This window comes from Haplochromis burtoni, unplaced genomic scaffold, assembly GCF_018398535.1.
Source record: "Haplochromis burtoni strain Fernald_Lab_line unplaced genomic scaffold, NCSU_Asbu1 Contig_43, whole genome shotgun sequence".
Lineage (NCBI taxonomy): Eukaryota > Metazoa > Chordata > Actinopteri > Cichliformes > Cichlidae > Haplochromis > Haplochromis burtoni.
Genome location: NW_024582404.1, coordinates 788,762 through 927,667, shown reverse-complemented (window position 1 = coordinate 927,667; position 138,906 = coordinate 788,762). Strand labels below are relative to the sequence as shown.

The following is a 138,906-nucleotide window of genomic DNA, read 5'->3' as shown; positions in this document are numbered from 1 at the left end:
TGTGTGTGTGTGTGTGTGTGTGTGTGTGTGGCAGTCCAAAGGGATCTAGTCCCTGACGTCATAGTGAGACTCAACAGAGACACGAGGGACACCCTACATCTATCACTATGGATATGATCAGCACAGGTTCACTGCAGAGAGGGCAGGTCGTGTTTGTGGGAACAGAGCATCACTAGCTGAGTTTCTATCCTTTATTCAGTTTTTTCTTCTCATCTAAATACTGTTTTAATTTCAGTTTTATTCAATACTCTTTGTGAGCAAACTTGCACATTTGACCTTAATGAAGTGTCTTCTCTGCAGCAGCTCTAACTTATGATTGATGTTCTGGGAGGGGGTGCACCTTTGTTTGGCATGTGCACCTCCCAGAACAGGTATTAAAAAAGAAGCCTCCTTTTCACTTGGATTAACAGTACAGTAATAAGCTGTCACTTAAAAAATGTAAAAAAAAAATATAAATGAATATATATATGAGCAGTATTTCTGAAAACAGTGGCAGGTAGCTGCATATCTGAAGAGAAGACTAAGTGGATGACAGAATATGATGAGTTCTTGCAAACACTGAACCAGATAGTTTACATTTTAAACTTTCCTAAATTTAAGACTCCCTCACTTTTATATCTACATTCATTTAAATTTTCTCAGACTAGACGTTTGACTTGTTAGAGATGTGGCCCCTCACCTCTGCTGACTCTAATCTCCGAACTGGACCTCAAGCTTCAGATGTTAGCGCCTTTTGGAGCATTCTTAACCTGACGAATAATATGGACTACTGTGCAATTGCACACCTCTGCAGAAGTGTGTGCGACGGTTCTGGTGAATGCAGTTCTAGTAGTCATTCAGCACTTAGAAGATATCTGTGTCTGCGTGTTCCAGCCTTATGATACATGGATGCAGGTGGGAGACCAAGCTTGCTGATATTAGGTGATAATGTAAAACTTCTCCCGTCTTAACCCATTTTTAAAAAAAAATAGCATAGCAATGGCCTTGATGCTAGCATCCAGGCTTCAAACTAATATCCCCAAAGGCACTGGGTCACTCTCTCTTTCATATACAGTTTATAGGCCAGACTAAAGATTAATGAATGGAAAGACAACAGTTGTTGTTGATGAATCGAGAAAAGTAAAGCAAAAATTAGCATTGTGTTGTTATTCCCATCAAAATCCTGCAAAAGATGATAGATAATAATACAATGGGGCCAACAAATCATGAAATGTGGCCCGCTCCGTTACTAGGCTCACACAATCATCATCGATGACAGCCTTCAAAAACACGTACCCATCGAATGCCTGTGTCAACAAAGATTTCTCCCAGCCACAACGAGACAGCCCTCTTTGATTTCCTCATTTATTTTTCATTTAAAGCTGAAACCACATTGGCGTGCCCATGAAAAATACAGATTTCACCCTTGTCCAGTTGGGGGAAAAAGATCCAATGAGGCAGAAAGACACATCAACAGGGAGGAGAGGGCAAGAGAGGAGAGAGGGGAAAATACACACAGCGTGTCCTTTGAGCCGGTGTCACCCTGCTGGGCGGAGTTTGACATTCAGACCATGCGACAAGGCTCGGCCCAGGGTGGACGGCCCCCCTGCAATATTAACTCTCATTTGGAGAGCAGCTGTGGCTATGAGCATGAAACATTGAAGGAAACAGCTGCCATGGATCCAGTGCCATCGCACCACCTCTCGCACTGTCTATTAAAGCGCCCTCCCTACTGTTCCCTTAAGCCTGCATGAAAAAAAAGCACACAAACTGGCTCTTATTCCTCATGTAATTTCCCCCTAACTTCAGTCTCAGGGTGACTTAGTCTGTCTGTGTGAGGCTTCATTGACCTGGGAGATATCCCCAACATCTGGACAACAAAAAGTGCTTTCAAGGCCTCACTGTCTTAAAGACTGAGTGGGCTGTGTGTGACTACAATCAAGGAAATTTCTTAAAAGTGTGGCTAGACAAAGACCAATAGGGTGTAGACAAGGAAATGTTTTCTAGATGTTCTAATGCTGAAAGTTTGATGAGCACCAGAAACAATGAATGCTTTATTCTTATGAAAATGTTAAGCATGTTTTTTTAAAGATATCAGTGGGACCTCCGAATTGTTTCTCTGCTCTTTGGAAATAATTTGGTCTCGTCAGCTTCATCGGGCATGTTGACACATGGTGGATTTCTTCCTCTGGGTTTTGGAGTTGATGCTTCAGTATCTGTAGCTGTTTTCACACGTGCACTGCAGCCCTGAAAACAGCTGCATGTGAGAATACAAATGTTGGACGTGGTTGGATGTTTATGTGTTTAAGCTCTGCACAGAGTCTGTGTGATATCTAGTCACACCCATGTAAAAATATGGCAGGTCACTGTCAGCGCAGTTCACAAATGGTGAATGCTAAATGAACATGAAGAGTGCCCTTACAGCTCAAAGCACGCACCGGTACTGATACACAGTATTATACGATGTTACCTTTGTTTCTTCCTTTTCTTGTTCAGAAACTTCAGGACCAGCTCATCATTGCTTGATGTTGACTTTAAACATATTTTCCCACAAACACACAGCCCGTTCGGTGTATGTTTACTGTATATGTTACACAACAGACTGCTCATTTGTATGCTCAGGGTGTAATGGCTTTTAAGTGTGTGTTAAAATGTTACCAACTTCTTCACAAGGCTGTTAGATGTTTCCAGCATGATCTCTGTTGCTCTCTGTCACTGATTACAATAGATGATATCGACGTATTGAGTAGTCTGGAAGGCAAGGTACTGATACTGACATTCGGTGGAGTCAGGGTACCAACTCTACATTGGTACCCTCAAAAAAAAAAAAATCCTAACTCTCTGCTGCTTTTTCTTTCAGGGTGTAACACATGTTGCACGTGCACATGTAAATACTGATTTTGACTGGAACATTCAGGGCCTCACAAGCCCAAAACCGTGCAGGGCTGTGGCTATCACTCTGAAAGCTATAGAAGCTCTCCTTCCATTTAACTATCAGACATTCATAAGACGTTCAGTGTTTTAAAAGACCCTTGCCTTGTAAAGTAGCTCCTTAGAGGCACATGCTAATTTACTTTAGCTTTAGGAGGGGTGGAGGGGGTGACAGCAATAAAGGTCGTCTGTGATTTCTAGTGACAGGCTGAAAGTAAGTGTACAGGCGTATGAACCTGAAGCTCCGCAGGGACCTGGACCCCCTGGTGTTCTCCTAGTAGCTGTACAAGCTCCCATCGTCCGTGCAGTGTGTCAGTGACTGATTCAAAGGCAAATGGCTCTGAATTATTGATCAGTCGGATCACTGTAGCTGCGGATTATAACCGTGCGAACACTTTCCCGTCTCTGCTTGTGTGTTTAGCCATAATGAAAAACAGCAGCTCACAAAGTGACAAAGAAACGTCATGTACAACAAGAATACGAATAGATTCCTCCCAGAGAGCTCGTGCTGCCATCATCAATGTAAATGAGGCCCTGACTCTTCGCCAGAATCGTGGACAATTAAACTGTTATTAATTATTCAAGAGTGGAAATAATTGATCAGCAAGGTTGAAGTGGCTGTGGATTGTAATGGCATGGGCAGTGCCACTTTCACAGGGGATAATTAGCAACAGGGGTAATTACACTCACAGCCAATTTGTAATACCAGCGTTTCTTAATGCCTAGTGTGTACGCTGCTGTCTGTGTGCAGTATCAAGCTTTAAGCTAACAGATTTTCTTTTTGCTCTGCATTTGACACAGATGATCACAGTCATTGGTTGGTGGTGCTCCCAATTACTGAGCAGCTTCCTTATGGAAATACTACATCCAACTTTTCAAAATATTAAAGCAGATTTATTTTTAGTAGTTTTAGTTGACTACCGTATTTTCGCACTATAATGCGCACTTAAAATCCTTTAATTTTCTCAAAAATTGACAGTGTGCCTTATAATCCAGTGCACCTTATGTATGAATTCCGGTTGTTCTTATTGACCTTGAACTGATTGTATGTGGTACACGGCGCTCAAAAATCTGTCAAAAAATGTTTTAGTCCGACTTTGGTAGGCTACGAAGCCGCACCGCTTGATGGATTGTCGGAGCATTACGGCTACTGTAGTCAGGAGTAATCTAAAGTCAAACGAACACTGAGGCATCATTGAGAGGTAAAAACTGTCTAAATTATTTCATCTTTAATAAAATGGTCACTGTTGCTGCTTTACCAGGTGTAACAATTAAGTTTAACATCCAGGCATCCATGAAAACAGAATCTATTAAATTTAGCGGAGTTAGAAGTTAGCAAGAAGTTAGCTTGCTAGCTTCCACCTAAGCATGATATAGCATGTTAGAACTGAGAGATTTTTGAAAAAAATTAAAACTTACAGCTCTGCTATCACTTCCAACATAAATGAAGAGAGAAAAATAAACAGCAGTGACGTTTGTAGGGTTACTGAAGTTGGGCTAGCTGGTATATAATGATGTGCTACGTGATCGCTAGCGACACAGCTATGTTAGCATAACATAACCAGTGGAGTTGGAGGATGAACGCTAACTTTTTTCCACTCGATAAAAGTTAACGTGAGGGTTCCTAATGGTCAGAGACAAATGTAATCGCATGGCAGGATGCTGTAAACGGACCAAACTTCAGTCAGAAGAACAACTGGGATAATCCATCAGCAATACGAGGTTAGTCATTAATATACTGCAACAACATGGGAATAGAGCAGCTGCGGGAGAATTCAACATTAATGAATCAATGGTACAGAAGTGGAGGAAGCAAGAAGAATGAGTTCAGTAAAGTTCGACTTATAGGACTGTTTTGTTTCACTTAATGTGCTTTATGGTCTGAAAAATACGGTAAATACTTGGAGACGAAATCTAAAATTGGTTCAGACTTAAATATAAAGTGTGAAAGTTTCCTGGTTTTTACTGGTATGTGGTTTATAACGAGTCTTATTTTCCTTCCATTTTGTCACCTTTTAAAGAGGAACAGGGAGCATGGGAGCTAGCTTGAGTCGGAGCACTTACTGTAAACTCCCAAGAGCTTCAGGATAGTATGTGAGTGTGCATCTGCACTGCTGATAATGCTAACCAGATGCAGTCATTTCCATCCACCATCCCCTGCCATGCTTTGATCCATTTCCATATTGACTGGTCACCTTGGTCGTATGTGTCTGAAATTATCAATTAGTACCTCGTTTCCACTCGCCAACTGTATCTGAGGAATCAGTGATGATGTGTCACTGCTGAGAAGGTGATTACTGAAAATTATAGGCCTGTGCAAGAATTCACTAGTCAGAAACGTGCTTGTAGAAACAGCAGTATTTAATTAGTTACAAGACTAAATATTTATATATGTATTTTTGGTGCAGCACATTGCTTTTCTGGCAAAATAAATTCAGTATGTAGTTATAATCAAACTATAGTATGATTATAACTACACTGAGCTCAGTCAACACTTCACATAGAGATTCACATACTGCAACACAGCTGGACTCCCACCTCTCAGAGTGCAGCTCTTAGTCAGTTTTCTCTTAATTATCAGTGCCGAATGTGCGACACAGTGATGAGTCAGCCTTTACTACCGCTTGGCATTAGATAACACTATAAGAAGTTGAACTACAGTAGAACTACCCGAAGCATAAATGTAGTTTGTGAGATTGAATATGTTTATATGATATACAAACTTTTTGGTATAAGGTGACACTTCTTCATACCTCATTGTTCATGGAAAAGGTTTTGTATTCAGTCCAGAACTGGGTATTCCCAGTTTGTCATTCCGGGTTCTGTTTTTTGTTTGAGTTGTTTGTGTCGTGTCAGAGCTTGATGCACTGGTTTACAGCAATAGTGCAAAAAGTCTCTGTGTGTGAAAAGGATCCCTTGGTGTCACATTTAAATACATTTCTTGTGTCATTTTTTAATATGCATGGTTACTGTTATACGAGCTACTGGCAGTGACCGAAAGAACAAGATCACGGATGCCGCTGCTCCTCCACATCGAAAGGAGCAAGTTGAGGTGGTTCGGGGATCTGATAAGGATGCCTCCTGGGCACCTCCTGGGTGAGGTATTCCGGGCATGTCCCACAGGGAGGAGGCCCAGGGGCAGACCCAGGACACGCTGGAGGGATTATATCTCTCAGCTGTTATGGGAACCTGTTCCCCTGGATAAGCTGGAGGAGTTGGCCGCGGAGAGGGAGGTCTGGGCTTCTCTGCTTAGACTGCTGCCCCCACAACCCGGCTCCAGATAAGCGGAAGAAGATGGAAGCTTAGATGGATTGATGGATGGATGGTTACTGTTATAAACTGAGTATTTTAACTCAAACCAAGTAATGTACCTTAACCTAACCAAGTAGGTTTTGGTGCCTAATCTTAACCAGTGAGGGAAAGAAAACGTAAAAAGTAATTGAGTCCAAAGGAATCAGCAATTAAAAACAAGGTGAAGGCAACAACGGTACAAACACAACACAAATTATTGACACAACACAACATCCATGAAATGACCAACATATACAAGTCTTTTAATTCATTAGTAAACCCCTCATTGATGAAGCACTAATTAAATAATTTTCTGCAGCTATGTCAGACTGCTAATAAACACCATATTATCCAGACACCTTTTTGAGTTAGAATCTCATACAAAGAGCTGCTACTCACAAAATAATAGAAACTGCAGAGGCGGTTAACTGAAAAGTAAAAGCACAATGAATCTCATTATGCTATATGTTTGTTCCTGTTCTCTTTATTGTCACTGTCTAACACACTCTCCTCTCTCCGATTGGGCTGTCTCTCATTTCTCTCATGATTCATTTCCAATGTGCCCTTTGCAATTAAACCCGGGGGTTCCTCACTTAAGACCGACAGGCCAGGGGAGGCGTGTGTCAGCTGAGACCATCAGTCATGCATGGACGCTGCTGTGTGGCTCTGTGGATGTGATAAAAACCAAAGCAAGGCACTGCAAACAACTGCTGCTGTGCATGCACGCACACACACACGGATACACATAAACAGTCAATTATCAGTGAAATAGCACAACACTCTCTTTCTTCTGTATACTGTTTCCCTTTCAGCCTCTTCCACATCACGTCGTGTTCCCGACTCTCTCCCCGTCACTCTCTGTTCCCCTCCCCTCTCCCTTTCTCTCTGCAATCTCTCATCGTCGCTTTAGCACATTAATTGACTCATTATTCCAATTCGTACTCGGGGAGGGGGAAGGGCCCATTGATTAACGAAGGCAGATGCCCAGTCTCTGCAGAGGAGCTCCGGATCGCTGTTGTTTGTCCCGTACGTTTACAGGAGTTATTAGAACAGCTCGAGACTGCTGGCTCGAAGGTAGAGGAACATGTAAATGTTCTGACAGTCACTGTGATGTGTGTGTGTGTGTGTGTGTGTGTGTGTGTGTGTGTGTGTGTGTGTGTGTGTGTGTGTGTGTGTGTGTGTGTGTGTGTTAAATGGGTGATTGTTTAATTAGCACATTAACGAAAAGATAACTGCACCAATTTGATTATTTGTGGGATTTGTGGAATAGTTATGATGAGGAGTGAAAAAGGTGCCGTTCACAGTGAAAATTAAGAATATGTGAAAATTGTGTGGTAAACAAAGATAAAACTGAGATGTGATCATCATTGTTTGTTTGTTTTTTGGGTGTTTTTTTCTTTTTTGTCTTTTTTTTAACAAAACCCAGTTTGAAAAGTTTTGTTCCTTTGCAAATCCTCTGTAGAAGGAGAGGCTGTATAAACTGCATCCTTTAGGTCAGCAATGTTTGTCCATTTAATTCAGTTATTTCTTTTTTCTGGCCCAAAATAAAAGTTGCAATCATGATCTGCCTCATTGCAGCATTGGTACACTTTTGATTTTTACATCTTTTGTCAGTTCATATCATTGCAGCCACATCATCTTTGAGTTTTGGATGCAACTGCTGCAACTGGTCAGACAAACGAACAAACTTGTGACAAGCAAATGATTGATTTCAATAACAAATAATATATAAAAGTAGAAACACAGTGGCTAACATGCTTCCTTACATATTAAAAACACTGGTCAAATAAGAGACTCCCACATTTCTGTGTTAAGAGCAAATCCAAATCAAGATCTGTATAAATATCCAGTTTTTTCACTAGTTTTGCCTCATACTGCCACTACTGGTAGTATGAGGCAACACGTGGACCCCACAGAGGTTACACAGGTAGTCCAGCTTTTCCATGATGGCACGTCAATGCATGCCATTGCCAGAAGATTTTCTGTATCTCCCAGCACAGTGTCAAGAGCATGAAGGAGATTCCAGGAGGCAGACAGTTAACCTAGGAGAGCTGGACATGGCCGTAGAAGGTCCTTACCTCATCAGCAAGACTGGTATCTGCCAGAGCTACAAAATGACCTCCAGCAGGACACTGGTGTGAATGTTTCTGACCAATGATCAGAAACAGATTTCATGAGGGTGGCCTAAGGGTCCAACGTCCTCTAGTGCCCCTGTGCTCACTGCCCGGCCATGAAGCCTGATTGCCTTGTGCCATAGAATACCAGAATTTGCAGGTCCACCACTGCCACCCTCTGTTTTTCACAGATGAGAGCAGGTTTACCCTGAGCACATGTGACAGATGTGAAAAGGTCTGGAGAAGCCGTGGAGAATGTTATGCTGCATGTAACATCGATCAGCATGGCCGGTTTGTAGTGGGATAATGATGGTCTGGATATCCATGTAGGGACACAGAAATCTACAGGCTGGGCAGCCACACCCTGACTGCCAGGTGTTGCAATGAAGTCTATCAGGCCCTACGTTGCAGTGGGTCCTGGGTTCCTCCTGGTGCAGGACAAATCGTCATGAGGCAAGAGTATGCAACTGATGCCATTGACTGACCCCACGCTCGCCTCAACTGAATCCAATAAAACTCCACTGGAACATTGTGTTTCAGAACATCTGATGTCCTGGAGCAGAGTAATGCCCTGGTTCAGATCCCTGAGGATACCATCGTTCGTCTTATTAGAAGCATACCTCGACGTCAGGCATGCCTACAAGCAGACGGGGAGGCCATGCAAACTACTGAGAACTGTTCTGTTCTGTTGTGTTTTGGGCTGTCTTTGAATTATTCCTCTGATATTTTTGAGCAGTGCGAATGTTAGGAAACTTCTGAAATATCACCTTAACATGCTTTAAAAAATATCACAAGCCAGTCCATGTCCAAATATCCTTTATTTATGATGTGTAAATTAGTTCCAGATTAGCCCCTGTTACACCCATTAAAAGATATGAATGATACTTTGTAAAAAGCAAAAAGCAGATTTAGGTCAAATAACACTTTCTATTACCAAATAATTTTTTAAGATAATATTTATATTTATATTGCATATCAATCAGCAAAAACTCAAAGGAGGACATTCCTCCTGTCTCATGTCCCATCCCCCACCTCCATTCTCTGTCTCCCAGTCCGTCTTCATGTCTCTCTGTATGTGACGCTAGCATAAGATTTTTAGGCCATATTTTTAACCCCACTGTTCTGTAGTGACAGCTCAACATTTAGCTGCCCTGACAAGTCCAGTTAGCTACAAGCCCAAAGTTTACCTGACACAGGGTGGCCTACTTATTGTCTCCCGTCTCTTTTCTTCATCCACACCCCCACCCATCAAATCTACCATCATCACCACCACTCTTAATCCCGCTTTCCTCTTTCTGCACCCTCCTCATCTTCCTACATCCTATTTGAGGGAATTAGGAGAGAATCAATCATTCGTCAGGGCCTACATGTTGTTACAGCCAGCCTTACTTCCCAGCCAGGGTATCTCTCTGCTATCTCTAGGCGGACAGCATGGGATGGAAGGGCAGAATGGGAGGGGGGATATCATATGAAGAGACCAGGAATGCAAAGTGACGCAGGTTGGAGCTCTGGTGGCCGTTGAGTTCCTCTGACAAACTGACTGCAACACCCTGGGGCACTTTTTTCCCTCTCCTTTCTATATCTGTCCAATTCACTCCTGTAACATCCCCTCCACCACTACCACCACACTGTTCTGTCATTCAGCGAGAAGGGAAGCCATCATCATTGTTGCAGCAGCCAGTAGGAGGTCCTAGAAACCCAAAGTGATATGTCCGTCCATTTTTTGTTCTGTGCTTGTGGTCTTTCAGTGTTGCTGACTAAGCAGCCTGGACCACAGCTGTCAAAGGGAAAATCTGGCAATTACAATGAAAGATGAGGTGGAAGTGTATACACCGGTGTTATGAGAATACTTTGTGATAACTGAGCTTTAACAGAGGCTGTCTCAAAGGATCCACTTAAAAATAAATCACCATTTCAGCAGAGCCACTTGGAACTTCAGTGGATCCACCAAACTGACCTGGAAACTTTCACTATCGCTCAAGTCAGTGTTGACTTCTCAACCCACATCTTTACTGTTTTCTCGTGCTTTCACGTCGGTAGCTAAAAGCTAGAAGGTTAGGCAAATAGGATGAGCAAAATGGAGTTACAAGGAGCTCTCCTATCAGATATCCATCAAGTCCATCAAGCAGACATATAAACAGAGCTTCAGAAAATATTTAAATGTTGGTTAGAGACAATGTATAAAGATGGACAGGCCCTAAGTGAGACACAGAGCACTGGCTCCAAAATGCTGTGCTGTGATGTAAGACCGGGTGTGTCTTTGGATTTTGCATTAACTATTCGTACATGCACATGGATACAAAAAGTCATGGATACATTTTTGGTTTATTTAATCATTAGTTTATCCAAAGGTTTTAGGCACTCATTTACAAAGAGTAACAGAAACGAGTCCTGTACCCACAAATCTACTGTAAATGGAACTGTGTCCCTACAGGAAGTTGAGTGTTGATGGGAATTAATGCAGCATAAAACTGTAATTCATAGTAAGTAGGATGTGAAAAACATTGGTCATTTTCTTATTTGGAGCAACCCAAAAGAAACCACCATCTTTAAAGCTTCAAAATTCATAAAATTGTATATTTGCCATAAATTTATTTATGCGTCAAAACAAAACTGTAAAAATATATCGAGCTTGTGTCAAAAACAGAGCTTAATTCAAAATAATTTATTGATTTAGAGCAAATGAACCAAAGACACAAAATACTAGTTAATTTGCAGGTTTAGGGTTCCTGCGGTAATCTGCAATATAATGGATTATTGTACCGACACGACTATGGCATCTCCCCCAAGTTGCAAAGATGTTTCTCTTCCCATGAGTTGTACTGCTTATCAGTTTCTAACAAACAAACAAAAAAAACAAAATCTTTTTGTCAAGTAAATAAATAAATAAACAATGTTTAAATCATCTGACAATGTTAGGACCAAGTAAGTGCATTGTCACTGCAGTGGTTGGTCGACAGACAGAAAATTGTTCCTACATGAAACTGCTCAGAACAACCTCTGTGGGTTTATCTGTTTTTCTATAATTACATGATTCAGTATTTCCTGTTCGTGCCATTTAGTTTCAGTATATTTAAGACCAAGCAGACATATCTACAGCTGATATCTCAACAAACACCAAAACAAACTAAATGGATAAATAACACCAAAGGTTAGAGGGAAAATATCTAAATGAAATTTGTGCTCAACCGTGTCTGTATAATATCTTTAAATAAAAAACGTTTTCTCTCCTTTCTCACCCAAAATAGACCAAATAAGCAAATTCTCCCTAAATAATATCTGTTCCTCACAGAGGGCAGCAGCAGTCGAGCAACACCACATTAAAAAAACGTCCCCAGCAGTCGCTCCAGTGTGCAGCTAATTGGAGTGAGTATGTTGTTCTCAGAGCTAATGTCACCTTGCTATGAAGGCACATATTGCGCAGTGTGAGAGCAACTGGTTTTCAGCCCACACAAACAAAACAGATGTTGTGGGTGTCAGGGGTCGGTGTGCAAGCTGCACGGGCCTTAATCAACTATTTAAACAGCTGAGAGCTAATGACGTCATTACAAACACAGATTAACAGGAACTTCAACTCCCTCTGGTGCAACTGGACACATTTTCATTTGAATTATTTGTGTCGTATGCTTTTTAATCTCAGCGACGGGCCCGCATTATCTGTGCTTATTCTTTGAATGAGTTTATCTTTGTTTGTTTGCATGTTTTGGATTTTATACATTATATCCCAGTATGTGCATAGTTTAAATACGGTTTCTTTTAACTTAATATCCAAGCACAAGTTAGTGGGGCCATGTCCTCGGTACTGTGCTCCTCGTTCTCTCCAAAATGTTTGAAAACCAGCCGTTTGCTAAAGATCTGGCAACAATTCAGCTTTTTATTAACCTATTATTGCTTTTTACAACCAGCAGATTTTTATGATTAGCTTTGAAATGCTAAAAACCACTGTACAAGAAAAAACCCCACATGTAATGCCCAACACTACACACATCCTTGTAGCCACATTGGGGTTCTTCGGCACTCAGTGTACAGTTCAGTTAAGTTTGCTTTCATCAAAATACCGGTATTATTGTGGATTGCAAATCTGTGTGGCTTGGCTCCAAACATTTGGAAGAGGACGCTGTAAAGTTTTGATGTAGCGTACTGTTTCTGAAATGCTCCAGGCACGCCAGCTAAATGTACATTAATAGTGACAGCTATTGAAGTAGCATCAGGGTTAAAATGAGACTTGGTTCATTGTTAAATTTAATGTAATTTACAGTAAACCACGTCACACACGCCTTAGTAAGGACACGTGTGAACTCCATCAAATACGTATGCAGTACGACCAGCTGCAAAGAATAACCGCCCACACCGTTTCAGTACCAAAATCGGCACTATGCTTGTTTAGTAAACACCGACTGTATTTGGTATTTGCACTGCTGCAGACCATAAATCTGGCCCTAACAGTTTGCTTCCATTGGCTCAGATTCAGCACTCTGTTGAAGTAGGCTAAGTTGCTTTCATAAGGATATGTTTGGTTTCCAAGTGCTTCTGGCTTAGCAACATGTTAGCATTAGGCCACTCTTCCCAACATCCGATGAAGAGTAAAGACCTTTAAGAGCTTTTATGATTGGCTTTACAGGGTTTTTTGTTTGTTTGTTTGGTTTGTTTTTTTCTTCTTCTTTTTTTGTTTCCTAGAAAGGGTTTTTGCTAGCATGTGGCTAAACCTCCCTCCAGATGTTATAGCATTCAATATGAACACGGAGGACCAGGAGGTCATTTCTTTAATATAACAGGACACAGGGTTTTGATGTTTATCCCAAGACATATGCAAACAACTGCAGAAAACATCATTTAAAATATCCTCATTGTCTCCAGTGGTAAATGTTATGTTTTTTAATTGTCTTATATGACAAAATAAATATATGATTTCCCATGTAACACTTGGGAAAAGTGGTATTTTACTGGATTTCAGTTTAAAAGAGAAAAGGGTTTTTTCTATTTCTTTTTCATTTATGAAGTCAGGAGGTTTGGATTTATAACTAAAAGTGGTCAGTTTAATGTGGAATATATATATATACACAGGATAAATTCATGAAGGAACTCTTTTTGCAAAACTTCTCGCTCTCTCAGAAAAGTCATCATACTCGGTGGCACGAGATTTCTGCTCGTCTGCTGCTAACAAGCTAGCACTAGCATGTGCTAATATAATTGTTTTGGAGCATCTTCCACCAAGTCACCACCCTCCTCCCCCCCCCCATGCTTTATCTAGACTTGCAGATGGTGACCCACTCTAATAATAGTCACTTAAATAGGACATGACTTTCTGATGCGCACATATGTTTGGTTCCTGCTCCCTCCCTCTCTCTGTCTCTCTCTGTCTGTCGGTCTTTGTGTTTGGCCCATTTGTTTTGCATCTCACTTTGTGCGTTGAAGCGCTGGCCGCTCGAGGATCTTCCTCGCTTGTCGTATGCTCTGACGGACGGCCTGCTCATGCAGAGCAGCCATGGTGCTGATGCCGGGCATGAAATGAAACATTCTCTTTATCAACTTGGCATGTCAACAGAGAGAGAGAGTGTGGGCTGAGGGGGGAGAGACGGAGAGAAAGGAAGATTCTCTGAAGACAGAGGAGAGGGTACAGAGGGGTATCCAGACAGAGAAAGATATTATCACACATGGCTAACTAGCCATGAGCCCGGTCAGGGAAGTCATTTGACAATGCATGTGCACATATGTAAACACACACACACACACACACACACACACACACACACACACACACTGTTGCTTCAGACTTGTGCTGTGCTGAAATCAAAGCCTCTCCTCAGCCCACGTGGAGGGAAAACCCTTTGCCATGACAACACAATGTTATTAAACTCATAAAAAGGATAGATTTTAAATTCTCTTAAATGATTTTGTGTTCTTTAAAAAAATATTATAAATAAAAGTTACACCAAAACCAAATCTCAGCATGTTCCAGAGACTCTAATCAGATTACAGTTTTCAGTAATGCAGTAATGTAACAAGTTACTGTACTAAATTCAGTAATCACATTACAGTTACAATTATGTTGTTACTTCCATATTTTGATGTTTTGTATAAAAGCTGCTAACAAAGTGACGTGTGATGAGCAGACTTGTAGATGACTTGTAGCGCTGGAGCCTCCATTTCATCCATCCATCCATCTATCTATCTATCTATCTATCTATCTATCCATCTATCCATCTATCCATCTATCCATCTATCCATCTATCCATCTATCCATCTATCCATCCATCCATCCATCCATCCATCCATCCATCCATCCATCCATCCATCCATCCATCTAGGATTGTACATTTTACTATGGAGTGTACTGCAACTATGATGTGAGTACTCCATAGTTGGGTTTTGAAGAACAGTTTCTTTGATGCCCTTTTGCTGTCTATAGTTCAGTACATTGAAAGCTGAGCCCAGTGCACAGTCCCTGCTTCATGCCCACAATCTAGTGATTGCTCCATTTTCCTTTGTCAGTGCAAGCTGATGCTTCAGACTGCTAAATGCAGCATATATGTAAGGAAAGTTCAAATTCACTCTCTTTTAATTCTTTCTAGTTATATGAGCAAAGAGCATGACAAGGATCTTACATATGTCAGAGATTATAGTGTGTGCCAGACAAACTGTGGACATGCCAGAACCTCGTGGAATGATCCCTTGGTTGTGACAGAGCCCTTTTTATTTCCCTGATAAGACTTGACTGTGGTGGTGATGGTGTGGCGATGGGTTGTAATGCTGACTCCGACCAGAAGAGGGCTCCCTCAACCTCTGGAGGCCTTAGGAGGGTTACAGCTGCATGAAGGGGCATGTGAGTCAGGAGAGGGTGATCTCAGAGAGGGTTTATCGGCTGGAAAATCTGAGTGGATAGATCAAAAATACTAATGCTGAGGGAGAGAACGTGCATGTCTGCACAACCACTGCTTAGCACAGAGAGGCTCCCTCCACACTGCTCAGTTCCTCAGCTGGAAACTGGGATTCCAGGTGTGCTGGGGAAAAGAGCACTTTGTGTTTTGTGGAAAAGTGATGTTTCCACTTAGAGTTTAAAAGCGCAAAAATTACTGAAACTGATCTACCACACCGGTGATAAATTGGTCACTCAGTGGGGACTTCTGGGGAGGTCAGTGGATGCCACCATCAGAGCAGTCTGGGTGTTTTAACGGCTCCACCGTGGGCGACTCCGATCTGACACACCTCACATCGCTGTCTATTGGAATAACGCGGGGGCGGTGTGACAGAACATGTTTCCCCCGCTGATATCTTGTTCCCCCGCCGGCGCCATCCGACAGTCAGAGTTGCCGCTCCGAGGAGAGCAAGGCTTTATAATTGTAACCACATCCAATTAAGTTTTCAATTCAGCCCCCTATTAATCAGGCCAGTGATCAGAAAGGCAGAAGCCACAGAGCATTTCCTGCAGAGACCTGTGAAGGGAGCAGTGTCTGATTCACAACAAGAGGATCGTTTCTGAGGGGAATATTTTTCTGCCTCTCAGTGTTTGGGCTTAAACTGCAGGAGGGGGGATGTTAATTCTGTGCCACAAAAGCAACCAACCGTTAACAGAGAGTTACATCCTGTTTAAAAGTTGTTTCACTTTATCTCCTTCCTTTTTCATTAGTTTATGTGCATCAGATTGTGGTTGTGGAGGAGCTTTTTCTTGTTTTATGGGTTTTTATGTAACATTGTCAGTTAAAATCACGTTTTGTTTTAATTTGATTAAACTTGACATTTTTAAAAATGGCTGCTATGCCAGACTACAGACACCTGACAGTGTTTCTTGAACGATGCATCTCATTACCTTATGACCATTTGTGACCTTTGTTTAATTGCTTTATTTTCCACTGTGTATTGAAAACATACCAATAATCACAGTGGAAGTCCAGCAATTTAGTATTCTACTTATCAGTAATATGACTTGTGAGAAACAGACAAAAAAAAGGTCAAAATTGAAAAAGCAAAGGCAAAGATATTCTGACTTTTAGCTCTCAGTGCAGAAAAAGCTTTCACCTGGAATTCTGTCCCAGTCACACCAGTCAATAGTCACAGCATTGCACTCTACGTTTATCTGATTATGAAGCAGAAAGCTTCAGGGCTGAAGAATGAAGCCAAGTCAAAGGTGACAAAAATTGCAGTTCCTCTAACGTCCACTTGAGGCTGGATCTAAAAGCCAGTTCCTCCCATTTTAGACTCACATGTTTCACTATCCAGCGTTTAAAACATTACAAATCATGTTTATAGACTCATACAAAAATGTTTTTGCCCATATTTGGATAGTTTCCCCTGTTAGAGCTCATCTTTTTTCATTTTGGGTTTGGCCGCTTTAATTGACAGCTGTCTCGACACGGGCAGGTAGTATCTGTGAGCCAGTCACTACTAGACCTCTCCACTGTATTTGCTCTCAGTGGCTTTTTGAACATATTAATGACAAATAATATGATTTGCTGTCCACTACAAATCATCCAAAAGGTTTTTGCTTCAGGATAAGTGAATAAAATTCTAGTATTATTATAGTCTGTCCCTTAATACTAATTAGCTCTTATTTGCATCTTTGCACTTCAATAATACAGTTTATGGATGCGCCTGGTTAGCCAGCTTCATAGCAGATAACTTGGCTTCCAAATATATTGACGTCTTGGTCCAAAAGTTCCACACAGTGGCGCTGTGGCTGTGGCCTGGTTCTGTTGGAGGTGTCTTCCTGTTCAAAGGGAGTTTATCCTTCCCACTGTCACTAAGTGGAGTTTTCTCTCTATTATTATCAGGTCTTTACCTTGTATTGTAAAGTGCCTTGAGGTGACTGTTGTTGTGAAAAATTCACATTGAATTTTTAAATTAACGAGCATTTAAGCTAACATGTTTAGCCAAGGAGTCACACGAGCAGACATGGACCGAGACTTCACTTCTTGCCCATGACGGTGAATCAGAGGGTAATATTTCCTGAGTATTTAATGAACTCACCTGAGACTATATTGGAGATATGTTACAAAAAAAAAAAAAAAAAAAAAGGAGATATGTTAAAAAAAAAAAAACTATAAACTGCTGTATAACTATAAAACTGTAGCGGGAGAAACAAACATTGTTTTTCCCTCTAATAGAAAATTCATGTCCAAGAAAACAGGTTAATAAATTGATTTTTGCTTTCTGAAATGCCACGAGCCTGTGCTGAGATTTAATCAGGCCATCTCTGCCTGATAACTGATACCCAAATCCCAAAAAGGCTTTGCCCCCGATATGACACAGACATTTTGCTGGTCATATCCAAGCCCTGGGTCTTCATTTGATCTTATTATTGTTATTCAATGTTATGAGTGGGAATTTCCTTCAGTTTGACCGTTCCTCTTGGGATTGTGTTGAATGTCATGTAAGTGTGGAATGTGGACAATAAGCTGTACATTATCACTGAAATCCTTCGGCCATAAACTATGCGCCCATATGTAACCCAAAGCCTTGGGGTGTGACAGGGGAAGTGTATTGGGACATGGTTATAATCACGATCCATCTAATGGATCAGGCTGATCTAATCCACAAATAGTTACAGTTGAGCTTTGAGCTGCTAAATCCACTCGCAGCTGACTGTCAAACAATAACAGAAATTGAAGTCGTTGTGGCGAGCTACCTTTTTTGTAATCCCCGTGATGAGTTAAAGTGTAGGAGAGAAAGCTTTTTGTTGTTGGACAGATTGTAATCTACGTGACAGCGGGGGACAGTCAGCTTTGATCTGAACCACCGTAACGCACGGTGCATTTATCGCCTCCCTGAAAGAGGTTTTAGTTTAATCTAAAATATTTGTTAGCATTTAAATGTTGGTTAAATTTGATGAACTCCTGCTTTTAAAAGGAGCTTTCAGTTATCTTTAGTTTGATTACATTTTCATTATCAGACTGTAGTTTGGGGGGGTATACTTGAGCCCAGCTTACTTTTGATTCCCTCCAACTTTTTAAACCTTAGATCTTCATGTTTTACGCATTTAACTTCACTGACGCAACAGAGGGTCACTCATTCTTATTACAACTTTTTATTTAGTTCATCTGTAAATTGGACCATGAAGGAAACTTTAGGTGATCGCAGAATAAACTGCTAACGTCTAACCAAACCGTCGCTGCTCGCTGAAAACGGCAGAACCCTAACAAACTTTGGCTAAACCCAGCAGTCCTGATGGGAATCCAAATCATTGACAGTGAGGAATAGACACAATAATCACTTTAAGTAAAGTCCAGCGAGTGATAAATAAACTGAAGAGTGGTAAGTCACTGGGCTCAGACTGAATTCAAGCAGACATGCTCAAGAATGGTGGAGAGCCAGTCTGCCGAGTGTTATTTAACATCTGTTCAAAAGTTTGGGGCCATGTGGACTCATTCCAGTGTAAAAAAGAAAAGAAAAAAGGAGACAAAACCTTATGTGAACCACAGAAGCATGAGCTTAATAAACCACTAAAGAAAATTCTACAGAAATTTAGAAAAGTAAATAAAGTTTATATACTAGCCATTATGTGAATAGAGCTGAATGCTGTAAATGGTGAAGCCTTAAGTCTCAGTATGTTCCTTGATTCCGCATAGACAGATTAGAGTAAGCGCAACGTAAAATAAAACTTTTATTTTGGTAAATCTTGCTGCCAGCACTTGAATGTAATTTAACACTGGAGAGTTTTATAGTATAGCCAAGTGAGTTAAAAAGATCAATGATAATTAAAAAATCTAACTTGATTAAACATCATACTATATAAGTCTGAACACTGGCTAATGTAATATTATTTATTTCATTAATATTATTGATAATTTCATTGAATACTATTCATTTGTTATCTTTGATGAAAGCTCAGCTCTGATGGGACAGCAATGTGTAGGTATGCATGTTCTGAACCCAGCAGTCTCAGTGGGATAGGAGGGCAACAAAAGGTGTGTGTGTGTGTGTGTGTGTGTGTGTGTGTGTGTGTGTGTTCAGTAATACACGAAACAGATTTAACTGCATTTGAGGAGAAAGTGATGACAACATGGCTGACTCATAAGTCTGCTGTCGCTCAGCATGTGAAACAGGGATAAGCCCTCAGCCTGAACAATAGACTGGGCCCCCTGTACAGGCATCTGACATGCTTTAGCTCAGATTAGTGTGTAAAATATAGGTTATCCTCCGAGGTGACAAATGGGCTTCATAGAAGTCTAAACAGTGATGCTGATTTGACACAGTGCTGCTGTTTTAAAGCTCCCCCATTATAAAGCTGTTTATTTGTGTATTTGATAAGCAATATGCAAATAGACACGTGCCATAAACCAAGTTCTTTATTGCATGCTTAGACACGTAACCCATAAACTGAATGAAATCATTAAAAAATATTTGTTATTTTTATAGTCGTAAGATCAAAGTGCAGATGTTTTAAAAGTTATCTTATACTGAACAGCTACAAAAAGATTAGAGCTTTATTAGCGCCAAGAAATACATGCTCTTAGTGGGAATGGGACATATTAAAGATTAATCGTCACTACAATAATGTAAAGTAAAGCAACTGGTCACAACAATTAATTTAAGCCATTCATGCTCAATAAGTCAGTAACTGTACATATAATATTAACTAGGAAAAGTAGCTCTATTGTTTTACTACCCGTTGCTTTTAATTCACACATTTGCATTTGTGATAGGGGGTAATTAGGATCTATTTATTATTCACACAATCCCTCATAAAAGGCTAATGAGCATTTGTTTTGACGACAGTAAAAATGCAAGAGAAAACGATTTATATTTGTTAGCACTCACAGGTCATTATGCTGCAGCTATTCGTCAGGGGCGTAGCATCCCCGGCTTGATCTGAGTCAGGGAGAGAGATCACTCATTCATTCTTCCTCTTGGGACAAAGATCCAGCTGTATTTCTAAGAGACATTATTATTATTAGTAGTAGTAGTATTATCATTATTGTCATTGTTGTTGTTGTTGTTTTTATGGTGTATTTGTTTATGGTTTATACTACCTTTAGTTTTTCCACTGATGTAATTTAACTGACGCTATTATTAGTTTTTGTGTAAAGCTTTAAATGCATTAAATAAATAGACAAAGTCATGTTTTTGTCTCTTTAGAGTCTCAGAGCCATAATTTAAAGAGAGATTTTGATGCACAGATTTATGAACAAGCTCTACGCTGTCATTGGCTTAGAGCCATGTCAATCAAATCATAACTGCCCCAAACTACATTTTTTTAAAAGGGGTTTTAAAACTTCCTAGGTGATTTATGTTTTGTTTTGTTTTTTTAAACTCACCTCCAGTGTATTTCAAATGTCTATTTTGTGTAGTTAATTAAATAAATTGCAATAAATAAATAATTTATTAATGACTTTTAGAAAAATGTGATGGAAAGGAAGATGGAAACTTTGGGGTGGAAGGGGCACCGTAAGGTAAGGGTTACGGCAGAGATACTTGTCACACAACAAACTTCATTTTTTCATAAATTTTTAACCGGTTATGTTAAGAAAATTTCCCAAAAAACCGTTTTACTGTATTGAATTAGCCATTAAGAGCTAAAAGAATATATTCAAAACATTATATATATAAGAATATATTCAAAACAACGAGTTTTTTGCATTCCAGTGAGTTTGAAGTCAGCTTGCCCCACTCCTTAGCTAGCTTATAATTTTCTGGAAGCTCAAGTTTGACAACCTGGCTTAGTCTGAACTGTGTCCACTGAGAAAAAATGTTGACAGGTAAGACATACCAAAAATAGTTCAGTAAAGTTAGCATAGTGACTGCTGAGTGGAAAATACGTTACATTTATGTAGTTAGCTTAGCTTGTTTCAGTTAGCTTAGCTTCGCTAACCTGAGTGTGCTTGTTGATAGCTTAGCTGAGATTCACACTAGCTAGGCTCTGTCAACTGCAAGATTTGATACATATATTTGAATGACCATGTATTCTAAGTTGTGAAGTACAACTTAAAAATGACTCGTTTGGCTCACTGAATCCTAAAAGAACATATATTTGATGAAAGTTTTAAATATAACTCCTACTAATCATTGAGACAATACTTTTACCAGAGAAATTAGCTGAGAAAATAACATGTAAACAAAACAAGATAAACTTTGAGCATTTTTCTATATTGTGTTACAAAACTGCAAATATGATAAAACGTACAATATAGAAGATATGGAAATTAAAAACATTAAAACAATGAGCATTTTCATGATGGTGCAAGCCTTTAAATTATCCCCGGTATGGCCTAAATAATACACGATCTGACGAATGAGCACTTTCATTTACATTTCATTTGACAACTTGTGCCACTGTTCTTGATGAGGATGCTCCTTTACAATATGTTCAGCATCCATCGTGGTGGAAACAGTGTTGAAATAGTGTGTGGAGTGATGATTGAGGGGAAATATCAAAAAAGCTCTCCCCTCGATGCAGCGCCAAGACATTAATGGCTCAAAGGTGAGAGGGCCGATGAACTAGCATGTCTCCACTCTCCTGGAGGCCTGCTGGCCTTCACCTGTTCCCTGTCCTCTACTCCTCCACCGAGTTTTCCCCCCTGCCCCGCAACAGACGTCTTATCAAACGTGACTGATTGCTGTAATCTGGACTCTAGGCAGCCATTAAGCAAATTACCTGAATCATTGCAAGGATTAGTCTCATTAACACATGATTAGCATCAAATTAAAATAATGAGTGTTTAACTTGTGATGTCTTCCAGTTGTTGGAACAGCTTGATCAGCCACACCAGGCTGACAGAGGGGGCAACCCTGCATGTCAGGGGTCCTAAATTGGCAGGGGCCAACCGTGGTGAAGGGGATGGACCTTCACTGGATTACCAAGAGTCGGCTGGCTGAAGGTAAACCTTAAATCTCAAGGTATTTTGCTGAAACATGTCACCCCAGGGGTTGCATTATAATTTGTACAATGTCCAGTTTGCCAAAATCAACACCAATATACAAGTGTCAGATTTGACAAGAAAGCTGTCCAGAAAAAAAGGAAATATGGCATTTATTTTATGGATTTTGTATTTATTTGCACAAAATCAAAAACATCGATGCCAAATAACATCAAAATACTTGGTTAAAGCTGAGTGAATGCCGAGCCCAGAAGCCAGACCCTGAACTTCAACAGGTAACAAAGGCAGTGATGAACAGTCAGGCTGCAGCCTCCGTTTCTATCCGCTCATGCTTCTACAGTAGAATCACTGTAGTGATAGCTTCAAAGTGTCTTTGTGTTGATTTTCATTTTTGCTGTGTGCCATCAGCTTTATGTTCATGCCTAAATACTAAGAGAAAGATCATGCACACCCTGGGATTTGTGTTGGTGTGTGGGCCTGTAGCCTGAGGTTTATATTGTTAAACTGTAATTATGAGACACTGGGTTTCAGGCCATTTTACAGACAAATGTAACATGGAGTATAATAAATTACTTTGGTAAACTGTTCTCTTGGGAGTAACTGGTTACTTCCACTGCATTACTTTAAAAGAGGACATGAAACGCTACACATATAAACGCTAATTTACACCATTGAGTCCTGCTCTCAAAAACTGACATAGATGTAACTCTGTCTGTGAAGCTGGACTTAAGAAATAAGTCCTTAAAGTTAAAGTTTAAAAAAATGTTTAGCACCACCTTCAGTCAGTACGGAACGTGACCTCATACGGTTGGTTGGTTGCGGCTAATAGCTAACATAAACTAATGTAAGTCTAACTAGTGACAGAATCGATTATGAAAAAATGACACCAAGGGGATGTTAAAACCGAGTATATACTGTCTGCTTTCGCTGTCTGTCTCTTTAGCAGTAAGGTTGTTCAGACTGACAGAAACATATTTTTCCTCCTCTGGTCGAGTGTACTGAGCGACACGATCAGTGCTATTTTATACAAGAAAATTCAGACAGTTTACAACATAACAGCTCACTACATGCACATCACTCCACTACGTTTCTTACTGAAGCACAAATCACATCAGCACGTCTGCAGTGCTCCAAGGAAGAGATGCCCACTCTTTGGAGACCTTGTTTTTTCCCCCTCACATCATTTCACTGATTAAATTACTTTATTATATTAGTGATCGAAAGCGAAGCCCAAATGTATGTGAAGGAGACTGTAATGTGGAGATTTTTATTTCCCTGCGCACATACTGATGGATCTTAGGATTTCCAATCATCTTGGGTAAGAAACAGTTTTGTTTTTTGTGTTTGTGACCCCTGTTTGGTGAACCCTCAAAGCAGAGCCAATGAGACCCCAGTGAGGATGAGACCCAAAGTGATAGCTTACCAATAATATTATATAATGAAATCGAATTTGCTAAATTCTTATCAATTCCCATCCAACCCTAATGAAAAGCAAAATAAAATTGTGCTTATTCATTAGTTATTTTTTTCCACAATTTAATTCATTATTATGACTTTATTGTTATTATTGTATTGTTGAGATATCCTACTGTGAGATGTGATATAATGTCACTTATTAATTCTATTAGGTCAATTTATAATTAAAAAATTTAAACAATTGTGATTTTATAGTTGTATTTATTATGTATACATGGATTAAAAACAACAACAACAACAAAAAAAACCCAAGGCTGTATGACGTCTATTTTAAAACTTGCTGGTAACAAGATTTAGAAAAACCTTCGACTGTTCGTTCAAATCCCGGAGTACGCAGACATTTAGCAACATCTGTCAAACCATAATTAATCAACATTCACAGATGTTGCTTTCTTTCAACCTGTTGACATTGCCCCAAAAAGCTCTTGGAACAGAGAACATCAGATTACTTTAATAAATACCAAAATGTTCCACATTATCATCCATACAATCCACCATCAGGCCCTTTTCACCTCTATGAAGTGAAGATGAGCAAATGTCCCGAATCAGCAGAGGAGTGCAGTGCACCTTCTGCTCTTATCTCAACAGAAGATTTATTTTAATACCAGAAATGCATATTTAGTAACCGCTAAGTGTAGTTAAAAACTCTAATGCTAACCTGCTGCTTGGAGATTATGGACACAGAATGATATTATGTTTTATCAGAGGAGCGGGGGAGTGTGGATGTCAAGTGCTCGCCCAGATGCACGATTTAATACCATACACACTGAGTACAATTCCCTTTTTTTTTTTTTTTTGTACTAATGAAAACAATAGCAGCACTAAACACTTCAGTCCACATTTAATTTAATCTTTGAGGGATTATCTTCTTCGGCTAATGTCAGAGTGTAAGAAGCCCTGTGAATATTAAATACATTTCCTCTGCAGATGCTCCGGCAACATTGTCAGGATAATGTCAACAGATTTTTTTCTGAGTTTCTTCATATGGGTGGAATTACTTCATGAAACATTTATGGGGAGGCGTTTGCCTTTCCTGAGTTCTCCATTAAACTTGAATGTCATGACACGAAGGGGCGGGGTTTGAGGATAAAATTTGTGTTAATGGCCTTGTGTTCCTTTGGCTTTGGCTAAATTAAAGGGCTTAGCAAATCCATCTTAACCGTGACTATACTGCCACGGGGTGAAGGGAGGAGAAACCCGCTGCAGCATTGTGCAGGATATTATATCTTAGAATAATCAGCTGAAGCTCTGATTCAGTGTGTGGTATGAATTGAATAAATTCATGCATTACTTAAGTTTGAAAAACTAACACACACAGTTTGATCAAAGTTGTTTTTTGATTGTTCTGTTTGAAAGGGAACCTCTTACACTTTTATGCATGTTTATATATGCACGCACACGTGCACGCAGTATATTAATTAAGTCATACTACCAATACGTTTGGCAGGAGCCAGTACACAGCAACACACTACCAGGCATGAGAACAACAAAGTGTGTGAGGTGAAATATGATGATATGATCCTGTAAGAACAGAAGCAACATGCAGAGATAAAAACAAGTTCAAACTGTGTTGTGTGGTAGTCAGAAATAAGTGAAAATTAGTTCCAGTGCAAAACTAGCAAGTTGACTGCAGCTGTGCAGTCATTGGAGAGCAGTTTGGGGTTGGACGTGATCCTTAAAGAATATTTGAATGGTTCCCTCTGAAAATTGAATGGTATTTTTGCTTGAAATGCTTTGCTGGAAGTGGATAACAGTCCCCATTAACAGTTCAGCTTGTCAGCTTCCTTTTTCCTGATAGTTTAAGCAGAATGCAGCTTGTTGTAAATGGTTCTTATATAACACTTTTCTACTCTGCCTGAGCACTCATGGTCCTTTATACAACATGCCTCATTCAACCATTCACACAAGTACTTTTTTCTATGCTTTCTCCTACTGAAGTGCTAATCTAATATTCACACACATTCACCCCACAGCCACTCCTTGTAGTTCCATGTTTTTAAAGGGAGGGAAGATAGTAAAAAAGTGACTGTATGAATGAATTTGGATAGTAGAGACAGAAAACAAAGAGAAAAGAAGAACAGAGGAGAAAAGATGTAAATGGGTGCTTATAATTTGAGGTTTTTAAAATGATGACAGGAAACATACATGAGCGGACTCACAAACAGCCGAAGTACAGAGATTTTTAGGCAAGACACTCTGTGTTTAAACATTTATATTAGTGCTTCAATCTAAATGTAGCTGAAACAAAGCAAATAGAGAATTGAGTGTAACAAATCAATACCAATCCATGCCCTATCTGAGGTCAGTCAGAAGTACAATTTTCAAGATTTCTTCCCCTGAAAATGCTGTAGAGACATCATGAACTAGTTGTCTAGTTCTGTGGTGGAAAACAGCTTTCTACCAACCACATTTATGTACTGTTTGTCATATTTAATTGACAAACGGTAGATAGTTTTAATTTTTGTCAGAGGAAAAACACAGAAAGCAGATTTTTTTTTCCATGTTGGGCATGTTTGCTGTATGCTTTATATTTCACTCACTTATTTAACACCGATTGTGTTAAATATTATTTTCTTTTAAATGGAGATTGGTTGATGGTTTGACTTGATGGCCGTGAACAGAGTACCACCTTGAATTTCACTTGTCTAAACATTGTCGTTTCCGAGTATTCATTAAACATTGCAATGTCAAAACGTTGTAAACTACTGTGGTTTTAAGTACTTTCTGAGCAGGTCTAGGTTAACTATTGACACGGTGCTTGAACAGACCCTCGGGTATGTAAAAAATCAGAAACATCATCAGCTGTGTTGCCATTTTTCCTCCCAGCAAAGGAAGTTTACAGTAGCCTGTCTCTGTTTGTAACCAGTGTGGATTATACAGTTGTATTATCCGTACTCGACGGTGCCGATCCTTACTAAAATTCAGCAACTCTAAAATGGCTTTGGTTCTTTCTGAAATCACTTATAAAGTAGACAAATTTAATACCCAGAGCCAAAACTCACTAGCATTTGCATAGCGGCCGACAGTAATTTCCCCACATTGTTATTGCTTTATGTCTGTCTGAGCCCATCTGTGATCTCTGTAGCGGCGAACGGTATTTCTCACTGAGTGCACTGTTGGGCTGGCGTACTGCTTTTTTCTGCAAGTGAATGAAAAGTCATCCTAAGGACATAGCGACACAGCCTAATTGCAGTTGATTAATAAAATACCAGCGCAGGCACCAGTTGGCAACTTCATTATTATGTTTCTCAAACAGATTAATTGCGCTGAACAATATGAGCCTGCCACCAGTGATAGCAAGACTTTGGATACAAAGGCAGTCATCAAGACTGAGCCTGGCTTACATTAGTCATTTTAAATAGCTCACTCAATGATTACTCTCATGTGCAATCTCTGAGGTACAGGGATGTGGCGTTAGGAGCAAGCAGATGCCCAAATGTCTAACAAGTACAACTGATCGTTATTTTTCAGAGCAAAAGACATTTAAATCACTGTCAGTGTGGCCACCATGAAAACAACTTTGCAATAAAATCTTTATATTTATCAGAACATAAGACCCAAATATTCCACATACTCATAGTGCCCGTAGTTTTTGCTTAGACTCAGTTAATGAACTTAAGCTGAAGGGAAAAGAGGATCCTTCCCTCACGACAGCAAATAGCCAAGGGCAATAGCCGATAACTAATGTGTGGAATATTGCAATTAGCATGGCAAAGTACTTACAGGGATCAAATTAAAAAATTCATTAACGCTCGCACTTAATTAAGAAACACTTTTCGGTTTACATGATAAATTATGACACCTATTAAATCTTCCACTACAAGCTGTAATGGCCTTCTTTGCTCCTGGGTATAGGCAGTGTTTCTTTTCAGGTTCAAAGAACTCTCCAAGGAACTTTTATTAGGAATAATGTTTCCCTGCAAGGGATACAGGAGCAGCCATTTTAGAGAAGACGTGCTAGCATTTCCCCCCCTCTGTTGCTGCTGTTGCACCTCGGCATCTTCGCTGAGCGTGTTACTCTTAATTGAAACAAGATCGGAAAGAGGCTTGAAATGGGTGTTTAGTTTTAGGGGGATTGAAGTAATAGGTTAAGGTTGAAACTGATAATGTTTGTGAGAAAGATGAAGATACTGTAGAGGTCTTAAAGCACTTTATACTGCGTGGTGTTGGACTGTAGCAACATGTGTGTCATTATTGTTAAAGAAGGAATCAAATGCTAAACTGCACCAAAAACAGATCTGAGCATGTTAGCCTACCCAGGTTAAGTCTATGTATGGGAAACACTACCCTGCTATGTGTATTGACCTTCACGCTCCTCAGTGGTCATTAGACTTTTATTTTCTCAGTAAAAATCAGTTTCATTGGTTTTAAAGCTATATTTTAGATTTTAGAAACATAAAATAGAAATGATCTTCATTGCATACAGCTGGGAGAGTTTAAAAGGTTCCTAAACGTAACCAGAAATGCTAATGAGATGTTGCATCGAGCGGCCCGTGAAGGCTACAAACAGAGGGGCCTTGTTTACTTCAACATTATAAGACATTAAAACATCATGTACGTTTCTACTGTCACCTGGTTATAGTTGGTCAAAGTCATGCACCTGTAATATATCAATATGATTCTAGAAATCAGCCACTGTTGTAGAGAACAGATTACTTTTTTATTAAGTGAGTCACTAAAATCAACATGCAACAGCTTTAACTGAAAACTATGAACTGAACTTCTGCTGTTTTGGATAGTGGCTATAGCATGTTATTTATTTAATGATATTTCACTTTTTTTACATTATCAATAAATTACCTATAATTCAAAAATGTTTACATGAACCTTGAGGAGTGGATTATCTGTTTACAGCCTACATGGTACCTGTGATCTTCTAAGATAATAATCAGTGGTTTGGCTGCAGTCTACAGTGTTTTTTAATTTTTTTGATTAAAATTATTCTCCTTTTTTCCAGAATCATGCAGAAAAAGCTGTGAGAAAACAGCAGTAAATAAGCAGGAAATGTGCATTGAAGTTCAGTCAGTGCTGTGTTCTGAGGCGTCTGTTACATCCCTGAGCAGGGAAGCCCTGCAGCCTTAATCATCTCATTTATATACCAAAGATGATTCCACACACCAGTAAACATTAAACTGATCATCTCAATCAAGCAAGTAAATAAATTTGATTTGTAGAACAGCCCTCACTGATGAACCTGTTGGTACACAATGGAGTAAGAGGAGATTATATCAATGCAGGCACCTGAGGTGGCCTAAATATGCCACGGATTTCTCATAGCAGTCAAAGAGCCCTTGACAAGAGCCCTCTTGAACTTTGATTGGCTCAAGTGGCCATCATAGACAACCTCTTTATTGCGGTAATTTTGGCTTTCTAATATATTCAAAAAGGCAGCTGAGCCTAGGCGCATACTGTAAATTTTTCAATGGCACAAATTTGCTCACAACACAAATATTTGCCTAAAATCTCCCCCTATGTGCACTACTCTGAATCAAAGTATTGGACAGACAGTTATCTGGTCAGATACTGTACCACATGTTGTAATTTCTCCGTTACATATTTATCAGCCTCCTTCTTCATCAGCCCTTTGAGTAAATAATTGGCAGAGCGTGTGACAAAATGGCCGGTAGTCATGAGCGTGCAAATCTGCGGTTAATTTGAAGCATCGAAGCAGGGCCTGGCTCACTTCTGTTAGATTATTTAAAACAAGTGTCCAGAGCCATGTGCCATGACAAAATTATTAACTGTGTATTTCATAATGTTACTGACAATATGTTAACGTGTTTTTTCGCCTCCCCCTGCCGTGAACAGATGGGTCCTTTTACTTTATTTTCCACATCAAGTATGATTATTTCTTTGTGCCAAAAGCCACCTGCCGTTCCTTGGTCTCTGTTCTAATTATTTATGTTGGTAATACACAGCAGGACTTGTTATCAGTTGGATGGTATCTTAATAAAGGAAGGCACATCAACATATTGACATCATCTTCAAGGGGAAAATTTATCACTGCACAAAAACAGGGAGAGGGGGGTACCGGAGCGGATCAGGCCATGTGCCAACACTTCCAGATCTGACCTCCTTTTGTTCCCAGACTCCTCAGTTTGCTCCCCAGCACACATCTTTGGAACCATGTGATGATAATTAGGTGAAAGCCCATTAAAAAGTCAAATAAGAGAGAATACATTATCATTGAGACACCAAGACCTGATCATTTTCAGTTGTGTGTGTGTGACAGAAAAGGACGCAGTGATCCAACAGCTGATTGGAAAAGATGAAAATGTCTTTATTTGTTTATGGCACGTAAAGGGTGTGATCACAGCTGGTATTGTTTCTTATGTCCAGTTTACAATTAAAATGTCTTTTTGGTCGCTCGTAATTCTCGATCTGCTTTCAAAAGAACTAGTTCTTGTAAATATAAATCCTTGGAATATGTAAGTGGCTTTTCTGGAGAGGGCTCTAGCAGGTTGTGACTTTTACAGACGGGTAGTAAACAAGAGAAATCCAAGAAATCAAGGTTTGCTGTTGTTATTGTGGTGAAATGCAAAAACGCAGCGTACCTTAGGTGCATCTACTAAATTTCTCAGATGAATTTGAATCTCAAACGTCACAGTCAGAGGTCATATTTTCTTAAAATCTTGGAAGTAACCAATGAATTTCAAATTGATACCATAGGTGCCGCTACTGAAAATCTGAGACACATTTGAATTGTGGTGACCTCAACCTCAAGGTCAGAGGTCAAGTTTTCTGAAAATCTTGTTAAACCCCCCCAAAAAAACAAAAAAACCCAAAACAGGTTCAACACCTTCGTTACCCGTTTGATAGGATGCAGGTCTAAGCTTCTTCCACATTGACTTCACCTTTTAGACTCTGAGGCTATTTGCATCTTTTGCATACAGCTGCATACAGCATACAAGCCTCAGGTTAAATAGTTTCTGGCTTTACAGTTTTTCTTTTCCTCCTTGGTTTTCAGCCTAGAATTCAAACACTTTCGGTGATAGTGTTTGTTGATATATTTGATTTGCATGAAGTTCAGTCTTGTGTATTTGGATATGAGGACATGGTTTCCTATTTTCCCCAAGAGGACTGCATCTTTGAAAAGCCACTACTTGGGCATTAAACATTGAAAATGACTTAAACTTATACTGATGAACGATCAACTATCCAAAACATAATCATATGGTACATATTTAAAATCAAAAACCTGATGAAAACAAATAACTTTTATGGTGCTTCTGACTTGGACAAGTAATGTAAAGGAATAAAGGAAGCTGAGAAAAATCCCTGTTCCAGCAATGCTTGTTCGCAGATGGGGGAAATGTTACATCAGCAGTTCCCCGCAGAGCCAGAGAAAGGAGATTGAGTCAAAATATTGCAAATGAAAGTAGCAATTAAGTTAAGTATTCACGGCATTTCAAAGCGTCCTGCGGTGGGGATGGGTCACTCTTAATCAGGGCTCCACTGTTCTAAAATATAGAACACTTGCAATTAAACATAGTCGATACTTTAATCCCTGAGAGCTAAAAATGAATACAACGTAATTACAATTCCACATGTACAGCTCTGCTCATTACTAATGTGACTGGAAAAGGATTCAGAAATATGTCATTGATGATGGCTGATGCATTATAATTACAGATTTCTCTATCCTTTTTGAGCTTTTCTATCCATCCCAGGCCAAACACAAAGGCTGACGTATTAGTCCACGAGGAAGCTGGATTTAAAAGGGTTACAAAATCTTTATCTACCCATTTAAGAGCATATATGGTGCAGAGAGGAAAAGCCATTGTGGAGCTCAGACAATGCACTGACCATAAATCCATAATAGCCTTTAGGATTAAAGAATATGCTCTCCGAGTTTAATTACATATTGCTTCTGAGAGGTTTACCCCACTGGGATGAAGAAGCCCACTGGCTGTCCTCATGACTGCAGATGAGGGAGAAGGCCGGAAAATTAACAGAAGGATTTATTTAATCTCAACTAGTGAAAGTTTTTGTATGATAATACATCTACATTTAGTTCCATGTGGCTGTATAAAGAAAAAGAGGCCATCTTATAAAGGACATAAGCTGTGCACACACAGATGTGCAACAGCTTTCCTCAGAAGGCTGCACTGACTTGGATACAGTGAAGCCCTTAGATACAGTTGAAGCGCTGATCAGCTGAGTATAAACCAGGTTCAGGTTTGAACAAAGGTGCAGACTTGAATATAATTAAGAATGTGATGCATTGAGTATTTCCTCTTCAGTCACCTTTCTCACTCACTCTGTGCTAATAGACCTCTCTGCACTGAATCATACTTGTTATTAATCTCTGGCCGTCTTCCACAGCATGTCTTTATCCTGTCTTCCTTCTCTCACCCCAGCCGGTCGTGGCAGATGGCCCCGCCCCTCCCTGAGCCTGGAGTTTCTTCCTGTTAAAAGGAAGTTTTTCCTTCCCACTGTCGCCAAAGTGCTTGCTCATAGGGGGTCATATGATTGTTGAGTTTTTCTCTGTATGTATCATTGTAGGGTCTACCTTAGAATATAAAGCGCCTTGAGGCGACTTGTTGTGATTTGGCGCTGTGTAAATGAAATTGAATTCAATGTGAATGGAGGAAAGTTTTGCTAAATCCATGCTTGCATATACAGTGTTTCCCTCACACAGACTTGGACAGGCTGGCTGTCTTGGTGTACCTTTTTTATCAGTTGCAGTTATTTGCTAAAGAACTTAATAACACAGTTAAATGGGTAGTTTTTGTTGTGCTTTGACAATATGCTGTAAGCTGGAGATCTACTCTAACCACATCCTGCAGGTAGGTGGAGAACTGGGTGCTGCTACTCCAGACTCAGTGTAGCAATTCACATTTTAATGGAATTCAGGTAGTCATATATTAACTGAGACGGCAGCAGAAGAAACACAGATCAAGTTCAGCTGTAGTGCTTTTTCAACCTTGGTATACCATGTAGAGTATCTATGTATGTAGTCATATCTATGTAGCAACAACAGGCTCTCGGTTGCAGGTTAAATTACAGTAAAACAGAGTTTTGAGACTAATTGAAACCATACAGGGTGGTGCTGTTAACACTTAGCAAGCTACTTTTTTGCTGTCTTTGTTAACAGATTCAGCTGTGGGAACATGATGATAAGCTAATGTGTAATAGGAACGCTGCAGTGATAGTTACTTAAAATGACCTTTTTAGTTTACATAGATATTCAGTTAAAAGTCATAAAGGATTTCTTAATAATTCCATTAACTATTAATTCACTTTTGCAGCTCCAAGGGTCATTTCTATTTAACAAAGAAAAAATAAACTCTTGAGATTAAAGAGAAACAGCCAACTTAGTTCCAAACTTATAAACTATAAGAATTTACTGTGCTTACCTTTAAAAATAAATAAATAAAAAAGCAACTGCTTAGTGACCCAAAACTTCTGAACAGGTGTGTACTGGTATTTGAACTTGTTTTGTTCTTTCTTCCTGGTCCTCACAGGTTAATATTCCCCGTTGACTGTGGAGCCTTTAAGAGGCGACAGGTTGTGTGTAGGAAACTGTCAAAGGGCGCCATATGTTTCTTCTGCTCTAAAGGACAGTGATTCACTGAATGTAGGTTAGCACCTGCTTCATAAATGTAATACTGGACTGAACTTTGTCGCGCTGCAAAAGAAACACCTAAATCTGTAGATGATTTTTTTTTTTTTTAACATGGATCATTTATTAACAAGCTTTTTTTATGTCTTCCAGTTAAATGATACCTGCAATGTCATGGGGAGGAATTCATTAGAGCCGTTTATAACAGGTCTTAAATGTTCTCGTTTGTTTTTTAAAGTCTTGTAGTGAACACACTGAAAGGACAGTTAACCCTTGTGTTAAGAGTTTGCTTTGAATTCCACTAAACAGCATTGAGAGTTGGCATAAAAAGTTTAAAACAAAAGAAGAGCTCACCTAGCTGAGACAGACGAGCACAGTACTGCAGGACAGTGGCACAATAATTCAGTAAGTTATGGAAATGACTTCTATTGAGTACACTTCTTTGAAGACTATGGGGGAGATTATTAGGTTGGTTTTAATTAGTATGCAAATGTATTTCTTTATGATCACTTTCATCCTTTCTTCATTATATTTCATCTCTCTATTTATCCTTCACGAAAGAGAAAGATTCAATTCACTTTGTCTTGTGTTGGAGCGCTAATTTATTGCTTGTAATTAATTTCAAATGCATTAACCATTAATCAGACACATCTGTACAATTATGTGCTAAGAATCTCTCTTTTAGCTTACCTTCCAATTCTGCAGCCTTACCATTTACCATCAAAGAGATCTAATTTGATTGCCCGAAAGAGGTCAAACAAGTATTTGAAGTGAGATTTTACTGTCTCAACCATTTTCACTTTTTTAGTACAGAATGGTTTTAATAAATCATTTTCTCTCACTCATCTTAAAATCTGTGAATTAAAATGCAGAAAGAGAAGATTAAACAAATTCACTCAAACTAATTTACCTCAGTCACATAACTGCAAAGGTAATTTAACAGCCTGTGAATTATTTTTGCAGGTTTTCTTTTATCGTGTTTTATTTTCTCCTCTTGTGAAATGATCACAGCTTTTCAGCCTAAAGGATTTCACTAGTAATTTATCATTTAAACTGTGTTTGTAATGAAAACTAAATCTTACAGCTGCTTTTGTGGTTTAACATTAACAGAAATACAGATGGATAAATTTGCTCCAGAGCCACTGAATTCAGCCATCTGAGTTTAGATGTGCTAAAAGTAAAACTGCTTTTCAAAAGTGAAATTAGATTTGAGTAAGAATGCACTGAGACAATCGGGACTAAGAATTGTCCTGATAGTCAGTGATCTTCTTACACCAATCTTTTCTATATGTACATGTGATGATTCTGAAGTAATTGCCATTTTTATTTTATGAGTAATTTTACGCTTGTAGTTCAAGTGTAAGTTATTTGCCAAAAAGAGACATAATAAAGAAAGTTTGTCATCATCAGTTCTTTGAGCCGTGATATAAAAGGCTAACATTCCCACAGTCCTAAGATTTAACAACTGCAGATGTGTAAGGCTGCTTAATTGTGACAGTGATCATCAGAGACATTTATTTAGGTCATTATTAAATCACAATTATTTACAGTTACTCATCGACTCTGGAAACGATGCTTTTATTGAACTTTGTAATAAATGAATACATAAATGTGAACTGCCACAACCTGGTGGCTAGAAAATTTGGTTTTTCGTGGAGAGGCAGAAGTAAAGCCAAAGTGTGTACTAGATTGGTAATGGTAAAGATAAGAATTATAATATAAAGTATAATATTATCTTGTTTTGGAGGTCACATTTACTAATGAAAGTGAAATTGGAGTAATTTTCCATCACTAAGTATACAAATGATCATAATGGTCCTGTTTATTCTGTGTCTTTCCCTTCGTTTAATATTATAAATTGTATTTACCTTTTGCCTACCGTTGTAAAACAAAATTATATTATAATTAGATTTCAGTTATGTTGGCACAGCATTTGTTTGAGTGTAAAGATTTTCTTGACCTTGGGATAATTAGCTTATTGAAATACATAACCCAAAGCCTTTACATAAACCTGTGTTTAGTCAAAGCAGTGGGATGCACACGGTGGAACACGGCTGAAAAATGTGAACTTTATACACTTTATAGTCGAATTGTATAATTTTCTATTATTTTAAAAGATTTATCGACACCCTAATACATGTGTCAGGTCTGTATTATTCATTAACTAACAAAAAAAAAGTGAATTTTATGACATAAATTGAGCATAGTATTGGCCACATAGGCCACAAGCTATAGCCTGCCCACAGCTGCTCCACTCTGCTTGCTGCTTGGCAACCCATCACCAAAGTTGCTTCTTATTTAGTGCTTGAATTGTAGAAAGTGTTTTTTTTTACCAGTGCCAAACTCTCCTATCTCCAAATATAGGCCTTTTCTGCCTCTTTAAAAGTGGAAAATATTTATTTTGTCTACATCAGGGCTGAGGAGCTCCAGGCCTCGAGTGTCGGTGTCCTGCAGGTTTTAGACGTGTCCTTGATCCAACACAGCTGATTTAAATGGCTAAATGACCTCCTCAACATGTCTTGAAGTTCTCCAGAGGTCTGGTAAGGAACTAATCGTTTGATTCAGGTGTGTTGGCCCAGTGTGAGATCTAAAACCTGCAGGACACCGGCCTGAGGCCTGGAGTTCCCCACCCCTGGTCTACATGGACGCAAACCAGTACATATAACACCAGCCAAATTACGATTTTTGTTCTTTTTTGACTATAGTTTTGTTTGTTTGTTTGTTTTTCTTCTCCCACACTCACATCTGCAAGAGGGAATCATGGCTAGATGTCTTTTTGGTTTTGAATGTTTTCGAGATAATAAAGATTTCAGTTTTCTGCAAGCGACACCTGCAGAAGCCATTAAATAAAGATGTTCACCTGTAGGTCTCATCATATAGCCAGCTAAACAAATCACTCGGGCTGTAATCACTCTGTAATTATCCACTCATGGGTTTTTCTCCCCCTCAGTTTTATTCAGATCCTAAACTCCATGGATCTGGCTATCTGCTAATGTGAGCTCAAAGATTTCACAGCTAAGTAAAACAAGATTCTTTTGTTAAAACAGCATCTTTGCATATTACAGTGAGAACAGTGGGGGTTGATTAAGTAGACCCTTCCTATGGACCACTGTCGTTGCTTTCTTTTTAATCAATGGCGACTAATAAGATCCTACAGAGCATCTGTGCTTACAACGAACAAGATCACATTGTGCCAGATCACCTGCACTAACCTTCTGTCGAGTTACAAGGGCTGTGATGTACAGTGACTGCTTCAATCAAACCAGCAGATTTGAATATCCACAAGACTCTCCAGTAACAGCCTCAGTGTGAGATTTATGCCCTCATTGAGAAAATTACATTCACTCCCTGTCCTCACTGTTTGGCATCCATTACAGTTCATTATTATCTTCTGAAGGCGTACAGCTCTGTAATAAAAGGGAAAAAAAAGAAAAGCGGAAGTTTGTGCCTAGATTGGAGCATAAATTGTCCCGTCCCTGCTGTTGCAAAACGCCGAGCCGTATCTAATTATTTTCTTTCTCCTGTTGGGCCTGTGTTTCTGTAAGTCCAGGCATGCCTTTAACCAAAGTGGGAAAGCCCTGATTCATATGAGGCTTTCTTTCTTTTCTAGTCATGGGTGACGAGATTGTGAAGCATCTTGACAAGTATGTTCATGTTCATATTCAGTTAGATGTAATTCACATCTTATACAACAAATCTGTGGCATGCATGTTAACATGGGAACTGAAAAAACTAAACATACTGTACAGTGCTGAGGATTTAAGCAGTTGCAGGAAACTTTTGCAAAACTTGGGGTTTGGAAGGGAGAGGAAGATGATGATGAAGTCCTGACTAAAACCTGCCAGCCCTGATTGTCAGATCAGTATAGTATAGCAGAATTGTGGCAATAAACTCACCTGGATTTTATTGGTGATATCGCATATCTGTGTTTTTCACACATTTAGACCCCATGGTGGTTGGTGTGTGTGTGCACCTGCATAAAAGTGTGCACTGAGAAAAGACATGCATCTTCTCAAATTAACTATTATACTAATTTATTATTCTTCTCTGAACAAATTGTAATACCAGTAGTATTTTATGGTGGATAAAAAATGAGAAATACCAGGATTTTTCTTGTATGCTGCCACATAAAAAACAGAAAAAATAGAGGTTTTTGGCTCACCTTGAAAATATTTTTTTTCTTGAAATAAATTTATTATAACAACTGTAACAAAAACAAATAAGCCAAAAATATTTTAGAAATCTGACAAACTTTAAGTCTAAAAATGACTGAATTCACATTTTTATGCCCAAATTTGTGCTGGCACACTGGGCTTCTCTGAGAAGTTTCTGAGAAATTAATCAAGTATAACATTCATCCACTAAAACTAATCTCTCTGTTGAGGAATTAAATAACTAATTTGGCATCTTAATAAAAAAAAAAATCCTTCACTACAGTCTGCTGTTTTTTGTAAATTTTGAATTTGAAATGATATTTGAGCATTAATTTCGATTAAAGAGCAGTGTTGCTAACTTTCATGGATGCCTGGATGTTAAACTTAATTGTTACACCTGGTAAAGCAGCAACGCTGATGATTTTATTAAGGATGAAAGAATTTAGACAGTTTATAACTCTCAGTGATCCTGCAGTGTTCGTTTGACTTTGGGACCTGAAGCTAACGGAGTTGAGGACCCAGATTACTCAGCGACGCTCCTGACTACGGTAGCCGTAATGCTCCGGCAATCATTCAAGCGGTGCGGCTTCATAGCTTACCAAAGTCGTACTAAAACATTTTTGACAGATTTCTGCGTGCCGTGTACCATATAAAATCAGTTCGAAGTCAATAAGCACAACCAGAATTCATACATAAGGCACACTGTCGACTTTTGAGAAAATTAAAGGATTTTAAGTGCGCCTTATAGTGAGTAAAATACGTTATACAGAAGAAAAGAATATATTGCGATATATATCGTTACCGCACATGCTTCAAATTATACCGTGATATGGATTTTAGGCCATATCGCCCAGCCCTAATTCCAATCACTGCAAACTGGGAAAACGGATGTCCTTGCAGAGCCTTAACTCCATCTTGTACATCTGATTTCGACTGAAGCAGTCTGGTGAGGCTTGCTATGTCCATTTTGATAGTTAATGTAGTTTGTTACAATGTTATGGTTAAAAAAGTTCTTCTTCTACTGTTACTTTTTGTGGATCACATGGTTTAAAACTACTTAAAAAGACATACAAACAAAAAAAGTAACTACGTCAGCGTGCCTATTTCGGGTCACCAATTATTCAAATTAAGCGATGACGTCATTTGGCGACACTTTTAGGACAGCCAATAGCGATTTTCCTTACTGAGGAGTTGGCAACACTGTTAAAGAGTTTGTGCTACTTAAAGGATTTTGCTTACTACCAGTACTGTTAGTTTATGACAGCCACCACCCGACCCGAAGATTGCCATCACTATCTGCAGTGCAAAAGGAGATTTTAGAGGATGGCCTATTGTGAAACAAGATCCTTTGTGGGCAGGCAGATGAACAGTATTGAAGACTGCCACAACAACCACTGAGCCAGCTGGTGAACTGGTAGTAAAACACAAGATGGCAAAAACTGTGGCTAGCTGATTAGCAGTGACTGGACTTTCCAGTGGTAAACTATCTGAAGTTTTCCTGAGATGCTAAATGAACATGCGTAGCTGCCAATCACCAAAAATCTATTTGTGGGAAAACCTGCATATTCAGTGTGTATGGCAGTCATTTCAGCTGAGCATATAGATGGACAAAACTAATCTGATGGCAGTGGCAGCAGCTAGGCTAACAGCTGGGGCAGCTGATGTTAGGGCTCAAGCAAGGGGAGATACCCTGTGTAACACACACTCACACTCTCTCTCTCTCAGCCCCCCTACTTCTAACGTGCTCAGTGAGGAGTCTTCATAAATAATCTTCCAGCAATCTGCCTCTCCCTTCACTCTCTTATTAATTACTTTTATGGCCAAAATCAAACATCTGTCATGCTAGAATATACAAATTAATTATGCAGCTTCTCCCCATCAAAATCCATATAACATTGTTCCTCAGAGTCTCGCTGGCTTCACAGGGGAAGGTGTCAGTACAGGACATGAGACCGTTTACATCTTCTCTGTTATATCTTTAGATCTTCAAAAAGATCTTAATTCTCCTGAGGCAACAATAGTTGCAGGAGAATTAAGAAATAAAAGTATTTTTCACTTGTTGTTTTCATATTAACTGTTTTACCTAAACATGATTTTTACATATTTGATCTTTAATTATGCAGAGAAAATAAACAGAGCATAATTACTACAGTGACTACCTAAAAAAAGTTTTATTTTTGACATAATCCTGCTGAGGATAAATGCATAAAACTGAATGTGACAAAGCTAAGTATGTCTGCTTTTCCAAAATAAGAGAACAACTATGAAGTGTCATTTCATAGAAAAGCAAAGCTTATCATTGGTAATTATGTTTTGTTCCTTGTTCCTTGTGTGCTCAATTATTTTTACTTAATTTCCCTATTTCTGGATACTCTGCACGTAGCCTTTGTCTCAAACCAGTATTAAAGCTGAAAATGGAAAGGAGAACAATAAGCTTAGCTTTGGAAATAGATGGCGGAGAAATATAGCTTAATTTTAAATGTAGCGTCCTGATTTTTGAGCAGGTCTGTTTCTAAATGACTGTGTATGCAGCGAACGGTGATCTTCAAGGTCCACGGGCCCAGTGACAGAAGACAGCTGTCTGCCCATCCTCCAGCTTAGCTCTGAGGTGTCCTGGGACTTTGCCTGCTTGCAGGTCAGGACCCTAGAGGGGAGGCACCATTTGGTACCAGTTACTGAGCGGCAGGGGTTGCCGGTGCCTCCTTTTCTCCTTTCAGTCAAGGTAATGTTGGCCAGGCAAACCAGAACAGTTCCTGGCCGGCTGACTGGCTGGCACAGACAAGAGCTACCCATCATGCCACCGTGGTGAAGGGCCCGGTGACCTTGAGACGGGATGGGCTCCTCCCCCCTCAATGAGTTCTAGACTGCTTATAAGAGGATGAATGGATGGAGGCACATTTTGTACCTCTGTTTCGACAAGAAACATGATGCATGAGTAGACTTCAGTGTGATGCATCTGCAGGCTTTATCGGGCATTAGTGCCCAGCATGTTTGCCAAGGGGCAGTGCAGTGTTGCAGGGATAAGCCCTCGAGTTTTTGAATGTTTTGAAATCCAACGTGTGTTAAACTTTTCCAGTGTGAGCATGGAAAAGTGTCAGTCTGTCCCCCAACCCTGGTTGGGTGTGGAGTTAAGAAAATGAATGGATGGATTTAAAGATTTCTTTAAAGATCTTTCCTGCTCATGTTCAGTCTGTTGGGCTTTACATCTGTGAACAGCGATTCTACAGTCGATTGATTAGCGGACAATATGCTCACAACTATTCTTTGCAGAGGAGAAACTCCAAAATGTTTAATAAAGTATGCAAGTTTTGAAATGTAGTGACCTACGCTAAATTTAGCTGTATAAGAATAACTAAGGCATCTTAAAACATTTGATAACGAGGTGTTTGAACCTCCCAGAAATCTCCACTTTTGAACCTGGCATCCTTTGGAGCAGCCTGACCTCACACCTGTATGCACACATGGTATGGAAGTATGTGCCTGCTGCTGCTATGCTAATCTCAGTGCACATGCCTTTTGTCTTTGTCATCAAACAGAAAAGGAAATTTACCAATCCAAACAATTTATGACTGTTAAGCGTGGCAGCATATATTATGACAAACAACACATGCTCCATTATGCCAGCTGGTGTAATGATGTGGTAATGCCAGACTCATTAACTTCTGCACACAGTTTATGGTGGCCTTTTATGACAGAATTAATTGATTCACGCATGCATTAAAACAAAAATAACTGGAATGAAAGTGCAGTTGGATGCTGGCCTCTAATCTGTCACAAACATTTCTGGTGGTAAAGCAGGGTGACATTATTTATATGAACGACTGGTCACATACGCAATAAACAGCCTCAAAAAGCCTTTAGGATCACAGCTAGCTTTGCATTTCTTACTAAGCAGGTAAATAAGTGATATGGCTACATCATAAACAGTCATTAATGAGATCAGCTTTAAAAGTGTTTGTTTTTAGTTGGCAGGTTTCTGAAATTCTCTAATTATATAACTGTTGTCATGTGTGACGTTTTCCTACGTCATTGGAGCTGTTTGTTGTTTAACCACGTGTGCACGTTGAATCTTTATTCATTATTTGCTCGACCCAGCTGTTAAATGGAACGATTAATGTTTAAATTGTATTCACACATCATTTAGACAAATGGATTCGATTTTACAGATTGTGTTCAGTGCCACAGCTCTTATTCTTTTCTCTAAACAATCGCTCGTTTTACCAAACCTCTGATGGTAAAGTCAGCCTTACGTAATTTACTTTGCCTCAAAGTGTAAGTTCCCACGGCGCGAAGTAACGTCAGGGTGACGTCTTTTATATGTCATTTCTTGGCGTCGGCTTTTCGTCCACTTAGGGGGTTGTTTTGTAACACCAGGCGACTCTTTTTCCCCAACATCTACTAAACGTCTAGTGTCGTCGTCCGTGTTGAACGTTTTTTCAATGTCAAACTTACATGTCAGACTCATTTTAGATGTTGTTCTGCTTCTGTAGGCTCTGTATGCCTGTGTTTCCAGAGGTTGTTGTTTTTATAGACCATCACTTCATTTTTGTGTAGTTTTATTTACACTTTTGTATGCATCTCCAGTTATCAAGGCAAACACTGACGAGCAGAAAGTCCAGTTCATACACACACAAACCTCTGTCGCAGCTTCTCTTGGAGCAGGCTACCGATCACAACCACTTCCTCTTACAATCGTGAGCTTTTTTTCAGAATAAAACAGGATACCATGTATAATGCAAATGCTCTTTTAAACTTATTAAAATCATTGTACTCATTTTAAAAGGTATTCCAACGTTTTTCTAAATATTTTAACCATTATTATTTTACATTTTAAAATGGATTTGGATGTTTTTGATATTTCAACACATTTTAATAAATGACAGTTTTAACCTAGTAACAAACAAATAAGTTCATTAATTAAAATAAATAAACCAGTAAAAAAAAACAGGAAAATGTTAAATTAAGAAAAAAACTCATTTGTACTGAACACATCGATAGACAACACATAATAAATCATAATTGTTCTTAAATAATCTGTATTCATGTGTATCATCTCGATAACAACAGTGTTGATATTTGTAAAAAAAATGCCCAGTCCAACGTTCAAATGTTGAACGTCATATTGACGTCCAAGTTGGGTCATGGTTGCGCGTCCAAATTGCCGTCCGTGTTTGGACGTCATATAGATGTCCAGAAATGGTCATGGACCGACGGACCGACATGATCTGCACGTCTATCTGAGGTTCAGTGTTTTATTGGGTTTGTTTTCTGTGTTTAGTTGTGTTTTTTTGTGCGTCAGCAGACAGCTAATGGTCAGATGGAAGCAGAAGACAAATACTAGATAGCGCTTTCTGCAGTAGCTTGTAAGCTCATATATTTAAAATAATATTTAAATATTTATAATATTAATTGAATTGAATATCAGATAGTGTTTTTTAAGCTTGAACAAATGCCAAAGAATTTATTTTTTGATTTATCAAATTATTCTCATTCAGCTCTCCAACCCCTTAATTAAATAATCAGAGATGTTTTAGATTCCATCCATGTGGCCACACTGGAAACTGACTTTGTGCCTGTGCACGAGGATGATGGGATTGAAGTCCGTCTTAAAAAATGATTTTTTTGGGGCATTTTCTTTGAATGTACCACAAAACATTTTTAGAAGTAAAAGCTCTTTTGTTGATTGGTTTGTCGAATTGAGCTTTGAAGATGATTCATTACATGAATGGCAGCATTATGTCTGATGTCTTAATCATGGTCAAGGCGCAGTTTAGATCTCTTTTTCTTGGAAGGAACCTCTAAGGAAAAAGAGGATTTTCTTCCAGCATATGTGACAGTGAAAGCCTGACATTTAATCAAAGATAGAGCTTGCATCAAACAAAAGAGGAAAAGAGGAAAGGCTCAGTCTCCTACCCCAGATGACACACTACCCAGACATCACCAACAATTTAAGCCATATGTTTAAGAATTTCCCTCAAATCTCTGAGATGAAATGAAGAAAGGATTTAGCTGGGAGATCATTTTCTGTGCTTGTGCTGTGATGAGGGTCACATCAAAGCAGTCCCAGCTCTGCATATTGAGGAAATGATTTTTATCTCATGGGCTGGACTGGAAGGTAATTGTATACAAGCTGTTCTCTGCTCCAAACATAATGAATTCCTTAATCCGAATCCCATTGTTACGAACCGTGCAATTACTGGGGATGAATAATCCATCTTGCGAAGCTGAGCAGATATTGGTTTTAGTAAAGGTCACTCAATCAGTGGATTATGCGGGAATTTGTTTCACTCACACTATTTAAATATGTTGTAGACATGTACACACTAACTCTGCAGTCTCTAGGTGCTGTATTTTATTTAACGCACACCTTCCTTTGAAGAGCTTTAGTCTAAAAATTAAAGACATGCAGAGGAGACGTTTTCTCCATGCTCTCAGTTGCACAACTTGATCATTATGTGGAGTTGGCCTTGGATATATGTTATAAAATAGAGTACATTCTACTTACATAAGCGCTTGTAAATAATGAGATTAGATCTGAGCTATTTCCTTGATAGCTTGGTAAATCCCATCAGCTGGAAAAGATCTCCAGAAAATGCTGAGTGAAACTTGGATTATTCCTCTTTTTTAAATAAGACATTTTCCTGCTGAACCATTTAAATTGTAGAATTTTTGTGGGATTAAATTCAAGCACCAATACCATGCTGTTACTACAAATTTGTGAGGCATCATTTATCTGGGTCGTTAATACAGAGAAAAGTAGGAATTAAGCAGATATCCGTCATATGATCCATTACAATCCACCTGTATGAAAATCTTACTGGTGCCGTATTAAGGACAAAAAGTGTGGGCTTTCTGCAAGCTGAAGAAGAAGGACTTTGTCTTTGAATTTTGATGGTACAAGGAGACACTTTGTCTCTCTTCCTCACAGTTCAAGGAGCCTCTGCTCAAAAGCTGCTCAAGATTTCATGTCTTGGGCAATCCTTGTCACAGCTTGTATCACCTCACCGACAGATGTCAGTGAAATCAGTGACAGCCGATCATGCTGATCCCCCCCGTAATCATGTGCGATGATCCTGCCGTGACATGGAGCTGTGGGAAATATGTCCGTCAATACCAGTGCCGCAGGCAGATGCACCAGCATCCTCCTGCCCATGCCTACCACCTGCCCCACCCCATCCGCTCTTCGCCACCTCCGTTTTTATCCCTCCTTCCTTACTGAGCTGCAGCCTTGATCTCTCCATTAAGCCTCTTCCCTCCCGGCTACTGTGTTTAACTGCTTATGCATTTCTCTTTGACCCTTTTGACCCACACATTTCTCCTACTGTGTCATTTCCAGTGTACAACATGAGTGGCACGGAAGATTTGTTAGATCTGTGTTGCACTGCATCGTTGGTAGTTGTGTGTGTGTGTGTGTGTTTTTTTTTTTTTTGTTTTGTTTTTTTTTTGCTTACCTTGTGCTTTTGGCCAGGTCATGCATGCCATGATGCTCACAGAGGGCTGCACAGCTGCTGTCCCTGACCGGCCCTTCCTCCGTGTGGCCACAACTCTGTGAAAAAGGCCACCACACAAACACAGCCTCCCTAAAACACAATGTGGCATATGCTCAACTAAGGAAGCCGCATCAAACATTCTTGCAGAGCTCAGCTCTATGTGGCTTCTCTCTGTGAAGGCCCTGCGAGGCAAAATGTTTCCAAACAATTTCACGTTTTCATGTTGAAACCTTGCACACAAAAAAAGAGGAGAAAAAATAGAGGAGCTTTGCATATTCACACACGCCGCAGGCTAGCACAGTTGCTGCTGCTAGCCAGTGTGTTTCGAGCAAAACCTTGACAAAGGTCACAAACAATTTGTCGTATCCTGTTATTAAGAGTGCTTTAAAAAAAGGAAAAAACAGCACTGATGATCACTTTGCCCAGCAGCAAGCTTCATCATCTGTAGCCATTCCAACATATGCTTGCGAGATAATAAAAAATGTGGCATTAAACATAGCAGCAGATTGAATTTTGTTCCAGGCTACATATAGCAAGTCAATCCTTCCCTCTGGAAACCTATTTAATATAAGGTAGTTAATGCCAGTGGTCATGATGATGTTTCTTGCATAATATAATTTATAGTGGGTAGAGGTCCATAAATGGGAGGCCTTGTAAAATATTTCCATTATGTGGGGAATGTCAGTGGGTAATAAAGGCTTTATTCTACTTTTTATGGCTCTCAATCTGTTGTTGTTCCCAGCAATTTTTAAATCTGTTAAAATTCAGCGAATAACTTGATGCGAGTGTTAAAAGCAGGAAATATCAGTGAGTCTTTTACAAAGTGACTCTTGGGGTACGACTTTTTGACTGCACATAAAAAAGACTGCAGGTCCAGTAAAGCGAAAGTGCGTCAGCTCGACTCCTCTTTTTATTACCTCTGCTTCTCTTTTTATGCAGAAATTATACATCTTTCTTTAACAGTGCTGTAAAGGTTACACAGTCATTTAAGCAGCAGTTCAGACAGATTGATGTTTATGTCATTACAGCAGCGAATGAAATGTGCCTCTCTCCCCTCTTACTCCAACATAAAGCAGAAATGAGCTTCATCCATTGATGACATTGGAGATACATTAGAGTCAAAGCTGGGGAGAGGAAGACGGTAGTTATTAGCGGATAGTCGATGCGTTACCTGCTGATTATGATAACAGAGTACCCTCTTCAGTCACATTGACTGGTGCTTTTGGGACCAGTAAGTTTAAAAGTTTAATTGATGGCCATCATTGGAACTACAATCCTAGCACGATTTTGTCGTGCCTGTACCATCAGTGTACATCCGGTTTTTGAAAGCAGAGGTCACTGATTTATTGGAGCCAATTGAATTTGAAAGCACTCAACCAAAAATGTTAAATCGTTTCTGTCAGTAATCCTTCCAGATAATTAAGGTCTTTTTTTAGCAGTCTGAACACTGTCGTAAGAGAGAGGATTTTGATGTCCACCAATCAGACACAACATTGAACCTACTTACGGCTGAGTGCATAGCATTTATTATTGACATGGTGCTGTGTATTGGTTAAATTTGCTTCTCCTGTGCTTCCTGTTTTATTTTGAAACTTATACTCTTACACTATACTTTTCCCAGTTGTATTCATCTGTTGCTTGTTACTCTATTCAAACTTGTCTATAATTATGTGATGTGCTCATCAAATCACTTTTATCCAAGTGCAGCAGAGGTTTGTATCAACTTGAGATTAGCTTTAGTTAGTCCTCCTTAAAGAGCTAACAGTTCCTTGGAGGATAGCACTGCAGGAAGGCCAGCTGAAAGGCACACTGCAAGCCCACTGAAGAGGGGAAGTCATGAAAGACATGAAACACCTTCATGACATCAGGAAAATCCCCGAAGATGCGTCTCCGTGCGTTTGAGGGTGTATTCTGGACTTAGGACCACTACAAAACATCTGTAACTACACATTACTTTTAAACATGTGGCTGTTCACCTGTCATGTGGTACCAAATATGACTGTAGCATTAAAAAAAATCACTAAATTGTCAGCTTTCTTTGTGTGCACTAGGGAGTGTAATGAAATGTGGATTGTACTATACACTTACAATAGCACATTTCTTCTACTTTTATGGCACTATGATTTGTCAGGGTTAATTAGTGGCTAAATCATACAGATACACTTGCATTAGTGCTGCTCTTTTTGTCTGCACCAATAGCACTTTGACTCTCATTTCAGTTATCAGTGGGTACAAGAGAAGCTCTGATAACATTAAGGATTTCTTGTTAATCATAATTTGGTTTTGCTGTATTGTGTTAATGCCTGGGTAAGTTCTCTCTGGCTGAGGCAGCACTGACCAATCACACCACTAAACCCATAAAATTGCACCAGCAGTCAAATTAACACTATTGTGTTGTCTCAGCTAGAACATCTGAACTGCTGTCATCACCATATGTTGCCATGCTGTAGATAACTATTGCCTTCTAAGAGTCACCTTATCTGCTTATGTACCGAGTTAACACAGAGCAGAGGCTACGTGTGAGATTTTAATACCATTCTTCGTTTATTAATAGAGACATAAATTGTCAAGTCGAATCCCCGACTTTAGCATAATCAGCTTTCTGCAGATAGCTGGAGGCTCTTCAGGACCACTCCTCTCCCCCGTGGCCCAATATAAACAGACAAACACCCCCCCCCTCCCCCCCCCCACCCCTTTATACTCAGTGACATGTGTTTGTTTATTTATATTTCACAAATATCATCTGGCTACAAATGTCTGTTCATCCCTCCCCAGGAAAGAATAATCCACAAGATGAAAATGTGTCTCAGTATGTCGCAGTAGAGCTTAGCCTGTAAGACGCTGCAATTCGACCTCAATAAACCCATTCACAACGTCCTGCCTGCCCTCCCATCTAAAAAGAAAAAAAAAAACACTTCCTAAATCATGTATGCTATGAATTAATCATTGCCTCATTTTGCTCTGACTTAAGGATGAGGCATCTGTAAACCATCTCTTTTAAAGTGTGTCAATATGCTCTCTGCAGTCTTTGGCGTTGTAATCTTGGGGAACGACATGAAATCAGATCAGAGGGGTAGTTGGAAGGTGACAAGCAGAATATCAGCTCTGGTGTTTTTCGATGATAGCTTGAGATCCGGCTCAGATTGTTATTTGCTTGGTTTGGGGATGTCATTATCAGCAGATATCAGTTGTAGAAATTATTTTCTGTGCACGTTTCATTAAGGCCATAAATACGTTTTCTAAGAAACTCCAATCATTTCATGTCTTTCTTTTTGTTGTTGTGAAAGGAGAAGCAGAAAAAAAAACCTTTGAATATAATAGTTTGTTCTATTATCCGTACATGCATATTTTGTCACAAACATTAGTAAGACGTCTGTGCACACACAGATGTAATTACTGATATCATCATGCTAGAATGAATCCATAAAGCTCACTGGAGGCTGGTTCTCATAGCGAAAACTTCTCTGCATAAAAACATAACTGCGCTGAGACTCTTTTTTTTTTTGTTTTGTTTTGTTTTTTTGTAAATAACAAATGTAGTTTGCAGTTAGGGCTTCTATGGCTGGACGGTTGTGCAACCTGGAGAGCTTCAGTGAGAGGTGGCGAGGGAACACAGGGAGGGAGGCAGGGACATCAGCACGATCTGCAACACTAGTCACGGCAGATGGACATATCACAAGGCCCGGCGCGAAGTTGCTATAACACATAATGTTGTTTGTGCCATGTTTCCAGTTCTGAGTGCCGGGCAACCGGCACAAAGGCCTGGATCCTGAACTGAAACAGCTTGACTCGGTGTAATGAAATTGCCTGGATCCCAACTGTATCCTCCTTTCTGCATCAGTGTATTGGAACAATCGCTTTGCCAGACACAATGGGGAAAAGCCCGAGAGGATGCTGAAGATACTCTTCAGCACTTGTGTTTCTTTGAGATTTAAATTAAGAAATGTCTTGCTCCATTTGTTGAAGTGAACGTAGTGGTAATACTTCGATTCACAATGACGTACCCAGACTCATGGATACAATGAATATCCGTCTTTTTGCCTCCCCCACTTCCCCCATGTTTTTACTTGAATTCCTCACACCCCCCACCCGCCTGCTCAGCATGGAGCCCTGTTCAAATGATCCTCTCTATTGTCTGCTGCTGGTACAAATCCAACAAAGTGGGTTTCACTTACCACAAGATGATTATGAGCTCAAACATTACTTTAGTTATGGGTCAATAGCTTAGGATTTTAATCTATTGGCCCCAAAACTGCACCATCATCATCCTCATCACCATGAAGGGTTTCAGAGCTTTGGCACAGATGTCTTTGGGTAATCTTTTGGGTGCAGACAAATATGCAGAGAGCATTTACTGTACAGCGATACAAAGATGTGAGAAACTTTCACTGATTAGCATACTAACTGTCACTGAGTCATGTGCAAGTCAACACAAATTGTGAGTGTGAAACTAACATGGACTTCGAGTTATTATCCACTAATGCAATGCTTATCATGCTCTTCTCCCAGCTCCCATCTGTAGCCAGTTTGCTTTAAACTGTTTGCAGTAATAATAAGAAGGGTGCCTATAACCGTTATTTAAAACCATAAAACCAACCATAGTAAATATATAGCCAAGGAAGTCCAAACACAAAACAAATTCGTCAAATAAAGTTCATTAAAAAATGCAAGTCGATAAATATGAGTTTTAAGAGGTGGTTAAAAGCTGAAGCAGATGTAGCAGATGTGCTTATGAATGTAATGGAGCTCATGAGGTTAGAGATATTTCATGTGGGTGTGGAAGAGATCCATAAAAAAGCATGATTGTGCATGAGTTTATTTGACAAAATATTTTCACATTTAGTAAAATAGCCATGGCTAGCCATTTTACTGCAAGAGCACATCAGGTTTTGTATAAAATTATACAAAAATGCTTATTTATGTCAAAAACCTTTCCATTATTGTTGTTTTTTTGTAGAACTGAGAGCGTGTCTTTTTGTAGGCATACATATTTACAGCATGCCATTATAACATATTATATTTTATACTGTATGAACCAGTTGTATAGTTGTTCATGCCATGGAAATACTTTGTTTTCTACCAATTTGTATAGTAGTCTGATACCTTTGAGAGGATGAAAAGAGGATGTGAAAGCAAAGGAAAATGACACGAGTAAAGTAAAAGGGGGAAAAAAGAGAATAAAAAACGGCAGGATGATAGCTGTATTTTATCTTTTATGTGACGCGTTTTACCCTCAAAAGAATAAGGTTACTGTCGGATTATGGGCTTGATGGTTTAATATTACAGATGCCTAATTCTTAGACCATATGCTGTAATTGTAGCAGTAATTTAAGCAGCATGAACAGTTTTTTGTTTTTGGGGGAGAGAGTAAAAATTGAGTCACCTTAAAATGCAAGCTTCAGCTGAATACCATGTTTATCTTGTTCCAACTGAACTTCAAAGTCTTTTTGTTACTCAGTTCAAATGTAAACTACTTTCACAACTCTGTCTTTAAAGCCATCAGCATATGAAGGTTCTCAATAAACAATAAGTGCTGTCACAGTAGATAGCAACAGATTTGACCTGGTCTAGCTTGTAGCTTCCATTTCTGACCCCCTTTTTGACTCCACCACCTGTTACAAACGGTATAATCTCCATCTCATCTACTCATTTAATCTCATTTTGCTCCATTTCGTTTAAATACTGTTCGGGAGGATACTTTACATATTGAAATTAGGAATGATGTATGATGAATGTTTAAGAAGGGTTGACTTATCCTCCGATCCTGTCAGACCTTGACCGCTTCAGTGTATTTGTCATATTCCTAAAGTTAAACATGCGTGCAGATGTTGACCCTGACTGCTGTAGATCACTTTATTCTTTTCAGAGGGGTAAAGTTGTTTACTCTATTGAACCTCCCATAAACTTCCTTAAAAGTACAGTATGATATTTATAACATTTATACAAAGGAGCTGTCTGTCCTTGACCTTTTAAATCTCGTTCTGGATATTGAAAAACTGTAAAGTACTTTTTGTCACGCTTGTGTCGAGCTCTATGTTAAAACAGCTGCTTCGGTAAGTGTCAAGCTAATGTCAAAAAATAACTTGACCCTTAATATCTTGAGCAACAGAGAGATCTACAGTTAGAAAATTAAAAACGCCCAGGTATGATTGATGTGGGACAGGAGTGAAGGTCTAGACCTCAAAGTATCTTTGACTCAGTCGCCAGCGAGGAGAGAGTGATTCTTTGCATGACGATTAAACTTTGAAGTGTAAGGCCAGATCACCTTTTCTTCCAGTGATTTATCTCCCTGTTCCCTTGACTATGTCTGGGGGCTTCTGACACATGGGCGTGATTTATTGCTTCTGATTCATTTAAGTTCTTGAATAAACATTGTGGAAAATTTCATTAATATCTTCAAAGGTTGAACAAAAATGATACCTGTGATGAAGGGAAGTTCTGCGGCACTTAGTGTATAAATATTCCCGACAGGCCAAGGGTAAACGCACTTATCAGATTAGAGGAAATGGCTTTATGGTTTAATAAGAGGAAAGTTGCAGGCCTCGGTTGCAATAATATGGATGACATGTTTGGATATCGTTATTATTTACCTATGATGATTTTGACTCTAGTCTTTTCTTTCTTCTGATGGGTACTTCTGTTGTCTGTGACATCGTTTTAATTTATTTATTTTACAAATAAGTCCCATTGAGATCAAAATCTCTTTTCCGAGAGAACTGTACAAAATTTGTCGCTGCCGTGTGAGGGCGGACACTCAAGTTTATGAATGCAACAACTCGAGAATGATGCGACGTAGGTTTTTTAAGTTCATACCACAGGTGCAGCTGCTAAAATTTCAGATGATTAAAATCTGTTCAATTCAGTTTTATTTATACAGCACCAAATCACATCACCAGTCGCCTCAAGGTGCTTTATTTTGTCAGGTAGACCCTACGATACAGAGAAAAACCACAACAATCATATGACCCCTTATGAGCAAGCACTTTGGTGACAGTGGGAAGGAAAAACTTTTTAACAGGAAGAAACTCCGGCAGAACCACCTCAACCTAAAGGCCAAGGTCAGAGGTCAAGTTTCCTGAAAATCATGTGTATGCAATAACTCAAGGAGGAAGTCGCCTAGAATGTGTCATAGTATAGGTGCAGCTCCTAAACTCTCAGGAGAGTTTGAATCCCAGTGACTTTGACCTTAAGGTCAGAGATCAGCTTTTCTGAAAAACACCTAGGATTTTCACATTTATAAAATAGGTGTATCTGCTAGAGTGAGCTGTAGCAGTCGTGGCCACCAGTAATTTTCCTGTAATATACTGTAAATATACTGTAACATGGGGGTCTGTAAGGATTGAGGCTCTTTTGCAGCCTCAGTGGACGAGCTCCACTGGCTGAAGCCGGGCAGCACAGGAATGCAGTGTAACCCACTGCCGCATGAAGGGTGGTGCACATCCCAACAGTGAACCAGTTTTGCACATTGATAATATTAATAATTGCAAACTGTTAACAACAAGGGCAGCAAAAACTCATGTTGTGGGCTAATCCTTTACATCAAAAAGTTCAATCACCAACAGATTTTTCTTCTTTAAATACATTTAAAGACATTTGTTGTTCTGAAATGTCACAAAGCTATGAAATAATGGAAAGCACCCAAGCCTAGCCTTGTGTGACTTTTTTAGCGCCCTTATACTCAGCTCCACTGTCGCTCTCAGAAGCATCAGCTGAATAACCCCTTAAAACTGCAACATAATCATAGCCTCAAACCCAGATGAAGCATTTTTTCCACTAGCCCTCCACTTGACAAAAACTGTTTATATTCAGCCCGCTAAATACATTTCAGCTGTGACTTTGCTTGAGACAAAGCATCACATTAGTGTGGTGGAGATTTTAATTAACGCTAAAAACAAAAGGCATTTGCTGCTGCTCATTTTGACAGTCCAGATATAAGAAGTGAAGCCTGTGTCCATATGAAGTAGCTCACGTCGGCCTGTAATAGTGCTCAGGGATACTTGTCGGACGGCGTGCGGCTGGTGGATGCTCAGTGTGGAAAACAGCAGCCATTAATTCCATCATTAACATTCCTTCGTACAGCACTGCTAGCACAGAAGGCTTCTTTAATTAAATCAGCGAGGAGTGCTGCAACAGTCGCCATAAGGCATTTATTTGTCTATACAGTGTGCCTACGGACGCATCCGTCCAGGCAGATAGTCATGCGGTTGTGGGGCATATTTTCACATTAAGCTCAAGGAAGGAACAGCTCCTCCTCATCACAATGAATCTGAGCACGGCTGCTTGTTTTCTGTGTGACTCTTTGTGAGTGGGTAACAACAGCGTGTTTTTACACAGCTAAGCTGCTACGCTGACTCGGACTCAAAAATGCATTATTTAAATGTGTTTTGTATATTACGATTTCACATCGCAAATGTAGCAGTTAATTATTGTAATAATACTTTTATTTAAGTCAGTTTCCTAAAGCTCTTACAATGCGCTTTAAGTGATGCAGCAAGTAATAGAATACAGTATGCCAACATAGTGCGATTGTATAAATCCATCAATCACAGAAGAGAACAATGTGAAAATTAATTAAAAAGTAAAACAAGTAAAATAACTGCAAGATTATCAAGAAATTGAAAAACGTGTATTTTATGATCAGAAGTTAATTTAAAAGGCTAATTATTGCAATAAATTATATTTGGAAAACTTCTGTGTTTAGAAAAAACATACATAATAATGTTCATATTACTTTAACCACGTATCCGATTAAAACACTTGACAATGTGAAAAACTGAAAGTAGGGGCAGTGACTTAAATACATCTCAGATAAAAGCTAGAGAAAAGCTCTGTTATGTGTTTAATCACATGCATAAAGAACCTGTTTGGATCTTTTCACCCACTCGTTGTTGCTCATGTTTGCCTGTGCATGCTTGCAGACACGCATGCCTGCACACATGCCATTGCATCTGTGTTTATAATATGTGCATGTATGGCATGACAGAGTGGCAAGATCACGGAAGGATTTCCCCAGCGTCCCAGGTGCCAGAGTGTGTGCTCAGTGAAGGGTGAGGACCATCTGCCGGGGCTGGGTGAAATCAGTGCAACATGCAGGTGCTGAGGTATTTATCCAAGCACGCAAGGTAAAAAAAAGAAAGAAAAAAAAAAAGCAGGGGTCAGGACCCACAGAGAGTGGGGTGTCTGGCCTAGAAATTCAGACCTCATGGTCAAGTGCAGCATGCATAATTTAAAGGTCTGTCACACTTTTTTTGGTTAGACCACAAAAGGCTAATTGCTTCTGAAAACTGGTTATCTTGCTGCTTTGTGATGGTAAAAACTCAGTGAACTGATGACCGGTTGTTTAATACATTATGTTTTTGCTGTTCTGATGAGTTTAACTGCTGAAAAAAACTCAAGTATAAGATGTGAATATAGTAAAATACTGTATAACTAAGTGAAATTTGAGAAATGATGATGCAGCTGTTAAACACGATCTTTGTAAGCGTTACCTTTAAAGTAATAATACTGGATTTGTGCCCCAATCCTAATTAAATCCCCATTGGGTATTATTTGTAGCAAATCAGTGTGTGCAGTAAATACTGAGGTGCATGGGTGTACGGTTATTTGGCCTTCCAGCCATCCAGTGGACCCTCTATTGGATTAAGTAAAGGGTGTTGGATGGATTGTTTGTGATTGACATTGTCTGCACATTTAAAGATATGAAGGCGTTCAATGTGCTGAAATATTGTTCCCCTTCATATGCACAGCTATGCTGTTTGTCCAGTCTGTTGTTCATTGTGACATCAAAATGCTTCTGCAGCTCAGCTACTCCTACCTCATCACGTATGATGTTTATTGGCTGATTGAAGGATAGATTTGACATGTAATCACAAACTTTTAAGTAGCTATCATGTACAGATATTGTGGAAAACACGAGTCTTGAAATTGTTGGCACAGAACATTTAGGTTGGTTATAGGGTTGCATCTGTCAGAATCAAGGAGTATCTAAGGTCCATTTTAAATGCCACAATGTGTGCAGGCGGTTGTACTTTAATAATTGCAAGGCTTCTGCTGATCATGTACTCACTAAAATATGAGCAGCGTAAGATAGATGCCATGTAGAGAATGTTAAAGACAGTGGATTGCTGATGTCTGAAACCAGTAAGTGTTATGTACAGAAACCAGTGAATCCGCTGCTGCCCCAGATCTGGGAAAACTGTTCATGACCTGTGGGAACCTGGCTGAAGGAATTTGTTCCATTAATACCTCTTTTCCAGCAAAGCGGTGCCAGTCTGGAGCTAGTTCTGTCTTTTGAAAATAAGCTCACATTTTAAGACATCTGAATATGGTTCTGGCAAAAGTTGAGGTCATTTCCATGGCATGAAAATTTATTACTGACAGAGTCCCAGGATCCCATCCCAAATCAGTGGTGAATTTCTTTTGGTAGCCCCTCAGTTAGCCACTGACATCAGTGGTTCCAGCTTTGGGCCCCGCTATTTTGTGATGTCATGCTTGTGTCAGCTTTTTGCTTTCAGTCGTTGGCAAAGAAATTAAATGATTTTAGATTGGGCACCTGCACCATGTCCATGGGAGAACTCAGACCTGTGAAGCCTGGCTCACACGAGACAAGTTCGTCCAAAGGTGTTAACTGGATTGAGAGCGGGGCTGTGTAGTTTTTTCCACTTTAAAATATTCTTTGTTCATCTAGCTTTGTTCAGACAGGACAACAGTTTGCTCACACTTTTATAATTTTACTTATAAGACATTTAGATTTTGACTAAATTCATGGAAAAACCAACACAGTTGAAGACAACTGTGGGAATTTGTCAACACAACTGTCTTTCTCCTTTTCTGTTACTTTTCCAAAAGCCTGTTCCTTCCTTGGTTCCTTATTCATGTTTGTTTGTTTTTCCCCTGCTAATTTATCTATTAATATTAGCTAAAAGTTAAAACTATAAATCCTGCCACCAAGTCCAGAACATTCATCAAATATGAAGTTGCAGTATACATGTCTAGCCCAATACAGAGCAACCCTGCACCAATGCTATGCCATCAATACATATAACACATGCTCATAGCATAAACCAATTAATTCTGCTTCCATTATTTATGATGTGCCTCTGTCGTTGAGGACACTGAGATGTTGAAATACACACAGCTTAGAGCCCTCCAGCCTGCCATACATAATTCTTTCTGATGAATTGTTGTACAGATGTTTGCATGTTCTGTCTGCAGACTGCAGTACACACGCTCAACAAAACCCATCCTTTCACTGTAATCCTGCACGCAGGGAGGGCGGGTGGATAAAATTAAACAGATATGCTTATCTAAACTATTTATTAAAGAACCATATCCGAGATATAATCCTAATATGTTATCCAGAGCCGAGGGGATTTTGGACGTACGTGTATTGCAGAAATCCAGGTGTATGGAGTTGTAAGTCGGAGGATTAGTAGAAAGGTTATTGTAATTTTTTAAATAACACAAAAGCAGATTTCATTATTAAAAGGCTGAACGGACCATCTGGGAGGAGGAAAGTACTTTAGTTTCATCCACTGCGATGTCCTGTACCATACCTCCATGCACCAATTATTATTATTGTTTTTCATCAGCCCCGACCACAGGGTCAGTTTAAATGAAAAGCATTTACAAAAGTATATCTGACCATGTACCTGATTTGTAGTATGAGGACACCACCGTCTCTATGAATAGATTAACAGACTGTGTTATATCAGAATCACATTATTCACCATGTACAGTGGTTTTTGCTGTAGTACTGGGCGGCTTAACCTGTACAAAGGGTACACCGGTCTGATGCAAGCATCAACCATCTGTTGACCTTAAATGCTACTGATGAGTAATAAAAATGCACAAGTGGAGCCTTTCTACTTATATTTAAACAAGATGACGATATCGGACAGCTCCACCCAGAAACATGTACACCAACAGTGTACATGTTGTCAGTGCCAGTGGTCACCTTACTGGGAAAAGATTGAAGTTTATGTTACACAAAAATTAATAAGACTCAAAGGATGTAAATTGTTTGATCTCTGGATTGTCCAGTATCAATGATATTCATGATTTTTTGGCTTCTTCACCTGCATTGTAATAACATTTTTCAATGAGTGCTGAGCAGTAGCTACTGTTGCCTCAGTTGACCCAAGAATCCCCTTGGTTTGGACCTGGAGTCCACATCCTGCCTATCTGGCCCCTCTTAGAAAATATATTCTTAATTTCTTAATCTTAATTTGGATGAAGATGACTGTGGCGGGGCGTGGCTTGCGGATGCTCTCTGCACGGCACCGCAGGCCACGCCCCGTCACAATGACATGCATTAAAAACCCAAATCTAGTTTTTGCTGCAGATTTAATTTGGAATTTGTGGTGCTTGTGGATATGCATGCATATGTTTAAGGAGGCACATACACACTTTCCTAAATTAAAAAAGAAACAAAGCAAAAACTTGCTTGCATTTGAAGCATGTAGAGCATTTGTCTGAATGTCATAGATGCTATTGCGTAGGCCTGTCGATGCCTGTCGACCAAAGACAATGAATGATTCAACCTTTATTTTTTTGAGTTTCTCCATTTCCTTTATAGATATAAACAAACGAGAAAAATTAATACAATTTCAACATGACATTCAAGTAAACGGCCATTTAGGACCATTCATTGCCTCAACAGTAAGAACAAAAACGACGCTGACAAAATAAAGAGCAAATAAAAGAATCTAACAGTATAATTTGCAGTTAAACGGAGTAGGGCACATGTAACCAAAACACAGTACAAAGCAGGGAAAACAAAAGTGAGGAGGAGAAAGTGCTGACAGACTCGCTGTGTGTGCGCTGCTGTGCTCATATTCGTCAGACTCCCTCAGCAGACTCGTGTGACACCAGCCACCTCGTTTTTGAACCACGCTTGCAGCTTTCTGTGACAGGTACGCCAGCCAGCATCACCGTATCCAACCACAACAGCCGCGACTCACGGCCCGCAGGTTCATCCGTTCTGACGGATATTTTCTGTTTGTTGCCCGAGGGATTACAGGCCCAATGAAACAAAGGCACAAACATAATGTTTTGTGTTGGAGCTGCTTCTGTCTCGTGTCTGCTTCACAGACAATGCAGTTGAAAGTATTTTTTCCCCGTCTGTTTTTTGCTGTGTTGTTTTCGTGTAGATCTTGTTCAAAGTGATATTTCACCACCAGACTGGACATTATCTGCTCACAGGTTTGTGGATAAGCTGAATTTGGAAAACATTTTTAAGCTTGTGGGTGACTCCTGCTCATCCATCTGCTTTATTTTAGCAGTTTTTCATCACTCTCCCGCGAGATGAAATGAGCAAGATTTTTTGAGTTTTGGGGTTTTTTTTGGAATCTTTTTGTTAATCTTTTTATTTTCTTTTGCTAAACAGAATAATGCATGCATATATACCTAGACATATAATTACATTTGGAAAAAAAAAGTGTAATTGCAGTGTTGCAGAAAATTTGCTATTGGGAACAAAGTCTCGTTAGGGCCACCTCAGGGGTCATTATGCTGCTCAAGGACATCCAGTCAGGACTCATTGCCTGCAGAGCCAATCAGGCCTGTGACCTTCTGCTTACAGGACACACTCTTTAACAGTCGGGCCCAACCTGCCACCTCACAACATGGTCAGATCCCCCAGACTGCTCATTTCACCACGGCAGCACAGACTGCTGGTATTTACAGCTGATGAGCACGCTCAGTGGGGGCCTGTACGTTGATCTATGTGGAGAGTCACAGTCATGCTTTAGCAGGGGTAAATTCAGAGGCATCGCACAGTCGGGGTTCTCACAGCTTCAGTATTGTTTAGAGAAAAGGGGACGTTGGTGCAGAAGGTCAGCGACTCCATACACAACACAATTAGAGGAAGACACTGTGGCGTGACTGACTGCATATCTGTAAGAGATTTTCAGTAAAGGGCCTAGTGATTATGGGTGAAAGAGGTGCATGTCATGTAGTAGCAGAAAATGTTAACTAGATTTACTGAAGTACCAGAGAGGAACAATTATTCTCTGGTTCTGTCCTGTGACAGATGCACAGTCTCTGGAACAATAGACTTCTTATATAAGATAAACATAGGCTAAACTTAATACTGTGGAGTATTAACAAGCCAGTATTGACTTTTGGTTTAGTATTCAGCTTCTAACCATCTTGTCAAAATGATCATATTTTCTTTAGCATTAAAAAAATGATTTATTTTTATTTTTTTTAAACAGTTTACAAAAACAAGTGTTTTCGTAAAAAATCAACTTCACAAAGACTCCAAAGGATACTAAGGTGTGCACTTCTTGGTGTAAAATTAAATTAAACTTTGCAGAAGAATAGCAAACACCACATTGCTAGCACATTTCCAGTCAGATGAGACAGAGATAAATTTGTTTGCCTCAGATGGAGTCCAGCATGTTTGCCGTGAACCTGGCCAGGACTACCACAGAGAAGGCATAGTCCTGGAGGTAGGAGTGTGAGGATATGGGGCTGCTTGAGTGCTAAAGGTGTTGGGGAGATGGTATTTTTATAGATGGGACCATAATTGCCTGTGGATACCAAAGCTGACAAGACACCCAGTCTCCAAGCCTGAAGAAAATATTTCTGCATAATTACAGTCAAGAGCATATTGCCAATATCAGTGACCTCACATGTCATCTGATATAAAGACCTTAGTTGCATGTCCAAGAAACAGGTAGAACAAGGAAACCCAGTTTGGACTGGTTTGTGAGGTCATCAAAAACAAAATCAGTGTTTCTCACAGATTTAGATTGTTTGTGGTGGAGATATGTGCACAATGATATACTCTGCAAAACAGGGGAAGGAGCTAATTTCAGGTGCATCAATCACAAATACTATTTGTTGTTGGACTATTCTTTGAAGATTATCCCTCACCTCAAATAAATGCACCTCAAATAAATTTGCATAGTTGTGGCAGACTTGTGAGGCTAGCTGGAGGTGTTTGCTATGGACCTCATTCTCTCATAGTTTTGCAAGTAAGGCTTACAAAGCAGTGACACCTGAACCAGTTCTTCTGCTGCTGTAGACTTAGAGGAGGCCTAACAATCCCAGGTCTGCAGAGCAGCAAGGCCGTTGTGAGGCACAGTCCAAGGCAGCGGAGTGGAAGTCTAGCCGGCTAACTGATGAGATATTCTCTGAAAACGCAGGTGAATGAATTTGAAAACCATCACAATATAAACCTAGCTTGCAAGCCAGAGACCTGAGATAGGAAGCACTGAGGCTAGCTGCTCGGTAGCAACTGAACTTTCAAAATAAGAGAACGGGAATCTAGCTCAGATGTTGATCAAAAACAGATACAGTATGTAATGTTTCTCCTAAATGGATTAAAAATCATCAGTAAAAAGGTAAAACCAGTCTCCAGATTTGATTGGCTTGCTCTTAATACATTGAGGACAATAAAGATGATCTAGTTTTAAACTATTTGACATTTTCAGGATGTTGCACGCTGGGCACACTAAAAAACGATGGTTTCACCCTCAATAAACATGAAGCAGTAATTTTGAATAAAATGTAACTGAAGTATAAAGTAATGAAAGGTTTATTTATTCAGATAATTAGTCATTAAGGAGAATGTACTTGTGAACTGTGAATGTACAGCAGTCAAATTTGATTTGACCAGATTCCCTTAAATGCAATATTTTACATTGTATTTATGTAACAGAACGACATGAAACATTTACATGTAATTAAACAAGTTAAAGTCATTATTTTAGGCTGATTTGTTTGTTTGTGTATTCTCACATATGTTTCATACTCCATGTGTCATGGTGTCGGCCAACGCCTCTGGAGTTCCAGAGTGTCGAAGAGTTTCACTTGGCAACATTCAGCTCAACTTCAAACTCAAGAAAATATCAGAAAGATAGAGATCTTTTATGTTGCTGGGAAAACAGAATTAATTATCACCATAACAAATGTCTGCTGTCTTCATCTGTGGGTGTATGTGTTTATAAGTGTGCTCGTGTACTTGTGCTTCTGTCCAACGAAGACCGAATTTCAGACATTTGGTGAGAGGACAGCTTTACAAAGTGAGAATATTTTGGATCATCCCCAAGTCTTTGTGAGTCCAAAATGTATAACTTTTTCATTTGCGCCTATCTTTAAGGTTGGTTATGAAACGATGTGGCTGCAGATGCTCTCTGAGAAATGTTGATCAGGTTTGTCAGGTTGCACCTGTCGTGCAGACACTGCCAGTGCTGTCTCAATTCATTTTGTCACTAAATAACATGTAGGATATGAAGATCATTTGGAGATATTTTTATTCCTTAAGCATTTTTGAGCACCCATCTTTTTTGCAGTATACTTTAAGTCTAGTTTTTAAGTACAAACCTAAAATTAAAAGAAAAAAAAGTGCAGTTACATCAGCGCCTCTACTGCTGTGTCTATCCTGTATTAACTGTTCATTTTTACTGAAAAATGAATGTTTAAATGCTTAAGCTTACACAAAGGGAGCCTATATCTCCAGGAGTTCATTACCAGATACTCAGAGTTCAGCACATGGAAAGAATCATCTAAAATCCTTTTGGCCGGTTGAGCAGTGGGCTGTTCAAAATGTCTTGGGGAGTGACTTCATCCTTCCTGCCACTTTCACACAGTAACCTCTGTTAGCCTTATGAGGATAAGTAAGAATGTGTGTCATATATTGTTGCAGAGGTTATTTTTGGGGTGTTTCAATACTTCCCTACACAGTACAAAAGCAGAACAGGTGATGTGGCTAACACTTTTTGTTCTCACTACTAGCATCAGTCATCCCCAAATTAAATGAATGAAATAAAGAAGGTTAACTGCTGACTGGTCTGTGACTTTAAGCGAAAAGAATGATCAAACTTGCACATCTTTAAAAGTTTGACTAATATAATTTTTTGTGTGTGTCCCTCTTTGGGCTCTCTTCCTCGCTCTTCACAGATCACTAGCAGTCCTCAGCAGCCCCGGCCCCCGTCCCGATGATGTAATTATTTCCCAGCGGCACCTGGGAGCAACGGCCGCCATTCGGAGGCATCGCTCACAGCCAAGTATGCAGATGTTTCTAATTGCTTTCCATTACCAAGAATAACAGCTGTTTATATCTATCAGCAAATAATTCACAAGAGTTCCAGACTGTTAGGATAACATATCCCACCTGGTCACCATCACCGGTTGTCAACAGCCGAGTGCAATGCTTGCCAGGCCTCTTGTTTACTGAATCCCCCGATAAGCTCAGGCTTAGAGTCACCTTCAGCCATCTTGCTTTGCACCTCTCAGGGTTTCCTATTGTATCTTACAATTCAATCTTTACCGTTCATGACAGCGCGGCTGGTATTGTTCTCACCTTGTAACTCTGTCTGTATGTGTTTATGTGTGTGGTCCTGGTGACATGTACTCTACCAGCAACTACCACAAAGCCAGTTTAAAGAACTTAAGCACCATGATATGCATATTTCTGACATGTAAATGAAGGTCAGGCATCATTCCAAGAGCACCGATTAAAGTTCTCCAGAAGGAGGGCCAATAGCCCAAAAGCTGCCTCTACTGTAATACTAGCGCGGTCCCCAGACCACCTAAGGGGGGTTGACCCCTGCTGCAACAATAGAATCAAAGACAACATTGTCATTTCTTGTAGACAGTATTTAGTTCATTTTGATCTTTTTTTTTTAATTGACCTAACAAAGTACCTTTTTAAGATTCTATTTTGGTGTTTTTATCAATGTTACTGATTACATCAGAAATGTTAAATACATAAACAAATGTAAATGTAACAACTATAATTCAAACGCTTAACACACGGTTAATTGTTTGAATTGAGAAATTCAAAGCAAATTCTTGATAATAACCAGTGTTCGTCAAGTTACTTGAAAAAAGTAATCAGTAACTAATTACTGATTACTTCCCCAAAAAAGTAATCCCGTTACTTTACTGATTACTTATTTTCAAAAGTAATTAATTACTTAGTTACTTAGTTACTTTTTAAAAACACGATTTACAACCTGAATAGGTGATAAAGCGATAGATCTTTCAGCCCAATTCTACTTTTACTGCATAATCCATCATACAAAATGTAATCAAATGGAAAAGTCTCTTTTTAAAACTTGTTTTATTAGTTTTAATCTTTTAACTTTATGCATCAAGCAAAAATTTAATTATATGCAACATTCTCTGACTGGAAGAAATTAGTTTAACATTTAAACCTATTTTCTGCACATTCCAGCACATAAAATAAAATATTTTTTGTGTTTACACTCACTCTTTCAAATAGATGCAAGTAAAACACAGCAGAAAATAAATAAAGTCAAAGACTCAGCGGTCCTGTTGCTCTATTTTCACCTGTAAAGCAGGAGTGGGGTAGGCGGAGGTTTACCCTGGTGCAGGTGTGCCGCGGTCAGTGGAAGAATCCGCGAGTTTCTCTGTGAGTTTCCCATTACGTCGTAGCTACTCGGTGCTTGTTGGAAGTTTAGGGGTTTTTTCGCTGTAAAAAGAAGTTTTCTTCCCACGCACAGCGGACACTAATGTTTTTGTCACTTTTTATGGAATCAAACTCAAAGTAAGGTCAGTACTTCCACGCTTTAAACGCTGCACGCTCATACTCTCTCCACACTCGATATTGATCCATTGTTGATCTGCACACAGCTGTTGTCACGAACGTCGCACTCGCTTACGTCACTGTCATGAGACATTCTTGCAAAAAAATCACGGTTTTAGTAACGCAGTAACGCAGCGTTCCTACGGGAAAGTAACGGTAATCTAATTACCGTTTTTGCAATAGTAATCCCTTACTTTACTCGTTACTTGAAAAAAGTAATCGATTACCCATCCCATCTCTGATAATAACACATCAATTTAGTAATGGCGGACTCCCTCAGGTGTCGGTGTGTTGGTGGTTCTTTGTGTCTGGGGGTGGGCGTCCGGGTACACACCGGCTCACTCCTTGGCGGCCGCTTGTCGGGGCCTGGGGCCTGGGGCTCGCTCGGGCCCCTTTGGAGGTGGGGTGCCCCCGGCCTCTCGGCCTGGGGCTCGGTCACTCAGGCACAGCTGGGGGCCGGCGGAGCTCACGGGCGCGTCACTGCAACTCCCCCTGGCTTCTGCTCCGCGGCTGCTGGGCGAGCCCTCATCTGGGACTCTCCTCAGCTCTTACTGGAACAGTGGCGCGGCTGCCCCTCTGTTGGTCTTCCTTGGTCTCTTGTGTTCTGGGGGCCTCTGGATGTCTGGAGTTTTGATCTCCTCCATACCCGCTTCACACCCTGGAGGACGGGGCTGTGGCCCCCCCACACTCCCTAGCAGATCATTACATGGAGAAACCTTTGGAATGCAAGCATGCTGATCCACACAGGTATGCACACAGGTGTAGACATGGGTATTCACAGACGCGGACTAAAGCTTTCTTGGCTGCTGCCTCAAAGCACACTGTGCGCTGTCTATCTTGCGTGCTGCACAATATCGTTTATTATTCAGTAACTATTGATATCTATGACTAGCTAGTTTATTGTGATGGTGCTTTGTTTTCTCTATTATTATGTTGCTCTTTGTTGTTTGCTGTCTCCTCTGTTTGTTTTTTTTGTTGTTTGTTTTTTTTGTTTTTTTCTCCATACAGGTGACCCAGGAGTTGTTTTTTTTTTGTTTTTTTTTCTCCCCCCCTTCTCACCGTCTCTTCTCCCCTTTGGTTTTCTTTCTTTCTCTCCCCCTCTTTCTCTCATTCATTCCCCCTGTCCTATTTCTTAAAAAAAAAAAAAAAAAAAAAAAAATTTAGTAAATGAAAGTATAAACGGAGCGCTCACTACCACAGACCTCTTAAAATTCACCACACAGTCGCCAACAACAGAACAAGGAACACGTTTACAAAAACCCATGAAACAAACAATTCTTTTCTATTATTTTTATTTTGACTTATATGCTCTTGGCATTTGATGTGCAAATATGCTGTTGCACATTTTTTATGTTCTTTGAAGAAAGGGGTGGTCCCAGAACTCATTGTGCTCATGACCTTTATGATTCGATCTCAGTTATTATCACTCCAAAGAGGGAAGGGGACTATAATTTCTTCTCATCATATTGCACACTTTAATCACGCTCAGTTAATTTGAGGTCGTGGGCATTACACATTAACTGTATGTTACAGGCAAGTGGCAAAGTTCAGGGCTGAAAAATGAAGCCGCTGTGCAAGTCCCAAAAACTGCAGTTCTTCCAATGAACACACGAGGCTGACTCAAAAGGCGAGTAACTCCCCCTAATGTTTTTTTTCATGTTAAAATGTCCACATTCACAGTTGTTACAGCCCAACATGTTCCCATCTTCATAACAGCTGGAGAGCAGGTGATTTTATATGTAGGTGTAATGATACAGGTATACCTCACAGATATTATGCTTTGGTGTGTGTGTGGTACAGCCCATGCAAGATTTTGTGATTAATTTGGAGTGATTCAGATTCTTGTTTTTTTACTTAACAATAATTAGCAGACTCACTTTTTAATAACAATCCACAATGTATATTCAGGAATAACCATCGTGTGCTCACACACCTTTGAGGACCCAGTTTTGTAGATACTTAGAAATGTGATTGCATAAGGCCTCAGCTTAAAGATGTGCTTTCTGAGTATTTCTCTTTGGAGGGAGCCAGTCAGCAGCTGGTTCCACGTCTTTGCCTGAGTTGTTGTGCTGCCAGAGTGAGCAGACTCGCTGTGACCACGGAGCTGTTTTATTTCTAAAGTGATGACTTAGTCGCATGGTGCTTTAAATATTATTGGCTTTGCAGAACCTCTACCATTTCTCTTCATGGGGCATCGACCTTAATTTAGTCTATCAGTGAAATCAGGGAAGCTCATCGCCGTCTCTCCCTTTTACCTCCACGCTGCCTCTCTTTATGCTTCAGACTGTCAAGTAGCCTTCTATGAAGCATCCACCTGTGAGTTTAACAGGTCTGCCATAATCACGCCCCAGTTTGAAATACATAGAATTTTTATATTTGGGGTTCCTTTCAGAATGGAAAGAAAATGGAACAACAGCACTGAAAACAGTGGCAGTGTCCTGATATACCTTTGGTCTCGTGATGGATTGCCGACTTGCCCAGGGTGTACCCCGTCTCTCGCCCTATGTATAGGTAGCTCCTTTAATACTTGCCCATTGCTGTATTTTTACATAAACAAGTGTAAAAGCCCCCCAAATCCAAAAGAGCTAAACATATTTATAGCAGGATGTAACAGATGTTTACATTAAAAACAACATGCTGACTAGAATAGAACACCAGAAATGAAGTCTGCCTTTCAAGCAACAGTCCTGTTGTCCCTCATTTACGGTGTAAAGGCCCAACCCAGTATTGTGTGTGTGCACTGTCTGACATGCTGGCTGTTGGGAATGAGCCATCTGACGGGGAGTGACTGCCAACAAGAGCAGAATGTCATTATGAGTGGAGGCTGCTGCGGGCCTGCCACCATCATAGGGAATTCATCACCACAAGTGATGATGATAATGGACTTTGCTGCAAATGACTTTGGATGAGCAGTGTTTTTGGCAAGCGGCACGGGATCTGACTGGAATTTTTTCTCCGTACCTCAGAAACAGAGGAGAAGGCTACTGGAATTCCAGCTGGGATACGGAGAGGCCGGCAGTAGAAGCGCTGACACTGTAAACATTTAGTAACATTTTGGTTAACTGCAATTTGGTGCAATAAATGAACGTATTAATTGGTTACAAACTACTTTCTTGACCTTAGCCACATGTGTCAGTCATTTTTAACCATTTCCTATGTTTCCTAACGACGTTTCCAGCAACATCGCAAACACTGCTTTGTAACATTTTAATAAATCGAGCTCCATAATTGGCCTTTTCCATCACATTTGCTACACAAAGAGCCCAGGGATTCAAAAATAATTGTCCAACTTTGCCAGAGTGCTCAGAGCAAAACTCATCAAGTGGTAAATTCTAACCGCCTAGCATCGCCTCCACAGGAGAACATAGCTGTGGGGAGGTGAAAAACTGTGACGACTCCATTATGATCTACAGGAAAAGGAAATCTAACGAGGCTGTGGCTCATTATAAAAAGTGACAAACAACAGTTAGTTGGGATCACGGAGGTTTTATCGCAATTCTTTTAGTCAGTCCCTTTCAGTGAGTATGAAATGCCTCATTAAAGCAGCACACTTGAAAGCTTGCACGAATCGATGTGAGATCAAAATGCAGGTTGCCGTCATGAGAGGGGACATTTCATGTGCAAATTAAATATAAGGTGAAACAGCTCGGCGATAGACTGTTAAACACATAATTAGCAGATTCAGCCCCTTTTTTTCATAAATGCAACATTCTGTTCATGCATATTCAAATATGCGCCCTGCGCTGCCATTTTAATTGGTTAAAGAGTTTCAACTGACAACAGAGAGGAGAGTGTGGCGGGGCTTTTCGGCGACACTCTGGACTCGCCTGAAAGAGCCGTCAGTCTGTCTGTCATGCAAAACATCTTTCGGGGTTTGTTTACCAGGCATGCAGTGGAGTGAGTACTCTCTGGCTGCTAATGTGACAGTTGCACTCTGGCTTTCAGTTCAGTGGACATGTTGTTTTGGAGAGAAAGCAGGAGGATGGTACCCAACTTATCTGATTACCGATGATGTACATCACACATCCCCGACCGACTTTGCAGCGAGTCAGCCAGGCGAGAAGGAAAGGATGTTGGATATCTGTAAACAAGGCTTGACTGACGTGGCGGCAGACGATTTGTGAGGCTCAGCTGAAGAACTGTGCCACATGCATGCCACTGAACTGAAGGAGATCAGAGGAAAGGCGGGCACACAGCAAGACAACACGGACCAAATTGGCAGTGCTTTGTCACCTTTGTGTGCAGCTTTGTGACACACTTTTGTCTGTTTTTTAAATTACATCGCAATGATAGAAAAACTCTGATACATACATTTACAATTTATGCAAAACAGAAAATTACATAACAATACACACATTTAGAGATTAATGTGAAAAGATGACATTGTTAAATGGACGATGAGTTAAGGAATGATGGATAGATACACAAAGCCTTTGTGGTCAAATCTTAGTCATGTTAGCCCAAAACCATGTTCCACCCTGAAGTTTTAGGCTTTCCTCTACTGTGTGAATTTAGCCAAAAGAAAAACAAACTTCAGCAATATTAGGTAAAATAATTTGTGAGAGTTTAAAGATGTCTGTTTATAACGTTTCTCCCCTTCAAATATTTCATTTGAAGTTTTTTGCAAAATTGAATAACTGGGTAATATCATCAGCTTAAGGCTCAGTATGTTCCTCACTAGACCATTAATTGTCCATCAGCTCATGTGTGTAAACTCAAACTCCTCCCTTTATATGATAGCCCTTCCATTCATGCATCCATCCATCTTCTACCATTTATCCGGAGGTAGGTCACAGTATTCTAAGCAGAGATGCTAAGACCTCCTCGGCCATCTCCTCCAGCTCTGCCAGGGAGAAGTAGGGGCATTCACAAGCCAGCTGAGAGCTTGAATCTTTCCAGCATGTCTGCCAAGGCTTGTTCTCCCAGTAGGACAGGCCCAAAGCACCTTACCTGGGAAGCATCCAGGAGACATCCTGGTCAGATCCCCAAAACATCTCATCTGGCTCCTTTTGATGTAGAGATGCAGCTGTACACTGAGCGCCTCCTCGGGCTCCTCACTCTTTGTAAAGGAGAGATGCTGATATTGAAGTCTGCACCTGCAGGAAGAAGTCCTTCCTGCTAAGCAATATTGAGAACTGAAGGCTGGCCAATGAGTCAGCCTCCACAGATGTAAGACATCAAAGCCCCGGGCTAGCTGGTTAGCAATGAGGTAACTTTCGGAATGAAAGCAAGGAGGTTGCCCACCAGTATATTAATTGTGCATGAAACTAAAGAGATCAAAAATAGCAGTCATACATATTTATATTGACTACCTAAATAAAATCTGTGTGTAGGATCAGAGCTTTGTGCACTGCTGTCTCAATTTAACTGGAAAATTGAATTATACTTTTGCACACGTATAGTAGAGGAGGCACATCATTATCTAAAATATTATTGTATGTGGAAGAATTAAGAATTAAATTGGCCTAATCCAAAATGGCCAAAAAAGGGACCAAAACCCCAAAGAGCACCAAAAGAGCACTCTCCATGTAATCCTAACTCTTTAACATATAAACATTTCTAGTCTAGAGTGGAAAGGCAACAGTCCCCTCTCTCTGTCATCGTGAAAAGCTGAAAATCTCAAATTAAAGCAAACCAAAACTGATCTTAGTGGCACATCTATACATCAGCTACACTTACCGCATTAAAAGCAGTTGTTAGGTACTTTCTTTCCCTTTTACGTTCCCTCTGATTGTCCCGCATACATCCTGTTGCCCTGTGTAACACACTTCTCCTATTGTTATCATTTCATCCATGGGTAACTCGTGATTCATCGTGTACTCTTATTTTTCTCATGGCTAAATAATGCCACAGGGACTGTGCTAACTGTAACCACCCGTAATCTCAATTTGCAATGCATATGTTTCAAAAAGAGCCTCACATTCAGTATACAAACCCCCCCCATGAGCACTGAGGCAGCAACTGTGTATCACAGGTCCATTAATATGCATAGCTTTGCTAAAAGCGCCAAAGTGACCTACATGACAAGGTTCAGTATACACTCCAACTGTGTGCTACACTTGTGGGACTTAGCTGCGTGTGCTACCTTAATTAGTGTCGTCTTGCCACGGATGGCTTTTTTCTGGAGAGGCTGTTGAACTTATCCGCACACTTGTAAGCCCAGGTCGGCGTAGGTCACCTAGGTCACTCCGAATACCTGGTCCTCGACAGCTTGGGCACCTCTCCAGTGCCAACAAAATGGTTGCCATTAGCCTGTAGAGGATGACCGCTAACATCCCCATTAGATGCACTTTAAACTCCTGCAGTGTGTCCCAGCCATCCAACAATGACACTCTAGCTCTTCCTGGTAATCCCAGAGGCCCTTCACTGACAGGATGTATCAATTAACAGATTTGTTTGCTTTCCTCTCCCCCGGTCTCATTTGCATAGCAGCCGACTAACGTACCGCTCGAGTTCAAGAGCACTGTTGACATAGTGTTTTCGTTTTTTTCCTCTTTCTCTACAGCAGGCATCAGAAGGGCCAGAAATGAAAAATTACCATACATATTACAACTCGGCTGCTCTGTTGATCCAAAAGTATCCAACAGAAATGGTTTGCAGCACAGGAAGTTACAAGATGTTAGCAACCACTCCAGGGCGAAGCATTGTTGACACTCATTCCTGTTCAGTCTTTGTCAAAGGGGAACTTAGCATTTCCAATGCTAAAGGACAGCTGTTGCTGGCAGGCCTCTTTCTCACTGTTTAAGGCGGTAATCTGTCAGGGCGGTATCATAGCCAGTGTGCTCTACCCCTAGGTGGAAGCAGACAAATGTGGCTCGGGGCTCCATGCATAGCAATGAGGCCAGACAGATGTAAAAATCCACTGTGATTTTACAGCCTCGGTGCTCTGTGTCTGTTTGCCTGGATCCTCAGCTTCAACCTCTTTGAACACATCCTATCCCATGATGCAACAGTGTTACAAGGGAACATTTATGCTGTTTGAGTGGAGGCCTTCAGCGTGATCCAGAGAGACAGAGCAAACAACACACATTTAAAGTGTTTTTGTTGTTTTACAGATTCTCATTTAAGCAAGGATATTTTTCGAGACTCGTACTTTTACAGGTTTCTAAACATTTCTGTTACTTTTGTATCCATTTTTCTCTTTCACATAGTCACTTGGATACATTGTTGTGCAATGAAAATGAGAGTATTCATAAACTGAACGCAAATGTAATTCATATCCATTTGCTTGTAAGTGAATAAAAATGACTCATGGGATGGATGGTGAGACAGAGAGCATTTACACACATTGTCAAATTAAAGATAAAACCACAAGCCTTGGGTGCAATATGGTGATCCAGCAGTTTTGCGGGGTCATATTTCTTGCATAGTTTCGGCAATCACTTTGCTGTGGCCTTCAGTCCAAAACCAGAATTATCAAGGTGCTTTTTCTTTAAATTTCCCACCCATTTGGATATTAAGCACTAATTTACCATCAATCCACCATGCAAAAATACCCAGGGTCTATGCTCTTTTCTTTTGTGACTGATCAGCCACTCCTACACAAGTTCATTTCATTGTTGTCTTGTTTTTGTGTGAATTCTGCAGGTTTGGGGGAAAGCAAAAGTAAAAACTATAGTGTGATATTAACTGAAAGCTAACTGTAATTATAATACATGGGAAAATAAACTAAATGTCACCTTGATTGGAATCACCCTCAGTCACCATCTACCAGCACAACCCTACTGCATATCTAGATGTGATCATTTAGGCTTTTTAAAAAGACTGCAGCCTTAAATGTCCACACACATGCAGAGAAACATACACACACTGACAATCCCAAAGATAATTATCTGCACCACTTGCATACTGTTCTCATGATTAGGTGTCAAAGTTCAGTAGCAGATAATGACTGTCACCACACATCATTACCTGCCTGTACAATTTGTGCTTAGTTGGGAATCTGCACACTTGGGCCTAACATATTTAGAAATGTCAATCACATTGAACTAGCAGGGAAGCGGGAACCAAATGTAAACACAGGGAGTATTTTTTGACACCTCACATAAGGGCGCAAGGCAAATTAGTCAGGAAATGACGCCGTAAATATGGAGTCTATCCCACTGCTTAATTTAGCTAAATATGCTAAGGTCTTCTTAATTATAACCACAGCAATTTCCATCACGGCTGCTGCTAGTTTAACTGCAGCATCTTGCAAATCACTAAATTGCAAACTTTTCTTTTTCCAAACAAGCCTGCAACTATGTTGATGTCTATAATTAACATATTTTTTCTAATCTGACAGAAATTCCTGGACAACAACCAGAAGCCCTTGTAGCTGCCTGAGTAAAAATATAGAAAGCTGAAGTCTTTTTCTACATATCCCATCTGCCTCGGTATCCATCATGTGAATATGTGACTTCTTTAATGGTTTTGGATAGATTGAATTAGATGGATGCAAACATGTACGGTGTGAGAGAGCTACTCAAAGCCTAAAAATGGAAAAAACTATTCTATTAGATATACTTTGTATTCTTAGGAGTTTATTCTGTCTGATGGTGTGCAGGATACTGAGAAAAGCATAAGGCAGTACAGCATAAACGGTCATATCTCCCTATGTTTTTCTTTGCGTTTAGCAGATTACATATTTACAGGACATGGGTGATAAGTGAAACACAGAGTGTTTTTGTTTATAGCATGTTGAGGCACCACTTTCAAATGGTTTTGGACAACATTAGAATTTTTGCTACTGCCATGCTAGCATGTTGAGACAGAAGTTACCATATTTAGAGAGGGTTTCATGCTAAGTTGTTAGCTAAGGCTTTTAAGTTTGGGTAGCAACAGTGTTGGGGTCATTACTCAGAAAATGTAATGGATTACACGTTGCTCGTTAGTTTTCTTAAAAATGTTCCATATGTCACATAATTAGTCTGTTATCAAGACGAAACAGAAGCCAGGTGGACTTCCTCCATCTGTGCCACAACGAGTTCTCTTTCAGTATCACTTAGATCAGCGGTCTCCAACCTTTTTTGCACCACGGATCGGTTTATGCCCGACAATATTTTCACGGACCGGCCTTTAAGGTGTCGCGGATAAATACAACAAAATAAAACTAATACCGGTACCGAAAAAAAAGAAGGTTTATTCATAACACACGTGAAAAGACCCAGGAAAACCGAGTTAACGATAAAAACGATAACAAAATAACGCTGAAAACCGATAAAAACCCTGAAAACTATACATTTCACACCTGAGCCTCAACTCTCGCGGCCCGGTACCAAACGACTCACGGACCGGTCCGAGGCCCGCGGGTTGAGGACCGCTGACTTAGATCATTTCCTGTCACCATCTTAATTCAAAATAATCTCGTCTTCTTGCCTTTTTCTAAATACATGTTACACAACATGATAAAACTGCATCATCGCACCATGCAGTGCTCCTGTGTGGAAGCATCTGCATTGTTGTGTTTATCCTGGGTTTTCTTTTAATTAGTCACCCGTCTGTGAAAGCTGTTCATTCATGCAGTTCTGCTCTGCATGGCAGGGTAACTTTAAATGAAGCAAATAAGAAAACTCTGCAACTCTGTCTGAGGTTTGGAGAGAAAAAATGCGACTATAGGTGAGGCTGCACCCGCACACAACCAGTTCAGTTGACACATCTCAAAAGAACCCATTAGAGGCCCAGTGTATAAAATGAAGATGGACTACTGTAAGTGACAACGTGAATCATGGGGGCATATAAAGCAGCCTCTCAGCCGAATGCTAATGATTAATGAGGCACGTGGGTAAACCTAGCTGCACATTGCTTCTTCTCCCACGTGCAGTTGCCATCTGCAATAAAATGTTCTCTTAAAGTTTGAAAAGTTAAAAAAAAAATCTGGATTGTAGATCTTTAAACCAGCAATCCGTGGCTGACAACTATAGAGGCGTTTTGAGACTCATAAAACGAAGACAGCTTTGGGGTGCTGTAATATTTATTTATTTATTTATTTAAAGAACCTTGAGGTGCATATTGAGTCTCTTCATCTTGGCTGAATCCCCAAAGAGTTCCTAGTTTTTATGGTGCAAGTCACACATAGTGTGTTTTCAAGCCTCTTATCAACACTTCAGATTAGCAGGCCTGCAGTTCACACATTTTAGTTCTTGGCCTGTTAGGATCCTCAGAAACATGGTCCTTTGGACATGGTCACACTGCCAACAGATGGTGAGAGCATCTTTAGGCTTAGCGGATGGAGAATGACAGCAGATAGCTGAGTGTTTTGCTTAAAGAGACCCTTCCCCAGAAACATGAAACTCTTCAGGTCAGTGAATGAAATGTATGTTCCCCTGAGGCATAATTACTGTCAGATTTCAAACTTGTGTGACCATTCCTGGATGTTGTGGGGATGCGACTTTCATCAAGTTACTTAAATGCATAAATGCGACGATGAAGATGATGCCTTATGATGTTAAAAGCATTGATTGACAAACTGTTTTGCAGCATGTTATGTCAAGTCTAAAGATTTTCTGTTGTGGGGTCAAAGGTTAACAGTTTTTTGGTAAGCTAAAAATACATAATGCTACTGTGCTTTTGTGGATTAAACTGCCTCTGCTTTAAATGAATAATATTCTAGTTCTCATCAGTGATGCAACATTTAGCACAATGTATCAGTTTTGTCTTTGTTGATTTATTGTTACATTACATGCTTCAGTTGATATAAAGTTTTCTTCATTGAGATCCACATCTCTTTTTCAGTGGTGGCCCTATAACAGTATATAACAGACACATAATACAATCACACATTATGCATGTTCATGTAGAATATGGAAAATGCCAAATTAGCCCTAAACACTGCTGTGTGATACAACCAAAATCAGATAGGGGAATCCTTGTCAAAATGATTATCTATTGTCATCATGTTTAGATTAAAAAAAAAATGTTATTTAGGTTTGTGTAGAATGTGTCTCATAAAAGTGAGACAGGCTTTTTAAACAATAACTCAAATGGTCAAATATCATGTGCGCTCTGTTTAATCTTCAGTTCCTGATCACTTTACCTCTGAACAATGCTCATGTGCAAAGGAAACAAGCAGGAGACGAGCGTCTCCTTGAGTCGTAGCGTCCCACAATATGTCTAATGAGGCATCAGGATAAAGTAGTTTGTTGTCTCGCGTAACCAGATGGATGTAGGCCGTGATTAAAACCAATTAACTCTCCCCCAGATCTAAATAACTTTTCTGTCATTAATGCACATATTTTACACCTCATTAGAGGCACCGTGATTGGAGGTGGAAAAAAAATGAAAAAGAAAGGAGAGGGGGGGAAAGAGGGAGTCATTTGCATTTTAGAGTCGCAATATGCTTAGCAAGGGAAAACAGGATATTCATGCAGTGAGGAGAGAGAACGCGAGATGATGGAAAGAGCTTTAAAACAGTCCAGGCCACATCTGTGTGTGCTGAACAAGCTTCGGGAGGTGACACATGACTTCTTCTAATTAACTGTAAGATTTTTTTTTCTTTTTGGGGGGAGCTGTTGAAATCCGAATGGCCACTGCAGTCATCACCCTTCTCCCTCCCTTTCCCTTTGCTGAAATGTGCATCGTGGGGTGAAACGGGCAAGATGTTAACTAATTTTATTTTTAATCTTCCCTTTTGCCGCCGAGCGTGTCGTTCGGGCATCACGTCTTCTGAAATTTCCTCGCCTCTTTCATGGAAACATATTGGGGCAGAATTCGCCAGCTGTCGGCCTCCTCTCCCTTCTGCTGCCATTATCCTCAGGCCCCACCCCGCCTTATGGCCGGCCAGCCTGCCAGGAACGGGGCCCGTCCAAAATCAAAAGGTGGCTCTTTTCAATTCAGGCCATCATCATACGTCCCCCAAACTGGAACCCCACCCCTCACCCTCATCCACCCCCACCCATCCACCACCCGCGTGTACCACGTGTCTATCTTTGTTCCCACAATGCATATCCTACACAAGGCAGAGCTTTGGCTCTCTAACTCGTGATAGTGCCTCTCGTGTGACCGTACGCCAACCTTTCCATTCCCCCGCCCTCCCCTCCTTCCACTATACACTTCCTCAGCATGTTCTTCCGTGTATAGGGATGCACACAAGTTATAGAAGATGATTTCACAAGCAAACCCCTCCTGCGTGCACTTCCTTCACCTTTAATATGTTTCATTTTTTTTATTCACACAAATCAAGAATTTCCTGTCATTACAAAGAAGATTTTTTTAATACACAAGGTTTAGTTTAAAAGTGTGCGACTAGTGTCATTTGTTACTAGTCACAGCAGTCTTTCTTGTATTGTCTTCTCCTTTTGAGTCTGTGTGGGTGTATGGGTAAAGATGTCATCAGTGCCAAGGAGGTGAATCAGTGATTCTGTTTGTTTGACTTTTGGAAAAAACAGATGCATTGGCATTAAAGTTTTATCACAGGTAGGGGATTGGACAAACCAAAGCTCTTTTAAAAGGAAGACTCGCCACTCCTGATTATCTAAAACTGCATGTATATGATAGTGCAATTGCTTAAAGTACTTAGAGACTAGTTTTTAAAGCTGGGGATCATTGCACATGATCCCATGTCACCTCCTGCTTGTGGTAAGCCCACAGGAGGAAGTTTTGAGTGTTTCGTAAGGTGGTTCTGACAACCTCCTTCTGACAGGAGGCCGTGGGGAAAGATATATCTCTCAGTTGGCTTGGGAATACATCGGTGTACCTCTAGATGAGTTGGAGATGGCTGCAAAAGGTAGGTCTGGGCTGGTCTGCTTAGGATGCTGCCCCCGCAAAAGCAAACCCAGGTAAGCAGTAAAAATGTTCAAATGTCCTTCTGGATCCAGGGAATCAATTCAGCCATGCTGTGAAAGTTTTGTTGTTTGTTGTTTGCCTTGGTGCAGATACCCGGGCGCAAACTGTTCTTGTTACAAATTGTAGTCCTAGTAAGTACTTCCTAAACACGATTTATTCCTATGTTCTTCATTTAGTTTCTGGTTGTGGTACTTGATGGATATTACTGCCCATAATAAGTAGCCAGTTGTAAAAGACTAAGAAAAAAAGAAGTAGATTATATTTTTATTAGAGTTGGACACTCAGTGCGCTCTTCAGGGCTACAAAGATTTCTTAAAATGGTGTTAGTCAAACATTTATCCAATTTACATATAAACAAATCATTATAGCAAATTGATTAAAATTTCCTAATTTGTGAATTAATGTAAAAAACCAAAAACTGAATAATTATGCTGTGCGCTAGTCTGAATTTGCTCTCAGTTATTAAGTCTTTATTATTAATGTAGTATGTACCAGTCCTGCAGTGGATTCTGTTAATATCTCACTCGCATTAAGCGAGTCTGTCTCTTGTGCAGCTTGTCCAGTGGATTATCTAAGGATGAGTTACTTCCTCTGCCCTCAGGCTCTATGTCATATGCTGTTTTAGGACCTGGGGGACTGAGGGACCCGTCCCTGTTGTTTTCTAATGGAATATAGTTTCCACTGAGACCTTTGAGATGACTGTATGCAGTGCTGCCACTCGTCACAATCAGGCCTTGTCTTGAATTCAGAAAGCCTTGTCAGAATGAGAGGGAAAGAGAGTTTGATTTGGAAAGTGCTTGTCATAAACAGGGTTTTAAAACTTCCAGAGGTTACTAAGGTGACTCGGAGTACTTTAGTGTGCCGTGAGTTAAGGTTGTCTGTAGACATCGTGATGTCAAACACTGTCTTAGCAGTACCATAAACTGTACAGATGCATAGCAAAAATACAGAAACAATTTAATAAGTGATAAGTAGGAGACTAATAAAATACAAGAATTTTACTCATCAAAACTGTGCAAACTTTTTGGATGGTTTATACCACACCGTAAGTCTTATGTTTTTTCTTTAAGGCATTCACTGCACACATGCAGTCAAGTTTTACCCCACACACTGTTAGTAAGGGCGACATTAGCCACAGACTAAAACTTTTCTTTTTTTTTTTTTTACAAGGGTTTTGGTCTGTGGATAGTGTTGCCCTTACTATACTTGGGCATTTTAACATGGAAGTCTTGGTCCATTTTTAGAGGCACAGCAGGGTTTTTTAGGAGCCCTGTTTTATCTATAGATCCCCCCCTTCTGTTTAAAAGGCCTGCAGAGGGTGAAAAAATAAGTTGGATTATATAAAAGTCTCAGAAACTGCACAAAACACTTGCCTGATGAACTTATGGTCTTATGGTTCAGACGAAAATGCCGTTTTCAAATCTATCCGGGCCAGTGTGGACGTAGCCTCAATCAGTAGTTTACAGTTCAGAAACAATGGAGTGTTAATTTTTGTAAGTTATGCTTTGACCTAGAATAAAATTGCCAATTAAACACTGTATGGTTTACGTTAAGGCTTCTTATGACTGACAAGGTGTTACCATGTCACTGGCTTCTAATTCAGATCTTTGTCCCTGATGTCTGATTCCAAAACATCCAGAAGACAACCTAACGCCAAGTCTTCAAACATAACTTTGCATACCAAAGAATGGCCTCTCAGAAGCTACAGTGCATTGATCATATGTATACAGTTTGACCAGTAAATCTAAAGTAACATTTAAATTAATTTAAATTACAAATTTCAGATAAAGGCACAAAATAAGTGTGCAAAAAATGCATACTGAGCTGGTGCTTCAGTAGGGGTCAGTCATTTGGTGAGTTTTTGCTGCAGCTTTGGCTCGTCTCTCCCGGGGCCAGAGCGATCTGGTGTGGTTGGAACGAGGGAGCATGGCTGGCATTTCCTCATTAGGATATTCGTTAGCCTCATTTTGGTGCTGTCACAGCCAATCTATGTTACAGCTCTCCACCCAGACCTCCATCGTTTCAAACAGGGAGAAAGACCGGGTAAGAGAACACATCTAAATATCTCAATAAACACTCTCTCCTCTGTTCGACAACTCTCAGCTCATTAGTAATGTGAGGAATTGTAAAAGGAGGCTCAGGTGTTTTTGGTAGATGGAGACAGACACCAAGAAAGCAAACGCAACATTCATATTTAGTACTGATTTGCATGAATCCTTTACAGTATCAGAAATTATTAGCACAGTCACTGTAAGACGAGCTATTTCTTATGGTAAAAGTGATAGTATGTTAGAAGCAGGTTATTACCTGCTCTTGATTTTAAATAAAAAATAAATCAAACTGTAGGAGAAGATTTTGTAAAACCATAATCTAAAATAATAAATTACATATAAGCCGTGTTTTTTAGACCATTATTTTATTGATTTGTATTTATTTATCCTTACATTTCCAAAAGTATGGTTCTATTGTAGATTTAATATTGTTAAAAAAAATAATAACAAATTGCATGGTTAACTCTGATTTACAGCAATGGCTCTGTTTGAGAAATTTACCATATTTAAGGTGACATTATTAATCTTAGGGCTCTGTCTGGGTCATTCAGTCAGCTATGTGTGTTTAGGTCTGTGTGTGTACATGTGTCACAAACCAAATGTTATGCTCAGACTATTTATTATTTTCCTTGTGTACCAGCGTTAATTCAGTCTAACGAAAGTGCTCATTAGTTCTAATAAATCCTGTGACTTTGCCTTGTTCCACTGGAGCCTGACCTTTCTCCGTGCACTGCCCGTAAAATCTCCTGCTAGGATTTTCACTGTTTGATGCCTCCGTTAATTGGGAATGATTTGAGCTTTTTCTTCTGCTTTTGTCGCCAGTCGAATTCAGCATGGAGCTAATGGCAAATGTCACTGTGAATTGGCTCCTACATTAGCGGGGAGAGAACACAATTTTCCTCCCCCCCCCACCACCTCCCAACGATATATGTACATCACTAAAATGGACCTTTGGTATGCCATCATCCTCATTAATAGGGGGCTTCCTTGAAAGGGAGCAAAGCAACAGTTGTGGGCATCATGTGGAAGCATCAGAAACAACAGGATTATTTCAACCTCACTACCTCTTGTCATTAGCCTGTGCCCTCCACATCTTAAACAGCGCTAATGAACAACAACGATTTGCCAAGAAAAAAAATGGCGAGCCAAAGATTAGAAGGACACAGGACGATCAGATCTAATTATGTTTGTATACCTCAAACAGAATGGCATTTGGCTGAAAGGTCAAGAGAAATCCCCAGTCTTAATCTACCAAACCTGTGACTTCTAGCCCTTTTCTATATCGGCTAATAGCAGCTAGCAATAAATAAAGCTGAAACTTAACTCCTGAGAGACTGAGGCAGAACTTTGCCCAGAGGATTCGTTCATCGAGTAAAGTTTGGTTCCACACTAAATGCACTTTGAAGTGCAGGGCTGGATGTGATTTTCCTTGACAAAAGTAGATCAAGGAAAATCTTCCAAGTAAAATTTCATTAAAGTTGGTAGGGAGATGTCATTTGCATAAAGAAAGAACCTGACGATCCTCAGTGGATCTGTGTTCGACTACTCCGCCCAGGCTGCACTGTCGAGTGCAGATCTACTAGCTCGTTGCAAGATGGCAAATTGAACCTCCCCCACCCTCATGCAGATCTGGCGTTTGGAACTATCGTGGTTTTCATGTGAAGCATGACCCTGAAGGTAAGCGCGTCATGGACAAAAGTAAAACAGTATGTTGGGTGTGCCACGCAATGCTCAATTTGTGGGAACTAGTGCGTTAGCGCAGTTAGCTTGTTAACGTGTTGACGCTGTCCAGCCCCACGCACGGGGCGATCCGCGGTAGCTCGTTAACGGAGATTTGCCGCGTTATGGCGTTAATGTCATTTTAACGAGATTAACGCTGACAGCACTAGTGGGAACACAACAAATATGACTGCACATTTACTCCGACATCATCCTAGTGCAAAGACAAGTGGAAGCAGACAAAAACAACAAGCAGCATAACTTTACCCGAGTCATTTAGACAGCCGTTAGCACAGGATTCTCCTTATGGGGACCTGATATGTTTAATATGCTGCTGAGAATATAGCCCAGAAGAAGCTATAATATAGCTTTTATTTTGGAAAGAGCCGTTTCTCTGTAATAAACTCTCTTTTCCAAAGATGAGGGATTTCCTTGTTTCAGCAACATTACACTTAAAAACTGTACATTTGAGTTAAAATATATATTTATAATTTTAATAAATGACAAATTAAAAAGGCATGAACATTTTTTTTGTATCGAAAAAATATCGAACCGTGACACCAAAGTATTGAACCGAACTGTGAATTTTGTGTATCGTTGCACCCCTAGAATTTAGGTGTGAGGACGCTTCTAGTTAAGGTTTGCAAAGTTTTTGGTTCAAATTTCGCAACAGGTTTGTGTTGGTCCAGCTGACGTTGATATATTTGGGGAAGTGTATGCACAACATCAGGATACACAACTTGTAATCTGTGATAGTCCTGGTGAGGGGGTAAAATAATCTCAAAGCACCTGGCTAGTTTAACTAGCATGTTGGCTCAGGTGTTGTCATTATTTGCTGTCATATGGTGCGTTGTTCTATACTACTACTACTACTAGTTAAAGGTGGGAAATCAATTTATTAGTGGAGGCCAAACGTCCACTACGACGAGTCAGCAAACTGGATGTATTCAACAATTAAACATTTCAAGTTAATTATTTTCCATAATAAATTACTCATGTGATGCAACATTAAACTAACAAACTTAAAATAAAATAAATGAATAATGTGATGACTCAGTCACCAACATCTTTGGCCAATCAGCATACCCTAATCTAGTTCTTCTTTATTAACTTTGTCCTACATGTTTATGACACTCCACAGTCATAAAGCTAAGTAAATCGGACATGCCTTTTCCAACATGAATGTAAAATATATTTAGTTTATCGAGAAATCAATTATCTGTGTTCAGCACTGAAGCACACTTGCACTAAGAAACTCTTTTCCTCACATTGCAGACTTCTAACTTTATTCGTCAACTCAGCCAAATAATGTGCTTATGTCCTTATCTCTGTACTCACTTACTCGCTCAAATTGTATTTTGTTAACAAACATGAAAAATAGCAGGCGTCAGATTGCAGCCATTCATTGACACTCGCACCCTTGAGACTGTGTCCTTTCAGTTGATATTGCCTTCCGTCCCAGCGGATCTATTTGGAGATTGAGGATGGGGACGGGCCATTTTGAAAATGCTATATTCACCCATCATGTGCTAAAAACATAGTCTGTCATAAAACTGATTATATTTTTTGCTGTTAATGTGCATTGTGGGGAGAAAAAGGATGGCAGCCAGGGAGATGGAGGGGATGAGGAGGGAATGATAGGGAGAACCTTGATTAAAGTAAGATGCATGCGCCTCTATGAATCAGAAAATATAAATCACGAGTCAGTGTAGCAGTGTGAATCTCAGCAGGCAGCGAGTAAACAGCCCATTAGATTTAACTGAGCATCATCACGCTCCAACCTAACTCTCTTCGCTCACTTTTTGTAAAAGCTCTCTTTTCTGCACCTCATGATTCCTTAATGCTTCAGCAAACTGACTCTCTGCTTGACTTCAATAAATATGCAACACTAAATATGTTGCAGTATACGTCCTCGAGTTTCCTCGGGGAGAGAAAAAATGTGCTTGTCGGCATTGTAAGTAAGTGCAGTCTGACAAACTGTGCTGTGACCGAGTTCCTCCCTGCGTTGGGTGTCTCTTTGGTGCCTTGTCTCCTATAGCATGATTCACCAGAGCAATAACGGGGCAGTTAGGCGTGCTCTGGTTTCTGCTTTTGCCCGCATCATCATCATCGTGGATGGACTTTGTCGTTTCCACTGCACATTGAGCATTAGGGCAGCAAAGGTCCGTTTCAGGCAAAGCAGCAGCTGGACGATAGCAGATGCACTTCTCGAAAAAGAGACGCAAGCGTAAGACGTGTGGCAGAAATATGGGGGAATGGGGCAAGAACATATCACAAGGGCGCGGCTTCATCTCTGCTGCTTGTCTTGTCTCGTCAAGCGTATGTGCCGTCCTTTGCTTCTCACAGGCAGCAGCTGAGCCAGTCGCACTGGGGTCTGTGCACTCCCCACTCCACTCAGCCTGGCGTCCGCCAGCTCGGGGGCTGACATTTCCAGAGGTGCTAAGTCACTCAGCATCTTGTTACTCCCTCTGACAAGTCGAGCTGCATCATAGCGAGTGCCAGCGGACTTGAGCTGAGGCCAGGAGGAGAGGCCTCTTTCACACAAGTCACTGATCTTCCCTGCTGGAGGTGCTGAGATCTCAAGGTGTTTACAGAAGATCGGGCGAGGTGTCAATCATGCTTTTGGCCTGGCACGCTACCCCTGGTGCCAGTCAGGTGTGAGGAGTAGTGTGAGGTCGAGGCAGGGGATTGGTTGATGGAAGGGAAGGGCATCACAGTGACAGCTCCGCGGTGTCAGCGGTCAGATTGCCCAAAACCAAACTTCATGGCGGATTTTCTTGGGTGCAGTGGTCGAGAGTGACACAAGTTCCCCACCCGGAGGTAAAAATAGAGCTTGATTCACTTGTCATTTTGCACAGAGTGCAGTCGCAACACACCATGAAGGAGTCCGGGATCATCTGCTCATTCGGCCTGTCAGCTGGAGAGTTATTGGAGGGTTTAGAGAAAAGGTCACTCTGCTGCTGAACTGACTGTTCACTCTTTCAGTAAAAGAGAGATGTACAGAGGAGTAATTAGGCCATGGGTCTGCTTCACTACAGCTGCAATTTCCACTTATTTCCCATGAAAAGTGACTTTGAAACTCACGTTTAACTTGTTTTCACAGCCTTATGTAGAGGAGATGCCAGGTGGAAAGAAATCAGGCTTTGTTGTAGTTCAGTTTCAAAGACTGAATGTCTTTACTTATGCAGGAAAAATGTTTAATGAATTGACAGATATTGCCTCAGGGAAGCTTAATATGTATTCAAGCTCTTTCACAGAAAAAAACACACCAAATCCCCCCAGTTTTTAAAAATTTCAGATGAAATATTTCACAGTCTTTTCCAAACTAGTCAACTTCATTCGTTCCGGCGTTTCACTACATTGGAGACACAATCCAAGCGAAATGATGTACTCTCCTGCTTCGAATCCAACGTTTGAGCAAAGCAACTCAACAGATGTAATTTGATGGCCCCATTTTTAATTCCTTTGAAGTCTCTCAGACAACGAGGGGAGGCAGAGAACCACCTTTCTATTATGCATGTTTTGCCATTACCCAGTGAAGAGTTTGGCCTGACAAGGTGGCGTCTCCCATCATGAATTAATCACCCTGCACTATTCATCAGAGGTGACTTTGAAATTTTGAGCATTTTTAAATCACAGACTGATTTTTTTCGGGGGGGAGGATATAATTTATTCAACTTGAGGTTTATGCGGTACATAATCAGCCATTCCTTGGTGTCTAATTGCCAATATGTACCTCTGAAGGATTCAATACACTGCAAGAAGATTAAGAGGAAAAAAGAAAGACAGTTCAAAAGAGTTGGAAGTCAAATGAAAATGTCCATTTGCAGTCTCCTGTGAATTTATTGAGTGGGTTCTGAGTGTTTAACTTTCATTCTGATAATAGCACGGGTGTTTCGCAGATTACTTTGTGCCAGTGTTCTTTTTATTGAAAGCAATTGGTGCGCAGCACAACCGAGGCCCGTCTGATAAGCCTTGCTCTCAAATTAATCTATTGGAAAAGAGGAATATTTGACTATCAACTCTAATTGTAGCATGTTTCACAAGGCTGATAGCAGTGCATGTGGTGTGGACTGCTAATTAAGACAGCAGACAAAAGGAGGATGCAAAATATAAAAAAAACTGCAAGTAGAGAAAGGGATATACCAGTAGTGCACAGAATAAGAGGTCATTCTAAGATCTAAAAATGATAAATATTTGCTGTGTTTACTGACAGTTCTGTATATTTATGTCCATTATAAGCAGGGGTGCACATAAGTGGTCCGCAGGTGCCCATTCGCTGTCAAAATAAAAGACGCGCACCAGATAAGAAGTTGCAACGCGTGTTTGCGTACATAAGACATAAGACATAAGTCTTTTGGGATGTAGTGGAATGGCAGATTCACATCATTGATCATTGACTGCAACAACTGTGTGATGCTGTCGACATGGACCAACATTTGGACCTTGTTGAATCTATGCCACGTAAAATCAAGGCAGTTCTGAAGGTAAAAAGGGGGGTTCAACCCAACACCAACAAGGTAAGTGTATACTAATGGATTAGCCTCGTTGCTAAAAAGCCCTGGGAGATACTTTCTGTGTTGGGTGAACTTTCACACATAACTGCAGACAGTTTCCAAATCTTTGACTGTACCAGAGTAGCTCTGCTTCATTTGCAGTTTAAAATGTGAAAATGTGTGATGTGCACCCCCATTTAAAAAAATGACATCAAGCCTGCAAGTATAAATTATTTACTCGTACGCGTAACAGTCAGATGATGAACTGCCACCTTGTCAAAGCAGCAAACTTTTTTATCCGCTTTTTAGTGTTAGACTGTTATCAGACTGATCAACAGATCCTAAAACGTTTGTAATCTGAAACTTGGGACCAAACTTGTGTCAGTAATAGGTACACGAGGATGATTTTGGGAGGATTTCTTTAAACAGGCCTGTGACACCCTCTGTCCTCTGTTGGTTGGCAGATATTCAGGTGTTTTTTCTTCTTTTCTCTGTTTTGTGCACTGTGTTCCTTTCTTACCTCCTCTCCGTTGCTCCGCCCTCTTTCTCCCCCTCTCAGTCTCTGAGAGAGGTTCAGTTTGGGGAGAGGATGTGGGGAACAGCTGGGCCCCATCACTTCTCATTGTGGGCCTGGGAGAGACGTAGCTGACAGAGTGATGCACAGAGCCTGTCCTTGCTAATGACTGCGCCATTCTCCATCATTATCACCATCATTAGGAAATTAGGGGGACAGAAGGTATTTACTGTAAACCTGCCACCTCCCAAGGAGAGATAAATAGAAACTGATAAATGCAATCGTGTGATGCTGCCTGTCTATTAACCTTCCCATTTTCCAGCTCCAGCATATGCACATTTAACAATCATTAATATTCTCTAATTGGGCCAGATTTTAGTGAGGAAAATACTCTTGGTGTTTTTGGTAACGGAGTGATGCTGCATCAAAATGTGACTCTCAGAGGTGAGTTAACAGTACACACAATGTCGCTGGGACATTTTTCTAGCTCACCTGCACATCCCAAACTCCCAAGCTGCACAGACATTGTTACTGCAATTAAGTTACAAATGAAATAGCAAAGCATCTATACTTTAGAAGCACATTTTCTTATATGCAACTTGCTGGATATGTAGTTTGTACCAAGATGCCATTTTTAACCATTTAAGCTCCACTGTGTGACAGACTGTAGGCTAACTGACATCTTGCTAACTGCTTGGCAGCCCTGCAAAAGCTGATTGTTCGGTGTTTGACTGTGTTACAGCTGGATAACAGCGGGACACTGCTGGCGTCAAGGACACACACAAACACACCCACAGAAATCACACATGCATCCAATTGTCGTAGGTTTAAGGGAAACATCAGCCTGCTCAGCAAATATCTTCAGCATGTATGTTCGGCACAGGCGCCTATGAAGTACACACAGACTCACTAAGCTGGGGGCAAGGAGACTCTGTACATTGTCTGATAAAGAAGGCTTTCAAAACTGTTTAGCTTTCATGTTTTCAGAGTGATGTGTAATCGTTTTACCTTCTGGACAGCAGAAGAGTGTTTAGTTGGACAGTGCCACTTAGTTTCACAGCACAGATAATTTGATTGTGTTCTTCTGTTACACTGTCAGCACTCTAATAGCCAACATTTAGAAATTCAATATTTTAATAAGCTTCAAGTGTTTATTTTGCTGCTAACAAACAACAACGGTGTAATTAAAAGCAGTGACTGACTGATTTCAATGAAATCTGATAAAACTTTGTAGGAGTGTAGAGCGGAGTCATGTTAACAATCCACCAAACCCTTCAAGGTCAACTCAGTGACTTACTGGTTGAAAATGGACAAACATGCCTTACGCCATAGAAGCCATGACTCTTACAATGTGCATGTATTGTCAACATATAGAAGGGACTGTGTAAAGATTTAAAATATCATGTCACATTTGACCTCTGACCTGTCCTTCAAGGTCTATAGATTGATCTGAAGGTCTAAGTCATAATAATACTATATCGAGCTATTTTTACATCTGTGTTTCTTACCACCATTGTTTTTATTGACAGCATGTAGGCAACATACAGGGAATAATATATGGGAATTCTTAATTACTGTCACATTACTGTGGACCCTAACTTTCATAAAATGTATTTTATCATGAAAAAAGTTTAAATGTTATTGTTGTTGTTTGGGAAATTTGACCTTTAACCCCACTCTTATATTTTTAAAGCTGCTTTTCTTTCAAGTTGACCCCAAAATGCGTTACGGCTTCAAAGAATGTCAAGAGAAAGAGAATGGGTGGCCTAGTTAGTTAGAAATGTAGTCTAGTGTAATATTAAATGTATTAATTTTATTTACAAATCAATAACTATTATCCATTTTCTGCGCCTACATAACAAAAGTTTTCCACTTGTTTTTATTGTATTACATACTTCTTAGAGTACATTTAAAAACACAGGAATGTTATTGAAAATCACCTTTTTCAGAAGTATAGGAGGCTAAGTTGGGCACTGTCAGCTGCCAGTAATGTTGTGTAATGACTCCTTAATGCAGCCTCACATGGTCAATGTCTGTTATGAACTTGAAGAAGAGCCATAGTTAGTTTTTCTAGCCCCATTTTTTAAGACATTAGAATGTTAATCTGTTGTGAACGTCTCTAAAACATGGAATTATAAATATGTAAAATCTGTAAAATAAACACATTGTTTGCTTATTTTTCCCCTAAAATCTCCTAAATTGATCTCAGGATTCCTGGTTGGAAGCTTGCAGTCTACTGTTGAAGGAGTTGCATGTAAAGATTGTCACACTGTAACAGCATGAGGAGTCTGTGTGTTTAGTAGTACAGCATTTGTATCTCTCCTTACACGTGTTTAAATGTGGATCAAATCATTTAATGTTTGAGAGTGAATGACTGGATTTTATCCAAGTAATTAATAAGTAAGTAATTCAAAAGAGAATATGTTCAAATTGGTTATACTGCATTTATTTGAAGTAGAATTGTGTTTATGGTTTGCATCAACACCAGGAAGCGATTTGGGGTCACATCTGACAAACATCTATCACGTTTGAATGAGTTAGGATGATAAAAATCACAAACAACCTCCTCCTCAAATCACTGGCAAGGCCTTCGTGGGCGCTGTCAATGCAGCTGATGAAATTAGATAACACAAGTGTAATTTTATAATGAAAAACAAAAACGCTGATGTGCCTTTGATGCAGCAATTAGAGGGGGAGATCCTAATGATGATAATTTGAATTTTAATTCTGAACCCACTAGTGACTGGCAGAGTCTATCAATTACTGCATAAAACAGGCCCCAGCTGCAGCAGCCACGGCAGCCGCCTCCCAAATTGTCGTCTAAACTGCTGTCGTCTCTTCTCCCATCGCTCGCCGGCGTAATTGCAGTTTAACCAGTTCATCATAATCACACAACAGTTTCCCTTCCCAGTAGAACAGGGATGTGATTTTCACATCCAGAGTGTGTGCTGAGGACTGTGTTTGTGTGTGCAGATGTCTGTTTCTATATGGAGGGTTTGTTTTCAAGAGATAAAACAGGCCCACACCTACCCCCACAACCCCTCAGAAAGAGGTTTGGGTCTTAACTCCCCCTGGCCACCATGGTCAGCTGAGTTTTCTTTACTAATACATAAAACACATTATTGTTAGCAAGAAATAGCAATAAAAGTCATAGACTTTTGTTAACCCTCATCATAGGTGATAGCTCTAACTCCTTACTCCTCAAATAAATTGACATTTATTTGGAATTCAAAGAGTCATCATTGTAATGGCTGAGCTATTTGCTACTATCATGCTACAGGTGTCTTCCATTCTGTTGTCAAATGAAGATACATGTGCATACAGAAGAGTTTACCTTTTTAATTTCCTAAAAAAAGAAATGGACTGACTGCCAAAGCTTACAGGCTAATTATAAAAAATACGTTTTATTTGTTTCAACTTGAGAGAGAAATCCTTTTTCTGGTGCTGTTACAAATACTTTCACTGTAGTTTGACCTTAATGTAAGATAAATTACAGAAATCAGACAAATCAAAGATGTTTGTGTATCAACAAAAATGTTACATTTAATCTCTGTGTGTAGATGAAGCAGGCAGAGAGATTTTCTTCTCTCATTTGGCCCCCTGCCGTCTAAATCTCCCCTTTCCAAAAGAGAAAAAGCAAATTTCAAGGTAGAACAACTCAGTTTTGTTTTTGTGCATCTTAGCCAAATGCCACTTGATGCCAGCATGATCAGCATTTCCACCGCCAGCTGCAGACAGGAAGACAAGCACAGCAAGCATGTTACACTGAATATAAACTAAGAGCATGCTTTCTTCACTTACTGACAGCTCATAGTGTTGGTGATCTATTAGATGTACCACATTGTTACTTTATGTGCCGTAAATGGCTGTGGATAGGGGCGTCGGCTGAGTTCCCACAGTCTCAAAGGGGTTCTTTTCAGCTGAGAGAGTAAATATAACAATCGATTGTGGTCACTGTGAACATTGTAGTAGCTATTCATTGAAAAATGTATCATTTATGTGTGTAAGACTCACAGAGCCAATTGAAATAATCAAAAGATCTCAGCAAGTTGTTCAGCAGCGCTTTAATCACCTTGGGTGACAGGAAGTAGAGGAGGTCATCTACTAATCCGAAGGTTGGTGGTTCCAGTCTGCCTGCCAAATATTCTTGGGAAAGATACTAACCCTAAGTATCGATGTGTGTGAATGTTAGATAAAAAGCACTGTCAAGTTGTATAGAGCACTTTGAGTGTGATTTCCTGAGGTCAAATGGTCCAGGATGTAAGTGGGCGTTAAGGCGTCTGGGGAGGGATCTCAAAACTGGATTATAGATGGCAGACAGGTGGTGTCGTAAACCACCGCCTCTGTTCAAAGATGGTCGTTCACAGTGGACATAGATGGCTTCTTTCACTCCTCTTTCAATCCTTGACTGATTGTGACCCACACCTGTTTTCACACTTGGCTCGTGTGATTAGACAGAGGATCAATAGGGGGTCCATGACCCTCTTGGGGACACTCCCATAGGGCTTAAAATCTGGGACTCTACACCAATCGCTCTTAGAACTGAAGAAGCTTCTTGGATAGGAGGTGAAACATCTTCAAGAAACCCAAAGAAGTCCAGACGCTTTTCTTTCCAAGCTCCTTAGACTACGATGACCTGGATGACTGAGAACCTTCACAAACAGTCCATTTTACATTCTTCCAGAGCAGAAAACTATGTAAGCTGTGCGAGATGTGGAAAATTCTGAGTTTATCTTTGCACCAAAAGGAAAGATGTATGGTTGCAGCGTGTGGACGGAGTCCAGATTTTAGTCAATTTTAAAAAGAGGTGTAGTAAACAAAGATTTTGTGATTTTCTTGCATTTTTTCTGGTATGTTTTGTTATACGTGTCATTTCCTGACAGACTTCTTTTTAAATTAATGTTTATGCAATTTGCTAATAATAAATTCTTAATGTTTCTAGCTGCTGCATAGATAAATTCTGTATCATTTTAATTTTGTCAGCATTCACAGTATTCGGTCTATCACTGTCATTACACATATCACACTGCTGCTCAGGCTTCTGTTTGGATAGAAGTAGCTGTATTCACAAATTGTTTTCCACTCACTCTCACTGTGCTGTGTTTTATGATCACTATTAAGCTGCTACCAAAGTAATTCAACACACAGAAGTTGCATATTTAAAGACTTCAGGCTGCGTGCTTGCTTTAATCACTCTCCATTTATTAGAAACCAGCCTTTATTTGTTCAGCTATGATTTAAAGCTTAACAACTAACTGAATACTCATTATATTTGAGAAATGATTAAAGACACAGAGTCTAGATGGAAATAGGGCGTTGGTGGACGGCTAGTTGTTTTCCTGCAATCATTTTCATTAGAAATACATAATCACACAATCCTAAATCATGCCACAAACATCTTTCATTATCTGTCTCTGCAGCAGACCAGTGACGCTCTCATGGTGATGCAGGTCCAAAAGTTTCCAGAAGAGCAGGCGAAGAAGGAAGTCAGAGGGCTGGATCAGCTGTCCTGTGATCTCCCGTGCGAGCCAAGCTGTCTGATTGGCTGGAGGGCTGGAGGGCCATCTTGCCTCCCTGGCAGGCAAGTGGCTCAAGCAGTTTGGTTGAGGAGGTGTGTGTGTGTGAGAGAGAGAGACGAGAGGAGGGGTAAGAATTTGGAAAAGCAGAGGGTGAAAATGTGTGGCTGTTGGGGTTTTATGACAGAGGACTGCGAAGATAAGGGATGGATGGCTGTTACATATGTGTGTATGCATTGTGGCATATGTGTCTTTGTACTGTATGAGCATATATGGGCAAGAAAAATCATGGAGGTTGTTAAAAATCTCAAAGTTTCTGAAACAAGGCCAAAATAAGGCCTAAAACATTACTCGCTCTGCTCGTCTCTTTATACTGTAGCTGTGCAAGTGTTTGTTTACATAAATATGGTTTTAATTATGATAAAACTAAGAAGTCAGATATTTAGCAAGGCTTTATCTTGGTTGCCACAGCTGATGGGGGGATAAATCTGGGCTCTGTTCAGGCATCTCTAAACAACAACCATTTATTTATAGACCCGTCTCTATGCAAAGAGCCCATTCTGATGTTGCTACAACATCAAAAGTATATTTGACAACCTGCTTCAGCTGCCTCTTTTTGTACTTTTTCATCCATCCAAGGAAATGATGCCTTGTACAATCAATTTATTAGCGAACAATCCACTTAGTCTTATTTTGAAAGTTCAGTTATGCGTACCGGTTAGCACTGGCCCTTCCTGTTTGTGTTTCTTTTCCATCAGGCTGACCAAGGTTTTGTTGAGCCTCACTATTGGTCAGAAGGACATTCTTCTCCTCTGTCAGCAGTAATGTGCCTTCTGCTCTGGTAACCGATGCCAGCTAAAGGGCCAGTAAAACCAGTACCTGCAGTTGGTGTTCCCCCAACTCTGTGGAGAGGCAGCTGAACGACGTTGAAGATCTTATATATTTGACAAAAAATATTTGGCAAATTAGATTATTATTATATGATGATGAATTATAGTATTAAGTAACTTCATCAGTGCACAGATATCCATTCATTTTTAAAGTCCTGTTTTGCAACCTTGAAGGCAGAAATAACAAGCAACGGGTAACAGGAAGCTGCACGCTCATCCGCTATGCAGCTGACTTTATTCCTTTATTTTTCTTAGAATGACCAAAGTAGACTTCATGTGTTATTCTGTAATGAGTGCATAAACTTGTCTGGAAAATGTTTATAGAGGTCAAAGCCAAGACTCATTTCCCATAGACCTCTATACACCTCTATAAGGCACATCAGCATGGGGTTCATCTTTTGTAGCTCTACGGTCACCTTTATACTGCCTGTGGATGGATGATATGGAGACCCTTATTGGCATAGATGTCAAACTAAAATGCTTCCTTCACTGAAACTAAAAATGTAATTTTATTTTCAGTGTAGCTCTTTTTTCCTGTATCTTTTAGTAGACTAAACTTAGATGTAGCCCTGTATAAAGTGCATGTACTCCTTCGCATATTTATATACATTTGTTGGGGAAAATAATCCAGTTTTAAATTTACCAGCAACACATTAACAAGTGTTTGTTTGCAGGGGGTGGTGTGTTTACGTGGACCGTATGCATGTGCAGCAGACACATTTCCAAACCTCAGATGGTGAAGCAGAGCCTGTGGATGGGTGGGTCAGAGAGTAGCAGCAGGCCAGTGTTGGCTCTGCTCTGGGCTGTAGCAGGGACACAGTGCAGGCTGAAATGTTAAACCAAGGTCCTTTGTGTTATTGCTGACATTATGTTTCATTCCCTAACTCCCCCCCGGCGTGCACTTTTGATGATCGCACAGCACATGCAGACACAGACATGAGTGGGCGTAGTGGACTATAGGACAGATAATGACCAGCACTTAGCTGCTAATGCCTAAAGAGCGGAGCTTTTGACCGTCCCACTTCAGCTGCCCAATAATTACATGATCACAGTGTTCCCTCTGGTTATTACAAAGTGGAGGTGAAATGTAGCTTTACTTTTTAAGAAATACTTTATTGTGGAAATGTAGCTCTCATAGCTGTAAATTAGATTAGATTAAAAAACTAAAAGTTCAGTTTTTACTGTAGGAAACAAGATTCCTTAGAGGAAAACATTCATCACCCTAAACGTAACTGTTTGAGCACTATTTGTTAGAGTTGTGAGAGAAATTCATTTCTGCAACTCCAGATTCTTGTTTAAGGATCTTTACTGTCCAGTTTCAGCTTTAAAACCTGTTAACTGATCCACTTATTTGTGATTTCTATTGAATATTGGACGCACAACAAAGATAAGTTTGTGCAAAGAGAAGTTATTTGTCTATGTGGACGGGAAAAACTCATTAGTATGTAGACTTTTAATCCAAAGAAACACACTCCTGCAGTCAAGTGGCTCATTTTTTACTTTATAATTAAGTTTGAATATTTGTGATACTTACAATTTGTTTAAATTAGCCACAGCTAATAACTTCTGTTACGTGTTACTCTTTATTTATTTTTGTGCATTACCAGTTAATAGAAGATCAAAATGAATCTGTGTAAACGGAGAAGAAGACTCTTCATGTAGGCGGGGTGGGTTTATCGGGGTTTCAGTGTGATTTAAAGTTTCAGTGAACAGATGATGAATATTTTAATATTCCTAATGCATTTCCAGCATGGTTTGTATATTACACTGTGTTTTCTAACAAAAACAGCAGTTTATATTTAGACGAACAGTCTTAACCTTTCACAATCTCCAGTGGTGGTGTTGTCAGTCCACATGTGTCTGTGTGTGTGTTTGTGCGGTGTGACATCATCCAGTGTGGGGCTTTGCTGTCGTGACACCCGTGGCCTTCTGGAGCCCAGACACCCCCTGTGGAGACCAGAGAGACATGTCACCTTGATCAGTGTGTCCCCGGGAGACTGCCACCACATACACACATCTCTCCTTTTCTCTTTATAAAATATACGTTCCTGTGGTTATGGAGGCTTCCTCCTGCTGCAGATGCCTCCATCCCATCATCTCGCCATCAACCTTTTATACATAAAGATGCTAATATGCACCCTAAACCCAGCTGACTACCTCTTCACTGACGTTTCCTCAGCTTTGTTTGTGTAAACTGATGCGGGTCATGTGATAGCAGGAAGAACTCAGCCTTCCTCCTGCTCCAATCAGAGATCACGTTAATGGATCCATTCTTTTCAAAGACTATTGTACAGTTATCGTTTTATAACCCTAATAACCGGCAAAGGACAGCAGTCCTGTGGATTATAATCCCTATGAGGACATTTGGTTCCTGCAGCAGTAAAAGTGAAAGGATTCAGGAGGCAATAACAAGAGACAGAAAGCCTGTAGAGAGAATAATGCTGGTAAGTTGGATGTTATTTACCGATACGAATGGATAGATATATGAAAAGGCAGCTTCTGGCTTTACATGATCAACATGACGTCACGCCTTTCGAATCAATTAGGCAACATAGACAGAGCTCCAGCCCTCCCACTGGGGAAATCTTTGTCTTTTCTTTCCAAGCGCAACTTCCAAGGACAGGTGTGGTGTCTCGTGAATTAAAAGGCGGAGCGTGGAGGATGGCGGTGGGGTGCAGTGCTCTCCAGAGCAGCCGGTTTCTCTCTTGTGACAGGTGATAAAGTTTGAAATGCCAACCCAGCGCACTCCGGGGCGCAGGTGTGGAGAATATGTCCAGGAATAGCCAAACCCTCTGTTCACAAGTCTCTTGACACCGCTGCGACAAATATCGCCCCTGCTGAACAACCGCCGGACTGCAGACAATGATACGTGTCACCTTGGGTTCTGTTTTTTCTGCTGTCTTTTTTGTGCACGTCTTGCCGCAGCACTTGTTTGGATGTTTGCATCAGGGCGGTGGTGATCTGTTCACCTTTAATTTCAAAAGAAAATCTCTTCTCCAGACATTATATGGATGGCTCTCCTTCAAAGAATATGGTTTAAGAGGTTGTAAACTCTTTATTTTCTGTTGAGCACCAACCAAAGATCTTAAACTCAGGCGGCCAAAAGTGGATGAAACCAATTAAACTATAATAATAACAGCTGGGATGGGCTCCAGCTGCCCCCACAACCCTGGATTAGAGAAGCAGTTAACATAACGGATGGATAGTTGTTAATTGTTGCAGTTTTAACTGAATTATCATTCGTCTTTTTTCTAGTTTTTGTCTAATATTATTATTATTAAACCTGGCAACATGAATTGGCATTTTTACTAGGAGTGTTTAGAATACAGGAAACTGTTGATTTGCTCTCAACTATGAGATTAATCACCATCCGTTTGGTGTCATTATTTAAATTTTAAATATGTCGCATTACAGTTCACAGCTCCTGAGGAAGTCTATTTGGTTCCAGTATGTAAATGTAGGTAAAGTAGCAGGTAAATGTCTTCATATTGTACATACAGTGGTCATTTTACAGGTCCGATCGATTATCGATCACTTATTAAGTCACTATTGAGATCACAATTATTAAACACGATTACTCAGAGACTATGAAAAAATATTAGATTTTTAAAAAATCTTAATTATAATTCAGTAGGCTGAATAAATAAATAAATGAATATATGTGAGCTGAACTAAACTGGCCCTGACAGAGAATGAGTTTGAACTTTCCTGGAGTGTTGACAGGCTAAATAAGAGCACGTTGCACAATAATCACATCTTGATTTTCTTATATCACTAATTCTGTAACGGCACAGCCCAACATGTTGAAGTGGTAACAGCCACTGAGTGGCTTATACCCGTTGATATCACCATCTTAAGGTATTGCCATCAGGTGGACACCTCCTCCACCCTACGGGCTCAGGAGATGCCTCACTGAAAGGAAGTTGTCTCGCCCTGCTGAAATAATATCCTCGCAATATTTTCTCTTTGAGAGACAGAATAGGTGGCACTGGCTAAATTTGGGATTTAACCTTGATTTGGATTTGATCGTTGGTCATGTTTAGGGAAAAATCTCCTTGGTTAGGGTCAGGGAAGGAGGATGGTTGGTTAGAATACACCCTTTTGCACAAAGCTCCCTTTTTCTAGGTTACCTTGAAGAAGAGATTTCATATCCAATACAAGGTCTCCTGCACAATCTGGGTTGTTTTCTGTTTATCACCTAGAGTACGAGTATAAGAGGGCTCCTCCACGCCACATCTATGGGAGTGATTACAACCGATAAGGGCCGCTTAATAGGATGAGAAAATTTGAGTGCTTGGGGCATTTCATAATATTAATATGCATACACACATATAATTACACTGATATCCAAAGGAGCACAGGCAGGTCATGATGGCTGTAATGGCACATCATAAATGGCTGGGCACAAAAACACGATTTTGTTTGAACACAAAATGCTTTTCTGAAGCATAATTTGGCACCTGCTGAACATCCATTTTGAATAAGCAGACTTCAGTTTTATTGTGCCTTCTTTTGATGTGGCTGCATATCAATAAATAGTTTATACTTGATGATGCAGCAATTTCTGTTTTATTTGGCTTGTTTCATTTCAATAGCTTCTCCCTTGTTTTAACTACAGCGTCCTCGCATCCATGCAGACAAAGGCCTTTTGAATGTTACACTGAAGACCCGCGTAAATACATCGCAGTGTGCAGTTACTTGTAATTTTGGACAGCTGTTGCTCTTATCGCAGCTCATTTTACCGTTAACTGCGATGTTTTACTATTCACACATTAGCCTCCTGACCGCAGTCTCTGTGTGGCGACAGGGGCTTCAAGATGTTTTCAAATCTCTGTTGCTAATGTCTTGCTGGGGGTGGCCATCTGTTTTTGCATCTCCCACCGAAGCTGTGCCGAGGACAGGCTCCTGGCTCCCGCCTTCACTCGGCTTCTGTTGGGGGTAATAATGTGTGCTGGTTCTGGGAGCCCAACTGGTGTCCATGAGTTTGTCCTTTACCGCCACTCATCCTTGTCCCAGTCACGCCACAGCGAGGGCAGAGAGCCATGCCGTGATGGAGTGGACTTCAGGGGGCTGCTTTTCATCGCTGAGAGAGGATTCTGGGCAGCCAAAGTGGAGTCACTCTCTCCACACTGCAGTATCTCTCCACAGCACCATGTTGTTAGAGCTGAGCAGCGAGTTCATTAAGCTTTACAGAATTAGCACCGCGACCGATGTGTCGTCAGTTACAGGTGTAAACGTGTCTGTATGAGCTAAGCATTTTATATCCAACTGGAGGAAGGTTGTCAGTTTATAAAAGGTTGCATTTAAAAGGTGTTTACAACCTTTTAATGTGGTCCAATTTTAAAGCAGATAGTCATAACGTGTAAAAATGTAGCCTAATGTCACAATTATGCTTGTTTTATGCTTTGGTGGGGGTAGTACAAAGGCAGTCCACCTGCAGAGAGTGTTCGTTGTCAGTGGAGGCAGTGTCAAAAACATGTGATACTACTCTTGTTTGTGCTGCTGTTGGTCCATCAGCCAGCTGTGGAGGAGAGCCAAGTTATTACATAGAAAGAGCTGACGTGAAGCTGAGAGTTTAAAAACAGTGAAAAGTCTCCATTGCAGTCAGTTTCTGTACTTTTTATGCAGTATTTTTAACATTTGACGACTTTTTCGTCCATCCGCGTCCAGTGACTTGCAGTTGCAGTTTGCACAGGAGCATGTTTGTGTTTTTGAATCCACGACACATTTGCAGAACCATAAATTACACTTTCTGTGTAATCTACAAGAATACGTTTCTTTATCGTCCACCTTAACACTATTTACCTTAACACTGTTAGTTATGGTGGACTGCTCAGTTAGCATGTTAAATGCTAATATAGAAAAAACAATAAAACAACATCTGGATTTATTTTCCTTCGATATAATGTCCTTGTAAATAGTTGCTGATCATGGAGAGCTACCTTGATAGACTTGTTGCAGATTCTCTGATGTCAGGCAATGGGATGCAAGTTGCTTGATCTTGTGTTTAGCTACTGTTTGTTTTATTCAAGTGAATATTTTTTCCCTTTTTGTCCAAAATTTTAAATGTCAAATCGCACATTCCATGGAAATAGCAGCTTTGTGGTGGATTTGTTTGTGTTATTAGTGAGATCCCATACAAACGTGTCACTTCTGGTCATGTAACCTGATTTATGCTAATGCTCCAACACATTGGGACTCTTGGACAAAGTCATTGCTCAAAACCCACCTTTTCAAATTGGCTTTGTTCTCTTGTTTTCACTTGATTTTATTGTACTGGGTTTTATGTTTGTATCAACCTGTTTGATACTTTAATAAATTAATACAGTCATTTTAAAAACTTTAGACAGTTAATGATACACAAACCGTTTACACAAATATTTCCCGTGTTATTGTGATTTTGCTGCCCAATCTTTATCGTCTCAGGCCTGTCGAAGGACAGGAAAGTGTCCAAAGTAGAGCAAAGTCAGGACTTGCTCTCAGGGCCTTGCTTCTACAGATGTGCTGATTTTGACACCAAGCCATTAAAGGGGTGACTCGAGCCATAGATCAGGGTAATTGTGGCATTAGGCAGCAAATTGGAGCTAAAATAACCAGATGCAGGGGCAGATAGCCACGTCCCACTCCGGCAACGCTTATCCCAAGTTCAAGGAGAGTTCAAGCATAGAAAAGAAACCGTAACCCCACCGGGTCCAAACGCGCAGACTCTACAAGAAATTATCTTCACAAATATACGATTTCCAAAGGGTGTAATTGTCTTCACGCTTATGGTCATTCGTGGCTCATTTCATTTTCCATAAGTCTATATTTTCCTTTTCCTATTACAAGGATATGTTGCACCTAAGGCTAGAGAACGGTACGACCTGCTCTCCTTTTCTTTTTCTGTGCTTCAAAAAGCTTTTTCTGAAAAGTCCTGTCAACATGGATTGTGAAAGATGGCATTCATGTAAACTTTTATGACAGCAATAAAGAGCCTCAGCGCCACCCACCAATAACCTCCGTCCCTCCCTGCTTACCCCCCCCCCCCCCCCTCCATTTCCCATCCAATCCCACGTCAGCCAGCGGCAGCCCAGCCCTAACGGAGAGAAACATGGGATCTGACACTGGCCATTAGGAAGCCATTGTCCGATGATTTTCATCAATCTTCACCGTTTGATGTCGTGTTTGTTAAACATGACCTCTGACAGGAAATCACTGCAACATGCATTACAGCAGGTTCCTGTCACGATCACGCCCCAGTCACTTTATATTATAGAAAGCGCCAAAGTTAAGAACGCACATTAAAATCAGCCACTCTCGTCGTAATTTCCATTTTCTTTTTACTCACTTTTAATAGAATGAAGGATGCAGATTGAAATTCAGAAAAGTTATTTCGACGTTAAAATTATGAACACCTGCTTTCATTTTCTGCTTGGTTTCACGGTGTTTGCAAACTGTGTTGTTTTGCTTAAATGTTGTACAATTATTGTTGTTCACATTAACTGTCAAACGCTACAAGCTGTCGAATTACTTTTAAGACAATGGCAAAGAATCATCCTTTCAATTGCATCACTTCATTAGCTCCTACAATGGGAGTCCAATTACCCAGAATTCCCATTCCCGCTCTCTATGGCTCCATCTTTGACCGTCTGCGGGGGCTGGCTCACTGCCAGGATGCATTCAGCGTGCTCTGATTCGCCGTAATTATCTAAAATGTTCATTACTTTCCAATGTATTCAGAAGGTGTGACAGCGTTTAAGTTTTGCCCAGTTTTCTCAGAGGCCAGAGGCAGAATGGCTAAATGAGCGGTCTTAGAGATCGCCTAGTATGGAAATGTGGGTGCAATTAAAGAAAACGATGTGAAAAGACAAAAAAATGTTGCAGTGTAAATTAAAAGATCTGAATAGAAGATGATGAAGGTGATTTTCCTGACCACAGGGCTTAAAATGAAAAATAAATTTAAAAAAAACCCCGAAAGAACAAAACATTACAACAGTCATGTTGTTATCAGCCACTTTGACAAAAGGTCCAGAGAGGAAGTCAAGCTTGACAAAGCTTTTTAGATGAGGAGGAGGAGGAGGAGGGGGTGGCAGGGGTTGGAGTCCGGGTGGGGGTGAGGGGAGGTGGGTCCGTGGCTTTAGGCAATGACTAAAACACGATCAACCTTCTCCCCATCTCCTCACGCTGCCGTGGCCCACAGCTCCCCACTAATTAAAGTGATACAACATCTCACAGGCCAGTGCGCACATCTAATGTGCTGGGTGAGGCCCTCCTGCCTCATATACTCTCACACTATAGCTATGAACACACACACACTGAGAGCCTCTCTACTCCTGCTTCCAAGGATCATGAACCCAGCAGGATAGCAGCAATCAAGCCCTCTTATCCTGACCCCAAACAACTAATGTTGGAGTCCAGTGATACTGCTTAGTACAAGGATGTCAAACTTAGTTTAGTTCACGGGGCTGCACTGCACAATTTGATCTTAAGTAGACCAGATCGTGCGGATGCAGGTAGCTCCCACTGGATGCTAAAGCGTGCTCTATAATCTCATTTTTTCTTTTTTCTTTTAGTACAATCCCTGTTTTAGGCCAGATAAGCATGTTTGGGGTCAGTTGCAGCTGCCCTGCTGGGTTCATGATCCTTTAGTTTAGTTTAAAATGCTAATTATACATGACTATACAACTTCAGTCACTATAATCAGATTTCTAAAAATCCGGATAGAAATGACAAAGATTTAATTTGTGAAATACTGAGTGAAGCAAGACTGCGACTGCAGAAGAAGCTGCATAAGAAACACATTGAAGAGACAGACGATGACAAAAAATAGAAGGGAAAACAAAGCAGAAAATGACAGTATAAGAACAGCCAAAGAAGACAAAAGTCTATAAAGGCTGATGGTGTGAAGTCAGAAAAGGAGGGACAGACACTTCAAATATGGAGAAAGCAAATGGCGAAAAAGAAGGAGCGAAAGATGGACTAAAGCAGGAAAGACTGTGAAGAACAAACACTTTAAGCACAGAGATTATAAGGAAAGAGAAAGACAGACACTTTGGACAGACAAGGTAAAGAGAAAGTTAAACCCTAAACAAAAACAATAAAAGACGGTAAAACAGGAGGGAAACAAAAAGACAGAAAGAAGCAGCAGAAAAAAAAAGATAAAAATAAAGAAAAACGGGACAGCCAATAAAGACAGAAATACAAATATCAATACAAAGCAGGGGTAGGAAGAATGGAAATGAAAGATAAACAGAGATACAATGATGGACTTCTGAAGAAAAGACAGAGAAAACAAAGACGAGGCGAAGCAAACACTCATCAAGCAGCCTGTGTTTGGTCATTTGGAAACTCTTCTTCTTCTTGGATGATGTTCCCTTGAACTCAGTGTGTGTTCGTGTGTGTGTGCGGATTGGCCGCCACGCCTCGAGTTTTGCCTGCCAACATCAAAAATGAAGTGGTCAGTGGACAGCTTGGCTTGTCACAGGAAGCAGTAGGCAACCGTGCCACATGTAGCTCAGAGGACAGGCCAAGGAGGGGCGGGGAGCGGGGTGTGTGAGAGGAAAATAAGGGGGATCGGGGCAGTAAGGAAGCATCTTCAAACACCCCCTAACCTGATCTCATCACGCCACATCTGTTCAGTGAATCAGTGAAGTGCAGGTGCTCCTGGCTAGGCGTCGTCATCCATATTTGATGAGTATTGTAGGGATTTTTTTGTGGGTAAGAGTTGAATTTTACAGTGTTTTGAAACATAAGTTCGACCTCTCCTCTGCATTAATAATGAATTCAGATCTAATGCCGTTTGACTTTGAAAACTTGATCTTTACTTGGCTGCTTTGGTACTTTACGCAGGCTTTAGCCTCATGAAGTATAAAGAAAATAACTACAATGTGATGGTTGGAAATAATAGGAAGGAACCCTAATGATCAGACAGCCCTATGGGCAAGGAGTTTGCATGGGTAGGGAGGAAGAACTCCCTTTTAAGCATTAAAGCATGTTATTAAGTAAAGACAGAAGTTGATAGTGTGCAGTGTGGCATCCATTAGGAGTGGAAAGAGGGGAAAAATTCTCACTGCACCATGGAAAGTCCCCCAGCAGTCCGAGCACAGCTATACGAGGGTTATAAATATATATATGCTCTACCAAAGGAAAGTTTTAAGACTAATCTTAAAGGAAAAGAGGGTTTCTGTCTCCTGAATCTAAACTGGGAGCTGGTCCACAGGCTCGAAAGCTGAAGGCTCTGCCTCCCATTCTACTTTTAAATACTATGAAACACAAGCAGTCTGAGAGCAAAGTGATCTATTAGGATAATAATGATACTACAAGGTCTTAAAGATAAGAAATTTGTGTGTGAGAGGAAGGATTTTAATTCTTGGTTTAACAGGAAGCCAGTGAAGAGAAGCTCATGTGAGAGAAACATCTGTTTCTAGTCCCTGTTTGTTGTTTTGATAAAGCACTTTTTCAGGGAGCTTTTAATAAAGAATCCAGCATATAAGTAAGCAGTGCTCGTTTTTCAATATTGTGGCACATATGAAGGAAGCCAGTTCTCAATATTTGTCTTTTGTGTGAGTTAAGAGACATATTGTGTTTGTAAAAGACTCAAAGTTTCCATACAGTAATACAGAAGGCCAACGTTAAGCATCTTGTTAGACGCCATGTTTGAGATTGTTAGAGACAGATTTTTAGTGAAGTCAGTGTTTTCATTTTTAGATGCTGCTGACTCCCTCTTGACCAAAAAACAACATTTAATGCAGCTTTAAAGTGTTTATATCAACCTAAGCTCATGTTAAGACATGCAAACCAGTTTGGAGATCATTATCTGCACCATTTCCTGTACAACATTAATGCTGTGGAGAGATATTCAATAAAAAAACAAGTCTCCATCTGCACTTAGACTCAGGTATTATATTATCATCTCCTGTGACTGTTGGAACAGCAGGGGCACAGCAGCCTGCCCCTGTCTGTGTGGTGAGGTGGCATTCAGACTCAGAGGGCTCCTGTAATTGGGGAGACAAAGAAAGAAGAGCTGGCGAGGTTTTAACAATCCCACGTCAGCAAGGCTCCATCAGCCGTGAAACAAAAGGGACCCGGTGATTTATCCAGCAGAAGGAGGGGGAGCAAAGGCAGCGAGGAATTATCCGGAAAGGTCATCCTCAATTTCTGTCCAGAAATGATCTTTTCCCACTATGTAATAAACATTTATCTGATCCCTTTATTGGCTTTATTAGATCTGACAGTTTAGTTAAGCCATTTCCAGCCGCCGCCGCGGGTTGTGACAGTTAACGTTGCACAAAAAGTTCCATTGCCTAGGTTTGTATTCACAGGGCTGAAGGGGCAAGGACGCTGGGTCTGGCCCTGGCATTATTACCGCTGTGAAACAAAGGCGCTGCAGACCTGCTCACACGCATTTAGACGCCCATAAATATCTGAGCAGAACATGTAGGCACAGGAGCAGACTGCATGTTGTGTTAAAGGTGAAGCATTTGAATGTTGAATGTGAAGCTGCACTTCTGTAAGAGGTAAATGGATTTGACTAAATCATATAAACAGCACCACATAAAAGAGGACTTAAAAGTGATTTAAAGCACTTTAAAACCAGCGTGCTTTCGTACGTGAGCTTTAGCGCATTATGCACTCTTGAATTATGAATGAAAACAACACAGAGAAAATGTTTAAACTGCATTTACACCGGGATTAAAATACTTTGAACAGTGTTTGTACGATGGTTTCTACTGAAGCCCCGTGCATGACAACAAAACCAGTACCAAAAAATAAATAAATCGTTGTCATGTAAATCCAGCTAATTAACTCAGTGAGGTCTGATATTAGCCAACACTAACCCTAGGTTAGGGAAATTCCTGGCAATACAGGAATGACAAAGAAATGTAAAGACAGTTAAATATCAGTCCAACTAGATTAAACTAATTAAAGTTCAGATTTTTATTAAACAAACAAAACAAAGCAAAAAGAAGAATTAGATCTCCTAACTGATAACACACGAGTCAAGACACTGTCGAGTCGAAGGCTTAAAGTTTAGGTTACTTCACTGAATAGTTATGCTTTTAATTAAGACTGATTTTCATAAAGTAAATACTTTTGTTTTTTGTACATATATTTGACACATTAGGCATAATAATATGAACAACAACGATGTTCTGGGAGTAAAAATCCCATTGATACTTTTCACTGGGATTTTGATAATGAGGCATACTGTAATAATGTAACCATCCAAAGTAGTCTCACTAAGAGCTAGGGCTGTTCAATATAACGATGTATGTCGGATGACGATATAAAAACATCTATCATTTCATTTTACGCTATCGTTTGTTTCGTGGTGTCGCAAAATAAACTGTTTACAGCAATATTTGTTCATCATTTTGATGGTCGCTGTAGTGGCTATATTCATTTGTTAAAGTTCTCTCTTTCTCTTATATTTAATATAACCACACTACGGACGGACAAGCGCCTGTTTTTATGCGTTGTCGTTAGCAACAATGACGGTAAAACCATCGCGTGTCCGCTTGTTTATTTTCCACATAAACCTTTCACAATAAAGCTCAAGATCCTGTTAAAACTTTTCAAAATAAACTGAATCACGTGAAAGAGTATGCAGAGTATTTTTTATGGATGAGAAGTAAAAAAAGAGCCGCCAGGTGCTAAAAAATAAACCTTAGACTCAAACGTTAGAGCAGGCTTTTCCCCGCAGCACGCCGTGTAATGAATAACGGCGCCGTTACAACTTATGTCTAAAAATGTATCGTTTCATGCATCGGTTAAAACACTCGACTCCAGGTACACGACGCCCAGCTGGAAACACTTCATGCAAGTCGAGCTGCCCGAGACTCACAGAATTTACAGAAAATGTTACATTATTGTGATTTATATTGTTATCAGGATGATAGATGTCTTATATTGGGATATAAGATTTTGGTCATATCGCACAGCCCTACTACAAACTACAGCGTTATGAACCAATATAAAAACCACAATTTTATTATTATTTTTTATATTACTAATTATATTTATTGAGAAAACTTGAGAAAGTGGTGATTGTACTCAGGAATGAAATGTATCAAATCAAAAACTGGACTACATATAAAATATATTTTAAAAAGGGATTAAATTTAAGAAGCTGTGAATTTCCAATGCATTATAGGACGAGTAGCTTCTTCACTGTTAGGGTAGTTACGTACACAGTCTTGAACTTTTTATTTTTCATTTTCATGTATTTTTCTGATATAACTCAAACATTTTTTATGCTCATGGTTGGATTAGTTCAAGGCTTAGGTACCTAACCCTAACCTCCAAATAGCTGAGAACATTTTGGTACACCAGTTATCAAGTTGATGGCATCGCACACAAAATCATAGCATAGGAAAGTAAATATTTCATGAATTGCAGGAAACTTTTGGCTAATTACCCCCTTTTTTTCTAAAGAACATCATGGCTGTATTTTGATATTTACCAACACATTTCTGGCTGTTTTCTGATTTGGTATCCTCATAAAGTAACACAGATTTGCTGTAAATGTTTTTTATGCAAACAGTTGGATAAGACACAATATATGGAAATAGGGCTGCTCGATTCCGGTTCTGTTCATAATTTTTATGGACAGGATTTCTAGGCGCAGCCAAGTGGCGGAGGGCTTTCGCTTTGGTGGCCTCAGAATCTCATCTCTGATTTTTGCGGATGATGTGGTTCTGTTGGCTTCATCGGGTGAAGGCCTCCAGCTCGCACTGGAACGGTTCGCAGCCGAGTGTGAAGCAGCGGGAATGAGGATCAGCACCTCCAAATCCGAGGCCATGGTTCTCAGCCGGAAAAGGGTGGAGTGCCCACTCCGGGTCGGGGATAAGTTCCTGCCCCAAGTGGAGGAGTTCAAGTATCTCGGGGTCTTGTTCGCGAGTGATGGGAGAAGGGAGCCGGAGATCGACAGACGGATTGGGGCAGCAGCTGCAGTAATGCGGACGTTGCACCGGTCCGTCGTGGTGAAGAGGGAGCTGAGTGTAAAAGCGAAGCTCTCAATTTACCGGTCGATCTACGTCCCTACCCTCACCTATGGCCACGAGCTGTGGGTAGTGACCGAAAGAACGAGATCGCGGATACAAGCGGCAGAAATGAGCTTCCTCCGAAGGGTGGCTGGCCTCTCCCTTAGAGATAGGGTGAGAAGTTCGGCCATCCGGGAGGGGCTCAGAGTAGAGCAGCTGCTGCTCCACATCGAAAGGAGCCAGTTGAGGTGGTTCGGGCATCTGACAAGGATGCCCCCTGGGCGCCTCCTGGGTGAGGTGTTCCAGGCATGTCCCACCGGGAGGAGGCCCCGGGGCAGACCCAGGACACGCTGGAGAGATTATATCTCTCGGCTGGCCTGGGAACGCCTTGGTATTCCCCCGGACAAGCTGGAGGAGGTGGCTGGGGAGAGGGAGGTCTGGGCCTCTTTGCTTAGGCTGCTGCCCCCGCGACCCGACCCCGGACAAAGCGGATGACGATGGATGGATGGATGGCTGCTCGATTATGGCAAAAATGATAATCACGATTATTTTCACTGAAATTGAGATCTCGATTATTTGACGATATTTATTTAACCCTTTAAGACCTACTATAGAACCAAGTCCACCAGAGCTTATATTATTTTTTTACATGTTGTAGTGCCATTTGTGGGAGCATTTCAAGTTGCTATACAATTATTATAGCCCATATTTTAATAATATGTATGCATTAAGTCCATAGTAACTATATTAATTGCAAAAAAGTGCAATAAACTACAAAAAAAATTGAAAATCATTTTTGTTACATATATTTCTACTTGGAGAAATTTAAGAGGCTTATCCCTCAAAACTTTAAATACAAAAAAGTTGCAAAAATAGTTTACAACAGGAAATTTATTTTGAGTGTCTTCATAGTTTTATTTTGGAGATACAGGAATTTTTATATACTGCAGGAAAAACAAAAAAAAAACAATCCTATGATGCAAATTTGCAAAGAAAACAGCAGGTGCATCAAAATAAACTATTTCCAGCAGTGCAATTCGAGTTCTAAGCATCCCAGAAACTATTCAGAAAAGTCAAACATGACCAGTATAGGCTTTTAAGGCCTACAAGTTAAAAAAACAAACTACATTTTCCGCGAAAATGATGTCACTTCCGGTTTCGGGCAGGAAATGGCGGACATGCGATAGTTAGCGGTGACTTCTGTTTCAATGTGCAAGTGTTACGAACAGCTGATCGGATCGGCAAAGCGTGTTTCTGGAATATTATGTTTTTGTTCCTGCAAGCGCTTTTTATGCAGTTTTTGCAAAGCTTTATGTTGAAGGAAACCGTGACCGAGGGCAAGCTGATGGCATCAGATGTAAGTACAACTCCTCTGGTTTCATATGCAAAACAAATTATTGCGCTAGCTTACACGGTTCAGGTTCTACAGGGATTTAAAAATAGTTACACAAAACGGAGCGTGCTGCTCTGACCGGCTTTAAAGGGTTAACAATGACTTTAAAAAATAATATAAAATAGTGTGCAACACCACTGAAGTTTTTTTTAACCTCTCTTTTCAACCAACGGCAGTCACTCTCTCCTCTCCAAATAACTTCTGCTTAGCTTTCCGAGCTTCCCTCGGGTCCTCTTAATCAGCTGTCTCCAACCTTTTTTGCGCCACGGACGGTTTATGCCCGACAATATTTTCACGGACCGGCCTTTAAGGTGTCGCGGATAAACGAGGGAGGGGCTAATAATCGGCTCAGTCATTTTTAATGATCGTTGAAAGCCCAGATCGTAATCGTGATTAAAATTCGATTAATTGAGCAGCCCTATATGGAAATAGCTTTCATTGTATTGCTTAAGTACAGCACGTCTTTGTAGCATCTAGTGTATTGTGTAGGTGTTAATGAGCTAGCTGGATCTCTGCACCGGTTGATGTCACAGTGAGGCTTCATACAGCTGAGCAGACAGTAATGTTCTGGATATCCTGGTGAATGCAATGAACGCAACCTGCCATCCAGTGATTAGCAGATTACAAATCCTTTATAAACTCTGGTAAACGTTGCTCTGAGACACTCTGCTGTCCTTTTGTAATGACAGCCAATCCTGCTGTTGATGCTTGCATCAGTATGCAGCGATAATGGTGCGGTTGCAGAAGCAGTTGGGGTTGTAAACAACGTCTGTCATTCAGTTTAATAGACTTGAGGGCATTGTAATGGCTTTGTACCGCTTTCACATCCACCGCACCAAATGTGTAGAGTAAAGCGCCCAGAAGATCATTTTACCTTGGAAATAGATTAAATAAACCTTTCATCTCTTTCATAGCTCCATCTTCAAGGACACCCCCACCCTCACCCCCAGCCCCCAAACCCCCCCAACTCTGCCTACTGCAAATGAAGCGTATATTTTGTCTCTATTTCAATCATTTATTTGTGCAGGCAAATGACAAAAGCTCTTTGAAATGAATTCTTATTTGTCTCTTTGAATGTTTCTGTATTTACTCAGCTGTCACCGGGTGAATTACAGTCCATCTCTGCCACATTACCGGCCGCCTCCACCCGCAGCACGACTGATATGAACGCTGCGTCTAGTATTTTCAATCCAAATAATGACAAGCCTCTGTGCCTGTGTTCCTCGTATTTGAGAAAGTGCTTCTTATTAGTAAGATTTATGAGGCCTCCACCTCAGCTCTCTTCTGGTGGACCAGCCACTTCAGAATTAGTCATTGGCATCCCAAGGTTAATTAGGTTGATCGTGTCTTTAAATAGCAGGATCATCATTGCTCTTCTCCTTCGCCTGGCTTTTTCCTCCCCCTGGTTCCCTCTGCCGGATTGCAGCAAGACTGCTCGTCGGCTGGGCTCCCATTCAGGAGCTGTCAGTGTTTTTTTTCCCTTTCCTTTCCTTTTTTTCTTTTTTTTTAACCAAATCCTGGCTCCCAATGTGGGGCATGCGGGCTAAGTTAGCGCGAAAGTGAAGTTGTCACTCAGAGACAGAGGAGGTGCGGTGCAGTGTGGGCCGGAGGAGCTAACGGTTTGCCTGCGCCTCGCCTCCAATCCAGACCATCTGTGGCCCCAGCTGGAGTGCCAGCGATGGTCTGGCACTTGTACCGCGCCATATTTACAGATCTAAACACAAATGGCTACTGCCTGATTGTTTCACGATTCATTAGTCAGACAAGCTCGGCTCTCGCGCCAGCCCAGCTGTTACAGAGTAAACCTTTGTCACTTAATAGGGCTGCTTATTGCCTCCCCATCAAATGTATTGATCTGTGGCCTTCTCCTTTAAGGTGAGGTGACTGGGAGCACTGGGACAGACAGGAGGAAGAGATGGTGACATGGTGGAATCAAGAGGACGGGTGAAGGTTTTATTGAAACGTGTTCCACCAAAAGAGATGTCTATGAGGACGGGAAAATTCAACAATTGATTTTGGGCAGCTTTTTCATATTACACAGTTGTGACTCTTCAGGAAAAGGAAAGAGCTTAAAGCGAAAGCTTTGTCTCTTCACCACTGCACTGGGAAAAAAAAGCCAAATTTTTCTTTTCAGTAAGACTTGTGTGATTCAGCCCCATCCATCACCTTTGGGTTGAACTTATCACCCAACATCAGTGTCACTAATGGGAGCAAATCCCAGCAGCCAGCTTGTGACAGCTGGTGAAAGACTGAAACCAGAGCCTGTAACAGTGGAAAAACATGAGATTTTTAATGCAACTTTCAGGTGTTCAGATGCTGTTTCTGATATAAAATGTCAGCAAAGCCATGCTGAAAAAGCAGATTGAGGCGGTTGCATTTCTCCCCTGTGTGTTGTAATGTTAGTTGGTAGCAATGTAGCGTGACTAGTTAGAGCACAACTAAAGAGGTCATTTTTGAGTATCCTGCTAAAAAAAAATTAGATAGAGCCGTTAGAAACTTAGCACAAAGCGAAGTGAAGCTTATACAGTAGATTTCATTTTATTGTTTTAACACAGAGTTTAAAAAAACTTTGTCTTTTAATCAATTAGAACACAAAAGTCAAGAAAAAGTAGAACTTACTATCTTACTGAGCAGTCTGATCCAGACCCGATTCAACTGCATTGCAAGATTTCTAATGCTGACATCCTGGGAACAGAAATGCAGTGACAGTCCAAACACGTAAGATCACCATACGACAAATGAGACAGAATTTTCATGGAGATAAACAACGTATAAGTGTTGTTTATATATAAAAAATATATATCTAGTATTTATGCACTAAATGATTCATCACAACCAATCAGTAACCAATTTATTTGCCAATGAAATGTCATTCGATTTTTTTTTTAAAAGTACTGTGTCTGCTTGCTTTATTGCAATAATGTCAACAGTATTTCTTGCTTTGTAAGAGACGATGCCAACATCACTTGGTCTTTACTGTCCTGGGAGATAACATTGGTATGTTCAGCATGTTTTTGAGAAGACATGAGAACAACAGGAAAGTGTTCTTTCATGTCTAAATTGTGTTGAAAAGAGAAACTTCCCAAATGCTCTACAAACTCTTCAAATGACCAGCAAGTTTGAATCCAGAATCTTAAAAAAAGCAGCGCACAATAAGACATGATCTCTTGATAAACATTGTTTACATGCTTATGCATAAAAATTGTATGCGTACCTGGAGAGCACATTGTATGACTGTTTGTGGCGCAAAACTTTCATAATTAGTAAAATGCTAGTTTAACTGTGTGAAAAGGCAACTTTAAACCTTTCATGTTTCAACCAAATTTATACCTGAAGAGATACATTTGTAAATTCTGGATTAAGTGTAGTGATCTATGTGCAGGGGTTTATGGTTCAGGTACCTGTATGGTTAGAGCTAGGCCCCGGCTTATATTAAAAAGCATTGCTGCAAAAAACCAAACTTATGGAGCCATTCCTTGGAAGACAGAGAGGGGAAAAAACAAAAAGTCCAGCCTCAGGTCAAGCGTCATACTCCGTTTGGTGGAGGAGGGTGTATTGATTTTACATTACAGGAACTGAGACCGTCTCCACACTATCAAAGTAATTCACTGATCTGGACTTCAAAGACAAGCTCGGCTATTGGCTTTCTGCCATTTTCAATCCTGCTCAGTAGGATCTATGAACATCAGCTGAGCGTGCAGCGTATGGCGACCTAAACAGCAACACTGATCTGAAAGCATCTTTTCTGTGCAAATATGTCACAGCGGATCTCGGGGGAGAAGAAATTAGACTAGTTAAGGGTCGAAGTGGGCGGGGTCAGAGGGCAGGTGGAGGGGGGTAACTATTGTGCAAAGAGGGAAATCCCAGCGGAGAGATGAGTTGGATTTAACACAACACGGTGACATTTGTACTGCACTGCTACAGCATGCATGTGCAGACATACTGCGTGTCTACAGTAAATTAGACGTGTACGGTGGGATAAGCATTACACGTCTCAAGACTTTAAATACCTGATTTAATTAACATGTTATTAGCTAATTAGTGCATGTTGATTAATGCTCTATTAATTCTCATCAGACCCAGTTGAACTGTCAACGGCTATATTGGACATTAAAGTGGCAAACGGTGTAATTAGTGGTCTGAGCCTCAGTGGGTTTGCAGCTGTGCAGAGTTTAGATGATTTACTAGTCAAGCCAATGTTTTTATTTGATGTTATTTTAAATTTGAAATCGTCAGTTCTTCTGTTGTTTGGTCTTTTATTGAACTGATTAATTAGAGTCAATCTCATTTTAACATGCAAGCCAATGACATTTAAAGTGGGTAAGACCAGTGAAGCTATTGCATAATAACCTGTCTAATAAGAACTCTTCTAGGTCTTTCTTTTCTTTGTGGGTACATTATGAAATCAATTAACTGCATATTTACAGAACAGATCATTTACAAATAAATGATGAACCACGTGGGATATTTTTAGCATCCTTTTAGGATGACTTGCTGGTTAACCACTTTACACTGGTGTGGTACTACAGATCATGGGTAATGTCTGAGTATTAGTAAAACTGATGAAGATTTGGACCTTTGGGTCAAATTAATCTGACAGCTCCTGCTGAAAAGCTTCAAAATGTTGCCTTTGTATTTAATTTGTATTGTAGTGGGTCTTCATGTGCATTCCTTTGGACATTCCTATTCCTATACTTCCACACATGCAGTTCTTCAGCAGGTTATATACTGAAATAAGAATGCAAGTGTACGTGTATGAAAAGATGATTGTTGTTTAAGGTCAACGATTATCATTTTCTTTTCTTCTGTCATATATACACTCTGTAACAGTGGTGGATTCTCATATTAAACATGGCCACAGTAATCCCTGTGATAGCACTGCTCAGAATGCTCCATTTCTGACAGTTTTTTCTATTCTTAGATCTCTATGATGTCACAGACAGAGGATTTCACTAATATAGCCAGTATTTAATCCCCACTCACCAGCAGCCTGGTTATGAGGGGCAGCCAATCAGAAGAAAGTTTAAGATAAATGAGGATTATTTTGAATAGGGAATCATACAAAGCCCAAGAACAGAGATATTAAGTGCTAATATAATATAGAGAACCTAATAGAGGCTTGTTAAATAGGTTGCATGATTATTAGCAATAAAAGATACTTTTAATGGCCTCCAACATTAACCATTTAGCATTTATTTTCTGCAATAAATCTGCAATGAATCTATAGATTCATAATATAAAAGTAAATACTTTTATGTGTAAAATTTAAATTATATTTTGTACAAATAAAACATAATTAACTCATTACTGCTGTGAACTAAATTGACCTTGAATTCCTCAGATTATGCTAATATACAAAGTCTCTACACTAAAGTCTACAGTGTGTGTGCACATACAGGCATGGCGCTTGTGCAAGTGTAGGTTTGTGCAGGAGTGCTTGTGCACACATAGATGGGATTTCTCCCTGATGCCCACAAATACACACACACAGCTCAGGCTTTGTACAGCTGCCGACCCTCAGAGAGGCGTGCTGAGGGCAGCGTGAGCCTCCAGTGCATCTATCATCACGCTGACAGGGCTGCCGTCCCCACACACTGTTCAAAGTGAGATTTTCAGTATGGCTGCTTAGCAAATAATTGATGGGGTGCTTCCTGGTTTTTAAGGAGAGGAGCGGTTAGACGGCAGGCCAGCGACAAGCACTTTTAATGTGACGCGTGAATCACTCTTTCATGACCCATAAAGCCATCTGGAATAACAAAGCACCCGACTCCCATTTGGGTCTTTATTCAGAGGTTTCGGAGAGTTAGCGGTGAAGTTTTTATTCTAACCAGTAAAGCCTGTCTGAGTCTAAAAGGTTGTTTCGTTTTTCTTCTCTTTCCGCTGATTCCTGATAAGGCACATCTTTTTGTATGAAGGAGTTAAACCTACAAGACTTCAAAGTGAACTACTAGGTGTCCATGTAAGAAGTAACTGTCCTTAATGCCAAGAAGTAAAAAAAAGTGAATAGAGAAGCAATTACTTTTTTGACAACATCAAATACTTTATAAGAAACATGGGAGTAACAAACATGGCAACACCAGCTGTTTGTAATCTGTTGATTTGAAGCATTGACACCATTTTACCTTCTTGTTTTGTTTTCTTTCTTTCTTTTTCTCAAGTCTCAAGGTTTTCAACACTAGCTTCCTTTTTTAGTAAGGTGCATCCACACACACTGGAAACCTCACATGTCCAATAATTTCACTCAGTAGAAAAAACTGGAGCACAGACTTTTGGTGCTAGCTGTAAGTACATATAGCTGCCAGTAGAGCAGCAACTACAACAACCTGAGTCAGCCTCCACCCGTAACTCAGACTGCTCACTCCTTTAACAAAGCACCTGGAACTTTCAGCCTCACTTATGTAATACTGCACGCACCGTGCAGCTGTAGCTACATTAGCAAAACCTTTTTGTATCAGATTCTAAATGTTTATTTTAAATATGCCGGTGGGCTCGTTAACACGGGAGTCTACGAGCATTGGCTCGCTTTTAGACTCGGTCTCATTTAACAGCAAAGAACGGGTCAAAGAATAAGAACAAATGGGTTTGCTGTTTTTGCCATCGCCATCTTGGTGTTTTGAAATTAGATGAGGGTGAGGAGCAGTAAATAACTGAGGGCACACTGATAGGCTAGTTTACACAGTAAAGCATACTCTGATTTATCTTTCTCTGTAACTTTAAATAATGAGGTAATTCACACAATGAACAATATTTTGTATTAACTAAAAGCTGAAACGAGTGATTGAGATCAGAAAAGTGTTTACTGAGAACGATCACATGACCAGTGGGGTTATTTTCCTATAGACTGCTACACACACACACACACTTGTCACCTTCAAAGCTAGCAGCACCATTAACCGTTAATAATACTTCTCTCTTTATTAATCACCTTAAAATGTTGCCACTGTTATTCAGGGTAAATCAGCAGCGTGTGTTTTGCATTTGTAAGATTGGGACTCATCTCCTCTTGTGTGTCTTGAGTTGATCATTTGGGGGCTGCTGGTGGGTTAAACAAGAACAAAAGAGAGAGTACTGTAAATGTTTGAAGTTACATCATGTACAGTCGAACCAACAAAGTTGCCATGTGTGCTCTCCAGGAAAAAAGAAATCCTTTTGGCCTGACATCTGTATTGACAGAACATAGTGAGCAGTGAAGTGTGATGCCTGTAACGTCTGCGAGCTGTCTTTCCACTTCCTGTTATTGTCCAGCATGTCTGAATGGCGTCTGGAGCCCACTGCACCTTCCCAGCAGATGGACTGCAAATATGGCCTCTGATTTATCTGGCCACTGATTAACTGTGAGAAAACAACACTCCACCAAATGTGTATGTGTATGTGTGTGGTGGGTGGCGGTGGTGGGGAGGACGCTGCTAATATATTCATGAAAATGTATTCATAAAAAATGATAATTGTGATCGAAACCCCTCCGTGGCTCAGAGGATGAGTCAATAAAAAGCAGGCGAAATTGACAGGCGCCTGTTATATGGACAGCACTTGCAATAACAGATGGGGGTGCAGAGGGATGGACTGCACGGGCGCCTGATTGATCACACTAAAGTGGGTGAGTGTTAAAATGTTACGCAACAAGCTTTTATTTCCTTCCTTTGCAGGGCTTCATCATACATGATTCTTCTACGGTGAGAGGAATATTTTGTTAAATCTATTTTCAGGATTGCAGCTTGTGTCTTAACACCTTCCGTTGTTATTCACTTGTTATCTTGTGCTACTAAGTCCTCTTGAGATAATCTGAGGTAATTCAATGTGAGCGCCAGTGTGAGCTCACGAGGAAAACTGACACGCCTCAGCTTGAGTTTGCTCTCTTTTTCCTGCATAAAGTTTTTTTTTTCCTTTCCACCCATCAGTGTGCAGCTCCCTCGTTGTCTGAGTGTTTAGCGGCGACTTGGACAAGACTCAGACATAGATGAATGTCAGCCATTATCGCGGGCGGCCATTTGTGCTGGTATTTGACTCACTAATGATCGTCTTCCAGGCGGGGTTCATCAGCTTCAGCGCAGACGCGCACATGCTCCGATTCAAACTTCGGGCTAATTTGTCCCTCTAGTTCATCATTTGACAATCGGCTCGTCCCCATATGTACACCCCCTCCCGCTTCGCCTTTTACTGCGCTCACTCAGTATATGTGTTTTGCAGACGGAGGTTGGCAACAGGTTTAACCCCGGTGGACTCTGGCCGGGTCAGACCCCCCACTGGTCCGTGCCAGCCTCGTGTGTTGGCAAGCCCACCTGGACCTAGCACCTGCTTATGTCACCGGATGTGGCAGGGGGATGCATGCTGGGAGGAGGGTGTTTGTTTGTGTGAGCAGTAGGAATAAATCAGCAACTGGGCTGCAAAAGTGCAAATTTGAAGTTGACCAGACTGCGAGTGCTTTTATAGGGCCATAATGCCCCACTATCTCTGTGTCTGTGTGTTAATCTATACACTTCTATGCACTTAACCATTGGCTTCACTTTTCACTTCATTTCACTGGAAGCCATGTCCATCTTTTATATACAGTCTGTTCCTAACCCCTAGTGGGGTACAGCAAGTCAAAGGGGCTTTGTTCTAAGTTACGTTTTACCTCGAAACTGCTTAAGACACCTTTCGTTTAGAGGAATGTTTGTTTGTTTTCTATGGAACTAACAGTACAAGCAAAGATTCCCATCTGTACAAGCAGGTGATAACAGAAGAGTCACTGGCTGAAACTGTAGCTTTGTATTAAAGAGTAAATCACTATGTTGTCATGTGTGACAGTCCTATGGTTGCAATGAGGGGAGTGTGTGGGCGGCATCAATGCAGACAGAGAGAGAGAGAGCTAGCAGCACTGTCTGAGCCCTTCAGTAAGGTCAGCTTGCTCACCCCACTCCAAAATATCCCTGTGAGAGAGAGAGGGCAGTACATTATACCTAATGATGCCTCGCCAAGAGTTGCTGAGTGTTGGACATCGAGCGAGTGAACAGGGGGAGATATATGGCCAGGACCCAGGAGGTGAGAAAGAGAGATGGTGGGCCTGACTGTGAAGTCTCTCTGCTGTATGAAAGTGTTTCTGAGTGGTCTGTATGTGCACACATACTAAATATTGGAAATCAAATAGATTTTGAAAGCTGTTGTATGAACAGGGTTGTCCCCAGGGACTCTATATGGTTCGGTAAATGGCCCATCCTTTGTGCAGCATGTCTCTAGTCTTATTGATTCAAAGAGCTTTTTACAAGCCACATTCATGCAGGGCTTGTATTTGCATACCAGTGAATGCATCAGGGACAATTTGGTGTTCGGTGTCCAAGAACACTTCAACTTAAGTGATAACTGGAGGGATTTGTGGACGAGCCACTCTACCTCCGAGTCACACTTATCCATATATAGGCAGATAAACAGACAGATTCCTCCCATTACTTATCATGGCTTGCATTGTTTTGGGGGCCTTAACTAATAACTTGTGATACACAGTTTGTTAGCTAATGAGCTAATGCTCATTAGCTAATGTTATGACAGTTTCACAGCCAGAACCACACCTCAGTCATCACATCGAGTTTCAAAACACAAAGACGGGGATGGTGAAAATGCTGATTTTGAGACTTCAAACAAGCCACTGGGTGACATCATAGTGCTTTCTTATTTCACACAATACAAATTTTTTTTAAATTATAAATTTTATGTAATGTTTTTTTCCATTAAACCGAAACTACCATATAAATTAGAGACTGCTCATTTCTTTGGAACTGTGCAAACTCAAATAATTAATGTACAGGGGACATTCGCTAGAATAATGTTTCCTGTTTTATACATGCTCCTACACACACATATCCAAAGCTGTGTGAGAGCCGCACTTGAGCCCAATGGAGATGCATGAACAAATATGAATATTTAACATCTAAGTGTTTATATTAATTATTCATAAAAGCGGTACTTTGCAAATGGATTAAATTAATTATGTTGATAGAATTAGACTAGATTTGGAGGTTAATATAATAATGTTTTTATTATATTTGCTGTAATGGATTCAAAGCCATTCTCTATTAATTGGATTGATGACAGTTCAAAGCCACCAGGGTCATTTGTGCATCATCGGGACTTTGCATTAGTCAAGTTGGATGAAGTGGGCACATGACTTTTAAGAGTCATCATCTACTGTAGTCCAAAACTTTACACCGAGAACAGATAGGCAGGACACAATGGTGAGAAACGTCAGATTCTGGTGTTATTTTTTCAACATCTAGACAATACATTGGCATTGAAATCGAGTCACAGCAGCAAAAGCACTTCAGTTACAGCTTCCCTTTAAATAAATGTTAAATCCTAGCTGAATACATTCAACAGACATGTGGTGTTATCAGCTATTAGCTGGCACGTGTTATCACTTATGTACTTTTTAATAATAATTTGCTATTACTACTCATCTTCGGGGGTGTACAGTGGACTTGTAGTCAAGATCGCCTAATCCAAGACCAAGACCAGAGGGTATCGAGACCAAGACGAGACCAAGACCAAATTGAGACCAAGACCGAGACCAAAAAAGTCTTTAAACTGCAGCCAGATGCTGCTTTGTTTACAGGTGTCAGGCATATTTATGTGTTTTTGCTTTCGCACAGCCCTCCTCACCGCTGTCTACTGTCTCACTCACTTACTGAGAGGACAGACAGACGCTCCACTTGACTGTCACGTCTGTCACCCTCTCTGTCTTTCACATAATAATATTATCCTATATCCTCGCATGTGATTGGCCACAATATGGAGGGAATGGAGCATAGCTGAGCCACTGTGTGAGAGCTGAGCAGCGAAAGGAAATTAAGTGAGGGTAGAAATGACAGAAAGATTATTAGCTTCTGTTTTGAGTTTTGTTCAAAACAGAATGACTTCATATAGGAAAAAAATAAATATCACACATGCAGGACACCTTAAACTAGTTCTTTAATTAAGCAGCAAGGCAGAACACAGTCAGGGCTGTATTAAGACTAATCCCCAATTCAACCAGACCCAGAACTGATCCAGAATTAAAACAGGACTACAACAGTTCAAAATCAGGACTACTTGGGATTTAACCAAGACAGAACCAGAATCAGAACTAGATGATAGTAGCACTAAAAATCATCATAGACCTGCACTACACTTATTTTTTAATTCTACCAAAGTACAATATTTAGATTGAGAAATGTTTATATAATTATTTAGCCTTGTTGTGCAAACAAGCTGCATAACTTAATAAATATAGAATTTGAAAAGTAACAAATGGTATCTAAAAAGTTACACTAGGTACGAGATGTTCTGATGTTTGGCAAACAACCATTTGACTAACATCTGTGTCTCACCTGCTCTTGTTCCATCTGTTCTGCTCCTCTCTCTCTCTCTGTTCCTCTCTCTCTCCCTCTCTGTTCCTCTCTCTCTCTTTGTGCTGACAATCATCAAATATACAGTTGAAACCAGATATTTACAAACTCTTCAGATAAAAACACTTTTTTAATTGTAACATCAAATCAGACTAAATGTTTATTTTTTTAGATTGATAAATATAAAAAACATATTTGTTAACTTTAAGAGTAAAGAGAGAAACTATCTGTATTTCTTAATTGCAAATGGCACCAAATTGTATTCAAAATTGAGCCACACTTATGGAGCTCCACAGTTCTTTTCCTGGTGTTTTGGTTGACATCTCTTGATTTTCCCATGTCACAGAAACAGGCTCTGTGTTTTGCCTTATATGCATCCACAGCTGTGCCACCAATTTACTCACATGGACTCTACTAACCTATCAGAAGCTTCTTCAGCTCAGAATGGAATCGTCTGGAGTTTTCTTATTAATTAACAATAAACTTAGTGTAATGTACTCCTAAATTTGATGAAAGTGATTAAAATAGACAGCTCCCTCTTTTTATTCTGACATTTAACTAATTCAAAAGATATTTCAACATTTATTTATCTAAAACAAAGCAAGTTTACTCTAAATTGATATTTAACAGTAAAAAAAAAGTTTTTATGTTTTCTCCCTAAAGTGTAAATGTCTGGTTTCAACTGTGAATATACTGCTGTGTATTGAAATTCCTCTTGTTTTGCATAGAAATATACTGAACATCATACAAAGCATCTTTTGTGATACACCGTCATATTTACATTATTAGTTCAGTACGAATGATTTGCTTTGGTACCTGGTCAAACTTAAGCTCTCCTCTGTCTGCAGCAGCTTCTCCCCCCTCGCTCACATGGGTGCTGTGCTCCTAGTGCCTGAGCTCGGATCATACCAAAATTAGGGGGAATTTACGACGGTGCGCTCTGTGCTTCATGTGTTGTTTTTGTTTTATACAGTTGTCAGTCAGGCATCTAACTAACAAATTACACTCCAAAAGACCCCATGCTTCTGAAAAAATGACCCGGGCTTAAGCCCAGTAAGCCACCCCCCCGCTCCGCTGATTGTGGACTCCAAATCTCCCGAACACTATGTCGATTTGAGAACGCAAGACCGAGACAGCGAGACCAAAGTCCGTCGAGACCAAGACGAGACCAAGACCACGTAACCGGTCTCGAGACATCCAACTCTAGTGTTCAGTATATGAAAACAGGCCCAAAACAGAAACCTCATACACGACTCTGTTCAAACAAACCTAATGACAACAATGAAAGTCCCATCCAGGAACAGAGCGGTCAAAACCAGCTTTGAAGAGCTAACAAAAGTAAGGCACTGGTTAGTGGAGCTGAAAATAATGATTACAGATGACGCTAAACCGCGAGGAGAGACACTTCAACAGTGTAACTTCCACCAGCATTAGTTACGTTAGCTAGCAGAGCAGCCCGGTGTGTGCTGTGAGCGATTATTCACGACATGGTGATGGGATAGCTCACTGCCATCGTGCTGCTGAACGGCTGAAACATGGGACAGTTTATTTTGCACAATCACTGTACATGCATATATCACTACCTCTGCACTACAGCTGCTACAGTATTTTTAGTAATCTGCATTATTGATTCTACTCTATTTTTATTATTATTATTATTATATTTTCTTATTATTATTATTGCTATTTGTATAGTTACTCCATTTTTACCATAACTGTTACCTTATTTGCAATTTTCTTTTCTCTTCTACGTGCAATATTGAGAGGGCTCTGAGCCTAAGAATTTCGTTGCTGGTAATGATCTGCCATTGTTACCTGTATATGACAATTAAAACTGAAACTTGGTTGAGCAGGTGATCTGTATGGGTCCGAGCCTGCTCTGGGCTATTTTCTGCATGTTGTTCCCGCTGCTCTCTCATCCCCTAACTGCCGTCCAAAATAAAAGGTACAAATGTCCACAAACAGACCTTTAGAAAGGTGATGAATGCTCTTCAGAGCCCCCCCCCCCTGAATTTTTGCCTAGAGCCCTGACAGACTCCAGGAAAAAAAATCTGACTCACCAAAACTTTTTGGATGATTGCCTCACCCCCCTGTTTACATGAACACGTGACTGCAGGTACATCAAAACTTCAAGTTTTCACATTTTCTATTTATTGGTTAAATAATCTGACAATAGTTTTATCAAACCCTGAGTCTGTCCCAGGACTGCCTTTTAGGATGTTTTCCCACCCTGACACTCGATCGGTCTAATGTGAGAAACTACTTTTGTATTCCACTATTTCTCATTGAATCAGATAATTCTGCAAATGTAAAATCTCAGCACAAAGGGCTCGTTAGCCACAACTTCAATCCATCCTAAAGATTCCCATCAGTCAAACTCTAGTTTCAAGTGGCCCTGTCCCTCCTTCCAGCACTGTGCCAACACTCTTCCTCGCCTTTAAAATCATATTACATTTGCTGAGGCTTGCGTATAAATTTTCCCTGCGTCTCATCAGGGCACCCCCCCAACTCAGTGTGGCCTCTCCTCTGACTGATATTGGCTCATCATACTTAATCTAGGGTGAAATTTCCTAGTCTGTGCTAAATGACTTGCAGCCTTCACGAGAGAGGAGATATTTATTTTTCTCAGGGCTAATGACCTGTCCCTCGGACCCACCCACTGATGGTTATTTACTAGGGCCCAGATGCTTGGGCTCAAAATGAGTGGTAATGTCAGCGGGCGCCATCCTTCATCGGGCCGCCCCTGATTGAATCCGAGTGATCCCATTGACATTGACTCTGTGACTTTTAAGGCCATTACCTTCCACCGCCCACGATGATCACCTCATCATCGCTTCTGAGCTGACAGCTGATTAGCAACAAATTACTGACAGGAGAAGGCTCTGACACTGGGTGCAGGAGGTTTGGTGTGTTACTATGTGTGTGAGTGAACAGAGGTGCAGGGTGGAGGGGAGTAGGGGGGTTTCCAAAGAGTCAGGGGCCTCCTCCTCCTCGTCCTCCTCACATACACCCAGAGTCTGACTCCCTGCAAACACTCAAAGTAATAGCCGTGTCTATGATGCAGCAGTGCCCTCACCACTGAGCTCATGGTAATGTAATAAGTGTGGAGGGAAAACGCCAGGGCTCATATGGTTAGCCTTCCTGCAACGAGGGCATGAACAGCTGCTCCTCATTGGTGGAGAGGGAGTGCACTTCATTTCTCTGGCTTAGTGAGCAGGACTGATGCAGCTGATTTGTAAAGACACATTCTAGAAACTGATCATCAGAGCTCATGAGACCTTTACACCCCAACTTGTGAGCAGTTTTTGAGTTCAGTTCAATTCATCCATCTATCGATTTATCGTCGTTTGCTTATGAATTGCATCGAGGCCCTACAATAACACAGAAAAGACCCCAACAATCAGATGACCCCTACGAGCAAGCACTTGGCAACTGTGGGAAGGAAGAAAACCCCTTTTGACAGGAAGAAACCTTCAGCAGAACCAGGCTCAGGGAGGAGCGATCATCTGGGGTGAAGGGAGGTCCACACCAGAAATGTTCTTTTATCCAACAAGCATTAATTTAAACTTTGTAGACGTGTCATTTAGAAACGCGTGGGAGGGCTGAATTTCAAGAAGAAATAAGCTCACGGGCTTATTTGAGAAAATCTTTTTGCACAAGTTTTCACTCTTGTGCAGAAATAATTTCTTTTTGAAGATGCACATAAAAAGTGTAAACTGTACTGTTATTATAGAAGTACCTGATGTCAAGGAAAAGGCCGTTAAGAACACAAATAACAGCAAGTTTGATCATTGTGCAGTAATCGTCCTCTGGGCTCAGCTGTTGTCTCCGTTCATTCACTGACTTCTGTGTTCAGCCATAAAGAGATCAAAGATGCTGAAGCTGCTTTGTAATGTCTTTTGGGACTTTCACAACTGAAAACTGAAGAGCTTAAAAATCCGGAGTTCCTGGACTCAGTACCCAAAGTCTCTCATGTTAGCATTAGTAAGCAGTGTTTAGCCTCTATGAATAGTTTTACCCTTCAAAACAACTAATCCGTTTGGATGCTAGTAAGGCTTGAAGTCAAGAGTTTGGCTTCATTAACAGGTGTTCCTGCACAGGCATCTGAAGCTGCCTGTGACGCCTCATCTCTGCTAATCTGAGGCACACAACTGGACCTCGTCATGGTTTGATGCCTTTGGGGGGATTTTTATTGAATCATTATATTATAAAAATATTCAATCCTGTTTTGTGACGTAGATGTTTGTGCTGTGGTTTTTGTGAGTAAAATTCTAGTGTATTTTATCAAAGACAATTTGTTCTTGCATCACACACCCATTTGTCTCGTTACCTTGCCCCACCCTCTTTCAAAGACTTCAATAAAATACCCCTGCGAACACTTTCTATGGAAGGACAGTTTCCTGAAGAAGAAGATACCCCTGATTATAACCTGATTGTGTAGATAGTCCCGCTGTCTGTATAGAATAAACATATAAAGTTCATTGTTTTATTAATTTTAAGGTTTTTTAACAGCTGCTGTTTCTCAAGCTGACGATATTTTGTAATATGTCCAAGAGTTCTTCACAAAAAGCTCCAGCTTCTTCGCAGACATTCACTCACTCCTGAGGCACAAACAAACCTCCCTTGCCTCCTGGAGGAGCATCTGCCTGGGCCTCTAGCCCTTAAGGACCAGACAAGATGGCGGCAGATGAGGGGGGAGATGCTCCATTTGCTGCCAACAGGATCCATTTTTAATGCTTGGAGGCAATTTGAGGCCCCTTTTATTTACACATTGGTCCCAGCATACCAGGAGTCATAGATGCAGGGGATGGGAAGCGTGCGAGGTCTCCGGAGTTTATAGGTGTTTCGACGCTGGTCTGCGGATGTCATTGAGATGTTGGAATTGACAGCTGATCCCGGCGCTGTGAGTTCTTTAAAAAGGCCAGAAGTGGCAAAGGGGAGGATGAAATGGTCTCCACTGGGACTGAAACAGGATTTAAAAAGCTAGAAAAGCACTTTTCCTCAGTCACAGAAGCAGAAGATCACACATGCCCCACTGATGGGTCAACGTCATGGGTGAGATACTTAGAGACTCTCTTTACCTGCAGAGGATTGGGGTGAAATGCAGATGCATAAAACCACTGACTATCTGAACATAGAGCTGCAACATGGACCCAGACTTTTGAGCTTTGTGGGCTTTGAATTTGTTGAAATTCTGTTTGGTTCTTGATTTGTTTTTATCCTTTAGCCTTTAGTTGTTTCTTGCTTTTCCTGTTTATCTACATTAGTCTTTTAGTTATGGCTATTTTGTATAGTGTCTTGTTATTTTTCTAGCCTTTCTCCTCTCTGTGTGTGTTTGTGTTAAAGTCTTGACTCAGTGTGTCGTCTTTTTTCCAGTTTTACTTCGTCTCATTATCTTTGATTAGTTTCACCTTTTTCTTGTTCCCCAGCTGTTTCCGCTCCCTCGTTAAACCCTCGTATTTAATGTTTGTTCATGTCTGTGTATTTAATTATTTGTTTTTGTTTTGGAATTTTTTGTTTTTGAACATGGATCACCCAAACTCCAGCATTCAGATGTTCAGGTACCTGAAGGCAACAGACACAGGTTTTTTTTGAGGTAATCTTTTTAAAATGCATATTTTTCATAGTTTTGAATATTGCAACTAACCTAAAACCTACAGCTGTGAATTTCTGGCTGTGTAGAAATCACATACATATTTTTCCCAATTTTTTCCCCCCATTTCAGGTCACATTAAATAAAACGGGAAGTTAGTGTAATCAATTATGGTCATTTGTGGAGCCAGAAAAGAGGATTATCTCGGGTACGCTCATTGCCTAACAGAAGTCACTGTGTCATAGTCAGATCCACCCCTTTCAGGTGGCAAACAGGCAAACCCTTCAGCATAGGCTGATGTTTGCCTGTGGTTTGGACCCAGTCTCAGTCTGTTGTCAGTCTGTGGCCTCTGTGAGAGTCATTGCATTTAAGACAGTGATAGAGCCTCCCCTCTGGTGAATAGGGTCACACTGGCGTGTCTGTCACTTAGCCCGGCTGACTTTCCCCTCTGTATCTCCCTCTCTGTCTGCCTGTCAAGATGGCAGATGACAGCAGGGGCCACCGTGGGACCGCCGGCTCCCAGTGAAGCTCCATTTGCTGTCCTCCGTGGAGAATCCCCCCCACCAGCTATATTTCAAGACCGTCACGCTGCTGTCACGTCAAAGACTCTGGCAAAAAGGCGAGGCCTCTCCCATAAAACATCAAAAGCGTCCGCTGCAATGAAAACACAAGTGAGGGGGGCCTTGTCAGTCTCTACATCCCTTCTTCTAAGCGACTGTAGCCCACCGCCACTACACACGGCTTCCACACTATTCATTCATTTTTCATGCTGCGCAGTCGGCGATCCGAAATGCACCATCTATTCTGCAGCTGACGTGACCAAATGTCTGCACATACCGGAGCTGTCTGTGCAAAAGTTTTATGATACAGGATTATTTAAAAGCCTCTTTGATGAATAGACATTATAGGGCCAAAAATAACATTAATTGGACTTTAAAAGCTCTTTTTACACATGACACTGACTTTTGAGTGACGTGTTCTCATATTTCTATACATTCAGTACATCTTTAATCAGTGTGCCAAATATTTGAACTTCTCTTTGACACTGAAGTCAAACATGTGTAGCAGGACTTTTCATTTGCTGTTATACAACCCGAGTACACAAGTTTATTGTCAGTTCATTAAGAGCCCAGTTAACATGATTTAACTTAAAATGAAGTTTATCCGCATTTAAGGGTTTATACAAACGTTGGGATTTCATTGGCTCTATTCATAAAATACAAGGGCTTACTGAACGTATGAAACTGGTGGGAATCATTTGCAGTGATTCAGTCACCAGAGATTATTCTTTACAATGTCAGTTGAAAGAAATGTGTCCATCCCCCCCAGGTGATTTCAGATACTCCAAGAATCTGAGGTGCCAGAATCAGGAGTGAAGCTTATCAAACATATATTTATGTAGAATTTATGTCTAAAATCAGGGTTTTATTATGTTGTAAGTATTAATGCAGTTTCCTTTTCACACTTAAAGCCCTGAACAAACACAAACGCTGACTACAGTTCATTAAGGCGATTTAACAGATTTTTATACTTTGTATACCTTTGTTTCCATTTTTATCGCCCTGTGTATGTTCTCTTATTTGTATACATCAAATGTATCTTTTAGTTTTTGTGCCAAATACCCAAAACTCATTTTTACCATTTGACAACATAGGAGCTTCTGCCTGTCAGGCTTTTAATTTTCTGGTATGAAACATTTCCTTGAGTGATTTGTTAAAACCCAGATTAGTGTTAATAAAGCTGAATTAATGTTTAACAGTAAATTTCTGTTCAAATTAAAAGTTAAAAAGTAAACAAAGCAAACAAAACGTCCACATTATATTTTACTTTAGTCACAGAAATAATAAAACTGTGGTTAAACTAGAACATCAGCAAATGTGACAAACTGTAATCTTACACTTTAAAGTGCCAGTAGTGGTGAAGAAGTGATGGTTGGTTTGGCTGGTTTGACTTTGAAGTTTCACATACCTCTGCTGTTTATCCGACCGGTATTGCGAAGGATTGCAGTCTATCCTGCCAGGCGAGAGGTTTCCCCAGCCAACCGGCAAATTCAAACGCTGTTATTCTGTAAAGCGGCGGTCCCCAACCCCGTCGTTTGGTACCGGGCCGCGAGAGTCGAGTTCGGGCGTGAAATTTATGGTTTTCAGGGTTTTTGTCGTTAACTCGGTTTCCCTGGGTCTTTTCCCGTGTTGTAGTTTTGTGTCTTATTTTAAAAGAAATATTTATGCGTTACCATAGCGAGCAGAGAGGAGGACGTTACTCTCAGTGTTGATGGCGCATTTCAGGAGGACGCTGCTAATAAAGTTACACAATTACTCAGTGAAATTATTATTATTTTTACAAAATACCACAGTTTTTGTCTCGATCGTATCGTTTTCTGTTGTATTTATCCGCAACACCTTAAAGGCCGGTCCGTGAAAATATCGTCTGACATTAAACCGGTCCGTGGTGTAAAAAAGGGTGGGGACTGCTGCAGTACCGCCCATCTTATCTGGGAAAATGTGTCCTAATTGGGATTCAAACACTCAGTAATGTTTGAAATAAATAAAAACAGCCTGAACTCCACGTCCTGACTCTACTCAGCTGCTGCTATTGAAGTTTAGGCATAATGTCACGTCACATGACCAACCATCTAGCTGTCTGCTGCAACACTACGAAATAAGTCACAACGCACAATATAAGCAGATGACATGGTTTCTTACCAATAAATAAAATTTAAAACGTTCCATAAACTTCTGACAGTGTGATCTGTCCTCAGATTCGTTCACCTGATGAGTTTCAGTTTGGAACGAACATCTGCCTGAGTGCAGACGGTGGGGCTCCTCATATTTAAAATATCTACAATGTTGTTTGAGTGAACAGCAGAGATCAATGCGGTATCTGCGTCTATGATGGATAATCCTACATCCTGGACCTCACTTTAAAACTGCCATGTAAAGAAGCGAGGCCCATTTAAAATATGTTTTCTCTGTCTACAAGTGAACCTGGTTCTCACTGAGATGGAAGTAGAGGAACACACATGGACAGACACACACCACCCCCACAGAGATGAGTCCTGTATGCATTATGTCCAGACTGACACGTCAAGAGGCCCTAGATTAACTGCTCCCCCCCCAGACTTCCTTTTATCCCCACCGTTCCAGGGGCCACGCTCATTTACATAAACAGATAATCCTTGATAAAATTTTCCATTAGACAAAGGTGAAATGGATCAATTTCTGCTGCCAAGATAAATCTCACGTTTTACACCGACAGGGTCATTACACAAGCCACATTTCAGGAATAATGTATTTAAAAAGTCCGCCGATAGTGGCCATTTCCCGTTTTCCAATTACCTTTAAGAAAAGCTTATTCTGTGGACAATAAAGCACATTACGGCACAATATGATACAGTCCATAAAGATCAACGTGTTTGATGAGAGGTTAGCGAAAGCTCAGCATATTTCGGGGGGGGATGTCACAACCCCGTGGTTATCGCTGACACCTCGCTGTGCTTGCCATGCAAATGTCCTATTACGCCCAGTCCAAATAGATTAAGAGGCCTGTTGAGAAATAAACAGTTTTTTCGCCATGTTATTTTTTTTTTCTGTCTGCAGTGAAGGTGGGAGGAAAAGAAAGAGGGGAGGGGGAGAAGATAGGCCAGGGAAGGGGTGGGAGGAGGGTGATTGACAGGACAGTGAGGTGGTGCCACCGGTCCAGGGCAGGGAGACAACGGAAAAACTCATTAGTGCGCTTCCACCCCAATTCGCCACTCTGCTTTTGACCTTGAGGCGCCCACTCCCCTCCATGCCCTGCCCACTCCAGCGGACTCCACCATCACCCCCTCCATCGTCTGCTTCAGGTGAATCACGCCATGAGGTTTGGATGAGCAGGGAGCTGCGGGCGACGGCTGGCGCCTGAATAACGCTTTGCACACACGGCAAAATAAATCAGCCACAGAATGAACTCAAAACAAGAATTTTCTACACAGTTAATTTTCCAGTGGAGGAAGATGTCTGTCCAATCACAGCTGACGAAAAAGGGCTAATGTTCTTCATTTTTCATGAGCCTGGAAGACTGGAGCGTTTGTGCCATCAAAATCTTGGGGTTATGAACCTCGAGATGATGAGTGAGGGGCGGACCCGACTGTGAAACTGCATGCTCATTGGCTACGACTCAAAGGTTGTTAGCCAGTGACCGTAACCTGGATAATCCTCCTTTCTGGCACTTGAAATTACTAAAATTAAAAACTTGACTTAAAGGTTCATTCAGTACAAAATAAGCAACCGAGCCCATAAAATCATCATGAACGCGTATACAGAGGTCGCAGACATCTTTCTGCATTCTTTATAATAACCTCCTGGTGACCATTATAAATAAAAAAATGCACGATAAACTTTACAAATGAACCATTGATTTACAAAGAGAGAAACATCTTGAGACTTCTTAAGAAAAATAAGTGCAGTTTAAAAACTTTATGAGCTCAATGAGTCTGCAGTAAATGTACAGATCACAGCAGGGAGGCTTGAAAAATACTTCTTATTCTTCAGACATTTTCATTCCTCTGTAGTTACTGTTGTCTTTGCATCATCAGCAAAAAGAAAGCATGTTTGACGCCCCTGATTTCAACAGACAGAGTGTAAACCTGACCAAACGACAAATGAAAACACTAAAGATGTAAAAACTATCATTTCCATGCGGGACACAGTGGTCACTCACCAGCCGGACCTCTCCACCCTCTTCTTTGCTTTTTAAACCTTTTTACTTCATGTATGTGGAAGGAAGGGCGTTACATTTGTACAACATGAAAACAACAAATACAGAGCTGTGTGTCACATGACCTGGAATTCTGGTCACGTGATAACGCCTTGATTGAGGCTCAGCTGACTTCCTCAGAGGCTGTGAAAAGTTACACAAGAAGCTACTCTAAAACATTTTGCCCCGTGCTGCTCGTAGACTTTCTGCAGGTTTATTCTGATAACAACGATCACTTAGAACAACTTTGTATTGATTTCCACCATTGATCACCATTTCCTGTAAAGTGGCCTAAAGGATGACAGCAAAATGCCCCACCTGCTCACATACTCATCATTCTTTATTATCTGGACTTTTTCACACTCTGTTTATATAAATATTATTTTTTTATCCTGGGATGAAGAGCAAATTAAAAAACAACATAGTACCAATCATGCACGTATGTGATGCAGCATCACCTGTCCTGCAGGTGCACCGCCCCCCGATGTGTCTCCCTCTCTCTCCTCTCCATCATACAGACAGAGCAGCCCTGCTGCTGTGAACAAAGTCTCTCTCTTCTGTCCTGGCTGCCTCGCTGGCTGGAAACCCAGAACCTCTCCTCTCTGCCTGTGAGGAGGGAGCATCCGTAACTTCTGAGGTATTAATTTTGCATTTAGATGAGCTGTAATCTTCCCTGCGTGGCAGCATGTGCTGTAGACTCACAGGGTCGAGATGCCTGCAGAGACGAGAGCAGAAACAAAAGAAATGATGTGCAGAGATCTTCTCTGGTCCCACCGGCCATCTCGCCCTCCCCCCCGTAACGCCAGGAGACATGAAACCCATTATGTTGATGGGATCAGGCAGCATCCATCTTAATAGTGGATTGCATATGATGACAATGATGACCCCCAGAGCAACGTGCCACCAGCGAGAGTCCCACGAGAAAAATCTCGTTTTTAAAGAAGTGCTCGGCTCGAGTCTCAATCTGCTGTAATCCAACCGCGAATTATTTATCAAATGAGATTAGTCTGCTTGTGCGTCTGTCAGTCCACTACTTGTCGTCTACGAGTCCCAATCTTCCATTTCCTTAATCATAACTTCAATTATTGCTCTGCTCTAATGCACTAACTTTTAATAAATTATTCCAGTTGAAACAGACCCCAATTGGTGTCTTATTTATTACCGGCTCGATCCAGGAGCCAGTTTTGGGGGTCTCATATACTTAAGGTGATGCAGGGAGTTGATGTCTCTATGGCGAACCCAGACAGAGATACCAGAGCGCCACCTGCAGGCCGTAAGGAGAAACGGAGGCGTCGTTTACAGCGTGCAGTCTCGTGTCTGATTCATTGGTCTGCAGCTGCGAGTCTTTTGTTGTAGCCACACAGTGAAACAGCAAGTAACAACAACTGGGTTCAGTCTGCGATTCACGACACGTGAGTCACCGAGCGGCCCATTCAGACATTTATTTTGCTGAGATAGACGGTGTTTGTGTGCTTGCGGTGTTATTTTATTAGAATAAGTCAAAAGCACAAAGCAGAGTGGCACACTGTTAGATTAAAGCAAAAATAAGGACAGAAAATATAAAAATGATGATAAAAAGTTTAAAGAAAAGGAGAAAACTGCTTTTATTACTACTTTAAAACGTAGGTGCTCAGTGCTGATGATGCAAAAAGAAAATAAGACACATTGTCATTTAATTTTTGCATGCATTTGTTTTTATTTTTCAGTTAACCCTTTCACCGAAACTGAAAACCTTTAAATATTGATTAATAAGTGTATTAATTTGTTTAAAAAGTAGACAAAATTACATCTCTGTGCTCACAACACATTTGTTTTTCATTTTAATCTGTTTTAAATGATATCGTGTATATCTGTGGAGGTGAAGAAATGAACCCAATGAGCAGAATTCTGTTGATAAATGACTTCTAATGATGATCATGTTTATCAGTACATCCTGCGTGGACACATACTGTACAGTGAGCGTCTCCTCCTCGCTGGCAGACGGATCAGATTCATCAGTTTTAATGTTTTATCTGGAGGCAGCTCGTGTTCGGTGGGTGGCCTTCTGCTGCGCTCAAGTCCACAGCAGGTGCAGAGTGACCTCCGCAGGATGCAAACTGCACTGCAGCCTGATGGCTGTCTGTCAAACCACACAGCTATTTTTATTTATTAATTTTTTTACAACAAAATAAAAAAAAAAAGAATCAGGAGTTAATATACAGAGAGCACCTGTTTTAGTAAAGCTTCAGTATAGTGAGTGCGAGATGATTTCTAGAGGAATGAACGCACACGATTTGATATATTTAATGACAATAGCCTCGGTTTATTCATCACAGTAAATTTGTATTCATATGTTTGGAAATATCACATTTAATTTTCTTTTCAACAGAACAGGAATAAATAAGAAGTATTACAAAGTCACTGCTACACTTTCTCGTGTGTGTTTAGCTGATAAAAAATGCGACACTTTGCCCTTGTAGGGCTGTTTCTTAAAAGAGAATATCAGCTTTTTTCTTTCAGCAATAATAGATAATTTGTAAAAGATTCAGCAAATAACTGCACAAATTATGACTTTAACTTGTGTTTTTTTGATAAGCTGTCCTAAAAATGTGTAAATTGTTTAATATTCACTCATGACTGCCTACATACACTTTCCACAGAGGCTCGAATAGAAAGATGGTGAGTGTGAGGAGGCACGTCATGATGTGCAACATTTTTGTTCACACTTTAACCTGTAGTCGGCGCCACCCTATATTTTGACTCGTACGTGTATATTTGTTAAGGGTAATGAAATAGAAGGTTTTGTGCTTTCGCTCTTGATTTAACAGTTCAGTACCAATGCACAATACAGATTGTAGGTCACGTGATGGCACCCGAGCGTGCTGCATGTGGTGACGAAGATGCTTTTTTAAATCTGCCCCCCACAAAAAAATGTCTTTGAACATGTTAACGAAACAACTCCAAATTAATGAAACAACAGATTTATCATTTTTTTCCAGCATTGTCTGAAAGCCAAGAGATTTTTCCTCAGATAAATCATAGATTTAAAAAAAAATGTAAATTTTGAGCGTAAACATCTTCATTTGAAATCAGACTGGACATGATGAAGTTTTCATTAAAAGTCTTTTAAAAGCATTGCTTGAAATTTTGCTCTGGATTCTTAAAAATTATTCAATGTGATAGAAAATGTGAATTTCATATTTTGGCCAACAAAAATGTGCTTGATTGATGATTTTTTTTTTTATCCCCTTCTGAGCCAGTGTGGACATTTCATTAGCTGACAGTATATCCACGCCTCCACCTGAGATTTCACCTGTCTTCTAATCTGGACTCATTTATAAAAATCTAATTAGACCAAAGTATTGTTTTTTGGTTTTAAGAAGTACTTTTTAACATTTTTAATTTCTGTGACACAAAACAGGCGTCACGACAGGAAGAATAACAAACATGCAAAAGCCTGCTGTAATAACCTGGAAAACTTTCCCACCTTTATCCCTGCATTACGGACAGAACTGCAGATATTCATCTGATGATCTGATGAGTACATGTAACAATCATGAAAAGCTTTTTGGGTTTAAGAAAAATACACAGCTACGTTGTTTTAAAACTAAATCTCCTTTGGAAAACTCGGGAAAACCAATCTTTGGCTCTTGTAGCGCTGCAGAAAGAGGATAACTGACAGCGCATATGTAGCTGCACTCTTCACTCCGTTTGATAATAAAGGGCTTATTTTAGCATTGTTCTGAAAATAAAATAAGAGAGTATGCTGAACACAGAGTCTTTGTGGGAAAAAGCTTAAACAGGTTGTCAGCGTGATGAGGATGGGCTTACCGATGCTGATCCATTAAGGATTACGGCAACTTTTGTCCAGCTGCAAAAAAAGTGCAACACATTACAGAAGTTGGGCATTAATCTCATTCCCAGCAGCAGCTAAGTGTCCTAACACAGCCACCCTGCCCTCCTCCTTAATCCTTGCACTGATGTAAAAAAATTGTTTTTGCGTTTCTTTGGAATCCCGGCAGGAATTACAAGTCAAAGAACCAGATGTATCTTCTAAGACTGAAAAAAAAAAAACGTAAAAGCAAGCCGGAGATTAAGACTAATGCCTTTCAATATTGTTATACAGATGAAACTTTCCAAAAAAAAAAAAAAAAGTACAAGGAGACTAAGCAACAAAGCCATTTCATTCCCAGAAAGAGCTCAGTGGCCCAGATGCTATGAGGATATATTCAGACATTAGTGCTGGAACATTTGTCGATGCAACATTTATTTTTCTTCTTTCAGTTTGTGATGTACGGCTCTACATATGGCCTCCAAGCAGAAAGTGCATAAGCTGTTTGTTTTCGTGTGATATTTCATGCCTAATAGCGGGTCGTTTTAAATTTTTCCAGTTTCTTATTTGATTATTTATGTGAACATTAAAAAAATGAATCAACATGAACATTTTTTGGGACGTCACTGCAAATATTTCAGGATAAGCCCTGCAGCTAATTTACACTTGTTGTCACAGCTCAACTGAAAGAGGAAACAACAGATCAGGCATTCAGAAATATAGTTTTTTATTCTCTTTATTCTGTAAACATCCATCAATCTATTCCACCGCTTCTCCTGGTGCAAGTCATCGGGACAGCAGTCCAGACTTCCCTCACCTTCCAGCCTCTCCGGTGGGACACCAAGTCATTTCCAAGTCCGCCAAGAGATGTAATCTCTTTCAACGAGCATCTGTCGGGAGGCCTCCTCCCAGGCGGACATGCCCAGAATATATCACCTATATGGTGTCCAGGAGGCAGCCTGACCAGATGCCCAAACCACCTGAACTGGCTCAGTTATCCACATCAAAACAAATGGACGAGCTCCACACCTTCTCTCTAAGGGAGACCCCGGCCACCTTTCTAAGGAAACGGTTTAATTCTTTTAGTCGTGTTTAGTCCCACATACCCTCGAATAATCCTCGAGGGGGTGAAGAGCTTTTCCAGTGTTCCACAACCAGGACGACATTCGCATTGTTCCTCCTTAAACCATCGCTCCAGTCTGCCGATCCAGGGGCACCATCCCAGACCTCCACTCCAGAAACGTGTCAACCACGACTTCCCCACGACATCCAGAATCTCATCCACCCCAGGGGCCACTAAGCAGTTGTTTAACTACATCAGTGATAAGTTATAGTGGCTAAACCTTCGTAGTATCCCCATACTGCAACTGTACAAGTTCCACACTGTTAAAAAAGAGTTAGTGTTTCTTAAACCGAGGACTGAAACGCTAACACGATGTCTGTCTTTAGCTGGCTAAACACGTGAAGTTTAGCTATGTTTGAGTGTTATTTAAACACAGTGGAGTACAGACCAAACTTCACTAAAGATTACAAAAGTGTTACCTTTACTCACAACTTTCACCCAGACTCTGGAACTGTTACTCTGAGCTCGACATCTGTAGACTTGATGATGTCTTTCGAATAAGAGCTAAAAAGTTGTGTTTTTAGATTTGCATTTGAACTTTGTGATGGTTACCTTGAAAATAAAATATTAGTTTTAAGTTATTGACTTAAATAATGTGTATTTTATTCTGAATGTGATTTATAAATGTTTGGTATTCATATAACTTTTAAGTCAGTGAAAGTCTTTTTTTAAATATCACTTAATATAACTGAGTAACTGCATAAATTGCTCTAAGCTAAAAGCAAACGTCAATCCACACCCTTCACGGCGACAGCTACTGGGACACGCCCGCCTGGCGTGTAAAACACTACTGCGGTCCTTTCCCCGCCATCCTTCCTTTTAACGTCTTTAACTTCGCATGTATGGCACCAGCACCCGCACCAAACCCTGCTTCTCCACAGCGATCCCGGCTGCCGGTGTAGGAATGATTTACCTCACACCGGAAAAATACTTGGACTTTACTGTTATGACGTCACGTTACTGTGACTAAATAATACTAGTGGAACTTTTCTGGCCCTACACTGTAAACGTCCAAGTCAACAACACTTAAGATTTACGTGTGGTAGTTTAAGCTAACTGTGTAGAGCTTACCTTTGCTTTAAGGATGAACAATTCCTCGTTTTTCACCTCCCACATGGCGACGTTATTGATCCGTCCACATCGAAAAGACACATAGCTGTCCTGGCAGCAGTGTAGGCTGAGGGATTCCCTACAAGAAATCACGTTATTATTACGTTTAAGGTTTGTTTTTGGTTTTTTAACTTAATGTAAATTGGTATTTTTGACATCGTTTCCTCTGCAGGTTCCTCCCTTTGTAAGGTCGATACAGGAGCACACAAGCTGATTATTTTCACACTCCTCTCCTTTGTGGCAGTCTGAGTTCACCCCCCTCCACTTTGTGGGAAGAGCAAAGAGCTGTCCCCGGTGCTTTGTGTCAAGGCCTGAAGCACGGTCAGACTGAGAGATCCCGACGTCCTCGATGTGAAGAATGGGAGAGGAAAAGAAACTCTGTGTGACACTGAGGGGGGGAGGAAGAAGAGGAGGATGGGAGATGAGGAAAAGGCGAGGCCGCATCACACGACTGCCGAGCTGCATCCAAGTGTCAGCGTCCCAAAATAGTGGCAAGCAACGACCAGACTGAAGACACCAAACAAACAACAGCTCTCAGATCGAGTAAACATCGGCTAACACACGAGACACGACAAACTGTGAAGCCTCCCTCTGTCTTCCGGTCTCGTTAATCAGAGCCACAGAGAAAGCAATCGGAGGGGACACCCATCCTATTAGAGCAGGCCGCGGCCGCCTCTCCCCTCCTCTGACCGGGTCCTCGCAAACACTTTGCCTTTGAAAAAAACGTTGACAAGCTCCCTCTGTGCAGTGCTGTGTGGACACAGAGGACAGAGTCTCGTCTCCAGCAGATGTCTTGTGGCGCCGACTATAAATAAAGCCAATGAGACCAGCCGGCCGCTGACGAGCACAAGCCGCCGCAAGGCCGTGTTAGCTTTGCAAAGGGCCTGTCTAGTCTTGGCATGGCAGGCGGGCTAACATTTGGCGGGCCGAAGCCTGTGATGCCTGTGAGCTTTGCGTCCGGGGTTTGAGAGGAAAATTAAGACTGCCTCTAGATTTGAGGGTTTTATTAAGAATCTTTACAACCCAGAGGCACGCGGGAAAAAACGGTAGAAGGTGAGATGCACAAAGGAGACTTGATAGAGAGCTGCCCGAGGAAGCAAAAACACGAAGGTGGTGGGAAAACAGTGTCAGTGTTAATTTCTACTCTGTGCAGTAACTGATAGTCAATTTAACTGAAGGGTTTACCATCAGCGAGAAGAAGAATAATGCAACATCTGCCATTAAATGCAGTGCAACAGTCAGACAGCAGTGCTCCACTGTAGCCTCGCGTTTCATTGATGACCATGACAATCCCAAAGGACATTGGTAGCCCGGGGGCCTGTCTGTCTCTATTTAAACCTGTCTAACTGCGCCTTGTTTGGAAAAGGAGAGACTTTCACTTGCCAAGGCAGTGTAGCCAGGCGCAATTAAGATGTAATGCAGTGCCATTTTATAGCACATTTCATTTTAGAGAGCGCACACTGTTAGCACTTTATGAAAGAAAATAGCCCACGTCGGCCATAACACGAAACGCTTGCAGGATCTGCGCGATAATCATTACAAATGTGATATTTTGACACTAATAAAAGAGCCCATACACAAATCATCTGCTGCTTTTATAAGAAACATTCAGAGTACAAATAGGAGCACTTTAATTTCATGTTCCATTGCACGCCGCCTAAGTGAACAATTACATCGAGGCACATTTCTCCACGTTAAGACTGACAGAAAAATGGAGGGCAGAAATCAAAGACAAAGACGTTGGGGGGGTGCGGGACAACAGATTGTCACAGTGAATCAGTGAGGAGTCAGAAAGAAGGTGGTGATGAAGGAGAAGAGGAGGAGTCGTCCGTGAAATAGTGCTGTCCCAAAGGAACAAATCTTTTAGGTGTTTTTCAGATGAGCCATTCGTTTTTCTGTGTAGTTCAGATTTTTTTATTCACTTGTGGTCCGAGTTCTCATCCAAACTCTACTGCATTCCTTAAACACATTTCACATAATGGCAACACTGGATTTGATCATGATTGAGTGTCTTCCAGTGGGTAACGTTGCTGGAACATTAGTATTATTTAAATTTGAAACCTTCTCTCCGGGTACTCCGGCTTCCTCCCGCAGTCCTAAAGACATGCAGTGAGTGCGGATTGGTTAATTGGAAAACTCTAAATTGCCCATAGGTGTGAATGTGAGTGCGAATGGTTGCCTGTGTCTGTGTGTTAGCCCTGTGACGGACTGGCGACCTGTCCAGGATGTACCCTGCCTCCCTCCCTAAGACAGCTCCATAGGCTCCAGCCCCCCCATGATCCTGCAAAGGATAAGCGGAGGTGAATTGGATGGACATTGTGCAGATGCAAGAGACAAATAAAGAGCAGTACTTCACCCAGGCCAATTTTTATCTGTAGTTTCAGCTGAGACTAAGTCCCAGGAGGATACCCAGGTCTTTAACGGTCGTTATTGGAAATGACTGTGTAGTACCTGTGTGTTAGTGGATCCATAGTGCGTTGGTTTGCCTAATGTGTGAAAGATCCTGGGAGGAGATAAGAATCCGTCTGGGGACTGAGTAAGGAAGGGCATACAGTGTAGAAATCTGCTACTTAAACATGCTAAAAGCAACTTTAAATTTAAATTCCTGTGTTTAAAGTTTTAAACCTGCCAAAATTAATTAAAACACAAGATGTAAAAAAAAAAAAAAAATCAACCATAATGTCTTTATGTCCTGAACTATTATGGTGTGTTGGACAGATATCAAATAAAGCTTGGTGGGGCTGCACTTTTCTATAATATGTTTTTGTACAACAAGGCGGGACAATGAGTCAACGTTAAGTTCACTTATGAGCACGTTCTTTTATACAGTGATGACTGCAAAACACTTCTTGGAGAAGCTGAGGTATCTACAAAGAGATATTTAAAAGGTAAACAGCAGCACACCCTGAAACCAGCTTTAACCGACCGTGAGACCCCGAGCTCAAAAGGAAGAACTTAATATGGAGACCCCACTTAACTTATAAGGTATGCAAATTTCAAAGCTCTGTAGGTAAGTCAAGAAATCCAACAAAGTTCAAAGATTCCATATAGTTCCATATATATAACAATTTCTCTGATCTAAGCACAAAAAAAGAGTAAATAGATAAAAAATTAATAAAAGTAGGTCAAGGGACAATCGCAATACCCATGGGTAATATGCCGCCCCCTGCTGGTGAAAGCTAAATTCTGCGAAAGCTCATTACTAAACTAAGCAAACAAACAAACAAAAAAAGACAAAAACTTGATTTCAGTGTGGTGCTTTAGCTCAGGATCAAACTACGCAGCAACACATTAATAAATCGTGTTTTGGGTGATATCATCTAAATCAGTGATAGCAATTTTCTTCACTCTGCTATGTGATGGCAACTGTCTCAGGTGCAGGGATGTGGTACAACCCAAACACGTTATTTTTGTGATGCAAATGCACTAACAGGAAGAAATTATTGTTTGGAAAAAGAGGACCAAGTCAGTGTTTTCAGTGGTGTCATAGAGGAAGATATTTGTTTGTGGAATAAGAGTGTTTCTACAGCTCAGCTGTTGAATTAACTTTAAGTAAGAAAAACATGTAAGAACAGAGCTGAAAAAGGCATGGATGTGATGCTGGTGAATGAAAGCCTGTGAGAGAAATATGCCAACATAAATAGAAGGAGTTAATAAGGTTGGAGGCAACGAATGATTGTTATGGATTCACTGTCTTACAAGTGGAGCCAGTGTGCGTGTGTGTGTGTGTGTATTAAATAAACACAGTTTTAAGTCTTAGGTCAACTGTTTCTTAACACTCTTGGAGCAGATTACAGCTTGAACTACAGGAAGTGGCACCAAATACGGCACGGTTTTTGTAACAAGTTCACAAACTTTGTTTATTGCACCGGAGCAGATAGACTGAGAAGCTGTGTGTTCCCTCAAGTTTCTGGGAACTTAGACACTGTGAAAATCTGCTGCACACTTTCCTTCTGCGATAGACACAGCAAGCTAAGGTGGAGAAGTTCAGCCATCATGAACTCTGAGCTCTGATTCTCCACCTCAACTCTAAGTTAAGGTAACTTATCTGTTGCTGCATAAAGATAAAGGAGTGGCCTTTACTTTGTTTGTTAGTGCAGGAATGTTGAACGATTCTTCCCAGCCACTTCTCAAAGGTTATCTGGGGAAATAACGAGGTGTCCCCAGGCCAGCCGAGAGACATAATCTCTCCAGCGTGTTGTGGGTCTACCTCGGGCCGTCCTCCCTGTAGGACATGCCTGAAACACCTCACCCAGGAGGCGCTCAGGAGCCTCAAATCACCTCAACTGGCTCCTTTCGATGTGGAGTAGCAGCTCTACTCTCAAGCTCCTCTGGAGCAACTGATCTTCTTTAAGGGAGAGGCTATAGCCACCCTTCAGAGAAGGATCATTTCCACCACTGGTATCCATAATTTAATTTTTTCAGTCACTACCCAAAGCCTGTTATCATAGGTGAGGGTATCATAGGAGGCTTTTCCATAGCTCTCTTTTTACCACGATGGACTGG

At 40.5% G+C, this 138,906-nt stretch overlaps 1 long non-coding RNA gene across 2 annotated transcripts; it reads left to right on the top strand.

Annotated features, from left to right (window-relative positions):
• Positions 1 to 20,310: 20,310 nt before the first annotated feature.
• Positions 20,311 to 92,820, top strand: LOC121811882. Of its 2 annotated transcripts, none has more exons than XR_006054310.1 (4): positions 20,311 to 20,701; positions 21,989 to 22,126; positions 61,720 to 61,826; positions 90,333 to 92,820. It is a non-coding gene; the product is annotated as an uncharacterized LOC121811882 (long non-coding RNA). The 2 variants fall into 2 exon arrangements; XR_006054309.1 differs by lacking the exon at positions 20,311 to 20,701 and adding an exon at positions 20,716 to 21,007.
• Positions 92,821 to 138,906: the final 46,086 nt, after the last annotated feature.